General features: G+C 54.1%; 2 protein-coding genes and 1 long non-coding RNA gene across 3 annotated transcripts; 1 reads left to right on the top strand and 2 right to left on the bottom strand.

Moving 5' to 3' along the window:
* Positions 1 to 27,615: 27,615 nt before the first annotated feature.
* Positions 27,616 to 89,837, bottom strand: Zfpm1 (zinc finger protein, FOG family member 1). Its single transcript, XM_045161695.1, has 10 exons — positions 89,784 to 89,837; positions 63,184 to 63,312; positions 60,713 to 60,868; positions 42,513 to 42,646; positions 34,002 to 34,101; positions 32,364 to 32,570; positions 30,732 to 30,962; positions 30,367 to 30,462; positions 30,132 to 30,278; positions 27,616 to 29,991 (listed from the first exon to the last, which is right to left on the bottom strand). The coding sequence occupies exons 1-10, from the start codon at positions 89,821 to 89,823 to the stop codon at positions 28,211 to 28,213; spliced, it is 3,021 nt and encodes a 1,006-aa protein (XP_045017630.1). The 5' UTR covers positions 89,824 to 89,837; the 3' UTR covers positions 27,616 to 28,210.
* On the top strand, positions 29,004 to 61,269 carry LOC123464457. Its single transcript, XR_006639597.1, has 3 exons — positions 29,004 to 29,117; positions 56,501 to 56,630; positions 59,840 to 61,269. It is a non-coding gene; the product is annotated as an uncharacterized LOC123464457 (long non-coding RNA).
* Positions 89,838 to 97,915: 8,078 nt separating the features above from the next.
* On the bottom strand, positions 97,916 to 112,757 carry Znf469 (zinc finger protein 469). Its single transcript, XM_004665949.2, has 2 exons — positions 112,703 to 112,757; positions 97,916 to 110,619 (listed from the first exon to the last, which is right to left on the bottom strand). The coding sequence occupies exon 2, from the start codon at positions 110,490 to 110,492 to the stop codon at positions 99,120 to 99,122; it is 11,373 nt and encodes a 3,790-aa protein (XP_004666006.2). The 5' UTR covers positions 110,493 to 110,619; positions 112,703 to 112,757; the 3' UTR covers positions 97,916 to 99,119.
* Positions 112,758 to 140,433: the final 27,676 nt, after the last annotated feature.

Below are 140,433 nucleotides of genomic sequence, written 5' to 3'. Positions count from 1 at the left end.
CGATCTCAAGCTACCTCAGATTCCTGCCTCAGACAAAGAGTGCCCGGAGTGTGCCAAATAACCTCAAGTGTGAGAACCATGGACTAGACCTCCCAGGTGCCTCTGGCCCTGAGCCCCAGTCTACCTTATACTCATAGTGAGAGCTGCTGCATGGGAATCAAGAGGTGACTGAATGGGCTGGAGAGATGGCTTAGTGGTTCAGGTGTTTGCCTGCAAAGCCAAAGGACCCCAGTTCAATTCCCAGGACCCATGTAAGCCCGATGCTCAAGGGGGCATATACGTCTGGCGTTCATTTGCAGTGGCTGGAGGCCCTGGTGTGCCCATTCTAACTCTCTGCCTCTTTCCCTGTCTCAAATAACTAAAAATACCAGGTGTATACTGGGCATGGTGGCAGACGCCTTTAATCCCAACACTTGGGAGGCAACCCTGAGACTACATAGTGAATTCCAGGTCAGCCTGGGCCAGAGTGAGATCCTACCTCGAAAAACCAAAATAATAATAATAACATAAAATAAACATAAAATTAAAAAAGAAAAACCCTCTCCTGCCAACCCTTAAAAACTCTCCTCAAAGGTAAGAGGAGGTAGAGAGGATGTGTTCATACGGACTGCATGCAAAAGCAGAGTCTGGGCTAGAGAGATGGCTTAGCGGTTAAGCGCTTGCCTGTGAAGCCTAAGGACCCAGGTTCTAGGCTCGGTTCCCCAGGTCCCACGTTAGCCAGATGCACAAGGGGGCGCACGCATCTGGAGTTCGTTTGCAGAGGCTGGAAGCCCTGGCGCGCCCATTCTCTCTCTCTCCCTCTATCTGTCTTTCTCTCTGTGTCTGTCACTCTCAAATAAATAAATAAATAAATAAATAAATAAATAAATAAATAAAAGCAGAGTGTGATGTGCATCACATGCAGCCAGAGACACACACAGTCAAGCAGGTCCAGCCCAGGGCAGAATGTGCTCCTGAGACACACTAATTAGCCTTTAAGCACAGGGCCTGGCAGCCTCATTTGTCACCTGCAATTCAGACTAGAGCCACCTTGTAACTGGAGGGCCATCGGTGTCAGTAATCACTTTATCTACAGGAATGATAGGGCTCTGAGGCAGGCAGGCAGTGATCTGCTGCTGGGAGCCCAGCTCTGATCTGGGCTTCTCTTGCTGGACACTGTGGCAGCCAGTGCCAGCCCTTTCGAAACATAGTTACGTATGGTATGGGTCTGGAGCTTCTTTGCAGTGGCTGGAGGCCCTGGCTTGCGCACTCTCTCCCTCCCTCTCTATCTCTCTATACTTTTCTCTCTCTGCCTCTTTCTCTCTCTTTTAAAAAAGATTTACCCAGCCAGGCATGGTGGTACACATCCATAATCCCAGGATTCAGGAGGTAGAGGTAAGAGCATCTAGAATTCCTAAATAGAATTCCTAAATAAAACCAGGAAGATCCTCACAATTCAAACAAGGCACAGAAAGAATCTACCATTGCAGGTTTTCTAGAGAAAACATGCTGAGAAGAGTGAAGGTGGTCTCTTTCCCTGTTTGAGGGCTGGAGAGATGGATCAGTGGTTAAGGCATTTGCCACCAAAACCAAAGGACCCAGGTTTGATTCCCCAGTACTTACATAAAGCCAGATGCACTAGGTAGCACATGCATCTGGAGTTTGTTTGCAGTGGATAGAGGCCCTGGCACACCGATTCTCTCCCTATCTGCCTCTTTTTCTCTTTCTCTCTCTCAAATAAATAAAAAACATTTTTAGGGCTGGAGAGATGGCTTAGCGGTTAAGCACTTGCCTGTGAAGCCTAAGGACCCCGGTTCGAGGCTCGGTTCCCCAGGTCCCACGTTAGCCAGATGCACAAGGGGGCGCACGCATCTGGAGTTCGTTTGCAGAGGCTGGAAGCCCTGGCGCGCCCAATCTCTCTCTCCCTCTATCTGTCTTTCTCTCTGTGTCTGTCGCTCTCAAATAAATAAATAAAAAATTTAAAAAAATACATTTTTAAAGATTTATTTTTATTTATTTATTTATTAGAAACAGAGAGGAGAGCTGGGCGTGGTGGCTCATGCCTTTAGTCCCAGCCCTAGGGAGGCAGAGGTAGGAGGTTCACCAAAAGTTCGGGGCCACGCTGAGACTTCAGAGTGAATTCCAGGTCAGCCTGAGCCAGAGTGAAACCCTGCCTCAAAAAAGAAAAAAAAAGAAAAAAAAAAAGAAAGAGAGAGAGAAAGATAGAACGAGAATGGGCATGCCAGGGCCTGTAGCCACTGCAAATGAATTCCAAATGCATGCACCATCATGTGCATCTGGCTTACATGGGACCTGGAGAATTGAACCTGGGTCTTTAGGCTTCACAGGCAAGTGCCTTAACCGCTAAGCCATCTCTCCAGCCTGAAAATAAGTAAAATACTTTTTAAAAAAGTATTTGTGTGAGAGAGAGAAAAAACAGGCATGCCAGGGCCTCCTGCCACTGCAAATGAACTCCAGATGCATGTGCCACTTTGTGCATCTGGCTTTATGTGGGCGCCGGGGGGGGGATCACACCCAAGCTGTCAGGCTTTGTAAGCAAAATACCTTTAACGGCTGAGCACAGCCACAGAGGACATCCAGAGGAGGAATAGCTGGTGCCTCATCTGCTTGCATCAGACAGGGAACAGAGCAGGGAGGGGAGACGGTGGCCGTGGGGTAGGGGTGGGGGGCAGGGAACCTGGTGCAGGAGTAGCGGATGAAGGTTAGGTTGGCCTGGCCGGTATTCATGTTCCCAGCACACCTGGTTCGTGGAGGAGCTCAGGGACTGGGTGCAAGGCCAAAAGAGACCAAGGAGGGACGAATGATGGATGAAGGATGAAGCCCAAGGCAGAGGCCTCACAAGGGACAACACAGGGACCCTGTGCTACAAATACAAAGCCAAAAGTGCTTGGTGTTGTTTGGGTTTTAGTCCCCTGAAGGTGGATCTGAGCGGAAGATGTGGGAGCAGCTGCTGCCATGGGAGGTGATTTGATTTGAGGGGCGAGAATGAATTAGGGCAGGAAGAGAAGTTAATTTAAGGCACATTATGGAGCCAGTCACACCTGACTTGGTCCATCTTGGGACTCTGTGTGTAGCTGTGTGGTCCGTTCTCCATGTCTTCCCTTTCAAGGACAGATGGCATTCACTACAACTCCGTCTCCATTTGGCTGATGGCTGCCCTGGCATGTTGAGCTGGGAATCTCAGGGCTTACAAAGGAAGGGTACTTTCCTATGTTCCTTTAGGGCTGCTGCCCTGGCTCTCACCTCGTGATGCTTCCAGGCCTCATGTCTGTCACAGCCGGGTCCCTTCAGCCCTGGGATGCAGAGACCTCTCCACTGGGTAAGCTGGAATGGGGTCCTCACAGCAGCCAAGAGGTGTCCTGGCTGGTTTCGTTACTCCTGAAAGTGAACAGGGCTCCTGACCCCATACCTGCCTTCCACTCTAGCCTGCCCCTGAAGGTGCCCTTCATGTAGGCTATGAAGATCAGCATGGGCAGGGTCCCAAGGACTGAGCCATGGACACCTGCCATTATAGTGCATTTCTGGCTCAAGTGAAGAAATGCAGAATCCAAAGCGAATCCAGATTACCTGTAGTTCTGCTCCTCTGATTCAATAGTGCAGAATGGATGGGAAGTGAGGAGGGCAGGGAGGGAGTGAATCTTCTTCCAAATAATGGAGAGGGGGTGGTGATAAGTAGGGCCAGGGCCCAAGGGTCAAGATGAGGACCTTCCCTGCAGGAAACTCTCTCAGAGCCACCAGGGCCTTGGTGCTACGCAGGGCATAGTCCCTACATGGTGTGGCATCCTCACTCCAGTGTCAGGCTCTAGCTGGGTGACATCCCTAGGTGGATGGGTCTCCATAGGAGTAATAACAGCCCAGTTGAGCTGGGGAGATGGCTTAGTGGTTAAACATGCTTGCTTACAAAGCCTGCCAGCCCGGGTTCAATTTCCCAGTAGCCACATAAAGCCAGATGCACCAAGTGGCACATGCATCTGGAGTTTGTTTGCAGTGGCAAGAGGCCCTAGCATGCCCATTCCGCCTCCTGCTTGCACACTAAAATTAATAACTGCCTAGTAATTTTTGCTAGGTCCCACAAAAATCCTCCCCAACCCAAATAAAGAACAAGAGAGTTGCTGGGCGTGGTGGTGGCACACGCCTTTAATCCCAGCACTCGGGAGGCAGAGGTAGGAGGATTGCCATGAGTTCGAGGCCACCCTGAGACTCCATCATGAATTCCAGGTCAGCCTGGGCTGGAGTGAGACCCTATCTCAAAAATAAAAAAAATAAAAAAAATAAGAAAGAAAGAGAGAGAGAGAATTGGCAGTATTGGACACCCCCATGTTTGGCTCTGCCCTGTGTGCCCTTATACATCTGGCTGGAGCTTACAAACTCCACTCTGAAGAGCCCCCACTCACTCCTGTTGCCATCCCACCAAGCAGGGCAGCACAGTATTGCATTACACATGCGCATAAATTAACTTTCAGTGAATGTTTATAAGCTCTTTAATCTTGCTTATTATAGCTGAAATGATGTATGTTTGGGTAGCTTTATTGAATAATGAATGTCCTCACCTCCCAAATGCCTTTCCAGTTTGCTCTGCAGAGTGGACTCCAGGGAGGGAGAGAGGGAGGGAGGGAAGGAAAACCCTTCATTCACAATGCCTCAACATTGTGGGCTTTAGGAAAAAAAACACAGAAGCAAGAATGATGATTTGGGGAACCTTTACTTTTTCTTTTTTTTTTTTTTTTTTTTTTTTTTTTGGTTTTTCGAGGTAGGGTCTTACTCCAGCCAACGCTGACCTGGAATTCACTATGGAGTCTCAGGGTGGCCTTGAATTTACGTCAATCCTCCTACCTCTGCCTCCCGAGTGCTGGGATTAAAGGCGTGCGCCACCACGCCCGGCTACTTTTTCTTTATTTATTTGTAGATACATGTGTGTGAAAGTCAGAGAATCACCCTGGAGGGTTTCTCCTCTCCATCTACCATATTTTTGTTGTTGTTGTTTGTTTTTCGAGGTAGGGTCTCACTCTAGCCCAGGCTGACCTGGAATTCACTATGGAGTCTCAGGGTGTCCTCGAACTCACAGTGATCCTTCTTCCTCTGCCTCCTGAGTGCTGGGATTGAAGGCATGAGCAACCATGCCTGGCTTTTTTTCCATTTTTAAATACAATTTGTTTTTGTTAATTCCTATCCCTCCTCCTCCCCATTGTCCCCTAATTTCCTCCCCCTATATTTTTCCTCCTTCCATTTACATGCCACATCTATCCTTTTGCTGGTACATCCCCCCTCTTCCAGGTCATCGCTTTATATCCACTTTTGATTTTGGCTCAATCTTTTTTTTTAAATTCAACAATTTTATTTTTATTATCCATTGCTTGGCTAATATTTTCACTCATTGCAACAATTTTAAATGTAATTATAGTCAAATATTTAAAAATTCAAAAGATCAAAACCATTTCATAACATGTGATATATGAAGTGCCATCTCTTGCAAATACATGCAGTTTTTCACTTTTTGTAAAGTCAAAAGTACTAATTATGCAAATAGACTCATGAGGATCTGGTATTTTTATAATAAACATATTATAATTCTATAAAATATGCATTTTTGAGAATTGTTGGCTCAATCTTTTTAAATATTTTTATTTATTTATTTGAAAGGGAGAGAGTATGGGCGTGCCAGGTCCTCTTGCTGCTGCTAATGGCCTTCAGGTGCATGTGCCACTTTTTGCAGCTGGCTTTACATAGGTACTAGGGAATTAAACTTGGGCCAGCAGGCTTTGCAAGCAAGTGCCTTTAACCACTGAGCAATCTCCACAGCCTGCTTCTATCTTTTTATAAGGCCATACACATTTGCCTTCTTATATATTCATAATTATAGATATTACAAGTTAAGACCCGCATATCAGAGAGAAATGTGATTTTGGTCTCTTTGAGTTTGAGTCACTTCATTTAATATGATTCTTTCTAGACCCATCCATTTTTTTCCTGAAAATTTCATAATTTTATTTTTCTGTAGTGCTGGATAGAGTTCCATTGTGTGTATGTGTGCACCACACCTTTATTATTCATTTTATTTTATTGGTTTTGTTTTTCTACATTTTTTTTTGAGGTAGGGTCTCACTCTGGCCCAGACTGACCTGGAATTCACTATGGAGTCTCAGGGTGGTCTTGAACTCATGGCAATCCTCCTACCTCGGCCTCCTGAGTGGTGGAATTAAAGGCATGTACCTCCACACCCAGCCAATATATATATATTTGGTGTTTTGAGGTAGGCGCTACCATGCCTGGCCATTATTCATTTTATTCATTTGTCTGTTACTGGGCATCTAGGCTGATTCCAATTCTTAGCTATTGTAAATAGACCTACATTAAACAAGAATGTGCAAGCATCTCTGTAGTAGATGTGGAGCCCTTAGGGCTTGTGCCCAGGAGTAATCTGGGAACCTATGGAACCACAAAAGATCATGGATAGCCAAAGAAATCCTAAGCACAGTGGGAGGAATCATAATACCCAACCTCACATTATACTGCAGGGCATTCATAATAAATACAGCGTGGTGCTGGAACCAAAACAGACAGATAGACCAGTGGAATAACACAGAGCATCCAGAAAGTATCCACAATCCTTTGGCCACATAATCTTTGACACATGAGCCAAAAATATTCAGTGGAAAAATGACAGCTTACTTAACAATTGGTTCTGGCAAAACTGGATATCTTCTTGTGGAAGAACGAAATTAGTTCCATACTTCTCTCCCTGTACAAATAACAAGTCAAAATGAATAAAGGATCTCAATCTAAAACCAGAAACACAGAAAGTGCCAGAGGAAATGTGATGTAGGGATAGGCAAGAAATTTCTTTTCTTTTCTAAATATTTTATTTTTATTGATTTATTTATTTGAGAGGGAAAGGAGGGAGAGAAGGAGAAAGAGGAGCATACTAGGTCATCTAGCCATTGCAAACGAACTCCAGATGCGCATGCCACCTTATGTATCTGGCTTGTGTGGGTCCTGGGGAATCAAACCTGGGTCTTTTGGCTTTGCAGGCCTGCACCTTACCTGCTAAGCAATCTCACCAGCCCAGAAACTTTCTGAACAGAACTTCAACAACACAAATAGTCCCAAGAATCCACAAATGGAGCAATGTGAAAATAAAATTTTCTGCACAGTAAAACCACCACAGGCTACAGAATGGGAGAAAAATCTTTGCCACCTATAATTAAGACAGGAGGCTAATATTCAGAGTTTACAAAGAACTGTAAAAAAAAAATTTAAAGCTAAAAAATTTAATTTGCCAATCACCAAATGGACTAATGAACAGACAGTTCACAAAAGAAACACAAATTGCCAATAAATGCTTAAGAAAATGTTCAATATCTCTAGCTATCAGAGAACTGCAAATGAAAACAACTTGAGATACCATCTAACTCCAGTCAGAATGGTTATCAAGAAAATAGACAACAAAATGCTGGTGAGGATGTGGGAAAAGAGGAACCCTCATTCACTGTGGGAGTGTAAACTAGCACAGCCACTATGGAAATCAGTATGGTGGTTTCTCAAAAAGTTAGAAACAGACCTTCTTCTGCCTTTTAAAAAATATATATTTATAGCCAGGCGTGGTGGCACATGCCTTTAATCCCAGCACTTGGGAGGCAGAGGTAGGAGGATCACTGTGAGACTGAAGCCACCCTGAGACTCCATAGTGAATTCCAGGTCAGCCTGGGATAGAGTGAAACCCTACCTCAAAACACCATATATATATGGGCTGGGTGTGGAGGTACATGCCTTTAATTCCACCACTCAGGAGGCAGAGATAGGAGGATTTCCATGAGTTCAAGGCCACCCTGAGACTACATAGTGAATTCCAGGTCAGCCTGGGCCAGAGTGAGACCCTACCTCCAAAAACCAACAAAAAATAAAAATAAAAATAAATAATAAAATAAAAAAATAATTACAGTGCGTGGTAGACAGCTCCAAAGACAACTGCAGTGACCTGTGGCTGCTGTGGTAGGTGATCACAAGCCAGAGGCTAAAACAATAAGCATTGACTCCCTCCTAGTTTGGAGGCCACAAGGGTGAAATCAAAGGGTCCCTGAGCTCCCTGCAAGGGCTCTGGGGAGGCTCCATCCATTCTGTCATTTGAGCTTTGGTGGCCCCAGATATCACTTGGCTTGACTTAGCAAGCAAGCACTTTAACCATATCCCCAGCCCTTCACCTTATTTTTTTAAATATATTTTATTCATTTACTTATTTTGAAAAAGAGAGAGAGAGAGAGAGAGAGGGAAATAGAGAGACTGGGTGCACCAGGGCCTCCAGCCATGCAAACTAACTTCAGATGCACGTGTCACCTTGTACATCTGGTTTATGTGGGTAGGGTGGAATCAAACCTAGGTCCTTAGGCTTCACAGGCAAGCGCCTTAACTACGAAGCCATCTCTCCAGCCCCACCTTATATTTTGAGATAGAATCTCTCGCTGAACCTACAGCACTCCATTTGGCATATGCGTACATGCTAGCTAGCAAGTCCTAGGGATCTACCGGGTCTCTGGCTCCTTTTGCACTGGGATTATAGTGGACTCCACCATGCTTGGGCATCTAAACTCGGGTCCTCATGCTTGCGCAGCAAAGGCTGTAACCCAATCCGTACATTCTGTGAATTGTATCTCACTGAAGAAGTGATAACGGGAGAGACCTGAGGGGAGTAGGGTGCAAGGCTCTCCCTCCCACTGGTGGGTCGTACCCTTTTGACCTTGCTTTCATTCCCCCTCAAGGGTTGCTCACACCTGTTCTCTCTCCCAGTGGGCTCAGGGATTAGAAAAGATCTGCCCCCTGCCTCCTGCTTTTTGTCTTTCTGCCTGGGCCGAAAAATAAAGCCTTCAGGGGGTCTGGAAAGATAGTTTAGTTCAATCCTGAGTACCTGAGTCTGATACCAGACCTCCTGTTAAAGAGCCTGAAGCTAGCCCAGCGGCGTGGTGGCGCATGCTTTTAATCCCAGCACTCGGGAGGCAGGGGTAGGAGGATCTCTGAGCCAGTTGCAGACTACGTAGTGAATTCCAGGTCAGCCTGGGCCAGAGCAAGACCCTGCCTCAAAAAATGATTTGAGAGCTGGGCGTGGTGGCGTACGTCTTTAATCCCAGCACTCGGGAGGCAAAGGTAGGAGGATTGCCGTGAGTTCGAGGCCACCCTTAGTCTACATAGTTAATTCCAGGTCGGCCTGGACCACAGTGAGACCCTACCTTGAAAAACAACAACAACAAAATTGATTTGATAAAAAAGAGCCTGAAGCTGTTGTGGGCTTCTGTGATTCCATGGGGACTGAGATGGAAGCTGACAGAATTTCCCAGAAGCTTGAGGCAAGCGCAGCAAAGAGCAACCCTTCGTGGAGACTGAGAGAGACCTTGCCTAAAGTGAGGAGGTAAAGCTGACCTCTGATCTCCACACACTGTGGCACAGGGGCATCTGTACTCCTAGAAATGAGCACGCACACACATACATAAACACGTACTCTTTTTTTTTTTTTTTTTAAAGATAAAGGGGGCTGGAGAGATGGCTTAGTGGTTAAGGCATTTGCCTGCAAAGCCAAAGGACTCACGTTCAATGCCCCAGAACCCATGTAAGCCAGCTGCACAAGGGGGTGCACGCGTCTGGAGTTTGTTTGCAGTGGCTGGAGGCCCTGGTGCCTCCCTCTTTCTCTGCCAAATAAATAAAATAAAATAAAAAGATAAAGGACTTGGGTTAGCAATCCAAGCCAGGTATAGTGGCACACACTTTTGATAGGAGACAGAAATTGGCTAGGCAGTCAGAGTAACAGAACCCCAAAAGTGAGTGGAGCAGGAAATGTCACTAAACTTGCAGAAACCTGGGTGTGACACCCTCCAGGGAAGATTTCTAGATTAAGCTTGCACCCTTCCTAGAGGATAGAAGCTCTGATCCTTACCTAAGATTACTGGCAAAGCTGTAAAACCTGGTCTTTGTCCACAGTAACCTGCCAACCTGGTCTTCCTCACATAGCCACTCCCCATAAAAGCCTGGATCTGCATCACGAGATGGGCTTCTCAAACCCCCGCTAGGCTATCTGGACAAGAACTCCACCTTGTTTCCTTTTCTTATGTTCCGGGCTTAACCCTCCTTCTCTTCATCCTCCTACAGCCTTAAGATAGAATAAAATCTTTCTGAACCTTGTCCTCTGGTCTGTGGATTTCATTCTTCAAATCTGTAGGACAAGGATCCGGGAACACCACAAATTATTGGTGCATTGGCGTACAAGGAACCCAAAATTCCTGTGTCACTTTCAGTCCTAGCACTTAGGCTGAGGTAGGAGTATTGCTATGAGTTCGAGTCCAGCCTGGGGCTACATAGTGAGTTTCACGTCAGCCTGGGCTAGAGTGTCAGGAAAGAAAGGAAGGAAGGAAAGAAAGAAAGAAAGATAAAGAAAAAAAAAAAGTAGTAATCCAGTGGCCATGTCAATTTTATTTACTTCCCTTAGTTGTAGATGGAAGCCAGGACCTTGTGCATGCTAGGAACAGTCTACCTCTGAGTCACACCCCAGCCCCTAACGAACATTTCAAAAAGGAGCCTCAGCGCGTAATTTTTGGCATGTATCAGGCTGGTAGTGCTAAAAGGGCTGCCTCTCTCATCCAAGCTGCCCTCTCTCCTTAGCCCAGATGTGGCCTGGAACAGTTGGTCACTTGGCTGGTCCAGGACCTAGCTTCATTGCCTGTCCTTTCTGGGCCTCTGTGAGTCCAGGCTCAGGGTGACATGCAGGAGCCCTGTGGCTCTGCTATTCTTGTGGCTGAGTTTGATGTCAGGTTTACACACATCTACAAGTGAGCCAAGCAGGGAAGGGAAATCTGTCTCAGAACCACTTCTAATGGCTTGACTGCCACTGTATGTGTCTTCTCCCTGACCACTTCAGCTCACCTTGTTGTTGTCTACTTCCTTGGGTCACTGTCCTCTGCATGCTTTGCCTCAGAAAGGAGCCTGAGGCCCCTGTCCATTGCATTATTTAGGTGGGTTGAGTCCCAGGGTCCCTGGGCAAATGTTAGTTGGCCCCAGTCATTTTTCCCCATTTGGATATTGGGGTATTGGGGTGGCAGGTGGCCCTGTTCTTCAGGTACACAGATGTTGGGAGAACCGCCCCCCCCCCCATAGTTTAGGTAAGGTACTTGGCTTCCAAGGAACAGTAGGTAGAGAGATGTTCCAAAGATGGTTGTGGATGGGATGCAGGAGGCAGATGCACCTGCATTTCTGGTGTTTGAGAAGGCAGAGGTATTCAGGAGGTGCAAGAGTTCTCTACCTCCTGATGATAGGGCTGGCATGCAGAGTCCAAGGATAAGACTGCCAATCTCTGTGCACCAAACTCTTCCAGAGGGCTGTGCCCAGGGTGCGAAGCAGGCGAGCTTGGCCTCAACTTAGATCGCCACTGGAGGCCATCCGTGAGTGCCTGAGCGGAAGGACCTCAACACTTTCTCCCTTTCCACGTGGGCAGCAGAAAGTTTCAAATTGTTGCACGTGTACATTTCGCATGCATGAATGGAGTATGTGTAGTACGGCGTGTGAACATTTGTGTGCAAGTGCACATGACTCATGTTCATGTAGAGGCCAAAAACTTTTAAAATTTCTTTTCAAGGAGAGAGAGAGTAAAAGAGAGAATGGGTGCACCAGGGTCTCTTGCCACTGCAAACAAATTTCAGATGCATGAACTACTTTGTGCATCTGGCTTTGCACAAAATCCGGGCCATTAGGCTTTGCAAGCAAGTGCCTCTAACTGCTCAGCAGCTCTCTCTTAAGCTCTCTTAAGCCCAGATGTCCCCTTTGCTCATTTGAGTGTTTCCTTAAGATAGGAGACTGTCACTGAATCCAAAGTTGCTGTTATTTAGTCACAGTGGCTGACCAGCTAGATCACTTCTCACAGGACTGGGGTTACGGGCATATGTGGCCATGCTCACATATTTATGTGGAGGTTGAGGAAAAGGGCAAATCAGTACCTCTCAGGTCTTCATGCATGCTTGCACTGCAAGCCCTCTTACCCGCTGAGCCATCTCCCTAGCCCTTTTTGTGAGATAGGGTCTCATGTACTCCCGGCTTGTGATATAGCTGAGGCTGGCCTTAGCTTCTGACTTTTCTGCCATCTTCTGAGTGATGGTATACCCACTACACCAGCTACTGTGGCTATTCAAGCAGGTGCTGTCCCAGGCACTAAATTATTGACACTTACAGACATGATTTGCCTTAACTGAGCACTTAAAAATCACAGCTAAGGTGCCAGATGTGATGGCACACACCTTTAATCCCAGCACTCGGGTGGCAGAGGTAGGAGAATCTCCAGGAGTTTGAAGCCACCCTGTATAGTGAATTCCAGATCAGCCTGTGCTAGAGTGAGACCCTACCTCCAAACAAAACAAAACAAAAATCAGAGCTAAGCATTTCAGACACTGCAGTTAAAAAAAGATGGCATGACAGCTGCTTTTGTGAAATTAATCATGAGCTGGTGCCATTTTTAGACTATGAAACACTACATTCTGCTTTGATATTTCTGTTTATTTTGAGGTCCAAGGCATGGCTCTTTTTGCCAGGGGGTTGTGCAGGAGATCTGTTGAAGCAGCCACATTATTGGCTTGTGTCCCCATTGCAAGAGTTAGAGCCAGAGAAGGTCTTGTCCTTGCATGGGACACTGGGACTGTCAGTTTCCTCTTCTGTAAAATACCACTGTGGAGAGTGCTTCTGAGACAAAAGCTGTCAGGAAGCCATTCTCATCTCACTGCAAAGTCTGTCTTCTGAGATTATGCCTCCCTTTAAAAAAATATTTCTTGCCGGGCGTGGTGGCGCACACCTTTAATCCCAGCACTCGGGAGGCAGAGGTAGAAGGATCACCATGAGTTCAAGGCCACCCTGAGACTACAGAGTTAATTCCAGGTCAGCCTGGACCAGAGTGAGACCCTACCTCGAAAAACCAAAAAAAAAAAAAAAAAATTTCTTTATTTTCAAGGAGAGGGGCGGGGAGGGAAGGGAAGGGAACAGAAGGGAAGGGAAGGCAGACAGAGAAAATAGGTGTGCCAGGGCCACTAACCACTGCCAATCAACTCCAGAGGCATGTGCCACTTTGTGCATCTGGCTTACATGGGTACTGGGGAACCAAACCTTGGCTCTTAGGCTTTGTAGGCATGAGCCTTAACTGCTAAGCCATTCCCCCAGCCCTGATTAACATTTTTTAATATATTTTATTTATTTATTTATTTGAGAGAGAGACAGAGAGAGAATGGGTGTGTCAGGGCCTCTAACCAGTGCAAACAAACTCCAGACATGTGTGCCTCTTTGTGCATCTGACTTAGGTGGGTCCTGGAGAGTCGAACCTGGATCCTCTGGCTTTGCAGGCAAATGCCTTAACCGCTAAGCCATCTCTCCAGTCCTGACTAACATTTTTGATGTTAAAATGTGTTTTATGAAATATTAAGATTTTAATAATTCTACTCATTAAAATTAATGTCCACATCTGACAATAACTAAACAAAATAAAAGACGTTCAGAGCTCTTTGTAAGCCTGAAGTGGCTGTTGAGCTATCTGTTGTGTGATCCTCCAACATCTTGGGATCCCTGCCCTGTAGGCTGGAACCTATCCTTCCCAGGGCTAGCTCTAATCCTATCAGATGAGCCTGAGAGGCCCCTGGGAGAGTGTGGGTGGGAGAAGGGGTTTGAGTTGTCCAAGCCTGAAGAGCGGAGGGATAGTTCTGACAGTGGAAAGAAGGAGGGAGGACCCTAACTATGGTGGCATCATCTCATGGACTAGGGCACCACCCTGAATAGAAATGAGAGAGCAAGATGAGCACCAGCATCCATTGCTCTGCTTCCTGATAGCAGATGCAATGTGACCAACTGCCTCTCACCTTCCCTGCCATGGTGGACGCTAATCCCAAACTGTGAGCCAAGCTGAAACCAAGCCGGAAGCAGCCTCCCTGCTGGCTGGCTGCCATAGTGCTGGAGAGTGCCAGGCTGGATTCTGGAGGAGAAAAACCATCACCAGTTTTGACCAGCAGTGGATTGTACATGCTATGCAACCAACCAGCCAGGCAAGAATGTGTCCATTGATGCAATAATGGTATGTAAGCTATGGGGATAACCAATTTCTCTCTAATTGAATTTAAGTCCCACTCTGGAGGAGGGAAACCATGCCTGGTACTGAAAACCAAGTTAAAAAGAAAAGGTATGAAGACGGGCGTGGTGGTGCATGCCTTTAATCCCAACACTCGGTAGGCAGAGGTAGGAGGATTGCCGTGAGTTCAAGGCCACCCTGAGACTACATAGTGAATTCCATCCAGGTCAGCCTGGGCTAGAGTAAGACCCTACCTCAAAAAAAAAAAAAGAAAAAAAAGAAAAAAAGAAAAGAAAAAGTATGGCTGAGAAGGTCATAGACCCTAGGGAGAAGCTATCACTGTTCTTTGGTAGAGTGGGTACATTTTGCCCATCAAATTGCCTTCCCATATATTTATCCCCAGTAATTAATGCTCTTCTCATTTTTGGCTAGAGAAGCTTCTTCTTATTCTCCTTTTTTTTTTTAGAGAGAGAGAGAGACAGACAGAGAGGAAGAGAGAGAGGGACAGACAGAGAGAAAGAGACAGACAGAGAGAAAGAGAGGGAGAGAGTGAGAGAGAGGCAGAGAGAGAATTGGTACACCTGGGCCTCAGCCACTGAAATCTAACTCCAGACACTTGTGCCACCTAGTGGGCATGTATGACCTTTCAGTTGCCTCACCTTTGTGCATCTGGCTTACATAGGATCTGGAGAGTCAAACATGGGTCCTTAGGCTTCATAGGCAAGCGTCTAAACCATTAAGCCATCTCTCCAGCCTGAAAAGCTTCCTTTGGCAGATGATGGTGACCTGAGACTGGTCAAGGTGATAATAAGAAGTGACATTTGAGTGCTCCACACTGGATGTGGCATCTCTGTCACACCTGCTAGGGCTCAGGGAATAGTGTGGAGAAGTGCTGGAAAGAATGTTAGTTTGTTTTTGGTGATGGCTGTGGATACTGGACAGCCTCAAAATTCACCCAAGTGCTTGAGAGTTTAGTGCTCCAAGTGACATGTATTACACCCTCCAAGGCTCAGGGAATGTTGTGAAAGAGGGGGAAGAAAGAATGTAAGAGCCAGAGGATGGAGAGAAGTACTTTTGGGACACTATACTCCAGACACGAAGGGACTGGTGCATTCATGACCTCACAATGTAGGTTGATAGTGCCATAAGTTCTACCCAACATTGAGCCTACCAACAGGGGATGAAGAATAAGACATCAGAATAAAAGAGGGACCCCATGGAAAGAAGGGCAGGTTCACTGGAACTAGGTTGGGACCAGTAAGGGAATTGAGGGAGAGGATTATGATGAAATTACAATATGCTCATATATAAAACTAACAAAAAAATTAAAAAAAGACTGTGACCTAGAATAAACTCTCCCTTCTCTAAGGTGTTTTTATTTATTTATTTATTTATTTATTTGAGAGCGACAGACACAGAGAGAAAGACAGGTAGACAGAGAGAATGGGCGCGCCAGGGCTTCCAGCCTCTGCAAATGAACTCCAGACACGTGCGCCCTCTTGTGCATCTCTGGCTAACATGGGACCTGGGGAACCGAGCCTCAAACCGGGGTCCTTAGGCTTCACAGGCAAGCGCTTAACTGCTAAGCCATCTCTCCAGCCCTCTAAGGTGTTTTTTTTTTCAAGATATTTTGTTATAGAAATGAGAAAAGTGACCAATATAATCTGGGTTCCCTGCCCAGCAGGACCTTACTTGCCTTCCTTTGAGGCAGGAGGAGCACTGGCTCCCTCTCTGGGCTAGGGACCTTCCCAGTCATCCTGGTGGCCTTCTGAATACTGCTTGTCATTTGTACTTGCTAGGGAAGTGCTTTACCATGAGCTACAGCCCAGCCACGTGGTGCCTGGCAGTTGGTTCACCCGTCCACACTGGACCTCCTGACTGAAACACAGGGGGACAGCAGGAAGGAGGCAGAGCTTACCTTGCAGGTGTTTGGGCCTGTAGCGGAGTTGGAGGCTCATGGAAAGTGTGGATGGCTCTAAGGGAGACTGACCAATAGAAAAAGGTCACTTTCCACATCACTGTAGATCAGGTGTTTGCACCCTGTGGTAAACAAGCCCCAATGTGTCCCAAGATAGCTTTAAATGTTTGTGGATGGCAAAGCCATGTTGCAAGGTCAAGGGCTGGACACTCCTGTGTAGATGCTCTTCTCACATGGGCACCCAGGCATGACCTTAGCTATTGTTTGTGAAGCTCCTCTGTGATTTCCTATGAAGGACCAATGAAGACATTTGAAAATAATTAATCAAGAGGCAAACTGGTGTCAGAACCACAGGCAGTGCACCGCAGAGCGAGTCACCCACTCAGAGGGTTTGTCTGCAGTGACTCCATGTATTTTTTTTTTTTTTTCTGTCACAGGTGTGACAAGATGTCTTGTACTTTAGGACTGGTTGGTCTCATCCCATGGTCATCAGACCTCACTCCCATGACCAACCTCCTGGATGAGTGGCTTGGTTTCCACCTTGCTGATTGTGGTGGTGAAGTTTGATTGCCAGATTGGATCAAGTGACAAGCTAACCCAGGATAGATGAATGAGGCACACCACACCTTTGGGGGTGGGGGAGGGTAATACCAGAGAGGATCCACTAAGGAAGACCTGCCCACATTCAGGGTACTGAACTTGGTGTACCGAATCCGATGACCTGCAGGCCCAAGAAAAAAGGCAAAAGGGAGGAAGCCGGCTGAGCACTAATATTCACCTCTCTGCTTCCTTACTGTGGATGCGACATGACCAGCTGCCTCACGCTAACACTGCCCTGCCTTCTCTGACATGATGTGTTGTCAAGATATCTGTAATGCCAGGAATTTAAGGCCAAGGACTTGAAAAAAAAACAAACAAACACGGTGAACCAAAATAAATACTTCTGTCCTCATGTTGTTTCTTGTCAGATATGTGTTCACAACAATGTAGAAATAAATTAATGAGTACACTGACCAAATAGGTTGGTCCCAAATTGGAACTAACAATGTAAACTTGAGGGAGAATGTTAGCATGTGACAGCAGAGCTTAAGTGATTTGATTTATTTATTTGAGAGAGAGAGAGAGAATGGGCAAACCAGGGTCTCTAGCCACTGCAAACGAGCTCCAGACTCATGTGCCACCATGTGCATCTGACTTACATGGCTGTACTGGGGAATGTAACCTAGGTCCTTGGGCTTCAGAAGCAAGCACCTTAACATTTAAGATTAAATCCAGCCCTCGATTTATGTTTTCAAAGATACATGGAACTATGTATTTTTCCATTAGAATCCCTGAGCACGGGAAGCATGAGACTGTGGGCATTTGGGTCCTGTGTTAGACAGCTGCCTGAGTCCACCTCACTGTACTGACTCCCTTGTGCAATGGCAAAACTGAGTTATTTGGCTCCCTAGACAGCTTTAGGCATTGGTTATTTTTCTGGAAAAAGGCTAAGAGCAATTTCTAACTACATTCATCTATTGGATTTTGGCACATCCCCTTTGTGGCAGGACTCCGTGCAGCTCCCAGGAACCTGTGCAGCTGGGGGAATGGAGCTCAACATCCCCACGCAGCTAGGAGAATGAGATTCCCAGGGTTTTGTGTAGCTCTGGGGCTCTTTCTGAGCAGACGGGGTTGGGCAGATCAGGTACTATAGACTGAATAATCAGGAGGGATTCTGGGTGTCGACCCTCATTTGCATGTTGGCAAGGTGAGCTTTAGTCTAGCAGGGTGGCTTGCTTCTGGGAGTAAAGCCCCACAGGATGATGGAGACAGAGGGAAGTGAGTGTGACAGAGGGACTCCTTTGGCAATGGTCGGGGCAGGGTTCTCTGCACCACTGACAGTCCCTCCAAGAACACTGCCAGGCTCTGTCTTTCAGAACTAGGATTGGTGTCTGTTAGACAGCCACGTCCCATGCAGAAGTACACATGAGAACTGACAGAGTAGATGCAGCAGGAGGAGCAGAAAGCAGATCCATGTCTAGGGGGTTGGACCCTTTGTCCCCATTTCTCACCCACCCACACACACTGATAGACACCTACACACATCCCAACAAGGAACATGGACATGAAAGTCCAGGAGGACATGGAGGCTCAGCCCTTACTTCATGGGGTTGTGTGCATCCACCACCTTATGGAAGGACTATGCTCAGACATATGAGAAGTTCGTCCAGGAAGCGGGGTATCTCATAGCAGTCCCTAGCTGGCTTCTAATTCTTAGGATTCTGTCTTAAGCAATATATATTTTTTGAGGCAAGCCCAACAGGCTGGCCTTTTTAGGCGAGAGAGAGAGTGAGAGTGAGAAGGAGAGAGAGAGAACTGGCATGCCAGGCCCTCCAGCTACTGTAATCAAACTCCAGACGCATGCGCCATCTTGTGTGCATGTGCTGCTTTGTACGCTTCCGTCACCTTGTGCATCTGGCTTACGTGGGACCTGGAGAATTGAACATGGGTCCTTAAGCTTTGCAGGCGAGTGTCTTAACCATCTCTCTAGCCCTCTTGAGTAATATTTTGACTAGACCTGCAGAAGAAACACAGCTGACTTCTAGTTTGCTGGCAGTCATTCTGAATACCAGAGTGCTGTTCAACACATGGTTATTTCCAGCCAGTGGCACCTGGATATGCTTGCCTTTCTCTGTCCCTGCTCAGAACAGTACAGAGAGGATGCTTGACAAAGATTATGTGGCCCTTAACTATGCTCTGTCCAGTGAGAGCCCTCAAGCAGGCCCCAAAGAGCTACAGTCTCTATGAAAATCTGGGGGAGTTCTCAGGGTAAGATGGCAGCATAGGAGCCATGCCAAATCAGCCTAGGGAGGGATTTAAGCAAAGCCACAGCAAAGTACACTCTTCTTCTGAAAAGTGAAGGTGGGTAGGTTTTCAGCAGCCATAGCAGAGAAGCAGGAGAGACCAAGATGTACCAGACAGGAGGAAACTGGCCAGAATCCTGCGGAGGCAAGTGCAGTCCCGATCCATGCGGATCCACATGCTACCTGGCCCAGCGCCAAGCTGCAGGAGCAAACAAAGAAAGGGATTTTACCACCTCATCAGCTTCCCTGCAAAGTCAAGAAACCTGAAGAGGAGAGAGCAGAGACCAGCTGAAGGTGATACAGGTGGGATCAGCTGAGCCATTCCAGCACAACTCCAGGCTTCCTGCACTCTCCCATCCCCTGACCATCAGAACGGCGACCCTCCAGAGAACACATTCAGCTCCTGGCAGCAGGGCATCCAGTGCAGCTGACCAGAGCACCAGCTCCACAGCACAACATGGAGGGATAGAGGTGGGCACTCAGCATTGGTGAGATTGGAAGCCACCCCAAAAGGTAACGAAGCTGACTGATAAAAAAGCAGGCACATCGGCCTGCACTGGGAGTGCTAATCTCTCTTTCCGTGTCAGGGCAGGTTATGAGTTACATATTCATGGTTGGCTTTACCAGTCTCAATTAAGCTATATTTGGGGGTTGACTATTGTTGCCTGTGATGCTTTCAGATTCATAATGCCTTTGTCTTTTTCTTCTGTCATTACTGAGCAGGGTCTGATTCAGACCCAGGCTGACCTGGAACATTTCGCAACAGAAATCTCAACCTCCCAGCTGATAGGATTAAGGGTATAGAGCGGCACAACCCCTAGGGATTTGGGCTTTGTAAGGCTATCTGCTTGTTTTAATCCCCACACTTACATACTCTGTGCTGCTTTTTATTGAATGTGTACATTTCTCAGTTGAATTTTAGAATTTGCCAGTAAATTGTTCCACCCAGCCCACTAGAATACTTGAATAGCAGGCAAACTCAACACCTAGGATTATTTCTGTGGTTGGATTGGAGTTCAAGAACTATTCTTGGCACCTTAAACTCCTACTCTGAAGGTACATAAAGTTGGATTTCCAAGTCTAAGAGCACCACAGATAATTAGAAAACCCAAGCATCAAGTCAACTCAGGATGCAAAAATCACTACATTATAATACAAGAAACACAAAAAATCAAGACAACACAATCCCACCAAAAATTATAAATCCATCAGAAATGACCCCCAATGAGACTGTTTTAGATGAAAAGCCTGACAAAAATTTCAAAAAAAAAATGATTTTATCTATACTCAAAGAAATCAAAGGAATGAAAGAAGAAAACAAAGGAATTAAAGAAGAAACCAAACTCCTGAAGGAATTCCAAGAGAACACAGGGAACCAGTTTAATGAAATAAGGAGGTCATTACAAGACATGAGTAAGGAAATAGAGATCCTGAAGAAAAAACAGGCAGAAATACTAGCACTGAATACCACAGTAAGTGAAATAAAAAAAAAACAACTCTGTGGCAAGTCTCACCAGTAGAATGGGTGAAGAGAACAGAATATCTATTTATTTATTTTTTGGGTTTTCAAGGTAAGGTCTCGCTCTAGCCCAGGCTGACCTGGAATTCACTATGTAGTCTCAGGGTGGCCTCGAGCTCACAGTGATCCTCCTATCTCTGCCTCCTGAGTGCTGGGATTAAAGGTGTGCACCACCACACTCAGCTGAGAACAGAATATCTAAATTAGAAAATTTGAGGGAAGGCAATGTATAGACACACAGACAGGGACAGAGAGCCCCAGAACTGCTGTGCCCTGGCCATTGTCAGACAGCTTTTGGAGTCCAGCTAAGAAGTGTGTCATAACCACAGACAGTACTGCCCTTTGTCCCCTTTTGGTGCATTGTCGTTGAGTCTGTGTTATAAGGCAAATTTCCTGCGCATTGAAAGCGGTGAACAACTATTGCCAGATTCATCAAAAGCAGCTGGGACAACTCAGGAGAGAAGGTGTGGGGAGGGTCATTAGATTCCTACCTGAGAGCTCAGGCGCCCCCAGTGCCAGCTGTATGCAATATCACACAAGGTCTTGTGACCTCAGCGGGGGAGACAGAGTTTATATAAGGTAAAAGATCAATTACCGATGATCTCCAGCTGATTGGTTCGCTTGGCGTCTCCTTGCTCTGTAAGTAAACCCTCACCCCGAGGCTGAGGGAGGAGCATCCATGGGGGTGGGTATTCCTGACATAGCCAGCCCCACTGAAGCGCTGCTTTGGGCGCTCATGCTCTGTAAGTAAGCTCTTAACTCTGAGGCTCAGGGAGAGGCCGCAGGAGTAATCCCGGTATAGTGAACCCCACTGAAGTGTTGCTTTGCAGGTCTTGTACTCCTGGATAGGGATAAGGAACTTGGAAGCAGCCACAGGGTGGGAAGAGGTTTCCAGGTGGTGTGACTGTCTGGGGTCCTCATGCTGTCAGTCAGTCCTCATCCTACACTGAGGGAGGAGCATCCGAGGAGTAACCTTGACACAGGAAGCCCCACCAAAGTGGCTGCTTTGGGGGCTCCATGTTCCTATAGATGACCCCTCTCCATGCTCTGTAAGCGACCCCAACAAACTCAGTGGTTCACCAGACTGGTATTTGAGCCCTAGTTGGGGTGAAGACGTGTTTGCATCTCCCCAGGGGAAATTTCCCAAGACAGTGTGACCTGACGCTGGACAGGGAGAGAGCTCTCAGGGCGCTCGCACACATCCATGCCTGACTGTGATCTGTGGTGGACATAGTGAAAGGGACACTGGGCTTCTGCCAAGGCCATATGGACCCAAACAGGGACCCTTGTGTGGTCGCAGCGTCTTCCAATGGAGCGTGTGCACAGCCCCACACAGAGCCCGTCCTTCATAGACTGCCTGAGCTCAGGATCTTCCCCTCTCCGCAGGGGCTGGGATTTCTTCTTTCTCCTCCTCCTCCCCTGGGCTCTTCTTGGTTTCCACTGATGTGACCTTGATAGTACCCCAGGGGCCTATGCCATGACATTGGTTTGAGAGCAGGCACTTAATGAGAACAAGTAAAAAGATTCCAAAGCCAACCCCCTCCCCGCCCACAGGTCCCATCCTAGTCTAGTTCCTGCGGCTGACGCGAATGCCTTTGTCATCTGAGGCACAAGACAAAGCAGTGTGGGCTTGGAATAGGCGGCTGTGAGCTCAGGAATCACTGCTGTGCTCCAGGGTGAAACTGGTGTGAGTCAGCACAAGAAATCTCAGCGACACTGTGCGGGGGATGTGGGTGCCCAGGTGCTCACATGGTAAACTCAGATACATTCAGCTAACATATGCAAAGACACAAAGGGAGGTGCGGGCAGAAGAAATGACCCAAAGATGTCTTTGGCCCATCCCAATGAGTCTGTGACTGTCCCCAGCAAGAATTAGAGTTGAACTGGAGCGGAGGTCGTTCCTCCACTGACCTCGGGCTCACAGTCCTGGACTCTGGTGGGTGAGGTGTAATCACAAGGCAAGAGGGAGTCAAGAGAGAGGGCAGAGTGATCTCTAGTTTTGAAGAGGGAGGGGCCACCTGCCAAGGAATGCAGAGGCTTCAAGGAGCAGGGGAAAACAAGGACCAGATAATTCCTGGAGTCTCCAGGAGGCTGCTGATCCCTTGACTCAGTGTGACTGTGTTGGACCCTTGCATGTTGGGACTGTGAGAGAATTTATGGGTGCATTTAAAAACACCAGAATGGGGCTCTGCTGCAGCAGCCATGGGAGCCACGTGCAAAAGCGCAGTGCACACTCAGGACAGAGGGCCTCCAAGCCGGGGGGGGGGGTGGTCTGCAGAAGTGTTTGGTGGTAGACACATATGTGACCATCCTGTCATCTATTATTTTGGCCTTTTTGTGATAAGAGCAACAGACATAAAATAGAACAGGCTCAGAAGAATAAATATGGGATGCCTCACGTCCAAACCAATGAAAGAAAATGACAGCCATCAATGGCGAGATGAGTAGGGTGGTGAAGCAGGAACATGGCAGAAAGCAAAACCAAGATGACAGAAGTACACGTATGCTCACGCAAAGTTCCATGTGACATTAAACCCTCTAGTGTCAGGGCTGGACGGATGGCTTAGTGGTTAGGGCATTTGTCTGCAGAGCCAGAGGACCCAGGTTCCATTCCCTAGGACCCATGTCAGCCAGATGCACAAGAGGGCGTATGCATCTGAAGTTTGTTTGCAGTGGCTAGAGGCCCTGGTGCACCATTTTCTCTCTCTCTCTCTCTCTCCTTTCTCTATGAAACAAACAAATAAATAAACAAAATAAAAACAAAAAACAAAAAAGACATCTAGTGACGGGGTTTGGATGGAGAGATGGTTTGGTAGGTAACAGTGTTTCCCATGCAAGCATGAGGGCCTGAGGAGGCCTGAGACCTGAGTTAGCTTTTCCAGCACCCAATGTAAACAGTTGGGTGTGGCCATGCACATTTGTAACTCTAGTCCTGTAGAGAACGGAGAGGTGAGAGTAGCTAGGACTCCTAAAACATCAACAAAAAACCCAGTAAGCTCTAGCACCAGTGGAGACACAATCTCAAGGAAACAAGTGCATGTGCAAGGGAGGGGGGACTCCTGATGGTCTCTGTTGGCTTCTATATGCACATGCATGGGCTACATGCATCTGCACACACACGTGCATAAGCCACACACACCACAGCACAGACTATGTACAAGCACAACCCCCTCCCACACACCATAAAAGAAACGATAACAACAACAACAAAAAATGATGTAAGCCTGACGCTTAAGGTGATGCAAGTGCGATATGTCGCACATGCCCACTAGGTGGCGCACGTGTCTGGAGTTCCATTGCAATGGCTAGAGGCCCTGGCATGCCAATTGTCTCTCTCATTAAAAAAAAAAGGGGGGGGGGAGGGCTGGAGGGATGGCTTAGCTGTTCAGGCGTTTGCCTGCAAAGCCAAAGGACCTCGGTTCGATTCCCCAGAACCCACATTAGCCAGCTGTACAAGGGGGTGAATACATCTGGAGTTCGTTTGCAGTGGCTGGAGGCCCTCTGTCAAATAAAAATGAAATATTAAAAAAATTTAAAAAATACAGATAAAACTGTAGAAACTGTATCAGTAATTCAGGCAAGTTATGGTGCAGCTGTAGGTAGTCCTCTCCTGAAACCTACATACATAGATACCCTGAATCAAAAGACAGGCAGACAGGGGTATTTAGGCCTCACTGCCCTTACCTGGGGGACCCTTGAGGCTCCAAGGTGAAAGAAGAAAAAGGAATGGAATTGAGGGCATGGGGAAAGTACCTTGGAATGCCTGAGGGGCCTCTCATGCAGAAGGGGTTGGACTCTGTCACAGTCAGGTGGCTTGGGCCCTTGTGTGGGGCTTCTGTGGGAAGCCAGCAGTGGGGCCTAGCATTTCAGACCGGAGTTGGAGTATAAGGCCTTCTCCAGCCTCCACTTGGGGCTGGGCGTCCAACCTGGAGCAACTGGACTACACAGAATGAACTTCTGCTCTCCTCTAAGGTCAAAAGCTGCCCCCCCCCCTCCCCGTGTTCTAGGACCAATCTTGGCCAGGTTCCTATTTTCCTTGATGCTCTTGTCTCCTGGTTGCTCTGTGCTGGGTATTCTGGACAGGGGTTTCCGGTACCCATACCCAGGATGGGTGAATGACAGAACTGGGGTCAGGGAGCAGCTGTTATGCATGGCTGGTGTCACCCACACCACTTCCCTTGGCAGAAGTTGGTCCCGCCCCTCCCCACAGGCTGGAGGAAGGTTTGTTCAGCAAGCTGGCTCTGTACCTGCTAGTGAGGGGAGGCCATTAAGGGAGGTGCTAACAGCATACGCTTGCTGGGCGAGGGGGATGTGAACAGATCCCCAGGCAAGCCTCACTCCTGACATAGGAACGCCCTGAAGTACAGTCTCTGTGGCTCAGGTATGATGACGCAGGAGGTTCAGATGTGCGCTCTGGGCAGCTATCTACCCACACCTGCCTAAACCTTGAGGCCTCCCCAGTTGTGAAGCCTGGCTCAGTATTTTATGCCAGGACTTGTCCAGGAGTGCCAGGGTATCAGTAGTAGGGGAGGGGCACAGGTGGCAGGGCTGCTTTTGCCGTCCCTCTTCCCTCCTCCTCAAGGAGCACAGCACAATACTGGGTAGGCAGGAGGCACCGGGCAAGCATGGCGGCTAACTGCTCACATGAGCTGCCACTGCCCCCTGCTGCCCAGTTTCCAACAGCTACAATTCCAAGAGGTGGGCTCTTGGAGAGGTCTGAAGAGTGGGGAGGGGGGCTGTAAATGGATTGTCCCAGCAGACCCACTACACACGTGTGGGGTCCTGGGAGATGAGATGCTATGGGTGGCATGCCCCTCCACTCCTGCCTTTCCCTAGTCAGCTGGATGGGTTTCTGTGCAGTTGAGCTCCATGAAGGTGAGGGCTGAGCGTGAGGCCAGTGCCTAGCAATACAGCTGGTTGAGTTCCCTGGCACCAGGTGAAGGTTGGCTGATGTGGCCAAGGCCCAGCTGCTTCAGCAGGTCTCCGGGCGTTCGGTTTTTCTGAACCCTAATGCTCTTATCTATGTAGTGGTCCCAGTGTGTGTAGCAGTGGCGGGGTTGCAGACCACACTTGGCAGAGAATAGGTTTGGAATAGCAAGGTTCCCTGTAACCATCTCCTGGGCATTTGTGAGGTTCAAGGGCAGGTGGACTCTATCCCTCCTAATCAGCATAGTCCTGTAGCTCTCAGTTGCAGTTCCAGAGTGGAGTAAGCGCCTTCACCAAGGACAGAGCATGGAGGTGGGAAGCTGTCCTGCTTACAGGCCTCTGGGTGACCTGAGGTTGCCCACAGAGGAAGTGTGAAATAGGCAGGGTAAAGGAGGCAGGAAGGCCACAAGTGAGTTCCCAGGCCCTCAGGGCGACCAAAGCAGCGGTCAGGGGTTTGGCGGCACATAGGACTTAGTGGATGGTGGTTAGAGACGAGTGTGTGGACATCTTGTGTGGCAGGAGGGTGGTACGAGGTCACAGCCAGCTCAATGAAGTGACATTGGTGGATTAGTGGACTGGGGAGGCACAGGCAAGAAGATGCCATCAGGAGATAGGTGGGGGCTGACCTTAGAGCCTGTGACTGGGGACAGGCCAGACAAGGAGGGGCAAGTGGACCAGAAAAAGAAAAGCTGGTGGTTGAGAGTGACCCCGGTCATGAGGTTAAGCTGGTGAGGCCCACTGAGGGGTGCAGAGCTCATTTCAAGGGAAGTCTCTACATGAAAGGCTGTGTCACAGTCAGGGACCATAGTGGCCTGGGAAGGGCTAAGCTCCACCAGAGGGACCCTAGCAAGAGGTCCTTGGATCCCTGCACGACATGGGGAGATGATTGAAGAATGCTATGAGCTGGGGAGATCTGAAAAGGGCCCTTGAGGAGACCCAAGGGAATGTCCCAGGCAGGGAGCAAGGCTGGGGAGCCACTGTTGAGACAGGGAACTACAGCAGATGGTGCTGGCTTGTCATTTTCATCACCAGCATGAAGGACCGGGTGGGGGTGGGTGTAGGGGTATAACTACCCAGACATGGAGGAGGGACAGGCCCTTAGGGAAACCTTGATGTCCCTGGGCAAATCTAGAGCCTGAGAGGCATGGCCAGACTGGTGGCAGATTCAGGTGTTTCCTGGTCTCCCCCTCTCAGTGTACATCTTCAAGGGGAGACTAAGGCAGGCTTGTACCCTTGACTTGGGGCAGAGGCAGGCTCCCCAGGGGAGGCAGGAGGAGAGCTCAACTGCTTGTGTGTCAGGCACAGTGGATGCATATTGCAGATACCGCACACTCAGAGGGATTTTGGGTAGGTGAGAGTGTGACATGTGCTTCAGGACCCCTAGGGGTTGTTGGCATCCGTGGGTATGTGCTGGAGCTGAGTCCTACGTGTAGGTGTGAATGGACTTGGGCCACTGCCAGGGATGAGCCAAGGACTGGTGCGTGGGTGTCAGGTTGATGCTTCACCATACACCGCGGGGGACAGTGGGAAGTTACAGAATCCAGCATCCAGTTGTAGACCCCTTGAGGGTCAGAGGGCTGCTGGAGAGCCTTATTTCCAGGCCATGGTGGACCTCCCCTTCAAGCCTGGGGTTGCGACAGTGGACTACTGGAGGGATCTCCCGGTGACAGCGTGCAGCCTGTCAGGTGTGTGTGCCCGCTCGGAACCAGAGCACCTCCCATCTGCATCTTACAAGTGTTGAAACTGGCAGGGCTGGTGAAGGTGGGGGCCTGTGGCGTGGGATCCTGTCTTCCAATCCTGCAGCTGTGCGTGGGATGGGGACGGAGGGGGAGGCTGGGGATCATCTTCCAAGTCTGCCTTAGGTCTCCTTTGGTTTGAGCTTCTATTGCCTACCAGCTCCAGCTCCCTGATGCTCCTCATCACCTTTAGAAATCTTAGCGCATACACTGTGAAGCTCGGTACTAGGTTTAAAACGGCTGGAGAGCTGAGCGTGCAGACACTGGGGTCAACCACCTTCAACTAGCAGGCAGGCTCAGAGTGGGACCCAGAGCCCTCCCTGTAAAACTCAATGTAGATGAGGAGCAGGACGGAGGACCTGTGCCTCACCCCACTAGGCTGGCTTACCAGGACCTTTTGCCAGCTGACTTCCCTGGCTCCAGGTGACCCGCTTGTTCTAGCAAGCCAGAGGGTGTGGTCAGTTGGGCAAGGCCTGTAAGCAATGACTGAGGAACATTTATTCTTGTGCAAACCCAGGCCCATTAGCAGGTCGCCCCTAGGGCCTGGGTGAGAAAAACTGGTCAGCAGGCCTCCCCCCCAACCCCGCCCGCCCCCAGTGGTACTTCTGAGCTCGTTTTCAGTCTCCGGAGCTGCCATAAAGACTTGTGGGATTGGAAGAGAACAGGCGTGTGTGTTTCCTAGGAGGACCAAGCAAAGCTGCAAGGCCATGTGGTGGCTAGGATATGGTCAGTTAGGTTTTGCCAGGCATGGCCTTGGTCCAACCTGTGCAGCCAGTCAGTAAGGCAGACTGGAGGTGGCGGCATGTACTACCTTGGTAGCCAGTGCCCACACCTGCTATATTAGGGCAATGCCTTCTTCACCTGATCATGGGATCTTTTTTGGGACTTCGTTCCTTTCCCGTTCCCAGACTCAGCAAGCACACCCTCCTAGCCTGGTGTTTTGAGAACAGACAGGGCAGGAACAGGGTTGCCAGCCAGCCTAAAGCAAGCAGGTATCCAGTGGCTGAGCCTGGCGGGGGCTGGGTCGCGGAGGAGACAGTGGTGGAGGGGAGTTTGGGCAAGGCTGGGGGTGGGACTGAGGCCCACTGGCTCTAGGCTGGCAGGTGGGCCCCGGGCTCAGACAACAGCGGGCCTGCCAGTGAGCTTCGTCACACCGAGCGTCTTTATTTAAGTGCCAAGGGTCCAGACGGCGCGGGCTCACTTCACGTGCTCGGCGGCGTGCGAGGAGCAGTAGTACTTCTTGTGCGCGATGAAGGTGGACAGGCTGCTGAACCGGATGTTGCACAGGCGGCAGTAGCGGTGGCCGCCGCCGGGAGCGGGCGCAGGAGGGCCCTTGCCGGGCGTCCGCGCGCCCTGGTCCGCGGGGTCCGGGGGCGAGGCCTCGGGGGTGGGGGACGGAGATCGGGGCGCCCGGCCGTCGGGGCTGTCTCGCGGGACGCGCTCGGAGGACGCACGGGGCTCGGCCCCCGCGCTGGCCGCGGGTTTGGCTACCTGCAGGCCGTGCGCCAGGCGCAGGTGCTCGACCAGATCTCCGCGCACGCGCCCGTTGGGTGGGCAGTAGGGGCAGAGGGCGGCGGCCCGCAGCGGCGCGGCGGGGCACGAGTACTTCTTGTGCGCCAGGTAGGCCTCGAGGCTGTGGAAGCTCACGCGGCACGCGGTGCACTCGTGGTAGTCCGCCAGCGCGGGAAGCGCGGCGGGCGCGTCGGGGGATTGGCGCCGCGGCCGCTTGCTCAGGTCTATAGGACCTTCGGGGACAGCGTCCGGCGAGAGCGCGGGCGCGGGGCCGGCGCTTCCACTTCCGCTCGCGGGCCTCGGAGAGGCGGGCAGCTCGGGCGTGGGGGCGTGGCCGGCAGATGAGGGGGCGTGGCCTACTGCAGGAGGCGGGGCGCCGGCCACAGCCGGAAGTTCGTACAGCTTGCGGCGCCGGCGCGTGCGCACGGGCGGCGCGGTCAGAGGAGGGGCGGCGGCGGGCCCCGGGGGGCCGGCGGCGGGGGCGGGAGGCGGCCGGCGTGGCGGCGGGTCGTGGCGCGAGGCGCAGTAGTAGCGCTTGTGCACGGTGTAGGTCTCGTGGCGGCTGAAGCGGATGTTGCAGGCTTCGCACAGGGTACGGCTGGGGTCGTCCTCCGCGTCGTCCACCGAGCTGCCCGGGCTCTGGCTTCCCTCGCTGCCCCGACCAGCCGCCTCCGTCTCTGGAGTCAGCGCGCCGCCCGCCTCATCTTCTCGCGCTCCGGGGCCCGGGGACGAGCGTGGCGGGTCGGGCTCGGCAGGAGTGCCGGGGGTCGCCCGGGCAGGGCCGGCGGACGCCTTGGGCCTACGATTGGCGGGCGCGTCCTCGGAGGCGCGGCGGCCGGAGCAGTAGAGGCGCTTGTGCACGTAGAAGTTGTTGACGTTGTTGAAGGTGATCTCGCACTCGAAGCACGTGGCACCCTTGGTTCCCGTGAACAGCCCGGTGGGCGCGGGCGCGGCGGCCGCGCCTGCGCCGCCCGCACCCTGCTGCAGCCGGCTGTGCACCAGCTCAGACATTTTGGCCAGAATCTCCGAGGCCTGTGGCGTCGCGGGGCCGGGGGCCGCGCCGGTGTCTGGCCCCAACACGTACTGTGGCAAGAAGAGTGCCCCAGCTAGAGCCAGCTCCCCAGGTCCCGGGCTGGAGCCGGGTGTGGGGCTGGGCAGCTCGGTCTTCACCCTGACAGGAGGTGGGCTGGGCGGTGATGGAGTCCGTGATGGGGCCCGTGAGCCCCCGTCATCTCCGGAGCCTGGGGCGCGAGCTGCCTCGGGTTCCTCTACTGCCTCTGCCTTGATACTCTTGGGGGCTGCGGGGGGCTCACTGCTGCCCCCATTCTGGGGGGCCACTTTGGCCTCTCCGTTGGTAGCCTCTGCTAGGGCCTTCTTGTCCAGTCCTGGGGATGGTGTGGGTGCCTTGTCTGCAAGGGCTAGCGGACCTTGCATCACTGTGAGTTGCTGGAAGCTAGCCAGGCTGTCTGCAAGGAGACCACAGGGCTGCATGTCAGTCCCAGGCTGGGGTGTAGTGGACAGAGTTGATTTAGAACCAAGGCTCATATGGTCCACCTGCCTGAGGACAAACTCCCGTCCCTTCCACTCATGTCCGCATGATGCTTACCTGGGGGAAGCTTAGCTGCTGGGTGTCCTGCCCCTGGGGAGTATATCTCACCCTTTGAGCCCGGCTGGCACACCATGTGGTTGGTCACCAAGTGGCTGTAGAGGATGTCCCTTGTGGTGGAGATGAAGCCACAGTTGTGACAGACACCTGCAGACCACTGCTGTTGTCAGGGCACTGGGTCTGCGGTGGAACCCTACAGACCGCCCCGCCAGTCGTCCTCTTCGAACCCACTTACCGCTAAGTGTATCCGTGTGCACCTTAAGGTGGCGCTCACAGTTGGCCTTGGTGGTGAAGGCAGACAGGCAGATGAGGCACACAAAGGGGCGCTCTCCTGGAACATGGGTGAGTGGCTGGCTCGGACCCCAGCGACCAGGAAAGGGCACCGGACCTTTTAAGCTCCTCCTCAGCCCCATGCCTCCTCCCAGGGCCCTGGCACAGATTCAGCCCTGCAGCGACCATGCACATAGCTACAGGTGGACCCTGGGCTAGGCTGTGGAGAGTGACTGGAGGGCTGCATGGTGGTGGCATGTGCTTTCCCGGTGCCTGCCCATCCTGTGGCATGCTGAGGATGGAGGGGTCTGGGAGCAGGTGTAGACTCACCGCTGTGGCTACGCATGTGGATCTCCAGGGAGCTAGCACTGGGGCAGCTCTTGCGGCACTGGGGGAAGGGACAGATGCGCTCATTGGGATAGGCTTCCTTGGGCTTCTCCTCGGTGGCTGTGGCAGGGGAGCTGGCTCGCTGGCGGCTGGCGCAGTAATACAGCAGATGGGCTTGCAGGTTCCGCTCACTCCGGTACCAGATGCCACAGTCCTTGCAGGGGAAGACATCTTCTGGGGGGATGGGGAGGCAGCACGGATTTAGGGTGGATACACTTGGTAGTACCCCACTAAGCCATATCTCAAGCCCCTAACTCCCCTTTTGATGGGCTTCCAGATGGCTGGGGTTTACAAGGAATGTGACCAGTGATTCCCCCAGGTCAGTGCCAGGCCCCAGATCCCCTTCCTGTGAGGAGACTCCCTGGCCTTGGGATACCCGAGGAAACCATGAGCAAATGCTGGTGGAGGTGTATGACAGCTGGGATGAGCGGGGATCCAGGAGACTCTAAGATAGACATATACATGGGTGTTTGGAAGTGACTGTCACACTGGGTACTGCTGTGCGTGGTTCAGTGTTGGGCGCAAGGCCAACAGGCATTTGTGCTGAGATTTGGGGGATGAGGCCAGATGCTGCAAAGACACCCCACTGGTTCTGTGTACCTGGTTGCCTTCATGCTAAGTAACTAGCCAGGCTGGCTGAACTGACCTCAAATACACTACTTCTAGCCTTTTAATTCCTGCGGGTTTGGATTGCCTGGGGTGGCTCTGCCCCTTTGTGAGGACTGGCTATTGTCTGGTCTTGCTCTTAACTCAGTGGGATGTAGGCATGTTGTCTCTAGCCCAGATCCCAGCTCTGGCCATCAATGGCCCCCTGGCAGAAGGCCTCTTAGCTGTGCAGGGTCCATGCTCCTGGTGATGTTTCCTTCAGACCCTGTGGTGGATCCTTGTTCTGAGGAGGAGAAACTGAATGCTTGGCCTGGAGCCACCTTGGGGGTGTGGCCCTGCCAACAGCCTAGGTGGCCACTGCTGCTATATTTCCTGCATTACATGAGCCTGAGTCTGGCCAGCTCCCTTGTATTAAGCCATGTGTATGTCTCAGCAGTCTTGGGTCCCACACTGGTGGTCTCATGCTTGCTGGTACTGGCTGGATTACAGTGGGTATTGAATGAATGTCTGTGGGACCCATTCAGTCCTCAGTAACCACCCTTTGAGCTTCCGGGGAATGACAGTCCGTTCTACATGGGGAGCCACAGGCCTATTGGCTTGGGGTCGGTCAGAGTCATTTTGAGCCTCAGGCCATTTTACTTGCATATGGGATCCCTTTCCACTGTATGACTCATGCAGGCTTTTGGGACTCTGCATATACTGGGGCTGCACTCAGTATGACCTCAGCCCCCCTGTCTTTTCTCTGACACGTCCTGATGCTCTCTGTGAGACCCTGCACCCAGATCCCTTAAGGGCTGACCCATCTCTGCCTTAAGTCATGTCTGGTTGTCCAGCACCCAGGTCACCCTGCATCATCTAGGTCCCTTAGAGTCTTGCTGGGTGTGTAAATAAACACACCCCGCCTCTGAGCTGTATCCCACCTTGTATTGGCTTGAGTGCCCCCCCATTCCCAGCCTGCCCGGTACTCACTGTTTATGACTGCAGTGGCAAGGATGGATGCCATTCCTGCCTGCTGGGGCAGCAGCTGGATGTCGGAGTGCATCGGGGCCGGGCCTTCAGTCTCCGCCGGCTCCTTTACGGGGTGGTTGGGAGTGATGCGAGGCTCAGCGACGAGGAGCACATGTAGGAGCCCGCCTGCGGGCACTGGCTTGGTGACTCTGCACCAGAGGGCATCATCTGGAGGGTACAGGCACCCGTGATTCTGGGACCAGCAATGCTGGGTTTACTGTGTGTTCCTTCCCTTTGCCCACCCCCCTCATATCTGGCCCAAGGGGACCCTTTATACTGCCTAGGTAGGGTGGAGGGTGGGACCAGGCCATGGCAGAAAGCAGTCGTGCGTGGCTGTTTTCTGTGGTTATAGTATCTTGTCTGTGGGTAAGACTGGGCAGGGTGCCCAGGCCTGTGCCCATCTCTGGGGGAGGGATGCCCCAATTCCAGTGAAGGGTACAGGGAGGGAGTAAATGGAGGGAGATTTGGTATAGTTACTTGGTTGGGAGGAGGTGGCATGAGGCAGAGGGCGTTATAGTCCCTTCTTCCCTCTGTTGGAAATTGGCCAACTGTGCCAGTTCTTACGATAGCCGGTAGGGGGAAGCCTTGGCAAACAAAACCCAGATGAACTAGGCTAGCTGGCCCTTTCCCCTGGCCTCCTGTCCTGATTCAGTGCTTCCACGTGTGAGCCATGGGCAGGACAGGGCTGTTACTGACTTCAGGCCTAATCTACTGCTACCCACAGGCCCAGAGAAGGTCACTATGGTTACCATTGGCACTTCAAGGACTCTTGTCCTTCCTAGAAGGCCATACTTGACAGAGCTCATGCTGTAGAGACAGGCGATGGGAGCCCGTGAAAAACACTTGCTGCAGAAACCATCCTGGTATGTGGTGGACACATTGAAGTGCCTTCTGGCTGCTCCCTCTGGGTCCTTAGACCATGCTTTGTTGGAGGGAGGCCAGGACTATGGATGGGGAAACTGAGGCACATGGATGAAACACTGTCCCAGGTCCCATGAATTAGGGTAGGACTGGCTGGTGTGCTTTGTCCTGAAATGAGAGTTGCCCATGGGAGGGTGAGGGCTTGTTCAGGAGCCCTCCAAGAATTCCCAGGACAATCTAGCCTATGAGACAAGCTGTGGCGGGGGAGGACCCCTTTGTCACCCCCACTCCTGGATGCATTTGGCCATGCCTTTTCTGCATCCTCACGTCCGTACTCTGGACACAGAAATGTTCTGGCAGGCCAAGAAGTTGCTCAAGTTCCCCCAGCTACTGAGGAACAGCAGCTGGGTTTGAGTGCAGTCGTGATCCCACTGATCCTGAAGCAGGGGTCACTACCCCTCCCACCCAGCCCAGGCTTTCGGGGCCTTGTGGCTGCCCTTCAGAACCATAGCCTGCCCTGCAGCTCTTGAGGTGGATCTGATTTACCTGGGACTGCAGTTCCTAGGACAGTCCTTCAAAGGCCCACCTCACACAGGGTGCACCCCCAAGCATCTTGCTTGCCTCCCCTCACCTGAACAGACTGGTGTCTCTTTAAGGGCTGGTCCAGGCAGACCCAAGTGATTCCACCTTTCCTCCCGAAAGGCCTCAGGAGGGAGGGAAACACTGCATGGTACCAACCCTTCCTGTAGATCTCCAAGTTGCTTTCAGCTTCCGTCAGGGCCTGGGGCAGCATCCTCAACCAGCAGGCCTCATCCACCAGCAGGGTCAAGACTGGGCCCTAGGGAGAACAGAGACGGGGAAGGGTCATCCTGACAGGGAGTACCCACCGGAGGTTCTGCTATGCACAGTGGTGGGCTGACAGCTGACAGAACTGGGCAGGCATCGCCCATCACTGCTGGCACTTGGAGGCTTGGCAGGGAGCAGCCCTTTCCAAGCTCAGGCATCAGGCTGTCGTGAACACCAAGGTCACGCAGCCAGTGAGTTGCAGGGCGTGAATTGCACTCAGCTCTGTGTTCCTGTGTATGGGCGCTGCTGGCCACCACAGCACAGCCCGCAGATGAGATCTGTGACATCTGCTCCTCCCTAGATACTTATGTGCCCCCATGGACCTGGAGTTCCCCCACAGAGCAGTTAACCTTTCTGGCACAGAGGGGGCTTGGCTCTTCATCCACTGTCCCCTCCCTGGGACTGGCCACCCCTTCCCTCAGTCCCAAGACCTGCTGAGTTGTGCTGCATCAGCCCTACACCCACCAAACCTCACTGTCTCCTGGGAGGTAGGGTGTGCTCTCTCTCCTCTCTCAGGGAAGGAAACTCAGGCATGGGTAGGGGAGGAATAGAGCTTGAATGGGCTGTGCCACACTCTTCCTCTGCAGTTTGGTGTGCACCATGAAGGAAAGAGCTCAGTCCCCAGCAGCTGCTTGCTTCCTACCCACTGCCCCCTGGCCTGGCAGTAGAGGAAGGGTCTATGGCCATATCCCAGCGCAGCCTGGACTAGAGAGCTGGGTTGGGACCTTTGTTGCAAATGCAAGACAAGGAACAGTCAGTGGTAAGCAGGTGGGTGTGGCAAGCGTCTGGCTCACCTTGACACCTGGTGGGTGGAGTGGCTGCACCTGGGGCTTCTGGTTCCCTCCTGCAAGGCTGTGTGGAAAGGTGTCGAGCACATACAGCCTAAATTCACTTTCTGTTTTCAAGTAAATATCCCTTAACCAGCAACTTTGTGCACTTAAGTCACGTCAGGTTGCCCAGCACCCAGGTCACCCTGCATCATCTAGGTCCCTTAGTCTTTTTCTCTCTCTTTTTTGTTTTTTCCAGGTAGGGTTTCACTCTAGCTCAGGGTGGCCTTGAACTCATGGCGATCCTCCTACCTTTGCCTCCCAAGTGCTGGGATTAAAGGTGTGTGCCACCACGCCCTGCTCACTGTGACTTTTAGCTGAGAGCCCAGGTCCACCTGTTGTCACCTGGGGAGGCTGTTGCTCACTCTGTGGTGTAAGTACCTGTAAGATGCTTGTGGTGGCCAACCCAAAGCTCCTAGGCACCAGAAGTTAGGAAGAACAGACATTTTGACTGGGCAGGAAGGATGGTGACAGCTGGGGACACTTGTTGGGAACTGGACACCACCCTAGCTAGGTCTCTGCACGGCTTTTTGGGCTTGGCTCCCGCTCTGTGTGGCAGCCACTTGTGCTCTAGGACCAGGCATTGAGGTCCAGTGCAAGCTTGGCCTCCCATGGTCACCCCCGTGGACCACCTCTGCTGAGACTCTAACCATGTGGCATACACAGAGCCAGCAAGATAAGGCCTGCTGGCCAGGAACTTGTGGTGACAATGCACTGTGAGGTCAGAGCAGCCCAGCCAGGTGGCTTCCGTGTCACCTGCCTGCTGCCACGTGGCTCGGTCATGGAGCAGAGAGTGGAGATAAGCCGGCTGGTGGGTTGGGGAGAGCCTGAGCCTTGTAGGTGAACTAGGCTGTACCTGGTGGTGCCACTAAACCCCAGCCTTACTAATGGGATGGTGCCCACTCTACAGGGAGCTGTTGTGAGCACATCCTTGTCTTGCCATTAGTTCTTGCAGGAGCCCTGGGCAGGTCACTATCTTCCCTCTGTGGCTCTTGTTCTCAGAACACTTAGAAGTGGGATGTGTAGGAAGCCCTTGGAGCAGCAGGCACTAGCTGTGGCCAGCTCAATTCTGCTTTCGCTCTGCTGGCAGATGAAGTGTCAGGCAGATGTCTCTGGGCCCATGTTGGAGCTAGTTCTGGACGAGGCTGGGAATTGTCAGCTGGTGAATACATTCCATCCTATAACCTGGCTGGTATCAGGAGGGTGCCCCACTTTCGACAGTACATTGCTGATGCCCAGGGCTTCAGGGGACAAAGACAACTGTAATGCTCCAATGGGGACGGGTGGAGCAGACCCAGGGGGTGATGCAGCAGGTGGTATAGGGTACCCGGGTTGGGGATATGACTCTCATATCCCAGCTGTGACCAGATGGCTCTCAGAGATGTGGCTGGGCTTGGCCCGCCCTGCCTCAGCCTTCCGAGGCTCTAATGAATATTAATGAGCATAGGAGGGTGAGAAAATTAATCTGCCTGATCCTCCGATGGGTGCTACGGTAACGATATGAAATCTAATTATTCGTCCCAATATTTCTAAACCCTCAAACTGAGACTGACAGTCTCGCGGTTGGTTTGCCGCTTATCGCTCTCTGGAGCAGCATGTTCACGGCATGATAAAAACACGCGCGCCACTTTGCTGACGCTGCACAAGCCACTCTCTGCGGAGGTCCCAGTGCTGGGAGCACAGCGCCATGCCACCCCCCACCCCATGGCATCACAGTGCATGGTGCTGGCCTTGGGGGATAGAGGGAGGAGGGAGCTAGGAGCTGCTTTCCAAGTGATGCTAACCCCCTCCCCCCCCCCCCCGGAAATGGGTCAGCAGGTCTGGATGCTCCAAGATGGCCCTGGCTTCCAGCCATCGTCCTGTCAACCCTCACCACTTCAAAGGGGGCTGTTAGCCCATAGTGAGGGGCTGGGGACATGGTGCAGGGTCTGCATCCCCTACGTTCCTACCTGTAGTCTGTTGGGACAGATATGGGTGGAGCCTTTTTTTTTTTCTTCTTAAACAGGGTCTTGTGTGGCCTAAACTGGCCTCAGTACTCAATAAACTTGCTATGTAATTTAAGATGACCCTGCGCTTGTGCTTGTCCCACTGTTTCCCAAATGCTGGGATCACAGGCGTGTAGCACCACACCCACTTTCATGTGGTGCTCGTGTCAAATCCAGAGCTTCGTGAATTTTAGACCAGCACTCTACCAACTAAGCCATATCCCAAAAACTCCACGGCATGGTCCTTCTGCCCTCCCTGTGCTTGATGCCTGGTCTGGGCACCACTCTGCCTGGACAGGCGTGTCCAGGGTCAGGGAAGAGCCATGGCATCCATCCCTGTGCTCCTCTAAGTAGTGAGTTCCTACCTATCTGTTCTACCTCCTGACTGGTCTGCTCCCAGCCCAGGATGATGCTCGCCACTTTTAATCCTCTCATGCATCTGAGACTGTTCCTGTTCCCCCAACAAAGAGGTCAGTGTCCCGACTCTGGGCTGATAACCATCAGAAACCCTATCTACTCGCCATTCGCTGTGACAGCTTTATCTGAGGCTGGTCCCAAACCCTGCTGTGCGACTCATGAAGCCACTTGCAGGGGAAGTAGGCCCATGCTGGTAAGTGGCCTGGCCCAAAAGTCCTAGCCCATGTGGCTGTTGGCCCACAGGTTCCCATGGGTCACAGGACCAGGGGTTGAAGCTGGTAGCCACAGGGTGGCTTCCACAAGATCTCTTCCCCTCCCTTGTCCTGTCTTTTTGCCAGTGTTGAGAAGCCACCGGCCCCCGTCACCTTCTCCAGTGATGGTAACCTTGGATTCCCTTTCTCCCCCCAAAGGCCCACTTTATAGGTACAGGGCTGAGGCCAGCTGGAGTGGCTGTATATACTGGACACAGAGGCTCTGCCACATGCCAACAGCTTCTGCATTCATTCATTCTTCCATCCACACAACAGGCAGCCCTTGCTAGGTGCCATGGACACAGTGAACTGGGAAGAAAGAATAGGGGATAGTGGGGACAAGGGGCAGGGATCAGTCAGTGCCAAGCTGAGTAGCGTGACTGGGATTTGTGTATTCTGAGAACAGCCAAGGGTTGTCCTTGCCCCTGGGAAGGCAGTGAGTAACTGAAAAGATCACAGGTCAGAGGGTATACATCCCATGCCACCCTTCCGTCCCTTTGTGCAGACTGGGTGTCTCTTGTCTACCTCCTGGCTTAAACCATTCATCTTTGGTACTCTGGGGATGAGGAGGGAGCCAGCTGCAGGTGGCCTGGGGCCATAGCTGCTCTGGCAAGAAGGGGAGGTAAAGGGGCATAAGGAGAGATTGGAAGCCGGGCGTGGTGGCGCACGCCTTTAATCCCAGCACTTGGGAGGCAGAGGTAGGAGGATCGCCATGAGTTCGAGGCCACCCTGAAACTCCATAGTGAATTCCAGGTCAGCCTGGGCTACAGTGAGACCCTACCTCGAAAAATAAAAAAAATAAAAAAAAAAAAAGGAGAGATTGGAGACTGCAGTACTTTTTAAGCTTCTCCCATTGCAGGCAAGGAGAACGAGGCACAGAGAGGAAGGATGCCTAAGACTCCAAAAGGCCAACAGCAGGCCTGAATGGTGCCCTAGCAAAGGCCTGATGACCCCCTTCTGGGCTGTCCACCTGGGCTGAACCCTAGCTCTGCAGCCTGCTAACACTGTGGATGGGGTCACCTCTCAGGTGCCACCCTGAGCTATGCACATGACCTTATTTAGAAAGAGAGTCTTTGTAGATGTAAGCTCAGATCTCAACATGAGAGAATCCCATGACAGTTGTTCCTACACGAGGAGAGGTAGGAGAAGCCAGGACCCACATGAGCAGAGCAGCACCAGAATGGTCAAAAACCTGGGGGCCACTCGAGGCCTTTGGCAGTCTTTGCCTCAGAGACACCACAATACCAGCTCTGAGCTCCAAGATCCCTGGCTTCTGGTCAAGACAGTGAGGCAATGGAACAGAGACACTAGGTCGTGGCATTCTGTGGGAAGGACCTTCTACTGCCAGGCTGTGCTGGGCAGTTCCTACTTTCCAGCTGGGGCCACCGAGGCTGAGCTGCTGTATCCCGCTGGACAATGGAGGGTCTGGCCAGTCATGCTGGGCCAGGTGGTCCTGCCCTTAGTCAGAGCTTGAGTGTGAGTGCTCAGAAATGTTGCAGGTGAGTGAGGCAGGACATAACCCAGACTCATTCCTACCTGGGTAAAGTAGCCGTAGACACAGCTGGGCTGTTTCCCTGAAGCCACTGGTGTGTGGGGGAGGGCATCTGTGTGTATGTGTGGGCGGGGAGGGTGGTAAGCAGCCCAGCTGAAGGCTGGTGGCTAGAACTGGCTGTGGTAAGATTGGGCTTGGCTGTGATGTGCCAGGCTTCAGGCTCCTTGCATGACTAGGGACAGCTAGTTAGACCCTATGGTGTTTCCAGAGGTCCCAACACCAATCCCAAGTGAGACCTTGGGTTTACTGGACTGACCTGAACGCTACTCCACCTTCAAGTGTATACTCCCAAAGCCATGTGGAGGCTGGGCCCTAGTGGTCCCTCTTTGATCTCTCTAACATTACCCTGGCTTCACTGATGCTGTGGTGGGCTCCTGGCCACAGTAAGTGAACTGTAGGGGATGCTAGACAGACGGGCAGAGCTAGCATGGGCTAGGTCAGGGAAGGAGGAGTAGGCTCCTGCCTAACAATCATCCATCTGTCCATCCACCCTGGAACGCAACTGTGCATACACACATCTGCTGCACTCATCCTGCCATCCACCCTCTTACTATTCACTCACTAACTTATCAATCCACCCACCCACCCACTCACCCACCCATAAACCATTTATATACCATAAATTCACCCATCTACCCACCCACCTATCTGCCCACCCACTCATCCATATACCCATGTCCCATGCTTCCATCTCCCCGTCATTCGTTTGAGCATTCTTTCTGAAGTCTGGAAGCTGGGAGCCTAAAGAACCCCTAGTGTAGTGACAGAAACCCCAGCAAGTCATTGTCACACTCACTCTCCACTCAGTACTGTGTGACTCAGTTTCCTTCCTGTCACTTACTGAGTATCTGGGTCTAAAGGAGTGTTGGGGGAACCCCCCCCAAGTCCCAACTGGCCCTGACTAAGAGCAACTCCTAGCCTGAAGGAGACCAGGGGGCAGGGATCCCATATCCGCATCCGCTCCTTCCCTCCTCTCTCAAGTGGAGAAGAGGAACTGCCTGGCGGCTGATAGGGCCATGGGGCAGGAGGTGATGTCTTCCTCAGGCGGTGCGGGGTGAGGACTGGGACCCATCAGCCGAGCTCGATAAAGGGCCGCTGAACGTTAGCAAAAATATTTAGACAATAAACGAAGTATCGCAAAGGCGCACATATCTTTTAGAAATCAATCATCTGTACCATGTGTCTGGACGCTTGGCGCCAAGGCGGAGATAGCGCCTCGCTGAGGAGATAAGGGTTAATCAAGGATTTAATTCTGGGGAGATAGAGGAAAGGGAGGGGAGACGTTTCCTCCCTCCTCTGCAGGAGCCTCAGAGGCGCTCTGACTGCAGGGTCCTGGCTGGTATCTGACACCTGGGGTGGGGTCCTACCCTCCTGCCACCTCCCCTCTGCGCCAGACCCAAGGGAAATAAAACGCAGCAGGAGGTGGCCTGCAGACGGAGCGAGGGGGTTGTAGCGGTCTCAGCTTTTCTATCCTGGTGAGCTCTCAGAGCCTTGGCTTTGTCATCTGTAAAATGGGACAGTGACACGCCCCGCTAGGGTTGGGGAAGGACATCTGTAGTGTAGTGTGTTTGGGACATACTTGTCTGGCTTGAGCGGCCACAGGACATCCCAGCGCCTCATCCCAGTTCTTTGCCTCCCCTGCCTTTGCTCCCATTGCTGTGTATGAGTTTTACTGACAAAGATCACAGACAGCACCTGGCCGCCACTGACCCACCTAACAGTCATTCAGCACCTGCAGCCTCTGCATCACCTGCTGCCGGCTGCCCCACTGCCACGCTTACCTTCCAGAGCCACTGTCAACACAGAACCTGCCCACAGAACCCTACGTAGCTACGCTGGGTGTCTGCTGCCATTGTCACGTCCCTGCCTAGGCCTTGGGCCAGGGTCTTCCTCCTCAGAGCAGCTAGCCATTAACACATACTGAGCATGCCTGGGCTCAAGAACCACACGAGGACTACCTCATTTAATTTGTGTAGAAGGGGTGCCCGCTCCCACCTCACAGAATGTGGGCGTCCTGGCCTACTTCTCAGCAGCCGCTGATGGTGGGTCTGTCGGCTCAGGCCTACGTGAAGCTTCCATGCTCTGTGTGCCCTGCCTGTCTTTCCAAAGGCCAAGGAAGTGGAGGCTCTGAGTCGGCAGGTACCTGCCTGGGACACAGTGGGAAAGAAGCCTATAGACAAGCACCCCAGTAGAAATGCTTGGTCCAGAGTCACCTGTTGTCTTACTGGGTAGCTTGGGACAAACAGTTGCCCCCTGTAGCTAAAAGTCCATGCGATCAGCCCAGGGGCCCCACTGGGCTGCACATCTGAACCCTGTGTGAGGCTTTTCCAGCACAGATTCTCAGTGGAGTAGGGGTTGTGAACGTGAGGGCCCAGGGTCCATGCTGGAGACCTGCCTGCTGTTTCCTGCTGCCTGTGAACACCCTGTCGGACTGTGTTCCTGGGCTGTTTCTGAGAAAGAAGTGTGCGTGAGAGAGAGAGAGAGGGAGGGATGGAGGGAGGGGGGGGGAGAATATGGAAGAATGCACATATGCATGTGTGTGCACTACCAGCTCACAACTAGGCAGAGCAGTGCCCTGTCTTCCAAACGCTAGGTAAGTGCAGCCTACAGGCCTATCCTCACCTGCAAAAGATACTAAGGCAGCTTTGGGCCCTGAGGACCAAGAAACTCAGCAGACTGTGTATATACTGGATTAAGTCATACTTGAATGCCAGTGACATCATGCAACAGAGAACCCACACCGTGGTGCTTTCGTACATTGGGGTACCTCATCCTGTACTTGCAAGAGCCAGTCTGGATGTAAGTCAGCCTCCTGGGCCTCTTTGGCGTGGCTGGGAGGTGTCTCTGAACACTTGTGCAGATGTTTCTCCAATTCTGGCCTCACCTACTACGCACAGTTGCCCCTGTACTTGTTAGGTCTCTGGGCGCTAGTGCCCTTTTCAGCTGAAATGATTTGGAAAGGAACCTGAGTGACCCAGCAGGGGGAAGCCACACCGACCTGCCATACACAGAAGCAGCCTCAGCAGTAAGGGAGGCTCCACCCCGGTGGGGATGCCCCACGTGGCGATGATAAGCCATCACGGGGAGGTCGTGCCCATCCTGGAGCCTGCCCCTGTGTCGCAAACAAGTGCCTCTCACCTGCTGCAGCGCCTCCCCCCACCCCAGCACCTGGCCTCTTGTTGCATTGCTGCTAGCTCCTTCCCCTTCTCTGCTGGATTCTACTCCCCTTCCTCCAGAAAGCCTCCCTGGGGTCCCCATGGCTCCATATCACTCCCCTTACCCAGGCCTCCTGGGCAGCTCTTCTCTGCCATTTTTAGTCCTCGGGTTCCACCAGAGTGCCCTGCGTCCAGGGGGAAGGTTGGGCTCCTTACCGGTTCTGCCTGTCCAGGGGACAAGGCTCTGGTTTGGATGCTCCCGTGGAATGGGCCCCAGGACAGGCCCTTGGTGAGGCTCAGCTGGGCCCGCACGCACCTCTGCCCATCCTGTAGTGCCAGCTCCAGCTCCTCTGAAGGGAAACAGAGTAGGGGTGAGGCAGCCATGTAGTGACTTCCAGCCTAATTCCTGCCGCCACCCCCAGAAGAGCTGGCCAAGGGTGCTGAGTTGCTGGAACAGTGTGGGGTGCCCAGCTCCTGAGGCTAGGCCTTTGGAGGACATAGTGAGCTGCAGAGACACCATGGTGAGGCGCCTGAGGCTTGCTGTGGATAGGCAAGCCACGTTTCAGGACTGACTGATCAAGGTCTCCAGAGCCTGTGCATGCTATACACCATCTGTAAGACCTTGGGCGCTGGGTGGCATGGTGACCCCTCACAAGATGTCCACCCACAACCTTAAATGTCCCTGCATTTGGGAAAAAGTCTGCAGATATGACTGAGTTAAAGGTCTTGGGGCAAGATAATCCTGGATTAGCAGGTATCCCTAACTCAATCATGGTGTCCACACAAAAGGCTACAAGAAAAGGCCCTCCCTGGGAAGAGGAAGGCAGGAGTTCAGTGGGTCTGTAGACAGCTAGGCGGGGCTTCTGACCTCCAGGCATGGGCAGGAGGTGTGTGCTATTTCAAGCCCTGGTTTATGCTAACTGGATTCAGGACACACATACACCTGCCCAGTCACTTGCTCCTCTTGAGCCTCAGTCTTCTTACTGGACAGCAGGAGATAAGACGGCCACGCCTTTAAAGGGTGGTCCCTCTAGGGGCACACACCTCCTGCCCCGCCTGCAGGCCCACAGAGGCCTCACGTGGTCTGGCTTGGTCCCCTGGCCTGAGAGCTGTGGCGGCCCTACTTCCTGGAGCCCCATCGGGCAGGCTGTGGCCTTAATGGGCCGATCATCAGATAACTGGCCAACTAATGGTGGAGATAAGGTGTAAATACGCCAGGAGGCCCCGTAGAGAGCTGTAACTGGGCCTTTGTCTCCCCGGGGGCTGATAAGATGGCAGAGGACCAGAACTGGAAGCCGCAGAGGCTCCACCCCCTTTATCAGACCAAGGGGGGGGGGGAAGGGGCCAGAAAGAAGGTAGGGCTTTAAGCCCCACCCCCATATTCTGCAACCCACCCAGGAGATGGACCCAACCTGGAGCTGTCCCACCAGCTGCCACCTCCCTCGTCCTATAAGGCATGACCCAAAAGCTGATACCAGGGTGGCCAGTGCCATTAATAGGGATAGGGACAAGACCTGGCCAGTACTTTGAGCCCTAAAGGGGATATAGACACCTGGCTCCTCAAGGTTCCTGTCCAGTGCAGATGAGGAAAGCGAGGCTCTGAGAGACCCGGCGCTGGCAGCAGGTGTCAGGATCTAAGACTGGTGCTAGCTCCAAGACCCCTCCACCTGTCACTGTGAAGGCGACAGACATTTTGCCCACCGTGGACGTATGTGTCTCTAGCCCCTACCTGACAACAGCACAGGAGTGAAGTGGACGGGGAGGGTTCACCAGGCTGGCAAGCACACACCACCTCCCTCACCCTCAGTGTGGCCACCCAGCGGTGGAGGCCATTCAGCACCCCACCTGGGTGTCAGGAGCGGGACAGAGGAGTCCCATTTTGAGATGCTCCCCAGGGTACACGCGGACCCCTTGAGAGACAGCTAAGTTGCCACGTTCCCGCACATGTCCTTAACTCAGGGTCTAGAATATTCCTCACAGAATGGGGCAGCACCAGGCAAGGACCCCCTCAGGAGCTCCTGTTACAGGGACACTTTCGTCAGCACGGCATCCACGTAGGCTGTGCTGCCCCAAGGGCGGGGTGTGGAAAGGCTCAGGGCCACACCCACCTCTGCAGTTACCTGTGGGAGCCAAGCGCCTCTGTGGCAGCTCTGGACTCCAGCTCCCCTCCTGCCCTCGTGGGGAAGCAAGCAGCGTCCATGCTTCCCCCTCGGTACTGACAGGCAAACGGCCCCGCACCCTAATCGGAGTTCGTGGTCCCGGCCCAGACTCTCAGATAAGAGTGTGGCTGGCATTTCCCACAGTGGCCGCCCCAATCCTCTGGGTATCACGCACCGCCAGAGAGGGCTGGCTACTGATAATGGGCAGAGCCCCCCCACCCCCCACGGGAAGGGGAACAGCATCCACCACTCGGATTGGAGGCTGGTGGAGACCTGAGAGGTGGCAACTGTACAATGGTCACCATGACGATGCACCTTCCTGGTCCAGGGTCCAAGGTGGCCACCCTGAGGCCATGTCTTGAAAATGAGGGTGGAGCTACATATTGCTTGGACTGGTAAGGGGAGGGCAGCTGGTCTCCATTTCAGTGCTCCCCAGCACCTTAATACAGGGCACGGCCCCTAACTAGTTGTAACTAGTTGTCCACAGTGGTCCTGGTGATGTTCAACACCCACTGGCTCAGATAACCTACTTCCTGCTCCTGGTTCCTGTCCCAACCTTTGGTGGCCAACGCAGTTAGTGCCCAGCAAAGACCCACTCCCAACGGGAAGTAATACTGCACCGGAAAAGTGGGGTTGGGCGAAGCTTCCTACTTTCTCCAAAGAGCCCGCTCAAGATTGGGAGCAAAGGAAAACTAGGGGCTCAATGACAGGACGTTGTGCTGGGGCACTCAGGAAGACACAGCTGGTTTTCTAGAAAAGCTGGGGGCTGGACAGCATAGCCCGCGAGGACAATCCCAGGTGACAGGAACCCCAGGCTGGTCGAGGCACCTGAGGCAGGCATGGGGGGCGGGGCTCTAGGAACAAGGCCACATGCCCCTCAGCTACAGAATGGAGAAAGAACAGTTCTTTCTGTCTTACAAGAACTCAGAACCCTAACACGGACTCTGGGGACCATTTGCGGTATCTTAGCCTAGCACCAGGCACAGACTGAGGGATCCCTTGAAACATACCTGGGGAAATGAAGCTCAGAGAAGGTGCACAAACAGGCTGCAGGGGCACAGCAGGTGGGTGGGGCTAGAACCAGAGCCCCAGCCACAGCTGGGACCTCAGCACCCTTTAGTGGGCTGAAGTGGGAGTGGCTAGGGGCTGGTTTATTCTGTAGCTGGCTTTCCTCCTTCCCAGTGCTGCCAGGGGGACCCCTGTACAGGGATCAGGCTGTCACTATAGGACCGGCACTGGGCCAAGGACTAATTTATTCAGGTAAACAATCCCACACACATTGTTTCTAGAACAAACACATGCTGCGATTTAATTTTTAATTTTGCCCCAGAAGCATCTTACGAGGAATAAGAGTTTCACGCTCTGCATATTTATCTGTTGAGATGTCACCCTTGCTGGATCCCTCAGGACTCAGGGACTGGGACAGAGCTGAGGGTGGTCAATAGTCATGGCCAGAGCTGGGATGCCCTGCTCAAGTGCTGCCGGATCCCCAGTTTACCCGGCTGAGGGAGGGATGATAGTGTGCTACCTCTGATAAGACTATAGCTGTGAGACTGGGTGAGAGAGGGGGCGTTCATCTCTGTGCTCAGATTGGCATCTCCCCTGGCGCACAGGTGGCAAAGGTTACATCCAAGTGCATTTCTTGGCTTGGGGCCCCTCAGCTCCAGTTTACTTCTGAAGTCCCAGAAGCCCCGGTGACCTCCCTCAACATGTGTGGCACCTTCCATGTTAAGCCCCTGCTGCTGAGACACCCCAGCCTCCCGAGGCCTCAGTTTCCCCACCTGAGCAACTGCCTCCTGAGCGCTGGCTTGAAGCTCTGATTCAGGGAGACTGTGGTGTACAGGACTGTGTGTGTGTGTGTGTGTGTGTGTGTGTGCACGTGCGCGCGCGTGTGTCCGTGCATGCGCACATTAGACTCTTCTTAAGGGGGCCAGACCCTGTGTGAATTACCAGGGTTGCCTGAGCACCGAGCCCAGCCATTCGAGCTTCCACTGTGCCTCGTGGGATATGTGGTCGGCATGTGGGTGCCCACCCACTCACCACTAGTACCCACTTATCTAATCAGCCCATCTTTCCAGCCAGCCCGCCCTATGGCTCCCATGGGCCAGCTGGGGAGCGGCCCTATCTCAGGGATCATACTGTTTGCTTTTGATAAAAGACACAGAAAAGGAAAGAAAAAGACAAGAAGGGGAGGGGAGGCAAGGCCCAGGCTGGCAGGGTTCTAGAAGACTCTGTGGGTGTAGGCACAGAGCAGGGCAGGCAAACTGTGTGGCCCTGAGGATATCTGCTTTCTACCACCTCCGGGGCAAACATCAAACATGGAAACCCAGGACCTGAGAGGAAAAGTGACACTCCCCAAGGTCACACAGCAGATTGGAGAAGGGGAGGAACCTGCTAGATGGCATCATTTTCACACACAATTTGGGATTTCTGGCTGGAATGGGGAGACTGGAGGCCACAACCTACTCAAATCCAGGAAGCAGCTGTGCCCTGGACAATGCCAGCCTATGCCCTTTGGCCAAGCCTCAGCCAGTGGTTTTTGCTGCTGCTGCTGTTTCTCCCCCCCCCTCCCCGTTTTTTAAAGGTAGGGTTTCACTCTAGCTCAGGCTGACCTGGAATTCACTATGTAGACTCAGGCTGGCCTTGAACTCATGGTGATCCTCCTACCTCTGCCTCCCAAGTGCTGGCATTAAAGGCGTGCACCACCATGCCCGGCGGTTTTTGCTTCTTATTGCCAAGAGCCTTGTATTGGAGGTGTGCTGTGAGCAAATCCAATTCCTGGTGCCCCAACCCGGGAAGTGAAGGCTGTCACTGTCTGCCCAGGGTGGTCCTACTAACTTTCCCTGTCAATCCCGGGGCTCCCACATGCCCCCTTGTCCATCTCAGGCAAGTGCTTGCTTGCAGCGCCAGGCCCGAGGTCATCCATTGTGTCAAGCCTTCCTTAGTGTCCTATACCCAAGGGGGCTGCTGCAGGGGACCTCCCTGCCGTGATTTTGTTTCCACTGGCCACGGACTACAGCCCAGTGCTTTCCCACCATTGGACTGGCACGGCTCCTGGCCATCGGTGGAAGGTGGGTGATGTTCCTGGGCGCTGATGGCAGAGGGTCCCGTTTGGCAGCGTAGAACAGCATCAGGACCCACGGGTGCCTGGCATGGTGCTTACTCATGGGCCAGGTTGGGACGGGGTCTCAGAGTGCTGCTCAGGTCCCCAGGAAGCCTGGCACCACGCTCCAGGCTTCTGCGTGCCTGAGTCTCCCCTCCTCCCCTCTTCTCTGTTCCTAGTCGCTTATGTTTTAGAGGACGCAGGTGTCTAGCTTCCTAGACCGCCAGCCCCCCAAGGACAGTCCAGGCACACTACACGTCATGTCCTGGGGGGTGGGGTGGGAGGGTACCATACCTGGGAGAAGAGGCAGCTGGTCCCGGGTGCGGTGTGTGTGGGTGCCAAAGCCCAGCAGCCTCCTCTTTCCCTCTGGTCACTACTTGGGGGAGATGACCGCCCATCTGGTCTCCTTCTTGGAGCCAGCTGCCACCCTGGTGGCTCTGGGAAGGGCAGGGCCAACCTCAAGCTGCCCATCCAGAAACAAGGAGTGAGGTGGGGGGGTGGGTGGGAAATGGCTTGGGCTAGGGTCTGGGTCACCTGGCTCCCTGACTGCTAGTAGGTGAAGGGGCAGGGAACTGGCCTGGGTGCCGTGGCCCTGCCCCTGCCAGTTGGCCCACAGCCCCTCCCTGATCCCTGGGACGACACTAGTGAGTATTGATTTTTTTTTGACGCAGAGCAACAGCCGGCTTTTATCGGCTGAACCCTGGCCCGGCTAATGGCAGCACTGAGTCCACCTGGGAAGAGCAGGCTCTGTAGGGTGGGGCTCCCTGGCCCAGACCTATAGGGACCCCTAGGGACCCCTCACCATATGTGATCCCTGAACATGTCCTGGGGAGGGGCCAGCTATCATCGAAGGGGTATCTGTGGGGTTGTGATGGGGTAAGAGGGGCAAGGACTGGGCCCAGGTGGGTGGTGGGGGCTAGGTGGCTGTACCTGGCTCCTGCTTGCTAGAACATAGACACAGTCCCTTTAAGAGGTCCCTGCTGCCCAGCTGCCCAGCATCTAAGGCCAAGCAGGAAAGCAATACCCCTATGGTAGCTTAGAGCCAGGCCTTAAGCTCTGATTATCCCATATAAACCCTGAGATGTACTCCTTGAAGTTGGACACAACTTTTGTCCCTTCTGGTGACAGCTAAAGCAGTGGAGGAGCTCAGGGGTGGCAGCATGGCCGGAGTCCTTCCATGGATCCCTTATGGGCCTGTATGCCAGACACAGGCAAGGCGCCCTTTTCCACTCATACCACAGTCCCAAGGAAGTGAATCGTGGCTTCCAGGATGTCTTGAAGGTCAGACACATGGTCTTGAAAGGCTTCTGTACAAGCTCAACACTAGGTCTCCCTACCACACACCCAAGAAGTGGACAGATGGAGCCCCATCAGCTTGGGGATGCCAGGCTGGTGGGGAGGGTGTCTCTGCTCCCTCAGCACTGTCTTGGCCTGCAGAGTGTTTGGGAGCTGTTTTCCTGCCTCTCTGCCTGCCTGTGACAGCTTAAGCACCCTGGCTCCTGTGCATAGGATAAGTGGCCCCTCCAGGAAGAAGGTATTTGTGAGTGGGGAGGTTGAAGCCTTGAGAAACTCTAGGTGGGTGCTACGCTTTGGTCCTAGGGCAGATCAGACACTATGGGAGTAGGGAGACAAGGCAGTTTAAGGGACTCCTTGGTCATCTCCTCTCAGAAAAACCATCTGTGGGTCACTGAGCAGGGGATCTCTGCCTTTGAGGTCACCTCCATAATAGAGTTGAAGGTCAAGGTTCATGCAGAGACTGGGAGGTCAAACCCCCACCCTTACTAAGCTCTGTCCTTCCCCAGGCTCCCTGCTGGGGAAAGGGAAGTATGACAGGGTCTGGGCAAGGCGGTGGGGGAGAGCAAGAGGCCAATCTCAGACCCAGCTCTCTCCTGTCACACCTCAGCTTGGGCACCCTTAGGGATCTCCACTGGTGCTGGAACCAGGCACCCTGCCTGGCTGTCCAGCCAAACCTATGGCCTACTCCCCAGGGCACTTGTCCCAGAAGCACAGTACCCTGCTCCAGCTTCCTTTTGGGCAGGCAGTCCCTCTGTTCTTGCACCTGCCAAAGCCACTGCACCTGTCCCTATGACACAGCATGGCCTGAACCCTCAGGGAAGGCCTTGTGGGGTGGGGAGAATTTGGGCACAACCTGCCAAAGGCAGAGGCAGCAGGCTCCCAATTAAAGCAGGATGAATACACAGTCCAGCCCCCCAGGTATAGGGGGTTTACAAGGGATTCTTAATCAGTTTGCATCTTTCAAAACAATTCCCATCATCATCTTCTACACATTTCCTAAGAGTTTAAAGCCTGCTGGTTTCACCAGTACAACTCATCTTCTTTCTTGATAAATCCCTGAAGCCCAGCCAAGTCCCTGCTCTGGAAGCGCAGGGCTGAGGCAGGTTGGGGCCCATGGGCTCTAATGCACCCCATAGCCTCAGTAAGATGGGGGGCACTGAAGCTCAGTGAGTTGAGGGACAAGCCCAAGGCCCCATGGTGACTCCAGGGGACCTGGATGGCCCAGTGGGGGCAGGGCCCCCACAAGACACAATAAGGCATGATAGCATCTTGCCTCATCTCAGGCCGAGCTGGGTCCTTTTGCGCAGGATATGACCAGCCCTCGAGCCGACGGCGGCCCCTTTGTCCCATCTCTGGGGACCGATCTTATCGGCAGCGTCCACTGCCGCTGTAATGGAAAAATGCGGTGAGGAAATCAAAAGTTACGCAGGGAGATAGAGGGGTACTAAATAAATAAATAAGAAGCCACCGTGGCCATGGGGAGGGGGCGCCTCTCTGAACACAGTGATATGTCATGGGGCTTGGCAGGGACCAGACAAGGGTCGCCAGCCTGACTCCTGAGCTTAAGCAAGTCTTAGCAATATGCTGGGTCTCGCTTCACCCAGAGAATCAGAAGCTCACTCCACAGGGCTAGAGTGAATTATGACAAGTGCTCCTGGCATGAGGGCAGTGCTACCTGTGATTGAGCAGCTTCCGTTTCTCTCCTGGGGCAGGAGGTGGTCAAGGAAGACAGACCAGACAAGGCATATTGGAGGGGCCATGTCTCCAGGTGCCATCTGTAGGGAGAGCCCACTGCTGCACACCTGTGGGGAGGAGTCAGAGATACCGCTGGACCGTTGTATTGTGCTTTGGGACCCAGGCCAGTCCCTGGGAGATAAGGACCCTAGATGTGGGCAAAGAAAACTGCTGGCATATACTTTCAGTTGCCTTGCCCTGCCCTGGTCACCCTGGCTTGTCCTGTCCCTATAGCTAGCTAGCTAGCTTTCTTTTCTTTTCTTTTTTTTTTTTTTTGAGGTAGGGTCCCACTCTAGCCTAGGCTGACCTGGATTTCACTATGAAGTCTCAGGGTGGCCTTCAATCCTCCTATCTCTGCCTCCTGAGTGCTGGGATTAAAGGTGTGCGCCACCATGCCCAGCTTAATCCTGTTTTATTTCTCCCGAGGTAGAGTTTCATTCTAGCTCAGGCTGACCTGGAATTCGCTATGCGGTCTCAGGGTGGCCTCGAACTCATGGCGATCCTCCTACCTCTGCCTCCCGAGTGCTAGGATTAAGGGTGTGTGCCACCATGCTTAGCTAAAGAAAATATTTTTAGGGTTGCAGGGATGGCTTAGTGGTTAAGGCACTTGCCTGCAAACCCTAAGGATCCAGGCTTGATTCTCCAGATCCCACATAAGCCAAATGCACATGATGGCGCATGCATCTGGAGTTCCTTTGCAGTGGCCAGAGGCCCTGGTGTGCCCATTCTCTCTCTCACTCTGCTTTCTAGTAAGTAAATAAAAATAAGTTTGAAGAAAATATTTTTAAAAAACAGGATTAAAAGCCTGGCGTGGTGGCGCACGCCTTTAATCCCAGCACTTGGGAGGCAGAGGTAGGAGGATCACCATGAGTTCGAGGCCAGCCTGAGACTACATAGTGAATTCCAGGTCAGCCTGAGCTAAAGTAATACCTTACTTCGAAAAACAAAAACAAAAAACAAACAAAAAAATCTTTATAATAATTTGCAAGAGGGAGAGAGAGAGAGAGAACGGGCACGCCATGGTCCTCAGCCACTGCAAATTGACTCCAGACTCCTGCTACTTTGTGCATCTGGCTTTACGTGGGTGCTGGGGAATTGAACTCTGGCTTTGTAGGCAAGTGCCTTAACCACTGAACCATCTCTGCAGCTTTCTGAATGGGGTCATCACGGTTCTAATAAGAGTGGCAAGAGGGAGGAGAGAGACTCCAGAGCTCCTGTCTTATCTGTGCCAGGCAAGCAGCTGTGGCCAGGTTGAAACATCGGTGCAGACGTGACTCTAGCAAGGATGGGGCATGACGACCCCACGTCTTTGGTGAGAGAAAGGGCACGTGGCAGCTAGATTAGCACTTACGCTCAAGGTGACTGTGCTAGCAAGTGATTCTCATAGTGCGGGGGACCCTGCTACAGGGCACAGCGGTCAGCGAGCCAGTGGCTAATGACAGTAACAACACTGGGGCGTGGAGCAGCACCAGTGACCATGCTAGCTAGCATGACACCAGTCATGGAACCAAGGACACTGGGTATCAGGTAGCCATCTACCATGCAGCTGTCCACAAGCATATGCACCATCTGCTAAGTGCCAGTCCATTGTTTCTGGGTCTGCCCAGGTATATCTGTAGACATTGTTTTGAGGATGCCATAGCCTCCAAAGGGTGAGGCACTCAGCCAGCCCATAGAGCCAGTAATACAAGGGAAACTTCTAGAAGGCAGTAGCCAAGGTTCCCCAGGCAAAGCTGGGACCTGTCTGGCTGATTCCGAGCTGGCCGTGGGGGCTGCTGGTTGGGCAGGAAGCTGGGTGGGAGGGCGGAGGAGGAAGTGGGTTGATTAGCGCAGCCACTGAGATAGCCTGCCCTGGCCACAGACATCGGCTCCTAGAAGGGGGTGAGGTCAGAGGGCCACATGCAGCGGGCAACCAGGCCTGGGCCCCCTTTTAAGGCTCTAGCTGCTCTCCTTACTGGTGTACTTTTTCTTTTTTTTTTTCTTAGAAATATTTTTATTTATTTATGAGAGAGACAGATAGAAAGACAGGATGGGCACGCCAGGGCCTCTAGCCACTGCAAAGGAACGTGCCCCCTTGTGCATCTGGCTCACGTGGGTCCTGGGGAGTCAAACCGGGATCCTTAGGCTTTGCAGGCAAACACCTTAACCGCTAAGCTATTTCCCCAGCCCCCTGCCTGTCTACTTCTGTTCACAGTGTCACCCTCTGCCCACAGTGTCTAATGAGTCCCTTGTACTGGGCCTATGACGTAGACAGTGGACATTCCCAACAGGCTGGCCTGTGGACTTGTGATTGCTTGGTCCTTCCCAGAGCTGAAGGTGGGGGCAGCCCACCTCACTTGCTTGCCTCAGTTTCCATATCTGTAATGGGGCAAGACACCATCTCCTGCCATGCTGCCTGGCCAATGGAGTTCCTATATCCATTGCAGCCTTTTCTGGGCCTCTTGTGTCTTTATGGCCATTCTCTACATAGCAGCTGGGTGATCTTCCCTAGGGAAGACCGGCCCAACACCCTCAGTCTCCCCACTGCTACCTTCCCCTGCTGCACCAGCTGTCAGCAGGGCTCTGGTGATGGCTGTCTCCATTTCTCAGTGGTGTTTTTTTTTTCTTTCTTCTTTTTTTTTTTTTTGTTTGTTTGTTTGTTTGTTTTTCCCCTTGGTGATCACCTTCAATTCTACCTGCTTCTCCAGTCTTTTTTTAAAAATATTTTTGTTCATTTTATTTATTTGAGAGCGACAGACACAGGGAGAAAGACAGATAGAGGGAGAGAGAGATATTGGGCACACCAGGGCTTCCAGCCTCTGCAAACGAATTCCAGACGCGTGCGCCCCCTTGTGCATCTGGCTAACGTGGGACCTGGGGAACCGAGCCTTGAACCGGGGTCCTTAGGCTTCACAGGCAAGCGCTTAACTGCTAAGCCATCTCTCCAGCCCCTCCAGTCTCTTTTGCTCAAGCTGAGTCTCCAGGACCTATAATAGGTTGACATGCACTGGACACATAATAAGTGAGAGGGAGAGGACAGCAGCAAGTGCCTGTGGAGTCTCACTAGCGAGTGGATCCTTCCTCCCATAGTTTCTGGGTCCCAGGGCCTGGAAGCCACTGTCTAGGGCAGGGGCAGGGTCACAGTCAGCCCAGAGGGAGAGTGTCGTCCATGTGGCCATGGATGATGTGGGTGCTGGTAGTAACACCTCTCAGTCCAGGGACAGCACAAATGCTGCTTCCAAGGCAACTACTTGCCTCCTACCGCAGCTCCCTCATGATTGGGATCTCGTTGATCCGAGTTCCCTCCCTCCTTGCTTCTGCATTCAAACTCAGCTAGGCACACTCTGACTCAGGCTTTCCACTGAGCCCCCCCACCCCCCCCCACACCTGGCTCACTGCTCAGAGGAGGCTCACAGCGCACCTTTGCTTCAGAGCTGGCCTTGACATCATCTAGAATCATCTCTCACCTCAGACATGAGGGAATTGGCTCTTTCATCTCAGAGCATCTCTGGCACCTGGGCTGGGGGGCTGGGGACCAGCACCCCTTCTGTGTTTCCTGTGTCCCATCTAACATCCCCTAGGAGGGTAGGCAAGACTGTTTCTGTCTTCTTAGCCCAGCAGGTGCCCAGGGAGCATCGAGAAGCACAAGCTTGGCTGCAGGGACACAGCTTCAAGGGCCTCACTCCCACACTCAAACTGCTCAGCAGCAGCCCTGGGGGACAGGCATCAGGCCTGGACTCCCAGAAGACCCTTGGGGACACTCAAAAGAGGCAACCACCCCCCAGCCCACATCCAGCTGCTGGTCTGGTCTTTGGAGTTGACCCCAGGCTGACCCCTATCATCTGCCAGAGCCCCTCCCCACTCGCTAATCTCAGACAAATAGGCCTATCGCCTGCCACACCAGGCCCCGTGATAACACAAAATAGCTGAAATGATTTTTCCCGCCCACACATGCTGGCCGGCCGCGGGAAGGGGAGAGTGGCCAGCTATCGGTCCATCTCCTCGGCTGTCCATCAGGACGGGCTGTCGTCCTGCCTCAGCCGCCCGCCGCCCGATAACGAGCCTTGAGGTTCGCACAGAATCCCTAGGCCTACGAGATTAGTCGGCCAGGGACAGCCCAGATAACTAGCCCTCGCTCTGCGGGAGGGAGGGGTCCCAGTCTCCTGCTTCCCCTGGAACCCCGGGTGGTGGATCAGGCTGGGGGCCTTGACAGGAAATATCCAAACAGCTAACAGATGCTCACTGTAGCCCTGTACCCACAGGGTGTTCTGACCCTGACCTCTTCTCCTGAGCAAGTGACCGGAGGCCTCTCAGTGCCCTTCAGCATCTTCACTTTACAGTCATGAATTTGGGGCGGTGTGCGGCTCAGCCGTCGAGCACTTGCCTATCATTCACAAGGCTCAGACCTTCATCCCCAGCACCACAGCAGAACAAAACATGACTGGGAGGGCTGTACTCAAGGTCCAAAGCCTGACCTGTCTACGCCCTGTCCTGTCTCCCCCTGCGTCCACTCTGGCCCTAAGGCACCACTACATCATGCCCCAAAGCCTCAGGATCTTTGCACATTCAGCTTCCTTGTCTGCACGCTTCACCTGGCTCTGATTTGCTTTTAAGGACTCAGCTAGGAGATGGGATTAGGGTCTTCCTCCAGTGCTGCTGCCCTGCCCATCTCTCACACCTGACCTTGACACTTGGGCTGTCCTGGGACATATGGGCCTTGTACCCGGGTCAGTCGATTCTCACTCAATCAACAGTGGCTTCAGGAAATAATTCCATGGCTCAAGTGGCTCCCATGTAAAGGGGACACAACTTCTTCCCTCTGAACTCTAGCCTGCATGGGTGCTTGTGCCTCAGCCTACAGCTGGTCTGTCCCAAGCTGGGACTATAGTCTTAGCTATGGGAAACCCCAGGGACTTCCTTTTAACCCTAACGTTGTCCTGGAGCCTGGGGCTGGATGGTGTGTTCCAGGAAGGACTCAACACAAGGCGGTAGAGTGTGCCTGATCCCCAACCCATGTTCTCACTCCCCCCCCCCCCCGCCCTGGGATCTACCAGGTTCTCAGAATACCACCAGTCCCTAGCCCAGCACCTTGGCCCTATGTGGCGAGATTGGCTCCCCTGCAGGGGCTCAGATGGCTACCTCCCCCTTGTAGCCAGAGAATTCTGAAATGGAGCGCTTTCATCCTGTCTGGGGATGGCTGAGAGGGTGGCCCTGAGTCGCACAGTAGGCAAGTCCACACAGAGCTGGTGCGCTGGATGCAGCCTTCCTGCTGTCGGCCCCAAGGGTCTACCCACCTTTACCCAGCTCGTCTGCCCTCCACTTGAGGCTCTGTCCCTGGAACTTGCTCTCTGAATGGTAGATTCGGGGAAAGGAGAGCCAGGCTCAAGGTCCTCAGGGATGGTACCCTGATGATACCCGGAGTGGTGGTGATCCACACCCTGACCTCAAACACAACCCTGTCCATTCCTGCCCTCAAGCTGCACTCTCAGAGCTGGTGGAACCCCATGGGCTTCCTCATTAGATGCCCAGGACAGCGCACCTCAGGAAAAGTCCTGGGCTCTGTAGGGGCCTCCTCCTCCCCACCCTGGACGTCAGCACTTACCTTCCCTGCTGACACTCAAAGAGAGCTGAAGGAAGATTCGCCACAGACCCAGCATTCCCCTGCTGGTGCAGGCGGCCACTGAGCAGCCTGAGAACTGACAGAGCCTTTCGGGACCAGAGCAGGTCGCAGTCCCTCTGTGTTCCAGCTCCTCCGATTCTACACACCCTTGCAGAGGGAAGTGGATGGCCTGTTGCCCTTCTCCCTGAGTCTGGCTCTGGTCCTAGGGGAAAGGACCCCACATCACGTTGCCTGAACAGCAGGAACTCTGCTCTCACAGGCCAAGGCTGTTCCTTGTAGCTCTTCCTACACCTGTTTGCTCACTGTTTGCCAGGTGCTCCAGGTTGGTGACAGAGTTGCATGGGATGCCACATATACTGGTGGAGCTAGAGTGCCTGCCATCTCCACCTTCTGACTTTAAGAGGACAAGAGGGGAGTGAGACACTGATGCATCCAAGGCCAAGGTAAGCTGCACAGGATTATAGATTCGTTACCAGTCATTTGCACAGCCAAATTTTACGCACCAGCACCCTAGCAAACAGAAGTCATTTCATGACAACTCAGAGCTCTCTCCTTCTGTTTCCCTCTCCCTTCCAACTTGGACTGGTGGCTCGAGGGAATACAGGATGGGACTTGGCAAGAGAGCCCTATACCTGGTGCAACAACTCCTGAGTTTTACAAAAGGGGCTGTGGCCTACCCTGCACTGCCCTCCACACTGGTGCCTCAGGGGGCCACAGGTGGCTAGCTGGTCACGGCTATTCCACCCTAATCCCTCCTGGCTCCCTGCATCTGCTGGGTCAGACCAAGAGCCCTGGACCCTGGCCTCCTCAGATCTCACTCCCCATCTTCCAGCCTGTTGGCTGCTCAGGCCCCAAGGCCTCTGGGATTTTGCATGGCCATGCCCTCCTCACGGACAAGGGTCTTCTCCCTAGTGTCCACAGGACCTTTGAACAGCAGGACCCATTCCAGAGCTCTGCAAGACTTGTCTGGGTCACTCTCAGACTACGGCCCTACAGCACACTTGCTTGTTTGTTCTGAGCACCAAGCGCACGACTGGCCTGTTCTGAGCACCGTGGAGCTTACGCAGACCTTCCTTACACGTGCTCTGTGGGCTCTCTGCCAACGTCCTCCCTGGGTTTTCTAATCCAGGTATAGCCTCACTGCCCCCACTACCCAGAGGGAGATGCTGAGGCCACACTGGGGGGGGGGGGGGTCAGTGCAGAGCTGGGCTCTGGGCAGTGTGGAGCCATCAGGGCAGTAATGGAGCTCTGCCTTGCCCCTGTAGGCTGCTCAGGCATGAATGCAATATACACTCAGCCACTGGAGGGGGGGTTCTAAAACTTCCTGCACCCCAGCCTGCTCAGCCGGTGAGAAGCCTGAGGGCTATAGCATCGTACCCCCAACTCAATCTTACACAAAAGGAAACTGAAGCCCAGAGGTCAGCAGCCAGCCTGGGAGTACTTGGCAAAGCTAAGCTTCTGTCACTCAAAGCAGGAGCACCTGAGATCACGTGGCCAGCAGATGTCAGGGCACAGGACCCTTGACAATGGGCATGTGCCTAACAGTGGGCACACATCCTACAGAGCTCTGTCTGGACTTTTTGCAGCATTGGGCTCACCAGGTACTAGGCAGGATCAGGAAGGAGCTGGGACAGTGACAGAGCCAGGTGAGGCTGGGAAATCAAAACAGATTGCCCCCCACACAGCCCAGGAGCTGCATTCCAGTGTTTCCAAAGCCCTTGATCATCCAAGACCACACTGCAATGTGTCGAGAGCTGCTGGGTGTCCCCCTTCTGCCTGGTGCCACATGGGTGGGCACTTATGGGGGGGATCTTTATAGTCACCTCTTTCGGACTGGACCACTATCACATGCTGGTCAGTATGGGCCGAGTTCCCCAGATAGTCCAATTCTAGATTCAGGGTTTGTGACAAGACCAGTTTACTCCCTCACATTAGGCAAGACAGATGGGAAACAAGTTCAGCTGTCCATTCCCTGAGCCAGAAGGAGTAGGATGGACACTTGGGGTTCATCTAGCCCCATTCCTTCCTCCTAGAGAGGAATTGAAGATGGTGGGTCCCTGGTCCAGGGAGGGTAGTGGCTGGAACCTGCGTTTATTGTACTACAGGCAGGGTGGAGGCTGGAGCCTGCATTTACTGCATATTCAGGGAGGAGTGAGCTGGAGGAAGTGGTGCTAAGCCCAAGTCAAGCAGCAGCATGAAGATGGCTGCTGTTGGCCCATCACTAGGCTGGGCACTGCCCTCAGGCCTCAACCCTCTAGCCCCATCACGGCCATTGCTGGCCCATCACCAGGCTGGGCACTGCCCTCAGGCCTCAACCCTCTAGCCCCATCATGTTTCAGACGGCCCTGGAGATAAGAGGCCCCTGGGCCTCCCCAGCAGCTTCCCCGCTGGGTGATAAGTGTGGGCTGTGCGGGGCCTGATAGGTGGTGGCCACCGTGGCGGTTGGCTGGTGGCCACTTATCATCTGATCGCTGCCCACTGTACAGAAATTCCTATCTGTGGGAGCCGATAGGGCACCACCAGGCCCCCAAGGATGCAAATAGCACAGGAAGCTCTGGGGGTGCATCCCGACCCTAAACCACGGTCATAGCCACTCTGGGGCATAGCCCTCACTAAGGGGTCAGGCTGCAAGCCCCAGGGGACTTGCTTTTCCAGCTGAAAAATGAAAAGGGTGATGCTTACATGGATGGGGGACACTGGGTGATGACTGATGCTCATCTCTGAACACCTGGAAGCAGGGTCTCTGTAGCCAGACATGGTTCCCAAGCTAGTGATCTAGACACATCCCTTCCTCACTCTGCCCTGGAATGAGAGTTGCCACTGTGCTACCCCCAGGGGGCTGGTGTTTGGACTGTCCAGTATTTCCTGCCTGTCCACTAGCCCGCTGAGGTCTGCAGATATGCAGGGCACCTGCCACCCCTAACAGACAGATTTCATTCTAAGCTTGTATGTGGACTTGAGGTGAGGAAGGCAGGGGCTCCCAGTGCTGTGCTTCTCCCTTCTTATGACTCCAATATCTGGGGAAACTGAGTCAGTGCAGGATGGCCCTTTCTGTGCCCCCACCCCCCGCACTGGACACTGTTCTAGCTGTGGAAAGGCCCCAGTGGGCAGGAGGTGGGCAATCTGCTGCAGTTAGGCCTGCCCTGGCTATGAGACTTGAGGACACTGGCCTTGACAGAGCCAGGGCCGTGGATTACATCCGCCTATGCTGGGTGCTCCAGAAGAGGGTAGGGGCACATCCTCTTAATGTTTCTGCCCGGTCTCCTGATGTCCTGGGAGGTGTGTTGAGCATCTGATGTACTGGGGTGGCAGAGGAGCCCCCCAGAACTACTAGCACTGCCTTACCAGGTGGCCCTACAGCCCACTGGGTGGGAAAGGCCACACGTGGACTTGGTTTCCATGCATTCCGACTTAGCCCACCAGGCTAGCCCTCACCCTCGGGCCTCAGACTGTCCTTCCACTGTGCACATGGGCTACATTGAATGACAGGGACCTCTGGCACACCTCCAACTCATGTTCCTTTGCATCTGAGGCAGACATCACCAACCAACGCCTTGCAATTTTCTCCTGATGCCTTAGAATCTTGATTTTAAAAAAAATCCATATGACCAGGCAAAAGGCCTTATCTACCCTTTTCCATTTTGGTTCCCAGAAGAACAAGGATCCCTCCCCGCCCTGGCAAAACCTTTCCTACGCCTAGAGCAAGGCTGCACATGCCTTCTCTCCAGGACGGGAGCCTGGCTGTGACGTACTGGAATCATGCTGGGCAGCTCTGTGTGCACAGTTGATGTTCAGAATCTGCTGTGTGCACATATGGAGTGGCCATTATGCTCCGCCTCTACGCCACCATGCCTTCACTGAGGACCATGCACCTCCTTTCACTCGCCTGCCCCCCACAGCAGCCATCGGTAACCACCCTGGAGACCACCTATGGTGCCTCGCATGAGTTCAGGTGCTGCCTGCCCGCCTGGACTTTGCCAACACTCAGCCCTGAAAAGGCAGCTACACAGCAGCCACATTTGGGACCTGTGAGGTCCCAGTCCCAGTTACAAGTCCTGGGGCAGGGTGATGTGATCAGCAATACAAACCGTCCTTAGAGACCTCCACAGTCCAGGCCTACCCAGCTTGTGGGACCTACGTGAGCCTCGGGTAGGACGTCCTTTCCTCCCCATGCAGGCTGAATTCTAACTTATCCTCTGCTGGAAAGGCCTCAGGATGTGGCTCTAGACATGCTCTCTCGATCTCCCTGCAGGGACCAGTTCCTGCCATGCCCACTCATTCCCAGGTCCATCAGAATCTGCCTCCCAGAAACCCCCAAATGCCTGCACAACAGAGGCTGGACTGAGCTCCTGGTGTCCCTGGGGACTCTGGTGACCGTCTCCAGTCACCTGACCTGAGCCAGCCAGCTGCACTGGCCTTGGTATCCTCCAGAGGCCCAAGTTGCCTGGGTGGCCCAGTTCCCAGCTGGCCGAAGAGGCTGGAATGGGACACAGATGCTACTGCACTGGGCAACCTGCCTGCTTACCTGGCCCGCTCCAAGGACTGGCTGCAGCCACCTCCACTTCCTCCTTCACCTCCTCCTCCTCTTGGGGCCTTGTCTCAGTCTCTGACTCCTGCCTCTTCATCTCCTCAGGGCCTCCTGGGGGTGAGGGGGCTGCTGGTGCTGGGGGTGGATTCACATCTGCAGAGAGGAAAACACTATCAGATCCAATTGAGTTAGCCCATGACCAGGTGGGAAGTTGAAACCGGGACAATCGGGGCTCACACTCACCCATCCTTCTAGTTGATCTACCTAGAGGGGTGTGGAGAAGACACCCCTAAGTTTCCTCGTGGCTTTGTTGATCACAGCTGTAATAACTGCTTCTCACCTGCCGTCTAACCCAGCCCGACGCCCACCGGGTGTACCCAGACCCGTGGCCTCGGCTCACAGATCTCCGTGGCAGCTGGGCCCCTTGCTGGGCCCCGCACCCAATTCCAGCCCAAAGGGCATGTTTGCCTTCCCGGCAGGCCAGATAACCAGCGAGGGCCCCCGATCGATGTGCTCCTCTAAAGCCCCCTGGGTGACGTCACGCACCCGGCAGATTATTAATACCACGATAAGGGCTGTGATTAACATCAAATAAATCAATCCCGCAGTATAAAAGTCCTATTATTTTTGGCTATAAATCAAGTGCCTGGCATCTGAGCTCCAGCCACCACGAGGGAGCCGTACTGGACCCGCCTGAGCAGCAGATAGGCTTCCGCGCGACCTTATCGGGCCCATCGCCACGTTATCACCATGGTCGGTGCCAGGTGCAGCCCTGACTGTTTGTCCCAGCTCCTTCCCTGCCCCACCCACCCCCCAGGCAGCCCCAGCTCCCCCATCAGATAAAGGGCCCAGCTCCCCGGGAAGCCACGGGTCAAAGTCCAGCAGCCACCAGCCACCAGCCACTTGCCCTTTGGTAGCTCTGGCCATGGCTGCATTAGCGCGGCTTTTGGCTCCCGATGGTCACACCGATGGCTAAAGCGATAAGGGTACTACCTCCCAGCAAGTGAGGCACTTGCTTGCCTCACAGCTACCCTGTTTCACACATGGAAAAGCTGAGGCTGAGAGGTGGGCTGACTGGACCCCCCACTCCCCCTTGCGTTCCGTGTGCTGCCGGCAGCACAGACAACAATGAACCAGGCCCGAGCAGGAGCGGAGCAGAACCTTCTACCTCCCTCTGCTGGGGCGTCTGCAGAGAGCTGAGGGAGATGGAAGCTGGGCCTGGGCTCCACTCCTGTGGCCCTGCTGACTCCCACGGCTGGGAGGGGCCGGGCCTGACGGGGCTGGGTATCAGGGCTGGGAAAGAGGGAGGAGATGCTCTTGGCCTGTGGTCATCCCAGCAGGGACCCTGGCAATCAAAACTAGTGGGGGTTGCCAGTAAGGAGTCCCCGGGGACCAACCGTCTGTGACCTCTGACCCCTGTTCTGTCTGCCACAGACATCTATGCTACCCCTCTCTGTCCTTTCTGTCTCCCACGACATCGTCTGCTGGCCCTCCCTCCCTGTGCAGTTCCCTCTGTTCTCCTCACTCCCCGTACAAGGCCTCTGCATTCGCTGCTATCACTCCCAGGAGCACTTGCCAGTCAGTGTCTCTTGTGACATAGGTGGCTCCATATGCCCTTGGGGTTCCTGCTCAAGGACGCCACTTGTCTGTCCTTCACTCTTGGCATTGTCACCAGCTGATGGCTGGGTGGCTGCACTGCTCAGTCAGAGGCAGGCAGGGCCCACTCCTCCCACCCTGCCTGCTGCCATCTCTCCTGGACTCAGTGGCTCCCAGAACAAAGGCAAGGTGCTGATCTCCTGGGTCTCCTGCCCAGAGGGGACCCTGGCCTCCAGCCTGAGCGGGCCTGCTGGAAGTTCACCTGGGTGGGGAGCACCTGTGGAGGTCTCCTTCCACGGCCTCTTCTTGGCTCCAGAAATGCCCCCATCTGGGAAGGTTACAGGAGCCTCAAGAGAGGCTGGAGGAGCCCAGGTGGGCTGAGGGAGAACAGAGGACAGGAGCACGAATCTAAACTAAGAGCAGACTAGATTTCAACGGAGGTGTGGGCTATGTGACCCCAGACAAGTCCCCTCAGAGCCTCAATCCTTTTAAAATGTGCGGTGTGTTACTAGAAGGTTCTGCTAAGCATGAAGAAGTGCCCTTGCATGCTGAGATCCAACCAAACCTCATGGGCTTGTTTCATAGGGGAAAGGGAAGGTGGGACTGAGAGTTTCGGTGGCTTTTCCGAGGTCTAGCCTTGGGTTGTGCCTTTCCCATCGGAGCCTCAGTCTCCTCCCCTTACCAACAGGCTGGAGCTCCAAGCCTATGTGAAGCAGTTCCCTCCTCCCTGGCTGCCTGGCTCCCTCCAGCTGCTGGGGAAAGGCCTGGCTGCAAGACACCAGGCCTCGCCTCCAGTACCCGTTACACAGGGTGGTGGGTGGCTGAGGCTCTTCAGGCAGCTCCTGTGAACTGCTCGGGTGCCAAAGACTTACCCGCTCTGGATGGGCTCAGAGACTCGGGCTCGTCTGTGGCTGGGGGCTCTGGGGACGTGGTCTCCCACTCTGCGAGGCTGCTGTCCATGGTTTGGGCCTCCTCTCCAGCCTCCATGTCTCTGAGAGAACCTGTGGAAACAACCCCAGGGGAATCAGGAGGTGTTCTGGAGTAAGGCTACCTTGGTCTCCTGATGTCCACTAGGCTCAGCCCTGGTGTCTGGTAGAGAGGGCAGCAGAGCAAGGGTAGGGGGGTTAGCCACTCACTTGGGTCCCCCGAGCCCCATTTTGTGTAAGTCTCCACTCCTCAACAACTCCTAAGCCTGGGGGTCACCTGGAGCTCCTTAACTCCTGCCCTCCTTGTCCTCTGAACCCCTACTCCAAGCCCCTCCCACCTGCACTCCACCAGAAGGAGCCATGGGAGCAACATGGGGCCTTCTGGGCTCAGATGGATACCTACTCTGCAGACCCACACGTGGGGGCTCATTGGGCCACATGGTGAATATTTCCATTGCCTATGCCCTCCAAAAATATGACCTCTGAACCCATACTACCTGTTCCCAAATTTGAGGTATGGCCCAGAGCTCCCTGAGGGCAGGCACCTGTGCCCAGCATAGTGGGCAAAGATGACATGGATAAATGACTGCTAAGCTGAGTGAGGATGCAAAAGTCCCCAGTGACAAGGGTCTGTACCCTCCTGTTCCTTTTACTAGAGACTGGGGCACCCCAACTTTCAGGGGGGGAGATAGCAGGTTGGGACAGGGCCTCATGGTCCCACAGTGGTTCCCAAAGTGTCTCTAGCAGTGGTCAGGGGAGACTCAGCCTACAGGTCACACAGGGGTGTAAACTTTGGCTACAGAGAACCAAAGCCTAGCTGGTACCTGAGGCCCCACCCAGTCTGATTCCAGTTCACACTGTGCCTAACTTGCCACACCCACTATGGTGGGAAAACCCCATCAGCCTGAACCCTGACAATGGTGAAAATGAGCCAGAAGTGTGGGAAACGTAAGTGATGTGCCAGGGGACTTAGGTTCATGGGGGGAGTATCTACCCCAGGCCAGGGGATGAGAGAAGAGCAGAAGACACCAGAGGACCACCTCTGATTTTCTCTTTTTTGGTATGAGAGTGTATGATGTATGTGTACGTGTGCTCATGTGTGAGTTCAGGTGCATGGGTGCCATGGCATGCGAGAAGTCAGAAGACAACTTCAGGCATTGTCTTCCTTCCCCCTCACTTTTTTTTTAGCAAGAGAATTGGTACACCACGGCCTCAGTCACTGAAATCTCACCTGGACACTTGCGCCACCCAGTGGGCACGTGAGACCTTGTGCTTGCCTCACCTTTGTGCGTCTAGCTAACGTGGATCTGGAGAGTTGAACGTGGGTCCTTAAGCTTTGCAGGCAAGCGCCTTAACTGCTAAGCCATCTCTCCAGCCCTTCCACCTCATTTTTTTTTTTTTTTTTTTTTTTGGAGGTAGGGTCTCACTTTGGCCCGGGCTGACGTGGAATTCACTATGTAGTCTCAGTGTGGCCTTAAACTCACAGCGATCCTCCTACCTCTGCCTCCTGAGTGCTGGGATTAAAGGCATGTGCCATCATGCCCGGCCCTCCACCTCATTTTTGAAGCCAAGTCTTCCATTGTTCACCTCTATGTCTGTCAGCCTAGCTGACCTGAAAGCTTCCTGGCAATTCTTTCTCCACCTCCCTTCTTGCCCTAGGTACAGTGGTACAGCCACTGGCACTACCGTGTCCAGCTTTACATGGGTTCTAGGGATTTTAACTCAGATACTCATGCGTATGCAGCAAGCTCTTTATCCACTGAGACATCTCCCCAGACCACGGTCTCATGGATACCAGGCTGCCCTGGAACATGTATGTAGGATGAACTCCTGATCCTTTTTCCCCCACCTCCCAAATGGGTGCTGGGATTACAAACATGTACCACCATGCCAGGTTTAGGCATGCTAGGCCACATCCTAGACACCTGAGGAGTGTCTCTGGCTGTGGTGGTATGTGGGACTGGGGATATCCAGAACTCACTTCTCTGAAATGGGGGGATTCTGGCCTCTCACACTCTAGTCCACTGGGGATCTCTGTGTGGAACACAGTGGCCCAAAGCTGCTCTTCTCAAGGTATCTCACCTGCCCATGTCCCCATTCCACTCACAGCCTTCGCAGGCCTTTCCAGGAAGGACAGAGGAGGTTTGGGTGGGCAACCTGCAGGCCTGAGGTGGGACTGCTAGCCCTGACACACACCAGCCCACCATGACCTACACTGTGGCCACTATGGCTGGCATGGCGCCTGGTCACGCCAGTGAGACAGGGACCTCTGAGGGCTGGGTAGATGAAGCCAGACAGTGATCAGGGTTCCAGAAGGACCTCACAGATGGTGGAAGTAGGGGATAGCAGGTTCTCTATGGTTGGTGGACTATGGTCAGTGCAATCTAGACTGTTCTTGAGGTCAGCGCTGTCCTGCTCCTACTGACCTCAGAAAGCTAGACATTGATTGCCACCTCCGGGAGGGACATGGTCAAGACCCATAGTGGGGAACACAGCAAGGAGGTGAAGGGGAAGTTACCTGGGGTATAATGTGGTAGGTGGGTGCAAAAGCTAACAGGCAGGCAGGGGCCTTCACTACCTTGACTTCGAAGGCCTGGAGAGAGGTGTATCGGCCTAGGGTACTGGGGAACCATGGTGGATTCCAGTCACAGTGTGGCAGGATCAGTTTCTCTGTTGCAGTGCTGTGGGTCCTACCTCCAGAACCATGAGCCCCAGCCTCCCCAGGGCACCTCTGAGCTGTTGCTATAAGGGAATGACAGGCAGGCACAGGCTAGGGTGGGCAGGGCACACACTGGGACCTGGCACCAGGGAAAGAAAACAGTGCTGGGGTAAAGGCTAACCCTGAGTAGCATCCCTTCAGGAGGCGGCAGGCTGTCCTGACTGAACCCTGTGCCTTGGTGGCTCACCTGAGGCTCAGTCATCTGCTCCAGCAAACTGATGAGGTCCCAGCCGTCAAGGACCTTGTGTACATAAGCTATACTCCTGTCCCCAGCCACGACACAGCCAATTTGGTGCCCACCCAGGTGGGCCTCGGGCACCCAGGCGCCCTGAGCTGGAATGTTCCACCTTTTACTGGAGAACAAAGGCTCTGCACAAAGCCTTGCCAATGAGCGTGGAGAAAGAGGCGGCTGGGCCACAGGGCGGTTGTTCTGATGCTGCTAATTCAGTTCCAGCACAATTAAAACAGCTCCGATAATGCAGGAGACAACTGCCACCAGCAGATCACATGAGCCCACAAGTGGGACGTGTGCGTATACACTGGGTTGTGCACCAGCTTCCTAAGCATGCCTTCTGTCCTTGCCAGAGCCCAAGTTGGCACTGGACCTGTGAGGGCTGTCTGGGTGGGCAGGAGGAGAGCACCTGAACCCCTGGACCAAGAGCACCCACCATGAACCAGGGCTGGACCCTGTCACTCCCACAGAAACCCTGTGCTAGGAAAGACAATCACCCCTTTTGGGACCCTTCACTGCCCTGAGCCAGGTAAGGTGACAGATGTAAACTGTGTCCTTGCTCTATGACCTTGGCAAGCCACTTCACCTCTCTGCGCTCTATCTCCTCCAGCAACCTATGGAAAGCACCAGAGCCGTCTCCTCACAGGAGCTGACAAATGCTCGCCCACACTATCAGAGCGCACAGCTCAGGATGCCGTGGGTTGGTGCTCTGCAGACACCAGCTGTCGCTATCATTGGCTACTGCCACCAAAGGCCCAGAGAGACCTGAGAGACGGGGGAAGCACCAGCTGTGTATAGAGGCCTTGGCTCAGCACTTCGCAAAGACCCTTCCTTAATCTCCCCACCCACATGGCCCAAAGAGGTCCTCTGACAGGGCCGTCTCAGGTGAGGAAAGTGAGGCATGGGGGATCCGTACTGGGTCGGATCTCAGTCTGGAGGGCTCATGGGGAAGCTAGATGGTGAGCTGGACTGGGTGCCCTAGGAGTGATAGGAGGGGACACTGATAGTACAGTGATTGTCACCTGGTGTGGCGGGGAGGGTGTAGAGTAGAAGACACAATACTGAGGCTAGTCACCTCTAAAGCCCACTTCCACGAAGAGCCCGACATCCCCTAGACGGAAGCTTGAGTCATGCCCACTTTATGGCTCAGACAACCGAGGACCCCAAATGCATAGCCACTTGCTTGTGGTCCTCAAGGAAGAAGCAGAGGACGTGGCACAGAGCGAAGGGAACCTGGAACACATTTAGACCTGATCAGACGGGCTGGGTCTCTGACACTGCCTCAGGCCACACCTCCGTACCCCAGAGGCATTCCCAGCAAGTCCAACACTAGCCCTGTTACCTGGGAAGTACCAAAGGCTGCACATCTGCCGGGCAGCATCCACAGGCTGCCTCCAACAGCCAGGGCAGCATTGGGTGCGGCCCCCATAGTGCCCGGAGCCCCTTGGTTATCACAGGGAGCAGACGCCCAAGCGCCCATCCGTCTCCTGCTCATTAAGCCGGACGCCGGCATGGAAATGAAAACATAATAGCTATTTGATTGGGGGTGAGATATTTTGCATATTGGCTCGGCGCTGATAGCGGAATTTCATCAACTCCCTTTTTCATGCTTTAAAACTGAATTACGGAGACAGGCTCTGTGCGGTAGACTGATGCCCACTCCCTTCCTAGTCCCTGCGTGCGTGAAGATGAGTGCTCCCCCTCCCAGCTTTGATGGCAATGTACTGGGGACTGGGGGGGAACTCCTGAAACTACCCCATGCAGGGCGTGGCAGACCGTGACGGAGGGATGAGATCCCCCAGATTGTGTCCCTGGGGCAGCCTGCATGGGAGTCCCTGGTGAGCCCCTTTCAGACAGCTTGGTGGCGCAAAGGGTCCACTGGGAGAACGAGGGTAGCCCCAAATCTCTTCACCTAGTTGGACTTCACCAGGACTGAGTCCCCCTGGAGCCTGCTTGGTCCCTCCTTCAGGCCCACCTAGGGGTCTTTCCCTTTTTTCCTAGAAGGAGCAGAGCTGATTTGGAACAGATGCCTGGCCCCACCCTCCCAGGAGAGGGGTTCTAGGTAGACCTCAGAGATTGAGCAGCCCCATTCCCCACCATCACTGTCTCATCTACTCACATTTTTTGTAATGTTTTATTTTTATTTATTTATTTGAGAGAAAGAGAGAATGAATGGGTGTGCCAGGGCCTCTAGCCACTGCAAATGAACTCCAGATGCATGTGCTACCATGTGCATCTGGTTTACGTGGGTACCGGGGAGTCAAACCTGGCACCTTAAGCTTTGAAGGCAAGCGCCTTAACCACTAAACCCTACTCACGTTTGTTCTTTTTTAAAAAATTTTTTGTTTATTTTTATTTATTTAAGAGCAGTAGACAGAGAGAGAAAGAGGCAGAGAGAGAGAATGGGTGCACCAGGGCCTCCAGCCACTGCAAACAAACTCCAGACACGTGCGCCTCCTTGTGCATCTGGCTAACGTGGGTCCTGGGGAATGAAGCCTCGAACTGGGGTCCTCAGGCTTCACAGGCAAGCGCTTAACCGCTAAGCCATCTCTCCAGCCCTCACGTTTGTTTCGATCAAACTTTTCTGGAGCCCTTGGTGTGCTGGGGGCCTGACAGCGATCCACATCTACCCCCAAGGAAAAATGATGCCAGTGTCCCACAGTCAAGAATGAGGAAAAAAAGGTACTGTGAGGGCAAGTTTCCTGGGTGAGGTGGCAGGGACTGGAAAGGAAAGGGGATTCCCAGCCATCGAGGCTAAGGAAAAGTGTTGGGGCAGAGGGACCAGTGCATGCTGAGGCTGGGCAGTTTCCTATGGAAAGTGGGGGCAGCCAGGGTCCACAGAGCCAGAAGGGGCCTTAGGAGGGAGTACAGCTTGGGGTTAGGGTGACAGCTGCTGCCACCTTCCAGCACCTTCGCCTCTGCCTCCCAGCTGTGTGTGGCCACAGAGGAGAAGGAAGACCCTCGTCACGGCAGCTGGCAGAGGCCTCGCCTTTTTCTCACTGGTCCTGGGCAGTGGATGGATGGCGGGCATGACACTGCCAGTAGGGAAACCCTGCCTGGCCTCTGGCATCTCTGAGTAGCCAGATAAGGCCCCGATAACAGAAAGAAAATAGCAACAGATTCAGACTTTCCCACCACTGGGCAGCAGGCAGCTCAGGCCACGGCAGGGACAAAGAGGCAGCAAGAGTCCCTGCTCTCCCTCAGGGGCCTCCCGTGTAGACACCTCAGTGTCACTGGTACTGAGCTGGGTTCCAGGGGCTGTGGCCAGCTACCCCGGGGGGCCATTGTTTCCTAAGCGGACCCACATCTCAGTTTTGGGATCTGAAGCCTAACCTCTTGGCTGACAGACACTCTGGCAGTGGGACCCAGAAAACAGGACTGGATGTGCTCCAAGGCCCTGCCCAGCTGGGCGGCCTCGGATCCAGCCAATGCGGGGACACCCCAGTGCTGCAGACTGGTGCATGGCCCAAGCCCCTCAGACAACAGCTTGAACTTTACTCACAGTCTTAACAGCCAATATGTGGGAACACGAGGGTTCACTGGCATGCCAGGGAGCCCTAGAGATCATCCCTGGGTCTACTCAGCCTGGCCACAGGTCCTTCTTAGGTCACACAACACACCATGTAGCTGGCTAGGACAGGCTCTCCATACTGAAGTCCACTCACCTCTGCTCAACCTCTTGAATTCGGCCTAAAGGCATCCAGATCAGGCCACCGTGCATGCACCCTGCCCGCTTGCTTTCCACATGAGGCATGTCACTGATACCCAAACCTGCAGTCCCTAGGTGCCCAGAGAGCTTCCCACTGCAGACCCTTGGCCTGTCTGAGGTCCCCTTTTCTTTCTTTCTTTTTTTATTTTTTTGATTTACTGTTTATTTATTATAGGGAGGGGAAGAAAGAGAGAAAGAAAACGGGTGTGCCAGGGCCTCTAGCCACTGCAAATGAACTTTGGATGCATGTGACACCTTGTGCATCTGGCTTACGTGGGATCTGGAGAATCCAACCTGGGTCCTTAGGCTTTGCAGGCAAGTGTCTTAACCACTAAGACATCTCTGCAGCCCCCAAGGCCCCTCTTTCTTCAGAGTCCTCCTCACTCTCACCATCTTGTCTTTCAAGACTGGCAGCCTGGTGCTGCCTTAGGCTACAATTCCATGGAGCCCAGACCCAGCAGGTGTTCAGTGAATTACGGAGGGTGAAGGGCACTGAAGCACAGAAAATCACCTCGACCTTGACGTTAACTTGAAGCCAGGCAGATGTGGTGGCCGTTAGTCCCAGCACCGTGGAGGCTGAGGTAAGAGGATTGGCGTGATCGAGTTCGAGGCCAGTCTGGGGCTACAGAGGAAGTTTCAGGTCTGTCTGCGCTAGAGGGAGACCCTGCTTCAAAAAAAAAAAACAGGGGCTGGAGAGATGGTTCAGCAGTTAAAAGCACTTTCTTGCAAAGCTTGATGGCCAGGGTTCTACTCCCCAGCTTTCACACATGCAGAGATGCACAACGCAGTGCATGCATATGGAGTTTGTGTGTAGGCGCGGGAGGCGCCCATGCTCACCCTCTCTCTCAATAAATAAAATATTTCAAAAGCAAACAAACCAAAAATGCCAGGAACCTCAACCTGGAGGAAGACCACCCCAGGGGGTGGTGTGGGGGAGGTGCTGAAAAGGGACTACAGCAACGGTCCTGGGATAAGGACATGCGTTAGACAAGTACACCACGGTGCAGAGTCTGGAGGGAATGCCAGCTTGGTCTGGGCTGCCAGGTGTAATCCAGGGCCAGTACCACCCACAGCTAGGGTGATCACAGAAGAGGAGGTGGCCACGTAGTGTGGCTTGTTTAGTCAAGTACCTACACTATCCAGCAAAGGGGAAGCATGTCTGATCTTTGGGGCCCTCAACAGCTGTAGGCCAGCTGGGGCTGTAGTCAGAACCCACCACCTCTGGGCCTGTGATCTGGGTCCAGACACTTTCTTTCCTTGCACAAATGGGTCCAACAGATGTGCAACTTTGCGGCTAGACTCTTTGTCTCAACCTCACAGATGGGGCGGTGAGCTTACGACCCGTCTTCCGAGAAGTCTGAGGCCTGTGCCGCCACCTCTCACCTGATTTGCTCTGCCCTATGGAGGCTGTGGGTGACTGACTGCTGCCTCTGAGCTACGCTGTGAGCTCCAAGAGGGCCTACAACAATGGGCACAGTTTAGGAGCTTAGCATGCCCTTGGGAGCTGAACTTGACTTCCCTTCCCTAATCAGCTGGGCCATCTCACAAGTGGGACCAAGCAGAGCTGACTGAGAATCAAGATTTAGTTGGCTTTCAAGACACTAAAAATAGTCTACTGAGATGACTCAGTGGGTAAGCACTTGGCTGTGAAAGCAGGAAGACCTGAGTTCGATTCCCAGCACCCACATAAAATTCTGAGTGTGGTGGCACCCGGGAAACAGAAACAAGAGGATTCCTGGACTTGCTGACCAGTCAGTCTAGCTTAATTGGTTAGCTCTGGGTTTAGTGAGTGACCTTATCTTGAAAAATAATATGGAGAGCAATTGAGGAAGATCACACACACACATACCCACACACCCACAATGCATACATACATGCATGCATAATACACACATACACATGCAAAAAGGAAAAAAAAAAGCACTGTTACAGGCGAGCTTTGAACTCAAGGCAATCCTCCTATGCCTGTTCCCTGAATACTGGGATTACAGGCCCAGCTTCTGCTTGATATTTAAAGGCATGAATGTCTACCAAAAAACAGGTATGCGGGGTGTGACATGCAGCCCACATAAAATACAGGGCCAGGGCTGGAGAGATGGCTTAGTGGTTAAGGCACTTGCCTGTGAAGCTAAGGACCCAGGTTTCATTCCCCAGTACCCACGTAGGCCAGATGCACAAATTGGCACATGTGTCTGGAGTTCGTTTGCAGTGGCTAGAGGGCCTGGTGTGCTCTCTTTCTCTCTCTCAAATAAATAAAATAAAATCACAGGGCCTCACTGCTCCAAGGTCCAGCTTGTTCCAAAAACTTCAAAGAACTCACTTGCTGTGAGTTCATTCTATCTTTCTGTCTTTTTAAAAAAATCTTTTTTAATCTATCTATTTTTATTGATCTTTTTTTTTTTTTTCTATCTTGCTGATTCCCAGGAGCCCCAAGGCCTTTGCAGCCAAACTGCCAAGTGCACAGGTGGGCAGAGTCCCCCCCACTTCTTGGATACTCTCTCCATGTATGTTTTCCCCCTGTTGGAACTGACAGGCAAAACTCTGTAGGCTTCACTCGACCTTCTGAAGGACTCTGGGGAACCCAGGCATGTGCCCAAGCAGCTTTACAGGGCAGCAGTGGCCACAGGTAGTGCTGGCTCCTCAGCACCCCTCCTCCAGGAGTTGGAAAGCAGACATGAATAGCCCTAGACATTCTAACTCTTTGCACACTCAAGCATGTGTGCGTGCGTGTGCGCGCGTGCGTGTGTGCATGTGCGTGTAGTATGTGTGGTGTACTCACATGTATGTGCAAATGAACACACCCTATGCCCAAATGCAGATGCCAGAGGAAAATGTTTTGGGTGCGGTCTTCTTTCCACACATCTACTTGTTTCCTTGAGACAGAGTTTCTGAACCTGGTGCTGCTATTTAACAAGCCCCAGAGTCTCTGGGCTCCACTTCCCACACGACTGGGGTCACAGGCCCTCATGCTTGCAAAGCATGCACGCTTGCCTGTTGGGCTAGCTCCACAGCTCTCTTACTTAATATATATATATATTATATATATATATATATATATCATATATATATGTATGTATGTATATATATATGTATATGTATATATAATATATATATATCATATATATATGTATGTATGTATGTATGTATATTTTTAAGAGAGAGAGAGAATGGGCACACCAGGGCCTCCAGCCACTGCAAGTGCACTCCAGATGCATGCACCCCCTTGTGCATCTGGCTTACATGGGTCCTGGAGAATCAAACCAGGGTCCTTTGGCTTTGCAGGCAAGCGTCTTAGCTGCTAAGTCATCTATCCAGCCCTGTCACTTGGTTCTTAGAACACCTCCCTGACTAGTGTTATCAGGCTTTACAGATGAGAAACTGAGGCACAGAGTATAACCCTCTCCATCAGTGGAGCAGTACCCAGTGAGACTCTTAGCCCCCGAACCTCATCCTGGTTCCTAGTGGTGAGAAGTGAGAGGGCCCTGTCCAGAGTTATCCAGCTGGGTGGAATTCAGGCACGGGTCTAAAATGACCCCATGCCTGAGGCCTTGTCTCTCTTGCCAGGCCTCAATTTCCCTCCCCACTCTCATAAGTTCCTTCTCTCTGTTTCTTTCCACTTCTGATCACTGAGCAATCACTGCCTGGCCCCACCTCTGTTCCTGGGTTGGGGACTGGGCTCTGCTGGCTACTCACCACACTGCTGGAGCCAGAGCGCCTCCCTGTCTCTTGAGGGTGTCCCCCTCTTCATTGCTGAGGTGAACCCCCTGTAGGAGTTGTGACTCCTTCTAGCCCAGATATCCATGACATTTCTTCCTACCAGGACCTTGCCAGCATAACCCTGTAGGGATTTTGGCTCCAGAGGACAGATATGAAAATTGAGACAGTGGACAGCCACAAAGCCCTGGTGTAGCCCTATTCTAGACTCAGGCTTCTGGGTTGTGGAGCTCAGTGGGCCTGCCCAGGCTTAAGTTCTTTCTGGCAAATGGACATCCACCACTAGCCCTGTACAGCTGCAGTAAAGAGTGGGCGGCGGGCTGGAGAGATGCCGTAGAGGTTAAGGCGCTTGACAGCAAAGCCAAAGGACCCAGGTTCAGTTCCCCAGTACCCAGGTAAAGCCAGATACACAAAGTGGCATATGCGTCCGGAGTTCCATTTGCAGTGGCTAGGAGGCTCTGACATGCCCATTCTCTCTTTCAGCCTCTGCCTGTCAAATAAATAAACAAAAAAGAAGAAGGCTGGAGAGATGGCTTAGCAGTTAAGGCACTTGCCTGCAAAGCCTAAGGACCCAGGTTTTATTCCCCACGACCCATGTAAGCCAGATGCACAAGGTGATGCATACATTTGGAGTTCGTTTGCAGCAGCTAGAGGCCCTGGCATGCCCATTTTCTCTTTCTCTCTCCCTCCTATCTCTCTCAAGTAAATAAATAAAAATATTTTAAAAAAAAGAAAAGAAAAAAAGAAAAGTGGGCAGCACTCTGAAGGGGTCAATAAACCTCAGGTAGCATTCCTGCCAAGGTAGGGGGCTGACTGAGCAGACCCGTTCAGACCAGGAGAGGGAGTTCATGTAGGATGGGGCGAGGCATGCAGATTTCTGCACCACGGAGGACTGGCTCAACAATGAGGAGAACCTAGGGGTGCTTCTCTAAGGAGATGGCGTTTAAGTTGCCTAAGAAGGGAATCTGCGTTCAGGTAGTGGGCACAGAGAAGGCCTAGTTAGGGAGTGGGGAAAGTAACACAGACAGGGCCTGGGCTAAGCACTCAAGGCCAGAGGCGGGGGAGTGATCTGGGGTCCAGCCTAGGCACCATGGGCAGTACTACCAGGTGCCAAACTGAAGATCACAGGGCCTACTAAGAGGAAGAGAGGGTGCACCCAGCTCTTGGCTGATGGAGTCTCACCACCCTTCAAGTAGCCCCTAGCTCCAGCCACCTCCTGGGCTCCCTCAGGATCCTCCTCCTGGCCTGAGCATGCCCCCTGTCTCAGGCCAGGGCCAACAGACTGGTCCCCTACTTTGTCCCCAGGGGCAGGGGCCCAGGCGAGGCAAGGCAGAGAGAATGGGAGGCGAGGAGGAGGGAAGAGGGCCTGGGCCTGAGAAAGCCCAGCCTGGCTGATAGAGAGAGATTGGTTTCAGCAGGAGCCTCCGGCCTGCCAAGTCCACATCCTATCTGCGGCCTGCGCTTACTCAACATTCATCACTGCTGAACTCGGAAACTTTATCAACGCTAAAGGTTGGCGCCATCTCTGGGCCCGGCCACTCCCGGCCCTCCCCTCTGATGGGCTTGATAGCCACTGATAGATTACAGGAGATTGTTTCACTCCGGGAACCGATGGCCAGAGCTGCAGAGGGAGGAGGGGGCTGTGTTAGGGAAAGGCTCTGTAGGGGATCCCTCGTGGGGTCATAGGAGCCATGCGCCTGGGGACAGTCAGCGGGTTGGGTGCCCTGTGGTCAGGACCAGACCTGGGGCTGTTGAGGCCACATGACAGGCAAGGGCAGCTGAGGCCATGGCTCTGTGTGAACCCGGAAGATGAAATGTGGAGATGGGTGCCAGTGCCCCCCCCCCCCCAGTGATGCTCTCTCTAGATGGGTGATAAGGGCTGAGCGATGGGGCACAGGACTCACTAATGGAGCCACCGCTGGTCACCGCTTGTCAGTGGGATGGAGGCAGATGGCTGCTCAGGAGGGGACAACTCCAGCCTGACAGGCTTTCCACAGGGTAGGTGAGGTGGTATATACCTCTTTTGCGGCCCACCCTGCGCCCACAGCAGCATGGCAGCCAGCCACTTCCCTTGGCCCTCACTGTAGGCACCATGCTCTCTTAGAGCCCGACTTCACAGGTGAGGCCACCTGCTATACTGCCTTCTATATCTCTAGCAACAGGATAACCCCCCCCCCCCCGATTCCTGCTTGAGGAGGCTCTCTTCACCCCACCAGTGCTCCAGCAAAGGCCCCATCTGGGACTGCATTCAAGTACCTCAGGACTTTGAGACGCGTCACTTTGTGTGTCTCTCCCACTAGAGCTATGCTCCATGCCAGTATACACCCCAGGCAGATGGCGACTCGAAGCAAATGGGTGTCCGTCCCCACAGAACATGTCCCAGGCTTGGCTGAAGAAGGAAGGGGTCCCTTGCTCTTTTTCACCCTGCTCCGTGCTTCAGGCTCCTCTCAGTCTATGGCTGGCTTGCCCTCCCTCCCTTTGCTTTGCCTCCTGAGCCAGGGACGGGGCTGAATCAGCAAACCAAGCAGGGAGCATTTATCCATCACCTACTGTATGCCCTGCACTGCGGATTGTGTGTGCGTGCAGAGCTGCCTAGTGAGATGAGGTCTCTCGGCAGAGGTGGGGAGGTCAAATGAGAGTGAGGGGCTTCCAGCCAGGGAGGCTGGTCCTGGGAGGCCCTGCTGCTGAGTACAGGTGCACGACTGTCTTAAACCAATTTCATTTTTTTGAGGTAGGGTCTCGCTCTAGCTCAGACTGACCTGGAATTCACTATGGAGTCTCAGGGTAGCCTCAAACTCAGATATCCTCCTACTTCTGCCTCCCAAATGCTGGGATTAAAGGCATGTGTCACCATGCCCGGCCCTCTTATTCCCATTTTGTGCGGGCAGAAGACTGAGACCCAGAGAGTGAAGCAAAGCTGAGGTCACAAGGTCATGTCTGATTCTGGCCAGGCAGCTCCCTCCCTGACCTTCGATCTCAGTCCAAGCTCTCCTGTCGGCCTCCTCCCTCCTCTATTTTCCACTCACTTGTACATTTTTTGAAAAACACCCACGCCCGCCGCTTGTGGCTGACTTTCAGGTCAGAAGCCTTCAGGGTGTTGTGAGAGCCAGTGGGTCCCCAACAGGGACTCTGCCCAGTGCGGTTGTGAGGAATGGAGTGGACAGAGGACAGGTCTCTATAGGAACACGTCTGGAATAGGGGAAACAGACTACTACAGGCAGAGGAGCCATGGTGTGGGAGAGTGGGGAAACTGAGGCCCAGGCTGTAGCCAGAAACTACTGTAGGAGATTGAGGGACTAGGTTCTTTTTCAGTTTTACAGGTAGGGAAACTGAGGTGTAGTAAATGGGGCGCCCTGTCTCCCACCTGCAGAGGCCTAGCCAGTAATGCGCTGGAGGCGGAAGAGCATGAGAAGACTAGAGAAAACCTACACCCCGGAGTGGGTGGGTGGGGAGCTGCCAGCCGTGGATGACCCTGCCTCGCTTTTGACCTCCGTGTTCCCACCTGGTCCCTGAGGTGAAGATGACCATGGCCTGGTCTCCCAGTGTGTAGTCTGAGTTCTGAGGTCAGTAGAGGTCACACAAAGGCCAGCTTGTTCGAGACAAATGCATGGTTCCATCTGAAGGGTCGGGAGCCTGGGGAGGGCCTTCTGCCCAGGCAGGTGTCTCCTCCCATTTTAAGGGAGTCGCTGCCCCACCCTTGTAATTTCAGCCTCACTCCTGTTCATTTGGGAGGGGTCGAGGTGGTCCTTGAGGCAGAGGCCTATCCTGATGGGGTGGGGCTGTGCTCTGGGGTGGCCTCTGCTGTGCTAGGCTCTTAAGGGATAGTGCTGGAGGAAGTTGTTGGGGCACTGTGCTTGGAGGGGAGGATGATGTTAGAAATAGGGCCAGCCTAGGGAGTATTCTGGGGAGTGTTGCATCCTCCGTGACCCACCAGGGCCTCAGACAGAAAACCTTATGGAAGAGGCCAGATCCACTCACTCAGGCCCCACAGAAACCACCAGGAGTGACCCAGAAGGGAAGACACTGACCCAAAGTCACACAGCCAAGATGCTGGGGTATAGTAGAGACCACACCCTAAGACCTAGGCCCCAGTGTTCCCCCTGAAAGAGGACTCTTTTGGGGGCAGCTCTGTTCAAGCCAAAGTGTCTCTGGAGGGCTACTATTTGGGACTCCCCCTTTTTTTTGAGGAGGGTAAGAAAGCCTCAACTTTCCCTTTAGATTTTGAGGCCCAGTCTCTTGGAGGTCCTGGGAGCTGCAGGGCTGTGGGCTCTGAGGGGGGCTGTGAGTGAGTCTACGCACATGCTTTTGTTCTTGGCATTTTGGTGGGGAGAGATAAGGGGAAACAGAGCCGCAAGGAGCAGACAGATAGATAACGGTGATAGAGGCTCCTCCACGCATGGCGCCTATCGCCCCTTTTATCAGGGTTCCTTTTCTTTCTTCTTTTTTGTTAGGGGCCGGGGAGGGAGGAACACACGCACCCCATCCCCTCTCACAGCTATGGTGCTTGGGGTGGGGGCTTCCCTCTCTCAGGCTCCAAACAGAAAGGGGGCCTGTTAGCATGGCTTCTTCTGCGGTACCCAACATGCCCAGGGGCAGACCATGGCTCCCAAATCATGGGGAGACAGTCCTGCTGAGATCTTCACGAAGACCCACAGGGACACTCACTTCCCTGTTGGATGGATGAGCCAAGGGAGGCTGAGAGAAGTCAAGTGTCTTGACCAAGGTCACACAGCAAGGGCAGGTAGAGCTGGGAGCCTGGCTTGTGCCTCTCTGGCCCTGAGGCTAGCAGCTTGGAGAGGCCCTGGTGAGCCTAACTAGGGGTCGGGCCCATGAAGTTGTCAAGAGACATGGTCAGAACGGCTAGAGACTGAGCCCCTGGCCTACAGGGCAGTCCTAGCATTTATATCCGTTTTAGAGATATGTAAACTGAGGCTCGAAACAGAGGCAGGCTGGAGTCCACCCAGTGTCCTTGGGTTAGCTCTGTGTATGAATCCTGTAACATTCTACTTGGGAACCTTGATGACTGGAGTTGGAAGTATCTCAGGACCACAGGGACAAACATACTAGAACCACGCAGGTCATGGTGGACAGGAGTGCCCTGGGCCTGACACTTGCAGGTGGCAGCCAAAGATGGTTCAAGAGGAATGTGACAGCATTCTTAAAGGGCCCACTGGGCCTGGGGACCACTGACTCCAAACATAGGCACAGATAATGCTCCACTCCCTCTCTGAGGTCCCTCTGCAGGGCTCAAGGGTGGACCCTGTTCCTACCCACCTCTTTCTTCCCAGGTCCAGGTGACTGCAACAGCGATTATGCCCACTGTGTAGGCCAAGTTGCAAGTTACCTGTCCAGGGCAGGATTTGAACTCTGCCCACCCTGTCCTATATAGAACCCCTCCCTGAATATTAACCCCATTTTATTAGAAACAGTACTGAATACAAAATCAGATTCAAAAGACAGAAACCAGCTTTCTCACAAAAGGAGCCTGTTTTGTAGGGGCAAATAAAATGACCCCAAAAGGTGAGCAGGAATAGAGAAAGGGGCTGGCTGGGGTGACAGTTCAGTGGCTAAGATGCTTGCTACACAACTCTGAATACCTGAGTTCAAGTCCCCGGCCCCTAAAAAAGCTGGAACTTGTGGTGGGCTTCTGTAATCCTGCTGCACCTATAGCGAGAAGGGAGGGCCAAAGAAAAGCTCCTGAATGCCCCTAAATAGAGCAGTGAACAACAATGGGAGACCCTGCCTCAAATAAGGTAGAAGGAGACAGACTGATCTGAAAGCTGTCCTTCACCGCCGCACGTGTTCTCTCTCTCTCTCTCTCTCTCACACACACACACACACACACACACACAATAAAATGAGTAGACACAGGTCAACCTGCACTGCTACTGGGACAGGGCGGTCACTTGCATTTTCTTCCCCTTGCAATGGAGAAGGCAGGTTCCTCTGGAGAGGCAAGGGGCCATGGCTGCAACACCCCCAAGCCTCCAGTCAGATGGAGAACCAGATGTGGACAAACCCTCTAGGACAGAGTCCCCTCCTGTGCTGAGTGGGTTTACTCAATACCTCTTGGTGCCTTGAGGCATCAGAGGAGACGTGGGGGATATTGGGAAGCCTTTAGGCCACAAGCAGGTCTGTTCCAGGCTGTGTATACAGAATAGCTTGAAAATGGAAGCTATTCCCCAACGATGGCCACCATAGGGATTATTATACCTAGGAAGACTCAGAGTCAGTCTCCCAGCAAAGTTCCTCTTCTTCCTAGTTGCCCACCTCTGACACCCCAGTGTCTCATTTCTCAAGAATCACTGTCTGAACCCAGGTGTGAAGAAGGGCTGGGTGCTCCTGGCTGGGCCCTCCATCCTCTCTACAGAGCTCCTGCCGGCCCGCTTGCCCTAGCCACTGCCCCAAGGCACAGCAAAGCCGCTGGGCCTTGGTTTCCCTGCCCGCCCAGTGTGTGCCTTGCCCCTCCCCACAGCTGCCTCACTTGTCCCTCAGCAGGGGGATTAGCCCAGCGCAGCCTAATCTTGGCTCATCACACCATCAGCGTGGATCTCTGATCAGCTGAAAGAGGCAGCTTGATTCAGACAGACTCTCAATGCACCCGAGTCCTATCGGGGCGCTGCCTGTCACATGTGGCAGGGGGGTGAGCCTGAAGGCGAGATGGGTGGAGACAGGCTGAGGAGCCCCCCTGGGCAACAGGCTCCTCCTGGTCCCCAACTGGATGGAGGCTAGGGCCCTACTCAGCACTTACTTTGCCACCTATGGTCTTACCAAGCATCGCCCAGTGGCAAGGGCAGAAGGGACCCACACAGACAAAGCTTGCTTGTGAGGTCGAGAGAAAAGTACGGGGCCTATGCCCACTGTATAAACAAGGCAACCGAGGCACAGCAGCCTGCCCAAGGGCAGAGCCCAAGCAACCTCTTCTTAACTACTGGGAGCACTGTCGGTCCTGGTGGCTGGCCCTGCAGCCTGGGACCATCTGTGCCACATGTGAGGCCCGTAGTAGTGTCTGTTCTGAGCAGAGCCTGCCGGCCACACAAGGGCTTGTACATGGCCTCAGTGGCTGGACACTTGGTAGCTCCCAGCCTGGCCTGGGGACCAGGAAAGGGCATCTCAAGAGAGTAGGCCAAGGGCTCCCCTCCAGGGCCCCCTCCTCCCCATCCTCCTCCCTACCTTCCTTTTCAAAAACATAATTTATCTGTGTATTATCAAGAAATCCAGACACTTTAATCAGCGAGCTATGAAGTCAGAATTTCCATTCTTATCTGCGGGAGGAGTGGAAGGAGAGGAGATAGCGTGGGGATCGCTGGTGGGGAATGTTAATGGGCGGGAGCTTGGGCTGCTGGCCACCGAGACGCGGGTATCTCCTCCATTATCGAGCGGTATCTTGCCAACCATCTCGGCGCAGTAATGGGGCCAGTTCAACTTTCCGAGTTATCACAGGAGCTGAAACCTGCGCCCGTGGAGGCCCAGCCTGGAGACAGTGCAGGGAGGACCAGGCCGCAGCTGCAGTGGAGAGGGCTGGCTGACCCACTGGGCTGAAGACTGTATGGTATGTTCACCAAGCACTGGGACACCCCTGCTACCTGGCAAACTGTGTTTGGTGGAGCTGGGTGTGGGTCTGCCTCTCAGGAGGGTAAACTGAGGCAGGAGGCGGTATGGTCGGCCCACGAAGTAGGAAGTGACAGGTGGGTTCCCATCTTGGCAGCGTTGGCCCCATGGTGACATGGTACCACTACAGCTCTGGTCTCTGCTATCACTTCAGCCCTAGCAGAAAAGGAGCTGACCTAAGCTTACAAAGTGGCGGCGGGGGGGGGGGGGTGGTAGCACTGAGACCTGAGCTGGCCATGGCATGAACCTCAGCGTGATCTTAGCCTCCTGGATGTGAAAATGGGTGTGGCCAACTCTGGCAAGGAGCTGGGAAGCTCCCTATTCCCCCTCAAAAAGCATCCGCATGCAGCTCCCCCAGGGATCTGACCTTTGAACTTGCTAAACTTCAATTTCTCCATCTGGGTTTCCTCAAAAGTTGTCCAGGTCTGTGTGGTCAGCAAGGAGCAGGCATGAAGCCCAGCTGGCTTGCACTCAAAGAGCACCAGCTGTGCTACCTGGAAGTTGGCATGAGCACGAGAGGAGCCGGGTGGCCCTCATGGCCCTGAGCCGTGGCTTCTCTTCCTGTCACTGGGCTCTGCATGTCAGACGCCAGAGGGGCCTTAGAAGCAGCTGAGGTGTGGTCACAGGCTCTGACCCTCACTAGGGGTCAGCCCAGTAGGGCCAAGACAGATGATTTATCATTGTCCAGTGTAGGAAGTGCCCAAGAGGGAGCCAAGACCCCTGGTACTGTGCTCCTCATCTTCTGTTCTTGGGTCTGACTTCTGGCCTGGGAGTCAGATGGGGAAAAAGGAACTGAGACAGGAATAAGTACCGAGGGCAGCCGGGAAAGCTGGAGGCTTCAAGTCACACACCAGGAGGAAGAGCAGGAAGTTCGCCCAAGCAGGGGAGACAGAACTGCAAAGACAACAGAAGGCTGGCCGCGGAGATAGCTCGGTAGGTGAAAATGCCTGCCTTGTAAGCATGAGAGGCTGAGCTCAAGACCCTGTGAAAAAGACAAGCGTGGTGACACGTGCCTATATAGTCTCAGTGCCGGGGAGGTAGAAATAGCAGGAGCCTTGGCTCCAGTCTAGCCTAATTGGTGAGATCCAGGCCAATGAGAGACCCTGTCAAAAAAAGCGAACTGCTGCATTGATGAGGTGGTCTTCTGACCTCCACCTGCACATACACACACGCAAGCAAACATGCATGCATATCCACGCACACAGACACCTGAGGGCCGCCAGCAGCTGGGGGAGGAAGAGGTGGCCCCGGTCCCCTAATCTGTGCCTCAATCCCCATCTTCTGTCACGTGGGCATCACTGACATAAGTAGTGGGGAAACAGGCTCAGGAGGTTGGGACTCACATGAGGGCCTCCGAGCTCAACCTGGTGTCCCCAGTGACAGGCCCTGTGCAGAGATGGAGCACTGACACAGCTCCGAGGGGCAGGGTCCTAGAGTAGTAGCCACACCCATCCTGATGTCTGGGGACACTGCCTCTGAGGACACTGTCCCCACAGCAAGAACATCATTCATGTGCTATGTGACTCTTGAGGCAGCCACCCCTGATCCTCCATTTCCTTAAATGCAAAGTGCACTGAGAGTCACAGGGGTGCAGGAGAACTGAGCAGACCTGACAGCACCCAATGTGATGGTTGACACTGGCTGAGGTCCCTGTCCCTGCTGCAGCCACGGGGCAGGGGCAGAGGGAACCGGGGTACCACAGCCAGCTTGGCCCTCACAAGCTCACGGGGGCTGCAGAGCACTGACCCCACTGCCCGCTTCACAGGTGGAGAAGCTGAAGCTGGCCCATGTGGGTCAAGTGAGAGGGGAAGGTCACCTATGTGCCCTCAGTGGCACTGCCCAAGGCCAGTGCCGCATTCCTGCCCAGCGGACCACTTTGGAGAGAGAAGGAAGGGAGAAGGCAGCATGCAGAGGCCTCAGGGACATGCAGGATGGTGGGGCCAAGTTGCCACTGCCCAGAGAGGTGCCACCTCAGGCAGCTTAGTGGGAGGTCAAGGCTGAGCTGCTCTTTGTGGGGAACCTCACTGTGGCTGTCTTGGCACTAGGGCCAGCCCGCAACTGGGATCCCGCAGAGGACAGGAGTCACATGTCATCAAGGGTCCTTTTCCTTGAATCTGCTCCAAAGGGCCATTGGCTAAGCACCTACTATATACCAGCCCTACAGCAGAGGATGGGCCCTTCCATTCCTACTCCTCAGGTGAAAGATCCCAGGCTGGGGACCAGGGCACTGGCCGAAGCCTCTCGGTGCAAACAGGCTGGGAGCCAAGCCTCCACCTGGCTCAGCTCCCAAAGTCAGGGCCATAGACTAAGAATGAAAGCACAGCTCATAGCCAAGGGGGGGGGGGCAAAGGGAGACCGCGGGCCTCATAGAGTCCAACCACCCAGGGATGGTATGGGGACAGGGTCCAGCCAGCGTTGCCACTGTCACCAACATGTGGTTGCTCTCCAATGGTCCTCTGGACTCCAGGACAGAGCTGGTCTGCACTCCCAGTCCTCATCTTTCGGGACAGAGTCCATCCGGTTTGCCCACCATGGACCCCTACCCCGGGCTGACAGGCCTGTACTCTTGCCCGGCCCACACTCTTTCTTACCAGACCACCAGCTTCTTTGTGGAGCAAGCACAGGGACCCAGGTGATCCCGGGGTTCTCTCTTGGCTGTCTGGACTGGGACACCTCCAGAGCTCAGGGGAGGAGAGGGAGGAAGGGGCAAAAAGGAAGAACACAGCCTGGTCCCAGGCTATGGCCTTCTTCCCTCCCTCTCTGATGTGGGCATCCCCAGCCCAGAGAGGGCAAACAAGTTGCATAGCCCAAGGGCTCTGCTGGCAAATCAGTGTTAACGAGCAGGCAGGCAGGAGGGGATAGCCAGTAAGAGGAGTAGTGGACCTCCAGTACCAAGATTCTGAGCCTCTCCCGCCCCCATATGTGACATGCTAGGCTCTCATGCAAGAGAGCTTAGAAGCAGGCATGTCCCCACCTCAGATAAGCTGGACACCACAGATCTGGCCGACTGACTGTGAAAAGGAGGAGTGAAGGGCGCAGCAGCAGCAGGGTAGAGGGGCAGCTGCCCTAGACGACAGACACCACCATTTCCACACTGCAGTAGGACATGGGGACTCCCATAGGGTGGGCCTTGTCCACGGTCTGCAGGTAGAACACGGATGTGTGCCCACAACCATTTCATAGTGAGTAGCTAGCTGTGGTGAGATAGGTCAGTCCCCTCCTCAGGAGCTTGAGGAGCTGAGCAGGGGACAGGGACCTCACAGACTCTGCGAGGGCTGGGGGCCTCCAGACAGCCCTGCAAAGGCACTGGGCCTGGAGAATCCCCAGCAGAGCACAGGTCCCGGCCAGGCTGGTTGTCTCACGCCACAGGGCCATGCACTCACTTGCAACCTGCAGGCAGCTGAGCTCTTACCCATGGGCTGGCATGCCCAGTAATGACGCAGCTGGGTATGCTGAGCCCCACAGGGTTGGAGCTAACCAAGGTCAACCAGCCGGCCACTGGGGCAAGTCCTGCAGATGGTTCTACCAACTGGCTCTGCAACCCCCTTGGCCAAGGCCAGATGAGGTCTGTGGCCTCTGTGTCCCCATCTGTGAAATGGGGACAGGAGTCACAGACACCTTCAGGCAACCTTAGGGTGATGGTGGGCAGGTGGGCAGGATCTAGCCAGGGTGTGAGTGTGGCCAGGTGGCTCGGTGCAGGGCCGGGCCCGGTCCACGGAGTTGATGATACCAATCGGATGGTAACAGCTGCCTCCGTGAGGCCTGTCGATGGCAGATAGGCTGGCCCGGAGTATTATTCACGAGCCGTCAAGCCCCAGGACCGTCTGGTTGGCATAGAAACAGGAGATAAGGGGCACAATTAATGGCATCGCATTCCTCCTCCTTTTTCCCCAACTGACCCACTTAAATTGGTGCCATGCTAGGTTTCTGTGACCTCCAGGGAGGGGCCCTGGACTAGAGGGATTGGGTCTGGGGCTCAAGCCGGGGTAGGGCTAGATGACGCCTCCCCAAGGGCTGCCCCTGTGAGCTGAAGCATGTTTGAGTGGCACTGTGGTGGTGTGGACAGTGCTGGGGAAGACCACAGAGACCTCTGCTCTTCTCAAAGGCCCACTGCACAGATGGGAAGACTGAGGGCTGCAGAAGCCAGAGGGTGGGGAAACACTGTGGTGGGGTTTCTGAGCTTTGTAACAAGGGGCACAGCCTGGCTGCCCATTTCTGGCTGCCCTTTTTCTTTTTTTTCTTTTTTTGGTTTTTCGAGGTAGGGTCTCACTTTGGTCCAGGCTGACCTGGAATTAACTCTGTAGTCTCAGGGTGGCCTTGAACTCACGGTGATCCTCCTACCTCTGCCTCCCGAGTGCTGGGATTAAAGGCGTGCGCCACCACGCCCGGCTATGGCTGCCCATTTTCAATTTAGCCTGCAGTCACTTTCTTAGGGGAGAAAGTTAACTTTTTTTTGGCACTTGTCTCCACATAAGTACAATGGTGGGAAAGGGGGGTGTCTGTGTGAGTTCACTTGGGGCCTGGCACAGGACAAGTGCCCAGGTGTTACCATGATTATTACTGTTGCTGTCCATCACCCATTTTCTTATTGTCCTCCTGGGTCCCAGGAAAGCAGGGCCACCAGTAGACAGGGCCAAGGCGAACCTCAAAAACAATAACAAAAAAAAGGCAGGGACCCCCAGATGGTGCCAGGGATTGGGAAAGGGGGCAGAACAGAGTCCCTCCAGGCCTCAAGGAGGATCGTGACCTCGAGTGCCAGGCGCGCTGGACATGCTGCCAAGTAGAGCTTGGCATGACAGGGCCAAGGCCAGTGCAGGGAAGGATTCAGACCCCTGCTGATTCCTGGATCACAGGCACTGTCAGAAAGGGGGAAATGGAGGCCCTGAAATGCAGAGGAGCCTCCCAGAGGTATCAAGGACCACCTAAAATCTCTCTTCCTTCCATCCTGCTGGTGGCCAGATAGATAGATAGTCCCTAGGCTGACCACCCCCCCCAGGTGCCTCCTGGGGATCAGTGTGCAGAAGGTCCATACAACAGTGCTGCTGAGACCACTCAGCTCCTTTTGGGCCCCTACTCAGGTTCTCCTGCGAACGAGGACCATCCCTTACAGATAGCATCACTGTGCCCACAGGTGGGTGTTGGGTGCTAGACAGAGAAGGAGGGATGGCTTCAGAGCCCTCGGAGTGGAGTGAATTAGTCATCCTGTGGCTACCAATAATTTGTTTAGCTAAACTCTGAGAATGTGAGAAAGCACCTCCTTGGAGATGGAGGGGGCTGGGCTAGGGGGATGTGGCAAGTCCCCAGGTTCCTTCTGAAAGCTTATAGACCACAGGCCTAGATCCCTTTGGCATCTGGAGTCACCACCTCCTCTGACCTGGCTCCCCTTCCTGCAGTCCTGGGGGCTTACCCCAGCCGAATTTCTCAGGGAAGGAAATTGGGGACTAGCCCTGCCCTCCAGACTTCTTACTGGCCTCTTTCTCACCTTCCTGGCATTTGGCCTCTCAGCCCTGCATGCCCCCAGAACAGGCAGGCATCATCAGCTCACTTTACCAAGGGGAAAAGTGAAGCTGGACTACTGTCCCTAGAAGTGCCCTCATGGCTGGCCCCTTCTTGACAGTCTGGAGGCCGTTTTCAGAGAAGTGTCCCTGACCCCCTGACTTCTCACCAGCTCTCAGCACTTCCCTCTCTTTCTCCCTCACTTGCTCGTAACTGCAGTGGAAACAGCAGTCAGGATCCAGGGCTTGCACATTGCAAGCGCTCAATAAACAATTGCCTCTTAAGGCAGATTTGTATATAGATCTCCCCTAATGTGGGGAACCTGGAAGATACATCAACACACTGCTTCCCTGCACCCCAATACAGCTAGCCCTGTGGAAACCACCTCGGTTTTTTTTTCTTCAAGAAAACTCCATGCAGGTCACACCTAAGTCTTGCTGGGAACCAAGAGCAGCCCAGCATGATTCAGGGGAAACCACCCACTGGCAGGTGACAAACCGCCCCTGGCCGCTGGGCACCATCTAATAGGAATGAGGGGCGGGGTGTCCTCAGCACAAAGTCAGTTTTCTTTCATTTTGATGGACTGTACCACTGGCTGCAGGGGGAGAATCAACTTCTTGGCACTTTAGTGTGTTTGGGGAAAGCGCCCCAGATGGACGCACCCCACTGCTCCGTGGCTGGCGGCCCGGGCCCCCTGCTGCTGTCCGACGCCCCCGCACTGCTGTTACCTCGAACCGGCCGGGCCTGGTGACCATAGATAAGGCCTCTTATCGGTCTTGGCGATCGCCATCAGGCCGACTGGCCCGCGCTTAGGCCCCCAGTTATCAGAGCTCACATCACAGGGCAAGAGGAGAACTGGGGGGCCTGGGGCGCCGGGGGTCCTGAGCTGGGCCCTGCCCCGCGCCCCCTCCAGGGGCCCGGCCTATCACGTCTGCCATCTGGTCGGCCAAGGCCGCGCTCCTGCCGCCCTCCCCCAGCTCCCACGTTTGAAGTTAATAAATGGAAGCGCTATCGCGGCTGCCATCGGTTGCGCGTCTTATCAGCACGGCACATCTATCTTTACGCAGAACAAAAGGCGCACAGAGGCGCGGGCAGCTGCATCCCGGCTTTGGTGGGGGCGCGGAGGGCGGTGGCCCCTAGCGCACTGCCCCCTTCCTCTCCGCACCCTGCGACCCGCTACAGGTGAGGCCAGGGCAGCTGCAAGGGCCGAACGCACAGCCTTGGGCAAAGGGAGGGCGGACAAGGCGCCGCCGCTTGGTGACAATCAACGCTCGCATCTTAATGCGTTTAGATCTGTCAGGAGGAGGAGGCGCCCGGGCCACGAGCAGCCAAAAGGGTTCCTGGCCCCGCCCCCCCAGGTCTGTTCCCCCCCCCCTGCCCAAGTCCTGGGGCGCGGCGAGGGGGGTTCGAAGGGGTTTGCCTGCTCAGCCTCGGTTCTCAACGTGCGGGGCTCCGCAGACCCAGATGGGCTGGGCGCTGCTAGGCTCCCCCAGGCTTATCACCGCTGGCGATCGGTTCCCAACCTGCGATCTCCCAGCCCAAGTTATCTGCATTTCTCATCAAGCTGAAACACACACACGCACACGCACACGCGAGAACAGAACTGAGCCGAGCAGAGGCGCAGAGAGGAGAGGAAAAAGAGACCAAGAACCGGCACAGATCGGGACCTACTGTAGGTGGTTTTAATACTTGAGCTGATAAGACAGGATACTTTCGGGAAACAGGTCCCGCTTGCATTTGGGAGTCGGGTTACGAGGAACCCAGATTCCTGCTAGTGTCCCCTCTTCCCAGATCTTTGGAGTACACTCCCCCACAGGCTAAAGCATATGGGGTCCTACTGCCAGCGGCCATGTGGGCAGAGGAGGCAGTGTCTAGGTGCCTGGGGCTGGGAAGCCGGATGTCCCCGCCCGCTGTCTCCCTCTTGGGCAACCCAGATGACCTGTCCGTCTGGCCGGCGGGGCAAGACTCCGGGGAGGAAGCCCCGCGTCCTGCCAGGAGAGGCGCGAAGTTATTATTGGCGTGGTGTGGGGAGGGGCGCTTCCTGTGCGCTCACTCGCTCCTGGCGCAGCCAAGTGGTCCCGCAGCCTAGTGGCTCAGAGAGCTCCAAGAGCTCTTACCATGGGAGGTGGGGTATGGGTGACGTGGTGTACGGTGACTGCCCTGGTCGTTCTTGCAAAGAAACTTGGACTCAAGCAGGAGATCCCTCGCTAAACTCAGTACATCTCCACAGAGGCGGGGCGGGGGTGGGGATGAGGAGGGCAGGTGCCTGTGGGCACACAAGAGCACCATTTACCCGCGTCGCCTTTGCAGGGACACTTAGAGGTTCAGCCTTCCTGGTGGTGTCCCAAAGCAGGCAAGAGTTGAGGTTAAAAACTCCACAGCCAGGGCGGCTTGAGGGAGTCTGAGTAGCCAGAGGCGAGCGCAAAGGCTGCAGTATTCTCTCCACTCTCTTCCCACCTCCCCGCAACCATGCGGTTTTGCGGCCAGCGCCCACGGTGGGTGCCGGCTGTTCCTCGCCACTTCGCCATGCCAGTCCACGCAGCTCCAGGTCCCCCACTCCCTCCCAGGTCTCTCTCTTTCTGCCTCTAGATACAAAGCCTGGGAGAGTCAAGCGCGCGAGATAAGATCACAATTTCAGCCCGTCCCGACAGTGCGATCTTATCAGGATGGGACTTGCAGAATGGAATATTTTAAACTTTATCTGAGCTCAGATCGGGGCCGCCCTATCGCCGCACCATCTCGGAGATGTGGGGGAGGGGCAAGGTGAAGAGGTGGCCGCGCGCTGCCCTGGCCGCGCCCCCAACCACACTCCTCCAAGCTTTCTAAACCCCCTCCGGGGGACCGGTCCGCCCCCCCCCCCCGGGTGCCCGAGCCGAGACGCGGGGGCCCGGCCCGCCAGCAGAGATTAGATTACGGCGCGCTTGGCACACAGCGCGGGGGGCGCGGCGCGGGGTGAAGGTCGTCGGCGCTCCCTGGCAGAAGGGAGCTTGGGCGGCCGCGCGGGGGCGGCGCTCAGCGACCGGGCGCTACCGGGGGTCGGGGACCGCGGGCAAAGTTTGACTCACGCTTGATCTGCCGGGGGTTGCTCTGTTTCCTCCTGGACATGTCTTCGGCACCGCGCGCCCTCGCGGCGGCCGCCTTTAGCCCCTGGCGGGCGGCGGGCGGCGGGGGCGCGGCGGGGCCGCGGGGACGCTCATGCCCCCGGTCCGCGGGCTCCACCGCCGCCCCGGCCCGCGACCCCAGCCCGCCGCACCCGGCCCAGAGCCGCCGGCGCCGCCGCGGAGACCGGAGGCCACGGTCCTGCGTTCGGGCGCGCGGACTGCCCGGCGGCGGGCGGCGGGCTGGTGCCGGTTCCTCCGCTCCCGCGCAGACAGCGCCACCGCCGCCACCGCTCGGCTTTTCTCAATGGAACCTGCGAGCAGCAAACGGCGACCCGGCGGCCACCGCGAGGGTGCTCCGGGCGGGCCGGCAGGCTCGGGGCGGGGCCTGCGCGTCGCTGGTCCCCCGAGCCTCTAGTCCAGCCCCGGACCGCCCACTTCCCTGCCGGTGCTTCCTTGCTCTGGCCCCTCCCCTCGGCCTTCCTTCCCTACGCTGGTCCCGCCCCTCCGGCTCGATGGGCCTTTTCCGCGGGACCCGCCTCTGCCTGGCTGGTCCATCCCTGCGCCTCTCTGCCTGTCCTTTCCTCCCAAAGCTTATGCTGCTCCCCCTTCACCCCAGCCCCATCCTCCTGATGGCCCCGCCCCTGGCGCCTCCTTCCAAATGGCCCCGCCTCCTAGGGTTGTCCTTCCTGGCGGCCACGCCTTTGCCTAGCGAGTCCTTTAGCGTGTTCATGGGTTCCCCGCACCGTCCTTGTCCCGCATCGGTTCCTTCCGGGCACTGTCCTTTTCCGAGTTGGTCCCGCCCCCGCCCTGCCTTTGGACCACGGCTCCGCCCACTGCTGGCTGGTCCTTCACACTGACCACGCCCTCACTCATTGGCTCCGCCTCCGTCAAGCTCATCTTCTATTCTGGCCCCGCCCCTAAACCCTGTCCAAGGCTCAAGTAGGCGTGTAGCCTCCTCCACTAATTCTAAGTTCCTGAGGCTATGTCCTCAAGCCTGGCTAAGATTGGGTGACCTTAGTCAGTCCAGCAGGCCCTCAGGCCTCTTTGGCTCCGCCCATGGCCTCCCTGGATCCGCCCTCCGCTCTGTAGCCCCGCCCCACTGCCTTAGTTCTGCCCTGGACTCCTGGGGGCATGGTGGCACACGCCTTTAATCCCAGCACGGGAGGCAGAGGTGGGAGGAATGCTGGGAGTTCGAGGCTACCCTGAGACTACATAGTGAATTCCAGGTCAACCTGGGCTACGGAGAGACCCTACTTCAAAAAACAAAATAGGGAGAGAGGGAGGGGATATGACAGAGAGCAGAGCTATAAAGGAGAAAGTGGGGGAGGGGATGGAAGGGAAGGGGAGGGAAATACCATGGTTTGTTGTCTGTAAGTATAGAAGTTGTCCATATATATATATATATATATATATATATATATATATATATATATATATATATAAAGTGGGGACAGTGGACACCCTTGTCCCTGATTTGAGTGGAAAAATAAAAGCAGCACTGGGTCAGAATGCCCAAGGCCTGGACCCCGAATTTGGGTTGGGTTTGACTTGGCGTGTGATGGGGGTTCTGGTGGAAGGAAGGTGTTTCAATAGGAGGTTACTGTGGAAGCAACAAGCCATGGCCAGCAAGCTCTGTAAAAGATGCAGTCTCCGCCTTATGAGGAGTGAGGGCGTCAGGTCTTTGCAGCAGCCCTTGGTGCTGACCCGGCCTCCTTTCTTACTCATATCTGAACAGTGCACACCTGTCCCTGCCCCTGCAGCCCTTTCCTCCTGCACCATCCACTGTGTATTCCAGACCCAGGTCAACAACACACCCTCTTGTCCTTTGGGATCTAGCCCCTGGGCCAGAGATGCCCCATTTTCCAGTAAAACATTAAGACTCCGGATCATGGTCGGGATCAGGCAGGGGGGTGGGTGGGTGTCTTGTGCCTGCTGAATAGATCTTTTTATGTCAGTAAGCACCTCATAGCAAACGGGGGTATCAGGCCTTGGGGTAACAGAAAGTCCTCCACAGAGAAGACACTTGGACCCTACCTACCTGCTAGAAGATAATCATCACATAGTATAACTGTCACCATCCATGTCACCTGATGTCAGGTGTTCTGGGTGTGAGACCCTGTCTCATTCTAGCTTCTGTTAATTGGGTTCTCAGGAAGAGGAGTTACTTCTGTCCTGCCACCACCCTCAGAGAGGGCCACTTTGCAAAACTGGCTAGTGGGTACAGGAGTCTGTCCTGCACTGGATATACAGGAACACCAAGGCCCAAGGTTGCCCAGAGAGAGCTGTCCTATAGCTAGGGACCATGAGCCTTATTTGCTGCGTTAGGTATGCCTCCTGTCTGGGTTTCCCTGGGCCCCTCCTGCTCTCAAGAGTCGGCTGCTTCATAGAATTTGACCTGGTAGTTGGGGGACCCAGAGGAGGTGGCCAGGAACTGGTAAGGGAACTACAGCTGAGTGCACAGTCTGCTGTGGTCACGTGCACAACTGTTTGCCAGGAGTCTAAGGCTTCATAGCCTTTAAGAAGGGTGCCCCTGCGGATAGCCCATCCTGGGTGCCCATTCTAGGGGCAATGGCATCATCATTGTGACTACCCCTAATGTCTTCTAAGCCCCATTAAGGGCTGGTTTGGGTTCTCCTAGCTAGTCCTTTGGAGGTCTTTGATGGTTGTGCCCATAAGTCTCCCAGGCAGAAAGAGGCAGGGCAGGGCCTGGGGCATCTGGTATTGTTGTCCCTGTGATGGCCCAGGGACCTACCCTTGAGAACTATGTCACAGACAGAAACTGAGGCTTAGGCTGGTCCAATACTTTCTGGGGTTCCTGCAACTTGGGAGAAGGGGCTAGAATGTGGCTCTTCGCCCTCTGCCCTGTAGCTAGAATGGAGCTCTAGAAAGCGACCCCCAGAGTCTTCTGCTGAACTTTGGCCTGGACATAGGTAGAGCCTCCTGGGGTCCTCTTCTACAGTGTGGAAGATGGTACCCTGGGCTGGATTTTGGTTCCTTCCTCAATAACTAAAGGTGCTGAGATTCAGACCTTCCGCCCACATACCCCAGGGTCCCTCTGGCCTCAGCGGCTCCATGGAGTTGGGTTGATGTACTCTCTGGCCATAGTTCTCTGTCCTGTGGGCATGCTCTGTGCTGACCCACCCCCTGGATGGCCATCCCTGGTGTGGCAGGAGTGGGGGAGGTGTGGTTGATGGTGGCAACCTTCCATATGCCAGGCCCTACCCTGGCTCTTTGGATATTACCAAAAGACTCACAGGATACTCTAGAAATTTAAACTGGACCGTGAAGGATGAGAGGGATGCTCAGAGAAGACTGATGTGGATGACACTGATACAAGCTGAGAGGACTGACCATGGGATCAAGAGCCTAAAGCCACAGTGAATTGTGGGGAATGAGGCTGGAGGTCAGAGGTGAGGGACGCTGAAACCCACTGACCATTCTGTCCCCTCCAAACCCTACTCATCCCATCAGTTGTCTCCAGTCTTGGTGACTTGACTTTCTGGTGGCTCTGAGATTCTTCATGATAGGACTTTCATGCCCACCCTCCTCCAAACTCTGTCACCATCACTTTGGACTATCGTTCCCTGCCCCAACTGGCCTTTATAGCCTCTCTTGTCCCCACTGAAGCCTGAAGCCAGTAGGACCTTCTTAGAAGCCATGGTGATAATCACACAAATAACCTGTGTTAGCCAGGTGTAGTGGCACACACCTGTAACCCCAGCACTCGGGGTACTGAGGCAGAAGGATTGTCATGAGTTCCAGGCCAGCTTGGGTTAGACCTTCTGTCAGAAAGGAGCTTGGGAGATGGCCCAGAGGTTAAAGGTGCTTGCTTGCAAAGCCTGACATCCTGGGTTTGATTCCCTGTTACCCACATAAAGCAAGATGCACCAAGTGCAGCATGCGTCTGGAGCTCCTTTGCAGTGGCTAGAGGATTTGGGGCACTCCTTCATTCTCACTCTCTCACTTTCTCTCTCTCTCTCTCTCTCCTTGCAAAGAAAGAAAGAAGGGAAGAAGGAGGGAGGGAGAGAAGGAAGGAAGGAAGGAAAGAAGGGCTGGAGCAATGGTTCAGCAGTTAACTTGCTTGCCTGCAAAGCCAAAAACCCTGGTTCAATTCCCGAGGACCCATGTAAGCCAGAGGCACAAGGTGATGCATGCGTCTGGAGTTGTTGGCAGTGGCTGGAGGCTCTGGTGCACCCATTCTCTCTATCTGCCTCTCTCTCTCAAATAAATAAAAACAAAATAAAATATAAAAAAAGAAAGAAAGAAAGAAGGAAAGTCCTGCTTTAACTTCTTGTTTTCTTCAAGTTAGGGTTTTACTCTAGCACAGGCTGACCTGGAATTCACTATGTAGTTCCAGGCTGCTCTTAAACTCATGGAGATCCTCCTACCTCAGCCTTCTGAGTACTCAAATTAAAGGTGTGTGCCAACATGTCAAGGCATCTGACATAACTTCTTTTTAAATATTTTATTTTTATTTATTTATGACAGAGAGAGAATGGACATGCTATTGCCACTGCAAACAAACTCCAGATGCATGTGCCCCCTTGTGCATCTGGTTTATGTGGGCCATGGGGAATTGAACCTGGTTCCTTTGGCTTTGCAGGCATGTGTCTTTAACTTCTAAGCCATCTCTCCAGCCCTGACTTAACTTCTGAAGCTCCTGTGTACAGGTTCCAAAATTCTGTGGACCTTTGCTATTTGGGTATTGTAAGCATCCTTCTGTCCTGTTGCCCGAGCAAGCATGCTCACCTTTCCTGAGGGAATCCCTTGTTCTCTCTGTTCCAGCTTGCAGGGCAGCTGCAGGTATCCCCGCAGCTTGAGGCTGTCCGTGATCTTATGCTAGCAGTGACAGGCACAATGGCACTGACCCCTGTGCTGAGTGCTGACACGTCTCTGTGTTACTCATAACTGCTACCTGAAGGAGAAGCTGGTAGAATTACTATTTGCCATGTTGATAAACTGAGGCTCAGAGAGATGAAGTCACTTGCCTAAAGCTACACAGCAGGGAAGGGCAGAGCTGGGAAATGCTCACACTGCCTGGAATGGACGGTGGATGCGGCCTTAGGGAGAGGCCCAGACTTGTCTCCCAACCCCGGCTGGGGTCAGTCAGGCCTTGCTTCCCCTACTGTCAGTCATTCCAGGTCCTGGAGCCGCCAGGCAGCCTTGCCCAGGAGCCGATCCTGACATTTGTCAGCGCTAGCTCTGTGAAGGGTTTAATTAACTTCCTGTTTCAATGGAGGATAATGAGTTTTAAACACCACGTGACTCCCTAAGGAGGTCAAACGGCAGTGAGGATGTCAAAATAAATTAAGTTAGGAACTAGGAGGCCACTGCAGGCTCTAGCGGCTCTGACAGTTCGACCTGCCTGACTGCTGCAGCTATGGACTGTGGCCGTGGGTACTGGCTCTAGGGACAGGGGTAAGACAGTCTTCATTCCTGTCTTGAGCTGGGAATCACTTGATCATTTAATCTCCACACTCCCTGCAGAGGACAGAGAAGAGAGAGAGAGATATTGATGGCTGGGGCTGCATAAACCCCTCTACCTGGCCTCTGGGGTCCTCTACCCAGCTAGGCTCGCTAATGAGCTGTGCCCTACAATGTCCAGGGACCCCAGACAGGTCTGGATGCTGTCTTCAGGGTTCTTGGCTCTTTTATGTGGCTGCTCAGGTAAGCCCCATTCACCATCCAGGCAGGGACTATGACCAGAAATAAGGCCTTCCCCTGTACATGTATGTCTGAGCATGGGAGCAGGAGGACCACATCACAGGTGGAACCTGTCTCTTTCTCCTTGCCCACTCTTCCTCCCCTCTTTCCTTCTTTTTGCCTATTCCTCTCTCCTCCTCCTCCATTTCATGCAGACAAGTTGGGGCCCAAGTCAAAGCACTGGGATAAGGCAGTGAACGACATATATGAACCACATATATGCCATGAGCTGGTTAGGGCAAGGATTTAAAAAAACAGAAATGGTGGCAGGGTTAGGACCACACTAGAAGATAAGATGCAACAGTGAGTGTGGAGAATCTTGAAAGGCTGATGCAGTGGTGGGTGTGGAGAACCCTGAAAGGTTGAGGCAGTGGAGGGGAGAGCAGTGGAAGGTTGACATGGTTTTCTAGCACCTGTTGGAGTAAGCCTGGGGGAGGCAGAAGACGATGCCCAGCCAGTTCTCAGAACTATCACTCATGTTCAATCCTGTGGTCAGCCTCTGGCTACCTGGTTGTGAGGGGTGGGGGAGGGGAAGAGGAATGGCTATTACACAGCAGTAACAAGTCATAGCTGAGACAAAGGCTGGCTCATGGGATGGGGTGATTAGCAGCAGCGGCGGGACTGGCCTGTAGGCAGAGGCTGGAAACAGCAGCCCTAGTATGCAGGGTTATGAGCCACACTTTTGGCATGGATGCCCAGCAACTCAGACCACGGCCAGTTTGCATGCAGGTGGGATGATCATAGGCTGTGGCAACTATGTCTGGTTATGGCGCGGTGCCTGGGGTGAAAGGTGTTAGGGAATGAGCTGCTCTGTTTTTCAAGTAGAGCTGATGAAATATACAAGAGCCCTGATATGCCAGAAGAGGACCCTCCATGTGAGAGGTGGCTTCATGGAGCATGTATGTGTCCAGATGTGGCTGCAAGGCCCTTAATGCAGCTCTCAGGACAGGCGTAGGTTGAGAGGCTCCCTGTGGCTGGGATGCAGAGACCCTGAACCCCAGGAGCTATTCCAACCTGAAGCCAGGCTCTGTCCGACTAAGGGATAACTGCTTGACATCTTCAACTATCCTAGGGCAAGAGGGGATCATCTGACAGGAACAGGACCCCAGGGTGAAGCTAGCCGCACAGTCACCCTCGGGAGCAGGATGGGGCTGGAACCAGGAGACAAGTACGATGCGGCTCTGCACTTTGCCCATCCCCCACTCCCCACATGGTATCATTGATGGGACGGCCTGTGTCCTATGTTCTGTGCTCCATGTCACTGGAGGAAACGCATCCAAGTAATGAGTGATCTGAGGGTCTCCCCCACCCCCATTCACTGGTGTCAATGGAAGCACTGTGTGGCTGTGCGAGGCTTTCAGTGGGAGCCCAGAGCAACATGGGGTGCCCTAGTCATACCATTAACTTTCTCTTTAAAGTCGGTGCTTGGGGCTGGAGAGATGGCTTAATGGTTAAAGTGGGGTGCCTATGCTGGGTGGGGTGGGGGCACCTGGATGTATCTTGGGAGCTGAGCAAGTGTGCTTGTGTGAGGGTGCCCGTCTGTGTGGGAGCACGCGTGTGGGCAGGGGCATGTGCGCTGATGTAGTTGGGATGCCCATGTGCCTGCCGTGCCTTCATGTGGAAATCCTCAGCTCTGTGCACATAGTGGGGCTAGGGATGACTCAGTGGTTAAAGGCACTAGCTTACAAAGCCTTCTGACCCAGATTCAAGTCCCTAGCTACTCACATAAAGCCTGATGCATGCACGCGCACACACACGTGCACCCACACCCACCCACCCACACCCACCCATGCTTTAAAGCCCAGAAGGTACTTGAGGGCTGTGACTATCTGGCTCAGGTGGGAGAGCAGGCCCCTTGGCTAGATGAATGCTGCCATCTGGTGGCCAGTCTAGGGCTGTGCCCTCTGTGGGTCTCCTGGGAGCCACAGGGCAGGGGGTGAGTGGAGAGAGGCTGTTCGCTCATTTCAGGTCCTGAGTGTGGCTGGCTCCTGGTCTTCAAAATCAGCTCTTAATGGCGTGTCAGAGGGCTGCCTGTCAAGGACAGCTGATCTGTCCCAGGGATCCTTCTGGTCAGGGCCCTACCTTAATAGCACTGAGCTGAACAAGGTAGGACAGACTGTGGACCTGACTGCCCCCATGGATCTCGATACAGAAGTTCTGACACCTAGCTCAGTGGGGTGGCTTCCATGATCTTCCTAGCCAACACTAGTGGGGCCCTTCCCGCCCCTTGCTGGTCCTGAACATACCATTCCACCTACTTACCTGGGCCCCTAACTTGGGACCTTGCTAGTTACTTCCTGAGGATCCCTGCCACCCTCTTTAGTTCCTGACATGCACATGATGGCCCCAATAAGTGAGTCAAAATAAATACTTTACAGCCAGAATTCTGCGAAAATAGTGGGAATATATTTGAAAAGATGAGTTAGCTGTGATTTTTACAGTTTGACCTCAGAGACCGCCCCCTCCGTGCCTTCATCCACATGAAAGAATCTTTCTGATGGACCCCAGCACTGTGTGGGGAGGCAGTTCAGGCCTGATTTGGTCTTGTTTGAAATGTCAAAATAAAACCTTTTGACATTCACATTGCACCCAAGCTAAAAACTACAACACAAGCCAGGAATCTCTGAGGCTCCCAGGGGGAGTGGGAGGTGCCTCCTCCCTTCCTGCTGAACAGGACGTGTACAGCTGTGGCATATGGCATGTCCACAGCCCAGCCCCGAGGGTCTTTTTGCTGTTGGGACTCCGAGGCTGGAGCCTGGTTGGGGAGGTCCGTGGGGCTGTCTTGAGCCCAGGGCCACAGCCTTCCTGGCTAGGTTTCCCCACCCTACCCATCCCTTGGTTCAGATACAACCAGGGAGCCGGTATTCACATTACAGCATGGGAATAGCACCAGAACCTTCAGAGCAGACTTGCTGGGACCTAGAGCCAGAGCCCAATGGGGGAGGAAGGCTCTAGAAAGGGGCCATAGGGCTGGAGGGACCACTGGGCACTGGCCAGAGGAGTGGCTTTCTCTGCATTCCCTATGGGAACCCAGACCCTGGAGCAAGGTGCTGGAAACATCAGCAGTGCAGTGGGAGGCCAGCATAACCCAGTGGTGGTGGGGGGCAGGGGTCTTTTGTGCTCTCAGGGACCAGGTGGCTCAGAAATGGCCCAAATGAATAGCACTGTCTTTCCCCATGTGACCGCTAAGGTCACTTTGGAATTCCAGCAACAGCAGCAAGACAAAGAGGGCAGCTGCCACCTTTTGGCTGGCTGCCTTAATGTGCTTCCCTGCTAGGCGATGGAGGACCTTGTGCAAATCTTCCAACGTGAGTTCTACAGCATGCCGTGCCTGGCCAACAGGGCACAGAGTGGGGGAGGGGCGTGAGCTGTTTTCTTCACGTACTTGGTACCAAGAAAACAGCTGCATGGCTTCAAAGGGGTTGCGGTTGCTCCATCCCTCACCCCAGCCTTCCAGCAAGAAAGTCCTGCTTCCCGCGGTACGCTCTCAGCTCTCCGTCTGAGCACTTGCAGGAAGTCAGTTGCGTGGAAAGGAAAGGACGAGTGGCCTCAAATTGAGCTGTCTAGCTGGGCTCCCAGGTGCCCTTATCCTATGGGTCACTGGGAAGTGTCCTTCTTTAGGGGAATCTTGAAGCTGGTCAGTTTCTGGCCAAAGAGCTGGTTGAGGAGGTCGCTCTGGGCCTCTGCAGTCCGGTGGTCTCGGGGCTCCGTGGGCTCAGCACTGCGGACAGCTCTGTACCTCTTGAGGGGCCTGGACAGGGGTCTTGCCTGCTGGAGGGAACTCCTCTCAGAGGTGTGGCTAGGGTCCCCTTTTCGCTGTGCTGTTGGCTGGGGCCTACTCTTGCCACTCAGGCTACTGGGTTTGGTTGGGGGAATGCGGCTGGGGGTTGCCTGTTTACGGGGTGCCCGAGGAGGCTTGTCAGGGGCTGAGAGGGCTCTCCCTACATTCCCTGCACTCTCATACCTGGCCAGCCCGGAGGCCTGGCCCTGCCTTCTCTTCTCGCTGTTCTCTCTCTTCTCCCTGGGACCCAGGGGTCCTTGAGATCTCTGGTCACCAGCTTCTCTGGATCCCCTGGTGCTGCCCCTCATGTGGGCTCGAGGTGGGGGCTGGTCGGGGTTGGGGCTCTGCTGGCTGGGGCAGTTGGACTTGGCTGGGGTGGTGGCTGTCTCACTTTGTAGCTGCCCACTGGCTGGCTGGGGCTGGCTACCACCCCCTGTTTGGGTGCTGGGGGGTGGCCCCCCACTGTTTTGGGTGTTAGCTTTTGGTCTGGTTTTGGAAGTGCTGAGCTTCACCCTGTCCTCAGAGCTATAGGCCAGATCTCCAGATGCCAGGGTCCCCACCACCATGGGATTCCTGGGTTGTGCTGAGAACTTGGGTGTTTTGCTGGGCATGGGAGCTACTGATATGTCCTTTGGTGAACTCTGGTAGGCTCCATACTTGGTGGCACTGCCCTTTTGGGGGAACCTCCCTATCCCCTCCTTAGATACCATGTGGCACATGGTCACTGGCTTCTCTTTCTGGAGCAGGGAAGGGTTGCCAGGGACACATTTGCTTTGGGTGCCTATGCTCTTGCATTTCCCTGAGCACAAGGGAGGGGTCCTTTTTTCCCCCAGGGGAGCGTGTTGCTTCTGTAGCCCGGGGCTGTCTTGTAAGGCTTCATCCTCAGGCTTCTCCTGGGACCTGTCCAGCTTGTGGTCACTTGTGTCTTCTGCCAAGACATCTGGGAAAGTAGACAGAGACAGGGGCAGAAGGTCCTGGTCACTGGACAATGGGTTATCTTCCCTGAGCGCTTGGCTCACGGGGTCCACTTGCCTCTCTTGGGAACTGGGCTGGTCCTGGGTGGGTCTGGTAGTCACTTCTGAGCAAAGTAGGGGCAGAGCAGGGAGGCAGCCCTCACTGGGACCGGGGCTGCGTGGGGATGAAAACTCATCCATGACGGACCCACTGGGGCCGCTGGACACGGCCACCCTGGGCCGCTTGGTGGGCAGCGTGCCCTCAAGGGCTGGAGCCTTGCGCCAGGGACCCCTGGGTCTCCTTACGCCGCGGAGTGTGAAGGGCTGCTGGCCGCTCCTCAGGTGCTTGTCCTTGTGTCTGTCGAACTGCTCCTTCTTGGCAAAGGTGTAATTGCAGGTGCTGCAGACGAAGGACCTCCTGATGACATGCATGACATTGGCGCAGAGCTCACAGGTGTACAGCGGCGTCGGGGGCAGTTCCCGTTCCTCTCTTACCCCGTGCGTCTCCTCCAGGTGCCCGCGCAGCTCCCGGTGCTCCGGGTACACCCGCGGGCACCTGGGACACAGGTAGATGCGCTGTGGGCTGTGCACTGCTAGGTGGCGCTGCAGCTTGAAGGGCTTGGGGAACCGCTTCCCACAGTGGTGGCAGTCGCGGGACGGGTCCTTGCAGTCCTGGTGCACGGGGATGGCCTGGAGCAGGGGCTCACTGTGAGGCCAAGGGTCCGGGGATGGGATGGGGGATGTCTTGATGGAGCATATGGCAGAACTACTGGTCACTGCGCACGGGCTACTGCTGCCACTGGTCAACACGACAGTTGGCGTCGGGGCGCCATCCTGGCTGGAGGAGGTGGCGTGAACCTTGGGCTTTATGGCCTCCTTCGAGGTCTCCTTCCTGCCTTCCTCTTCTAGCTCCGAACTTTCCTTGGGGCTCCTGCTGGCCTTGCCAGTGGGGCGCTTACCCTTCTGGGGTTTGGACACTTGCTCCACGATGCTGTTCAGGAACTGTGTGAGGGGGTGGTCCCCCTCCAAGCACCCAGGCAGGTCCCCCAAGGCCCGCCGCGCCTGCCTGTTGCGGGCAAAGCGAGCTGCGTGCTCCCGCAGGTGCTGGTTGTACATCCAGACATCGGCCACCTCCTTCAGGCACATGCCGCAGGCCCAGGGCCCTGCCTTGCCCTGCACGTGTTTCTCCCACAGGTGCTCCCGCAGCAGCTCCCGCGAGCCGAACCGGCGCTCCACGCACATGTAGCAGGTGGGGGGCGGTGAGGGGCTGTGGGCCAGCTTGTGCAGGTCCAGCTCGCCCAGGCCGTGGAAGCGCTGGAAGCACACCCTGCACTTATAGGAGGCCTTCCTACCCTTTGTGGGCTGGCTTTTGCCTTTGGCCAGTCCTGCTCCGGATGTCTGCTCTGTCCTTTTGCTCAGAGACCCCTGTGAGCTCTCTGTAGCCTTGAGGTCTAAGAGGCTTGGGCTGGGGAGTCCTGCGAGGTCATTGCAGGGTTCGAGAAGGCACAGGTCTTGCATCTCCAGCGGAGTACTGAGCACCTCAAAATCTTTGGTGTGAAGCGGGGGCAGGATGGCATTTCCAGGAAGCCCACTGTCATTGTGTTCTCTCTCTAGGTTGGGGGGCTCTGGGCTCATGTCTCCGAGGGAAGAGGACGTCTCATAGGTGGGGGCGCAGAGTTCCAGGCCTCGCCAGGCTGCTGGGACCATGTGCAGCTGGGGGATGGCCTCTGACCACTCGTTCTGGTCCTTGGTGCAACAGCACGGTGCCTCCTCCGCATAGCTGGCCTCCTTGCTGGGCTCCAAGGTCCACAGGCTGAGGCTCGGGGCCCAGGGGTCAAGGCCAGGCAGCTTGTTGCTCAGGAGCCCATCCAGAAGGAGAGAACCCTGCAGACCTAGGGTCTCGTCATCCCACGGGTCCTCTTCCTCACGAGACAGGCAGAGGGATCCTGAGTCACTGAGATCGGTAGGCAGGCGGGTGGAGGAGGGCAGGTTGCTGCCTGTCACCTCGCTGCTTGGCTCCACTGGTGGTGGGCGCTTTGGTCTTTTGCAGCGCTTCCCGTAGACACGTGGGTTCTTCCTCCGAGCAAGGCGGCCATCGAGGGGGAAGAGCTGGGAAAAAGACACCTCATCATCAAACAAGCTCTGTGGGTCCCCAAGACTGGGGCTGAGTGCTTCAGGAGTAGTCTCCTTGGGCCTCTGGACTTCACCTTGGGTTTTTGGGTTATCTAGGGGGCCCTCAACACAGCTGCTAACAGCGCTGCCCAGTTGAGAACAGGGTGTGCCGTGAGGGTCAGGGGTCCCTTCCTCCATGCCTTTGTCTGATCTGTCTTCGGCCCTTCTGTTAGACTCTTCAGGCTGGCTCTCAGTGGCCAAGGATGGCTCTCTGTCCATGTCCAGTGCCCTGGCTTCTTCTGGTCCACTGCACCACCATGCTAAGGTGGCCGTCTGCTCCACTGGCTGCTTCATGTCCATCCTGTCTTGGCGGACCTTCCTATCTTGGGGTTCCTTCTGGGCCATCATCTCTTCTGCACATGGAGCCCTTGGGTCTGTGTCTGCCACACCCTCTAGCACCCTGGGGACCACTGTGGTGGAGGGAGATAGCCACACCACATCTTTTCCACATTCCCCCTCGGGAAAGAGGCTCAGAGCGGTGGGAAGATGGCCAACTTCAGTTGATGGATCCGAGTGGGGCCTATTTGAAGTCATGTGAGTAGAGTCCTGCAGACCGGGCTGTGCCCGTCTCCTCACCCTTGGCTTTCCTGCTTTCCTGTTTGATACCCTTTCTGAGGCGCTACGGGAGTCCGCAGGCTCTCTGTCTCGCCTTTGGCCTCTGCTCTCTGCCTGGCTGGGCTGGAGCTGGTCCACTTCCGGCCGGCCCAATCTCCTTGGTTTTGAGGCTGGGATCTTGACACCCTTTCCTTGGTCCATAAGGCCTAGGGTGTCCAGTTGCTGGTTGCGGGGGGCACCTGGTGTCCCAGACCCCTTGGATTCTCTTCTAGTCACCTTCAACATCTCAGGACCCAGGATGTCCTCCGATGCTGTGGAGCCCTGGACGGGAAGAGGTGGCTTAGCAGTATGACTGGGGCCCAGGGGTGAGTGCTTTGGTTGCTCTTTTCTGGGTGCCTTGCGGCTTTTCTTCCCAGTGGTTTGGCATGTCTGGGCCATGGGCTCTGGAGGCTGATGAGCCATCACGGCAGCAGGGCACGGCTGGGAGCTGGCCTCCCTGTGCAGCCGATGCTTCCTGGCTTTGTGTCTGCTCAGGCCGGCTCTGGAGCGGAAGGAGGCCAAGCACACCTCGCAGGTCACAGGTGGCCCTGCTGGGGCCTTGTCCGTGGGCCCTGACTTCTTTTTCAAGCCTTGAGGTCTCTGTTTGGGGTCTTGGGGATTAAGATGGTCCTTCTGGGGAGGATGGTAAGGCATGCTGATGTGGCTTTGAGGAGAATCAGACTCAAAGGCAGTTTGGGCCCCATGGAGCCCCGTGAATGGGTCTTGGGAGCCAGCTCTAGGCACCTTTGTCATGCCCGAGTGCCTGGCTCCAGGTGTCTCCAGGTGCCCCTGTTCCTTGCTGCTGGCTCCTGCCCCACCTTCCAGGCAGGTGTGAGAGTCTGGATCTGTGGGCCCCGGTGTGGCAGGGTCTGTGAGGTGGCCAGGGGAGGGGATGTTCTGTGGCTCAGAGGAGGGGGTCCCCAAACAGCGGAGGTCTAATACCCGGAGCTCTTGACTTGGATCTGTGTCATCTTTGGTGGGAATGCTGGACGGGCCAGTAGCCTTGATGGTTACTTTTGGGGAGTTGGGTGAGTCTGGATGAGTGGTGGCATGGAAAGGAGACCCCTTCGGCTCCTCTTTACTGGAGTCTTCTAGTGTTCTTACTGTGCTGCCTTTGGGGCCATCCCTGCCAAGTATTGTATGGGTTGAGACATGGATAAGGCCAGCCAGGCCAGAGGGCGGGTCTTCGGGACTGTTGGCTTGCTGGAGAGAGTGGTGGGGCAGAGTGTCCTCAGGGCCACACTGGCTGATCATCAAAGATGGAGATGCTGCTGGCCCCTCCTTAGGCCCAGCATCTGAGGGGGCTTGGACACAGCCAGCCCTTCCTGGAAGTGCTGAGACAGAGGCTGGCCAATGCTGGGGGCTGGGAGGGTCCTTGCATAAGGGGATTTCTGGGGGCTGTCTGAGCTCTGCTCTTGTTTTGGTGGTAGAAGGCATAGAGAGAGGCTCTTCCTGGGACAGGGGCTCAAGGCCACAGGAAGTGGGAGTGGCTGGGGGGGTGGACAGCCCCCTGCTGCACAGCATCTGTGGGGACTGATGTGTGCTGGCTGTGTTCTCTGGGCTTCTCTCCATAGGTCTCAGGGCACTTGTCAGGGATGGCACTGAGGATTTGTCAACTGGCTGCATGGGGCTTGTGGAGGGTTGAGCCTGTTCCCAAAGGCCTGAAGACCTGCTCACCCCATGCTCCTCTCTGCCCCTGGCCACTCTGGCTTTCAGATGGGTGCTAATCTCAGTGAGTGTGTCTGAACCCACTGGGCTCCTCCAGTTATCTGACTGAAGCTGGCTGGCTTGGCCTTGGCCCTTGGACTTCTTAGCTTGGCCAGGTGAGCCCAGATGTCCATATGCCTCAGGCCCCAGCTGACATCTGGCCTCTGCAGGGACAGCTGACATCTTCTTAGCCCCTGAGACGGTCCTGTTCACACTGACTCCTTCTAGAGCTGATGGGTCCCTAGGCCGAGGGCTCTGGGCATTCACAGGGTATAGTTCAGGCAGGCCATGGGTGTTGCCTTCCCTCTTAGCTCCAACCCCCAGGACCTGGAGTGAATGAAAGGAAGGGCGTGCTGGGTCCTGAGGCCTTGGTTCAGTACTGGGTACCCAGGATGGACTTGACACAAGGTGGGACTGAGTTTTGCTGCCCTGGAGGGCAGGCAGTAGGGAGACTCCCGCAGGTGGAAACTCACCCTCAAAGTCATGCCCGTCTACAAGGGGGTGGGCGAGCCCAGCCCCCATTGAGCTCCCTTCTTGGTCCTCAAGGTGTTCCTTGGAGGCATGGCTGGGATTACCACCTGGAGGTGAGGTGGCATCCAGATGTGCACCCCTAAGTGCCAAGTTGGGTGCCAGGGAGAGATGGGCCATGGGGGTGCTGAATGCTTCCAGTGCTGGGGAACGTGGGCAGGGCTCCCGTGCCTCGTGGGAGTCTGGAGAATGCCCTTGTCTGAAATCGCAGGGATGCAGCAGAGGCCCATTCTCGTTCTGTGCCCTGGCTGTATTGTTGGTTTTAGGAAACAAAAGTTCGTGGTTTGGGCTGTGCTTGGCTAAACTCCCAACATCCGTCAGGGGCTCCTGTTGCTTGTTCGGGTCAGGCAGACAGCCACCTCGGGGGACTTCACCATCTGCCTGAGATACGCCAGCTCTCTGCTCCGTCTGAAGTCTGAGCCTATCCCCCAGGGTGCTGGAAGGAGCCCCCGAAATCAAGTCTTCCTGGGAGTCTGAGCAGGGGACTGCCTCCCTTGTGTGGCAGGTGGCTGGGCAGGGCCACTGTCCCCGGGGGCTCCTAAGAGCCCCTTCTTGCTGTGGACTTGGTCCTCCAAGGCCTGTAAGGTTGGCTGCTGAGAGGGTGTCCCCATGAGATGAGTTGGCCTGGAGGGCAGACAGTGGGGAGGGTGGCTCTGGGCCTGAGCCCGTCCTGTCTGCACACGTGGCTTCTTCAGGCTCTCCTGGGGCGCCCTGTGTGCTCGCTCTCCTTTGCAGCTGGCTTTCTAATTCAGTGACCAATCTTTTGATCTCCAGCTCATCCTCACACAGATTGCTCATGAAGTTGATACTACATTCACTTCCCTTCCCAGGCATGGAGGGAGGGCTGGGGGATGCTGTCCCTTCAAAGGGACACTTTTTGCTGAATGTCTTTCCCTCAGAGAGGTCAGGAAATGAGCCAGGCAGCATGGGAGAATCTTCCTCCAGCATCAGAAATGAGGGGTACAGTGGATCTGTCAGTGGTTTCTTTGCATGAGAGTCAACACATGCCACTGGCACATGGGCCCCCCTGTTTGCGGACAGGCCGTCATAGAGTGGTGGGTCAAATGCATCCTCAGACAGCCCGGCAAACAAGGAGGTAGACTCCAAGGTCAGCGGTGAGTGTGCTTTGCCTGGGTCCAGTTCAATTTCGCAGGGTGGATTCCTCGGTGGTACTGGCTCCATGGTCCCCACACCCTCCTGGCCAAGGTAGCAGCCACCGGCAGCTGGTGTGTCCCCAGTTAAAGGTTTGGAACACGGGCTTTCAGGGAAGCAGCTAGTCAGGCCCTTGGGTCCCAGGAACAATTCACAGGGGCTGTTGCCGTTGGGATGGGATCCCCTTTTTGTCATTGGATCCCAGTGATTGGGGTCACAACTAGGATCAGAGTTCTTAAAAGCCAGGATGCTTGGGTTGGGGTAGGCGGACTCTGAAGTGTTAGTGATGGGAGCCAGGCACTCTCCAAGCTGAGAAGCGGGGGCGTCCTCTCTGTTGTGGAACCCGGGGATATTTGTGAAGCCAGAAGCATCGAGCAGCTGGCCTGAACCTGGTGTCAGTGTGCTGTTGGAGGGCATGGCAGGGTGGTCTCTGGAGAGCCCGGGTGGGCTAGGCTGTAGAAGTTCTGGATCTGAATGTCTGGGGCTCTCCCTGGCACAGGTTACTGGAGAATTGGACATGTCTGTGACTTTTGTGGTGTCAGGGCATAATTCTGCAGCTATTGCAGGCTTCTTGGCCTCCTGGGAAAAGCCCAGGGTGGTGTGGTTTTCCTCTGAGGTCTTCGTGGTGGTGGGAACTGCTGGGGGAGGATCACTGTGTTCAGGGGCTCTTTCCATGGAGGCTTCTCCAGCATCCAAACTTTTTGGCAGGCCACGTGTTTCTCCCGGGGTGGGGGAGCCCCTGTTTTCACCAGCCCCCTTCCCCATGACCTTTCTAGGGCCCTGGGTCAAGACCTCGTCCTTCTTCTTCTTCTCACCTCGGTGCCGCCGTCTGCGGCTATGGCGGGAATGGCTTTGGGAGCTGGGACCTTGCTGCCTAGGGCCATCTTCTTCTTCGGACTCAGAGGCACAGCCATGCCCCCTGGCCTTGCTGTCCTGGGTGTTGGATGGCCTTGAGGTTAGCGGGTGGACCTGTGCCACCTGGCTGTATGGCACCTGCCTCCGGTAGCGCCTGTTTTTCTGCTGGACAATTTTGTGGATAAGCTCCTTGCTCCAGGAGCCACCCCGCGTCCTCCTCTTCCTACTGTCCTTCCCGGGTGGGACTCGCAGGCGCTTGGAGCTCCTGGTATCTGTAGGGGCAGAGGTGGCTCTGGGGACACGGTGATCGGCATTGGCATGGCCCTTGGCAGCAGGAGTTCTGCGGTCCCGGGTTCGGGGCCTCTCAGAGCTGCAGCCCCTCCTCCTTGGCCGTAGGCAGATGGCTCTGGTGGGACCACTGGTGCTGTTGGCTGCGTCCAGCTCTTTCTGGAAGAACTTGAACTGCTTTCCTCTTCCCTGCTGCCTGGTAAGGCGGGTCACCTCTGCCTCTTTGGATGCCAGGCCCAGGGAGCGGGTTTTGGGTCTGGTCTGGGTTGAGCAGCCCCTGTCACCAGCAAGTGAGGCTCGAGACTCCGGTAGTGCAGATCCAGCTGGGAGCAGGGCCGGGGTGCCACTCTCTGGAGTTGTCCTCAGCTGGGTATTGGAGGGCTGCCCAGTGTTGGGCCCCCTAGGGCCTGAAGGCTCCTCATCAACAAAGACATCAATGAAGCTACTGTCTATCTCAGGCGTGTCCGACTGGTACTCCATGCCATTGAGTGCCTCTGTGATGAGCCTGTCTAGCTTGGCGTCATCCTCCATGTCTAAGTCCGAGGCTGGGAGTGGAAAGGGGGTGGTGGCGGCAAGGCCGGGCAGGAAGCTTGTCCTCAGGGAGTCCTCTTTGCCATCTACCTGGATGTCTCTGGCTAACAGGAAGGAGGTGTTCTGGCTGTGTTCGAGCAAGTCGGCGTGTGCGTCAGCAGCCTCCTTTGGGGTGGCGGTAGGTTGCGGGGGGCCATCCTTGGTCTTGGCCAGCAGCAGGCTGCAGAACTGCCTGTGCTCCAGGAAGGCAGCCAGGCTGCTGTAGTTGCGGTCGCACTGTCTGCAGGTCAGCAGCACGTCCAGCTGGTCTAGGCTGGCGCTGCTCAGGGAGAAGTGCTGGGTAGAGTAGGAGGCCGGCTCGGGGGAAAACCCCTGTAGACCTCCGCTGCCCACCATGGGGTTCTGGCCGGGGAACGGGGCTCCCTCCAGGCTCTCAAAGGTGTCCTCGGCCGCCAGCCCGTCCGTGGGCAGAGGGAAGATTTTGGCTGGCTCCGGCTGGTAGTGGGTGGAGAGAGCATGGGGGGGCTCTGGGGATGGGAAGGGACTCCCTGTTTCCTGGGAGTGGGGTTGGGGCAGGAAGAAGGCTGAGGGCCCCAGGGGGCCGGGTTGCTGGCTGTCCTCTGAGCTGGGGTTGGCTGGGCTGCTGGATGGGGGGGACAGGGATGAGCAAGTACTGCTGCTGGCTGTGTGGGTGGCGGGAGAGGGCAGAGGGGACTCTCTGGGAGAGGCTCCCACCACCTGGGGTGGGGGCAGGCCGGGGGCCCCTCGGGGTGACACCTGTGTCTGGGCTCCCCCAAAGAACAGGGGCTGGGTTACGGGGTCCTTCAGCTCGCCATAGGTGGGCAGCCCTGGGGAGGTGCCTGGCTGGCCCGGGCTGCTTCTTAAGGCTGGCAGCGTCTCCCCAGACCCAGGCACTTTGTTGGTCGCACCCAGGACCCCCTGGTTGACACCCTGCCACTCTGAGGCCCCCCTGGGGAAGGGCAGTCGGCTCAACACCCTCATTTGGTGAGGGGCTGGCCCAGGGGTCGTAAGAACTGGTGGCCAAGACAAGGGAGGACTCTGGGGGAGGCAGAGCTGTTGGCCTTCGAAGAACGCTGACCTAGCAGTGGATGCGGGGCCCAGGGTAGGCAGGGGGTAAGGTGCTGCCACGGGGTCCCACAGCTGGGGCAGGTGAGTGGGTTGCGGTGTGGGAGTGGGCAGCTCTGTGTCCAGAGGCCCCGGGCTGGTGCCCACCCCATTGGCACCATACCCCTGTCCTGGAAAGTGCCTTGGGGGTGGAGGGTTTGGGGGTGGCCTCCTGGGGCTCCCTAACCCATCATGGTTGGGAGGGGGCCCTTCAGGAAGGACTTTGGTCAGGCTCTTGTGCAAACTGTTGGGGAAAGGGCTCGAGGCCGAGTGAGCAGCACCAGGTGGAGAGAGGGTACCTCCAAGGTCACTGGGTGTGTTGAGGTTGCCCGGCTGGCCAGGGTGACAGGGTAGAGGTGGGTAAGTGGGGCTTGTGCCTAGGGCTGCCTCTGACCATGTTGTCAGGGGCTGGTGGAAGGCAAACACCACCGCCCCGGTGGCCTGCTCATGCTGGGTTCCGTCGGCAGAGAAGGGGTAGGAGATGGAGACCCTCTGGGGGCTTCCAGGACTGCTGCCTTCAGGGAAGGGCTTGGGCTCAGCAGAAGAGACCCCAAAATTAGCACCTGGGAAGCTGTTCTCAGCAGCAGGAGGCCAGGGATTGGCTCTGCCGGTCTGGAGGTCCGAGTGGCAAACAGCCCTATGGGGGCTGGCGCTGTTGCTGCTCGGGGGGGACCTCAGGGGTGGAAGCCCAGGGGTGGCACCTGGTGAGGTACAGTTGGTGGAGGTAAAGCTGGAGGGGGCCTCCTGAAAGCACCTTTGGGAGCTGATCTCTTTGGGAGAAGGCAGGGTCTCAGACCTTGAGGCACGGGGCCTGCGGAGGACTCTGGTTCCTCGGCCCTGGGGAGCCTCTGCCTCTGGCACCTGGGGGGCCTCACATTGCAGGCCCTCAGGGGGCTCATCAAGGGTGGGCCTGGCCCTTGAGCTGGTGATGCTCAGACCACGGAGCTGTGGAGGGCTGCTATCTGTCCTGCCGGCCAGCCATGCCTGAGCCTGTGCATGGCTCCTCCTGGGTCCTGTCTGAGGGTCACCGCCCTTCTTCAGAGGGCTGGGCTGGGCCTGAGTCCTCAGGAGGAGGGCCTTGGGCTCCACCTTCTTGCCTTGTTTCAGCTGGGCCTCAGGGAGCTCTCTGGTTTGATCCTCGCTGCCTGCCTCTCTCACGCCCTGAACGGTCCGGCTGCCTGGGGCATGGTCCTCAAGCGAGTGCTGGGAGGGATGCCCCAAGCTGCTGGCAACTTGGCAGGGCTGCAGGTCTCTGGTCATCATTGGGGGCCGCTCCCCTGGCATGGCCCCGCCGTCCTCAGTGCTAGGAGGATGCAATGGTCGGAGGAGGGGCCTGGGTTGTGTGCTGAGTGGTCGTTCTCACCCCCTGGGGGGTCCCAAGGACTTCTGCTCTCATGGTCTTGAGTGGAACCTGTAAGGAAAGGGCAGACGTGAGTTGGGGGTTCACGGAGTCTGGGATCCCTTCTGGGAGGCCAGGAGCTTGTGTTAGGCTCTGTGGCCTATGCAAGCTGTGGCCAGGCCAGAAGCAGCGGTCACTTTATGTAGCCACCATAGAAATCCCCTGTCTATGGAAAGGGCTTGCCTAGGTCAGACAGGGAGATGCCTGTCACATGGAGCCAAGGACATTAGACTGGCAAGGAGAGAGGTGGGCGAGGGAGGAGATGGGGGCTATCAGGGTCTGAGAGTCTGAGACCGCTTGTCTGTGCAGCATGAAAGACCCATGTTTGCACCCCCCCCCCCAGCTTCAGACCTACAACCAGGGTGGGTCAGGGAACCTTGTGGGGGTGGGGGAGGAAGACATTCATGGCCATCAGGGACTTGGCTCTGGGCACACCTGCTCTCGGCTGGTCCCAGTGCACTAGCCCACACACTGAGGGGTCGCTCCTAGGACCTGCTCTGGCGATTATGTGGGATGGACTCCAGATCCTTCACGTTGGAGAGCCCCCAGCTTCGAAAAGGTTTCCTCCTTTCTGGGCCTCAGGTGTTCTGGTTCTAGAGCGCAGCTATCTGGCCCAGGGACCCTAGGTCCCGGAGAAGGTCCCACCCACGAGCTCAGCTTCTCTAATCTGTACCAAAGCCTGAGTGTCTGGCGGTGTCCCCTGTGCCGCCTCGCACGCTCACAGCTCTGTCCTCAACTAGACTACTGGGAGGAATCTTGGCCATGCTTCCCTGCTGAAAGCAATCCCGGGCCCCTCACCCCTCTCTGATTTTCTGGGTTATCCTCCAATGGGGCTCGGGGCACCAGGCTTTGCAGCCTGACATGGCACAGTCCACTGCCCAGGGGATGGCAGGCTCTACTGTTACTCTCCCGTGTCCCCATGGTATGTGTCCTATATGGTGGGACCCAGGGCCACACAGTGGGTAGGGTGCAAAGCTGTGGCTCTCCTGACGTCATGGGCCATTGGATCCTGACGTGGATGCAATCCTTTAGGGTGCCATTCTGGCCACTGACTGCAGGCCTACCATGGACTCAGAAAAGGCCAGTGACTTGCTCAGGGCCACACAACAGGAAGAGCAGCTTTGAGCTGCTTCCCTGGCCTACCCCCACCCCTCAGAGGGGTGTCTGCTGAGTTTGGCGCCAGAGCATCCCAGGATCTCCTGGGTGCATGCAGATCCAGTGACCACCAGCAGAGGGCAGCATGCTGCTCCATCACAGCAGCCCAGAATACTGGGTCCTTGGAAAGACTCCTGGGCAGTTTGTTGAATGAAAAAGTAATGCTGTTGATGATAGTAGTAAATACCAGCATTGCTCTTGTAACTGTGACTCCTTTGTCGTCCCAGTGGCACAAGTCAGAACTGTTTCTGTCAACTCTGATTATGTGAGAAACCCAGGCAACTTGCCCAAGGCCTTGCTGCTAGCGTGTGTGTGTGTGTGTGTGTGTGTGTGTGTGTGTGTGTGTATGTGTGTTGGGGGGGTGGTTCTGAGTCAATAGTAGGCCTGGGGTCAGCAGCCAGCGTGTGTGTGTGGGAGGCCCCCAACAGGGGCTCAGCCATTTCACACTGGTGCCACATACTCTCTGGGGCCGGGCCGCTGGTGTGGGGACAACAGTAATCGAGGACCTTGTGAGACCCCCCCCCACACACACCTCAGGGATCACACCACCTAAAGGCAGGAGCCTTCACTGGGGCTCCAAGTGGACCCCTGAGCTTCAGGAGGGTACTCAGGATGAGGAGCAGGTCACTGGGCCAGGTGGGCAAACAAGGAGAGTCGCTCTCCTGTAGTTGTGCCTCAGTCGCTAGGAAGGTCAGGAGCTACCAGAACCAAGGCTTCTGCCTGCCTGGGCTGAGGGGGCCTCAGGTGACACCACCATCGGCTGGACTTAGCTATGGTTCCAAGCCACAGCCTGGTTCAGGAGTTGGCTCTTGGGGAGTCAGATGGCAGCCCCAATGATTGTGTCTGTGCAAAAGACCACAGGTGAGTGTGCTGGGGTGGAGAGAGCCCAGGTGGGGGACAGAGTTACTTCTATCCGCTCGTGGCTGCCGCTGTCACGTACCTGGGGAGCCGGGGCCCCTTGCTGAGTCGCTGCACAGCTGCCTGAGGAATAGGGGCTTCTTGGCTGCAAAGAGAGTGGACAGTACATTAGAATCACGGGGACCCAGGCCAACGGGCAGACGGGTGCAGCTCGTGGGTGGGCAAGTCTGGCGGAAGGCCCCTTTGTCTTGCAGAAGCCAGTGGCCGTTCAGGCAGTCCGGAGCCCTAGAGAGGCCAGCCTTTTCCCAGGCGTGTTGGCCCAGTTACATTTCTTTCCATCAGGTTTTGACTTATGCGTGGAGCAAGTGCCATCTCCTAGGAGCCATCCGGGTGTGGCTTGGTCTCCTTGTGAGGACCTCCCCCAGGGGCTTGTGGCTTCCTTTCAGAGAGACTTGATGCAGTGTGAGGGAGTCTGTCACTTCACTGCTCTGTCCCTAGCTGCTGTCACTCCGCGGGAGCCATGACGCTCACCCTAAGCCGCTTCAGGGAGAAATCTTTGTTGGTCTGCCCACCAATCCCAGAACGGGGCTGCAAAGCCTCTGGGTCTATCCCCTGTGGATAATGGACTGCTTTCAACCTTGGCCTCTGCACATGGTGCATGTGGGCACATACAGGGGACTTGCAGGGGCAGCTGGTTTCAGAAGGGTTAGGACACTGCTAATTTGGAAAGATAACACTTTGTTTTAAATGTAGCCAGGTGTCCTCTGGCCTTGTGGCTGTTCAAGGTGGCCCTGGTTCTGCTTCAAGCTGTGGCCCAGGCAGACTGAGTCACCAAGGGACAGATCTTGTCAGTAATGAGGGCAACCAGGCTCTCCAGGCCAGGCCGCAGCAAGTCCTGCAGGTGACGGGGAGCTGAGGCCTCCTGTCCATGGTTGTATAAGGAGCTACCTTGGGCAGGGAACGCAGCTGTGGCTGAACTTGTGGATGAGGCTGTGGTTCCTAAGGGCATTGCGACCTTGTAAGACACAATGGCCAGGACCACTGGCCTGAGCCTGTGCTCTGGCCTCAGAGATTACAAGGTCAACCTTCATCAGTACTGCCAACAACAGAGCTATGAAGCTGGTAAGAACCTGGCCAAGGCCTGAGAGAAGGCCTAGTCATCAAAGGCACTTGCTTACAAAGTCTGATGTCCAGACTCACCACCCCAGTGCCCACGTAAAGCCGGAACACACAAAGTGGCACGTGCATCTGAAGTTCATTTGCAATGGCAAGAGATCCTTGTATGCTCACTCTCTCTCTCAAATAAATCTCAAACTCACAGCAATCCTCCTACCTCAGCCTCCTAAGTGCTTGGATGAAAAGCGGGCACCACCACGCCCGGCTTAAATAACAATATATATATTTTAAAAATGACTGCTTCAAGCTGGTTGAGTGACAGCTAACTGCTACTCCAACGGTACAGCTCCAAGAGGGCTGTGTGGTTCCCCTCAGATCCCAGAGGCCCTGTGAGACCTTTCCTTGAGATAGGCAGCAGAGGCTAGAAAGAGAGAAGTCTGGAGAGGTCTCTAGGACACCATCCGTCCACTTCTCCACCCATCCATCTACAAGTCTGTATTTGTACCAGATGTTGCGCCAGGTGGGTGAGATGTGTGGCAGATTCATGGAAAGACAAGGAGTTAACAAACAGTAGCAGATGAGGAACTCAGAGACTCAGAGCGACCCTGTGACTTGCCCAAGGACACACAGTTGTCACCCAACCAAGCAGAGGGTGAAGGCAAACAGCATGTGACTTTGCCTCTTCTGTGTCTGACAAAGATGGGTTTGGCACCTGCCGAGCAGTGGGGGAGGGAGGGGGGACCCTGTCTGAGCGACCGGACTCCTGCCCGCCCTCCCCATCCTGGCTGGCCTCAGGTTCTTGCATGGCCCTGCCTCCATCCGCCCAGCCTGTGGCAGGACTCAGCCATCCCAGGCCTGGGTCTCCGTAACCCAGGTTTTGCCATCAACACCCCGGAGCTCAAGTGTCAGCTCACCATGCAGGGGTGAGAGGACCACGGGCAGTATGTGCCCCCACTTTCAGGTTCTGGCCCAGCCCGGGGTTCTTGGCAAAGCCACTCTGTGCTGCGGCATGGGTGTGGTTTTCAGCAGGTCAGGGCCCCTTTGAAGCAGAGAGATCTAATCTTCAGATCCTCGGTGGCCCCAGTGCGTCTTTGGAGGGGCGGGGCAGTCCTCTTTCTCTCAAAGCCAGTCTGTGGCCCCGCTCAGCCTGGCAGGGCTGCCCAGCGCCCTCGGGAGGGGCTGTGGTCCTGGTGCCCTGACGTTTATTTCAGCAATTCTCCGTTACTATTCCTTCAAACACCGCCGCTTTCCTTACAAACTGTTACCCGAGCGCGCAGATAAACCTCCGCAGGTAAAATTATATCTGAGATGTGGCCCAAAGGCTGCGCTTAAGAATACCACACATGTTATCAGCTGCATTTATCTTAATTACTTTGGGGAAAGTAGAGGCTGGCCGTTGGAAGGGGCTGGGAAGTAGGGGTTCACTCTGCCTTATCTGGGTACATATTTGAGATCCTTTAGCAGGAGGGAGATAAGAAGGAACAATGACGTCGTCCGAGATGACAGGGAGGTTGAGGGGGGGGGAGGGCCAGATTCCTGCTTGAAGACAGGGTTCTTGCCCACTCTGCCCAGATGGTGAGAGTCACACAAGGCACAACAGGAGCACAACCACAATCTCTCCCAATCATTTTGTGCCAGATTTGCGACGATGTTTCTGAGAGAGCTGCTGCGCTCACCTGGGATGCTGCACATCAGCCATGTGCAAGTGTCAGGACCTTGCCTGGTGATGCTGGTACCAAGGCTCCTCACCTACACCCACACCCACAGGTGTGGTTCCTTCAGGTCAGGTTCCAAGTTACCGCCGCTTCCACGAAACTCTCCCTGACCAGAGCAAGTGCCGTCACTGCCTAGGGTCACTCTGGCTCTCCAAGGCCCTTGCCTAGTGTTGGCTGTTTCCCACAGCCACCGGAGAGCGCGGGCCCAGGCCCTTCACCTCCCTGGGTACAGTAGTGTCCGACAGAAAGGTTGCATATTCTCTGGGACACAGCTCACCCCTTATTATTATTATTTTTTTTTAAAGGGAAATTTTCCTGTTTTTTTAAAATTATTTATTTATTTATTTGAGAGCGACAGACACAGAGAGAAAGACAGATAGAGGGAGAGAGAGAGAATGGGCGCGCCAGGACTTCCAGCCTCTGCAAACCACTAAGCCATCACCCCTTATTATTAAAAAATATTTTAGGGCTGGAGAGATGGCTTAGCGGTTAAGCAGTTGCCTGTGAAGCCTAAGGACCCCGGTTCAAGGCTCGATTCCCCAGAACCCATGTAAGCCAGATGCACAAGGGGGCGCACGCGTCTGGAGTTCATGTGCAGTGGCTGGAGGCCCTGGCGCACCCATTCATTCTCTCTCTGCCCCCCTTTCTCTCTCTGTTGCTCTCAAATAAATAAATAATTTAAAAAAATTTATTTACTTATTTATTTGAGAGATAGAGAAAGAGGAAGAGAGAGAGAGAATGGGCATGCAAACAAGCTCCAAATGTATGTGCAATCTGGCTTACATGGGTCCTGGAGAACTGAACCTGAGTCCTTTGGTTTTGCAGGCAAGTGCCTTAATCTTCAAGCCATTTCTCCAGCCCTCACCCCTTATTACTGACATGCATGTGTGGGTGTGAGTGCACGTGTGGAGGCCACGTGTTGACACTGGGTAGTCTTCCTCGATGAAGTAAATACCTCGGGAGCCTCATCTTCAAGGAATCCCAATTGGTTCAGCGTCAGAGGCCTGTGGGCTTGGGATCACTGTGAGAAGCTGCTGACCGGTGGAGACTGTGTCAGGCCTAAGCAAGTGTTGTTTTTATTTTTATTTTTATTTATTTGACAGAGAAAGAGGGGGAGAGAAAGAGAGAGAGAATAGGCACACCAGGGCCTCCAGTCACTGCAAACAAACTCCAGACACATGAAACCCCTTGTGCATCTGGCTAACATGGGTCCTGGGGAATGGAACCTGCGTCCTTTGACTTTGCAGGCAAGGGTCTTCACCACTAAGCCACCCCTCCAGCCCAGCAAGTGGGTGTTTATGAGAAGGACTATTCACAAGATGTCTGCTCACCGTGGAGGCCACACTGCCTTCCACAGCTTCAGGGTTTGGCGTGGCACCCCAGACGACCTTCCATGGCCATGCTGGCCCTGTCCGCCCAACTCTCAGTGGCTTTTTCTGGGGTGACAAGATCAGAACCCTGTCCTGGGCCTGGACATGCAGTGCAGAACACAATGTCATACGCTGTTTCATGATGGTGACACAGATGACAGGTTGGATGTGAGGTGGCCTGGGCTGTCTTCCCACCTTCCTGTAGGTTCACAGTTGCATGGGCTGCAGCAGAGGCGGAGGCCGAGACTTCCTGTGGTAAAATGACAGGAAATAGACCTGGGCTCTCCTGTGCAGTCTCAAGATCTCAAGAAGCCACCTTTCTGGTCTTTGGAAATCAAGTCCATCTCTCCCCAAGTGGGGGCAAAGTGGCCAGGTGGTCACCTTAGCCTGACCCCCCCTCCCGCAAGCCCTGCACTGGGATGAGATTAATGTACATCCTAGGGCCCTGGAGGCTGCGCATGACTCTCCTGTCATGTTGTGTTTGGAATACTACTGGTCTCTTTACTTAAAACTGATTATGGACTGGAGAGATGCTCAGATAGAGAGATACCTACAGAGCCTAACAACCTGAGTGCAATCCCCCAGTACCCATATAAAACCATATGCACAAAGTGGTGCATGCATCTGGAGTTTGTTTGTAGTGGCTGGAGGCCCTGCTGCCCCCATTCTCTCTCTGTGTCTCTCTTCTGCTTGCAAATACATAATTGTTTGGTTTTTCGAGGTAGGGTCTGACTCTAGCCCAGGCTGACCTGGAATTCACTATGTAGTCTCAGGGTGGCCTTGAACTCATGGTAATCCTCCTACCTCTGCCTCCTAAGAGCTGGGATTAAAAGCATGTGCCACCACACCAGGCTGAAAAAATTTTTTAAAACAAACCAAACAACTGTGATTTTATTTCTTCTTGTGCTTTTTTTTTGTTGTTGTTCATTTTTTATTTATTTATTTGAGAGCGACAGACACAGGGAGAAAGACAGATAGAGGGAGAGAGAGAGAGAATGGGCGCGCCAGGGCTTCCAGCCACTGCAAACGAACTCCAGATGCGTGCTCCCCCTTGTGCATCTGGCTAACGTGGGACCTGGGGAACCGAGCCTCGAACCAGGGTCCTTAGGCTTCACAGGCAAGTGCTTAACCACTAAGCCATCTCTCCAGCCCTGATTTTGTTTCTTGAAGATGTGAGGGTCAGCGGAGGCTGCCTGCTCAGGCTGTATTCCTACTAACCTCCAGAAGGGAAGGTGACTGAGCTACAGACGACTGCATGTTGATGAGTCCTCCTTAGGCAACTGCATCTGTGTGCATGTGTGAAGTGCCTGCCATATGCTGGCCTTGGTGAACACCCTCCTAGAGGCAGGAGGTTGGCTCCTGCGCACAGATGAGGGAATGGGGACTCAGAGTGTGGGAGTGGGCTCCAGGTCACACAACTGTCACGTGGGACTGGACTTGCTCTAGCTGTGGCCAACACCAGGCTCTTGCTCTTGGGCAAGCTGGTCCTGGTGGCTGCGTGGACTGCAGCCAAAGCCCCAGAAGTCACATCTCCTGCAGCACAGTGTGGGAGCATGAGGGTCCTGCACTTCCAGGGGATACATGCAGGTCCCACGACAGTGCCCCAGGCAGGAGGAGGTTCACAGTGCCCAGCTCAGGTGTCTTGGCTTCTGACGTGGGTGTGGCACCTTTGAGAGACACCCAGCTGCTGCCAGAGACCAACGGTATTTTTTTTAATTTTTATTTATTATTTATTTATTTATATTTTTTGGTTTTTCGAGGTAGGGTTTCACTCTAGCCCAGGCTGACCTGGAATTCACTATGGAGTCTCAGGGTGGCCTCGAACTCATGGCGATCCTCCTACCTCTGCCTCCCGAGTGCTGGGATTAAAGGCGTGCGCCACCACGCCCGGCGAGACCAACGGTATTCCAAACACTCCCTCCTCTGGGATGGGCCCTGGTGGATCTGGTTGATGTTTGTTGAGGGGGGCCTGGGTAGTGGGGGACAGTGGGTGGGCCTAGGCCCTGGCTACCGATAGTGATGGTTGATTGCAGTCCTATGCTGGGCTCTCTTGCTGAGTTGTAACCAGCACTAGTGGGGCCATCTCTAGGGATGTCACTGGTACTCTGGATCCTTAGCCACGAAGAGTCACTGTATCAATCTTCTCAAACTTTCTGCTGTTCCCCATTTCTTAGGTGAGGGGTCCAGGAGGGCAAGTGGCTGTTCCAAGGCCAGGCAGCAGGGAAGCTGTAGCAGGGCATAGGAACCGCCTTGTGGGAAGTGACCTTCCCGTGGTGGCTGTCCCTTGTGAGGTTGTAGAGTGACAGGCGGCCAGCCTGCGGCCATGACTGGTGGGGTGGCCTCAGTCAGTCTCCGGAAATCTGGAGGCCTAGCTGGCTCTTCTGGCTGACTGATATCACCCCATAGGCAGGTGACCCTCATCCTGGATGGGCTGGGCTTGGTAACTGGGGGATGCTTGGACAAGCAGTTTGGCATGTGGACCTCTGGCTGCAGAAGCCTGGTGAGGGGTGACCCAGCACACCCTAATTCTGATGCGATTTGCTCCCAGGGCTGCTGCCTTCTGCTGGGTTGTCCTATTGCTTGGGAGGGCAGAGGAGACTTTAAGACTCCCCACACTGGCTCCTGCTGCCATCTCCTGCCAGTCTCCCTGTCTCCGGATTCTGCCCAGTCATGTGGGCCTGACTCTGTTACTTATTTATTTAATTTTATTTTTGAGAGACAGAGAGAGGGAAAGAGAGTGAGCGAGAGAGAATGGATGCATCAGGGCCTTTCAGCTGCTGTGAATCAACTCCAGACGCCTGTGCCCCCTTGTGCGCATGTGTGACATTGCACACGTGCATCACTTTGCATCCGGCTACATCGGACCTGGAGATTCTAACATGGGTTCTTTCTTAGGCTTCACAGGCAAGCACCTTAACTGCTAAGCCATCTCTCCAGCAGCCCTATTTATTTCTTTTTTTTTCTTTCTTCCTTTTTTTTTTTTTGAGGTAAGTTCTTACTTTTCAGCCTAGGCCAACCTGGAATTCACTACATAGTCTCAGGGTTGCCTCAAACTCACAGAGATCCTCCTACCTCTGCCTCCTGAGTGCTGGGACTAAAGGTGTGCGTCACCACGCCTGACCCGATCCTGATTCTTGAAGGTACCAGGCCTGCTGGGCTGTGAGATCCTCCCTTTATTGTGTCATTTCCTGAAGTTTCAACTTTGGCCTCCTGGGGCTCCGTGGGTCTCAGGTGGCTCACGCTGGTGTGCAGATGTGCACTGCGTGTTTCTTTTCTGCTTCCCCCTCCCGGGGCTGGAGGGTGTAGGGGCTGCTAGGTCCCTCAGTACCTAGGGACACCCTCCCCCACTTGTCCCACAGCCCAGTGCTTTTCCTACTGCACAGCAGCATCCGCCTCCCCTCCCCCACCCAGACACACACCTTGGCTGGGCTCAGGGTCACCATCTCTAAGAGCCTCTTAAGTAGACAAGAAAATCAAAACAGGCCCACAGTCAGGGGCAGCCGTGGGACTGATGAACGCATGAATGCACGACAAAGCCACCCACCTCCAAGGACGCCCCATGACCTTGGTTTTGCAGAGGCTGAGCTTGCTGCTGGACTGGGCAACAGGCAGTCGCCCTGTTCCTCATGTCCGGGTCAGCAGGCTGCATACAGCCCAGAGCTACCACCTCCTGTGAAATAGCAGAAAACACTTCTCCTGCAAATAGGGAGGCTGCCAGGTCTCCCAGCCAGCGACAGCCCTTCCCGGTGCCGCTCCCGTCTGTCCAGCCTGTAATTTACTGTCTGAATAGCTCCTCTGCTGCCTGGGGTGAGGAACCCTAGGTCTGGCGGGCCTTCTCAGCTACTGCAGTTTCCACTGCCAAGAATCATGGAGGGGCTGCTATGGGGAGCATTAGGTGATGGGCATGGAGCTGGCCTGTGTAGCTGCAGGGGCGTCCTGCCTCCCACCTGCCTTTGACCTGAATGTCACCTGCTAAGATCACTCATTCACTCATTTCCCAGGAGCCTCATCTCCTTGGAACACACATTCTTGGTTTTTTTTTTTTTTTAATATTTCATTATTTATTTGACAGAGAAAGAAGGAGAGAGAATGAGAGAAAGACAGAGAGAGAGAGAGAGAGAGAGAGAGAGAGAGAGAGAGAGAGAGAGAGGTGCGCACTAGGGCCTCCAGCCACTGCAAACGAACTCCAGACACATGCGCCCCCTTGTGCATCTGGCTAACGTGGGTCCTGGGGAATTGAACCTGGGTCCTTTGGCTTTGCAGGCAAGTGCCTTAATCGCTAAGCCACCTTTCCAGCCCCTCATATTTTTGTGGTAGGGTCTCACTCTAGCTCAGACTGACCTGGAACTCACTCTGTAGTTCCAGACTGGCCTCTAACTCACAGCGACCCTCCTACCTCTGCCTCCCGAGTGGTGGGATTAAAAACGTGCGACACCACGCCTTGCTTGGGCTGAGATTGCTGTGTCTTATACACAGATGTGTCCCCTGTGTCAGAAACAGTTCTGGGACAAGGGATACAGCCAGCATCTGCCTACTACCACCTACTGCAGGAGCCAGCAGCAATGCTCAGGGTGGGCCCTCGTGGATGAGCAGGTCCCATGGCCTGCCTGGCCGGTGGTGACTGCCAGGAAACTGAACACATGGCAGTCTTCCTGATTTTTCAGGAAAAGTCAGAAATCCAGATTTTAGAGTGAAATTCTCCCCATTTTTAAACTCTGGCAATGAATTCACCAAAAACAAAGTAACTACTGTGTGGGCCAAAGCGGTTGGGGCTAGATTCGTCCTGTAGTTGGCTGTCTATGACCTTCCTCTGGGTGGCACAAATATCAGCTGTCTTTGTTGGGCCCTGATTCATTCATTCGTTCATTCACTTATTCAATGCACACTGCCCCAGGACAGAGGTGTAGAGGTATCACCATAGCTGAGGTGGATGGGTGTGACCAGAGGGACAGATGTCTCCATAGGCCCAGTGAAGGCAACTCCAAAGGATTCCTGACCCCACAGCTGCTTTTTAAAAACACATATATTTTATTTGTTTATTTGCATGGAGAGAGAGAGAGAGAGACAGAGAAAGAGATGGGGTGCACCAGGGCCTCCAGCCACTGCAAATGAACTCCAGGTGCATGCGCCACCATGTGCATCTGGCTTACATAGGTTTTAGGGAATTGAACCTGGGCCCTTGGTCTTCTCAGGCAAGTGCCTTAGCCACTAAGCCATCTCTCTAGCCCTTTTGTTTTGTTTTGTTTTGTTTTGTTTTGTTTTGTTTTTGAGGTAGGGTTTCACTCTAGCTCAGTCTGACCTGAAATTCATTCTGTAGTTTTAGGCTGGACTTGAACTCATGACTATTCTCCTACCTCTGCCTCGATTAAGGGTGTGTGCCATCAAGGCCAGCCACGGCCACTTTTTTATTTGTTTTTATTTTATTTATTTGAGAGCGACAGAGAGAAGGAGGCAGAGAGAGACAGAGAATGGGCGCACCAGGGCTTCCAACCACTGCAAATGAACTCCAGACGTGTGCGCCCCCTTGTGCATCTGGCTAATGTGGGTCCTGGGAAATTGAGCCTTGAACCGGGGTCCTTAAGCTTCACAGACAAGAGCTTAACTGCTAAGCCATCTCTCTAGCCCAACAGCCACTTTTTAAAAAGGTTATCATGCTCGGGACTTTCAGAACCATTATTGGAGCAGGAAGTCCCTCACCGGCAAAAGACCTTGTGGGCTCAGAGAGCCTCAGCAGTGTGTCCCAAATCACACAGCAGGTTGTGGAGAGGACGCTCACTTTAATAGTGCGAGCCAGGGGCATAGTGAGGGCGGGCACGAGAGCCCACACAGCCCTGTGGGTCAGGCGGACCTAGAGCTGCTGGCAGCTCAGGCCGTCCCTGCCGTCTGTTCCATCAGGCCTCGGTTTTTCCTCTTTCTTTCTTTTCTTTTCTTTTTTTTTTTTTTCAAGGTAGGGTCTCACTCTAGCCCAGGCTGACCTGGAATTCACTACGTAGTCTCAGGGTGGCCTTGAACTCAGGGTGATCCTCGTACCTCTGCCTCCCGAGTGCTGGGATTAAAGGGATTAAAGGTGTGCACTATCACGCCTGGCTTGTTTTTATTTTTGTTTTTTAAATATATTTATCTGGGGTTTGCACTATCACACCTGGCATTTTTTGTTGTTGTTGTTTTTTAAATATATTTATCTGGGCTTTGCATTATCACGCCTGGCTTTTTTTTTGTTTTGTTTTTAAAATATATTTATCTGGGCTTTGCACTATCACACCTGGCTTTTGTTTTTGTTTTGTTTTTTAAATATATTTATCTGGGCTTTGCACTATCACGCTTGGCTTTTTTTTTGTTTGTTTTGTTTTTTAAATATATTTATCTGGGCTTTGCACTATCATGCCTGGCTTTTGTTTTTGTTTTGTTTTTTAAATATATTTATCTGGGCTTGGTGGTGCATGCCTTTAATCCCAGCACTCGGGAGGCAGAGGTAGGAGGATCAGAGTGAGTTCAAGGCCACCCTGAGACTACGTAGTGAATTCCAGGTCAGCCTGGGCTAGAGTGAGACCCTGCCTTGAAAAACAAAACAAAACAAGCCTCCCTAAAAGATATATATATTTATTTATTTGAGAGAGAGAGAAGGGGAGAAACAGAGCACGCCAGGGCCTCCAGCCACTGCAAATGAACTCCAGATGCATGCGCCTCCTTGTGCATCTGGCTTACGTGGGTCCTGAAGATTTGAAGCGGGATCCTTTGGCTTTGCAGGCAAGTGCCTTAACTGCTAAGCCATCTCTCCAGCCCATCCACCAGGCCTCTTGCACTGACCTCAGCTGTGCGTGCTCAGCCAGCTCTGCACAGGTGCACTCCAGGGGCACACACAAGACGCGGAAGCATGGCCCATGCACACAGCATGCACGCGTACACACACAGACGCACAGTATGGGGGGGGTCCAGCCGGTAAGGAAACTACGAGGTGATGTTGGGGGTGTCCTCTCCCAGTGTGCTAACCTGACTCCTGGGTCCTCAGCTTGAGGCCATTATTTCCAGGGTCACTGGCTGTATGATCCATGCATGCAGAGGGCCCTACAGGGGGACAGTCTTTTGCCAGGCCCAGTCCCATGTCCTCAGCAGCCCGCTGCAAAGTGAGTGCGTGTGGGAGACAGGACGCTGCTGGCATTCATCCTAGAGGCGGCCCTGTGGCCTGCAGGGCAGCACTGGCTGGGGTGTTGTGCTGTGTTGGGGTGTCTTTCTCTGCCAGCTGAAGGGTGGCAGGGGGAGAAGTGGAGGTCTTTGTGGAGGCTCTGCTGGCCAGTGATCGTGGAGGCTGGGAGTTCGGTGAGGAATCTGTGGAGAGGGGTCAGCTCAGAAGAGCTCAGGGCTGAAGTCAAGAGGACTGGAGTGGAGCTGAAAGAGACAGATACAAGGGAGAATTCTAGAAGGAGTGAAGGGCTAACAACTTGGTTCTGTAGATACAGTCAGTGCTGTATGCTTTTTTTTTTTAAATTTTTTATTTATTTATTTGAGAGTGACAGACACAGAGAGAAAGACAGGTAGAGGGAGAGAGAGAGAATGGGCGCGCCAGGGCTTCCAGCCACTGCAAACGAACTCCAGACGCGTGCGCCCCCTTGTGCATCTGGCTAACGTGGGACCTGGGGAACCGAGCCTCGAACCGGGGTCCTTAGGCTTCACAGGCAAGCGCTTAACCGCTAAGCCATCTCTCCAGCCCGGCTTTTTTTTTTTTGAGGTAAGGTCCCACTCTAGTCCAGGCTGACCTGGGATTCACTATGTAGCTTCAGGCTGGCCTTGAACTCACATGCCGGGCTCCTTCCTGGGCAGGTAGTGCCGAGGGAAGGACCAGGCCTGCTGGTTCCTCCCTAGGGGTTGAGGGGATGATGAGCATCAGATGACTCAGAAACCTCTCCTGGCCACCGGAGAAAAACCACATTGAGTCGGGAGTCTTCCATGCAGGAACAACTCGCTTTATCACTCTGAGCAGTTGCCTATATCATGTTGGGGACGAAGGCGGGGATTTTAGGATGGGGGCAGAGGTAAGGGCCAATAGTAAACTGAAACTATTGAAATGGTAATTACAATTGCCACGCGGAAGTGGCAGGCCAGAAGCCATTAGGCATCTTGCTGAGTCCTAGCTGGCCAGAGACAGGTCGCCAAACTTTAGCTAGGCTCGGGGAGTTCCACTAGACCTCACGCCTGGGCCTTTCAGAGCCCAACACTCACTGAGGTCCTCCTGCCTCCGTCTCCCAAGCACTGGGATTACAGGCGTGCGCCAAATACACCTGGCTCTATCCATGCTTGTTGGTAGATTTCTGGTCTTGCGGGGTCTGTGAATGTTGATTCTAATTAGGACCACCTTTCCACAGTGGCGTCCTATGATAACCTCTCCTTCTTTACTCAGGATTGATTTAACTTTTCTCCTCCCAACTTGGTTTCTTTAAAACTTGCAGTCACTCTGCCCAAAAAGTCCCAAAGAAGACTAGCAAAGATGATACAGATACTGTAAAGTGTTTAAAAATATTTTATTTTCATTTATTTATTTGAGAGAGAGGATGGGCACATCAGGGCTTCCAGCCATTGCAAACAAACTCTAGATGAGTATGCCACCTTGTTTACATGAGTCCTGGGGAATCAAGCCGAGGTCCTTTGGCTTTGCAGGCAAGTGCCTTAACTGCTAAGCCATCTCTCCAGCCTGACTATAAAGCATTTTTTATGGTGCGAACTCAGAGGCATAAACCTCATGGGAGGTCCACGTTCTGAGCTTCCTGGTTAGTGGGAGATGGTTCATTGGTTAAAACACTTTCCTGCAAAGCCTACGGACCTGGGTTTGATTCCCCAGTGCTCACATAAAGCCAGATGCACACAGTGGCACACAGGTCTGCAGTTCATTTGCAGTGGCTAGAGGCCCTGGTGAAGCCATTCTCTTCTTCTCTATCTGCCTCTTTCTCCCTCTCATAAATAAATAAATAAATAAATAAATAACTAAAATATTAAAAAAATAAAAATAAGGGCTGGGTGTGTTGGCACACACCTTTAATCCCAGCACTCGAGTGGCAGAGGTAGGAGGACTGCCATGAGTTCAAGGCTACCCTGAGACTACATAGTGAATTCTAGGTCAGCCTGGGCTACAGTGAAACCATACCTTGAAAATCCAAAATAAATAAATAAATAAAGATGAAAGTCAAAATAAGGGAACAAGTCATGGTGGGCTTGTCTTTTCCAGTCTTTAGGGCGCGAGCACAGGTGGGTGGCAGAGCATCCCCTATCAATTCTTCTAAACAACCCTGAGCTAACAGCATCACATGGTGGGAGGGATGCTGAGTGTCCCGAGTATGCCGACGCGATCACAGGTGCTCAGCAAACTCCATGAGTGGCCACGTCAGCACAGCTGTCTGTGTCCTGCTGCCCTTGAGTCTGAGGTGTGACAGGCCCTCATCAACCAGCTCAGAACCCTCTGCACACCAAGTGGGGGTGGTTACAAGGTTGTGGGTGGAAGCCTTGTCACAGGACAGACCCCACCAGTCCAGATCCCAAGAGGGAATGAGGCCCTGATATAGGTAGTGGGGTGGCCAACCTGGGGGAGAGTGATGGGAGGGGTCCCTGGCAGTCTGTATGCCCACAGCCTGGAAGGTGTGCTATTCTGGGAACACAGAACCTGTCACGTTGATACATGTTCATGGACCACCGTTCTCCATGGAGCCCCAAGGCATGGGATAGGACCTACTCCACAGACCAGTGCTGGGACTGGACTTTTATTTTTTCAAGGTATGGTCTCACTCTAGTCCAGGTGGACCTGGAATTCACTCTGTATTCTCAGGGTGACTTTGAACTCATGACAATCCTCCTACCTCTGCCTTCTAAATGCTGGGATTAAAGGTGTGTTGAGTCATCACGCCAGGATTTTTTGACTTTTAGAAATAAATATTTATTTATTTGAAAGAGAGAGTGAGAGAGGAAGAAGAAGATAGAATGGGCACACCAAGGCCTTTAGCCAAATCAAACAAACTCTAGATGCATGCGCCCCCTTGTGCATCTGGCTTACATGGGTCCTGGGGAATCAAACCAGGGTCCTTAGGTTTCGCAGGCAAATGCCTTAACTGCTCAGCCATTTCCCCAGCCTGGATTTCTTTTTCTTTTCTTTTTTTTAATGTGTGGGTGTGCATGTGTGCCCTAGCACATGTGAAGGTCTGAGGAACAACCTCAAGTGTTGGTCCTCACTTGCACCTTGCTTGAGACAAGGTCTCTGTCGTTCTCAGCTGTGTTGTAGGCCAGGCTGGCTGGCCTCTAGCTGTGGCCACACTAGGATTACAGATGCGCACTGCTGTGTCTGGCTGTATGTGGGTGCTGGGAATCCAAACTCAGGCCCTCATACTTGGAAAGCAAATGCTTTGCCCTTGCTGTACTTGATGGCTCCTGATACGTGGCCCCAGTCCCTGGGCTTTGCCAGTGGAGACACTGGGAGCAGGACAACGCAGAGAACAGGGTCCTGGCTCTACACACTGGGGGATTACAGGCCCATCGGTCCCCCTTGGCAGGTGTTGGTTAAAGTGCAGACTTCAGTTCCCTTGCTATGTGACCACAGACAGCTGCATTCATCACTGGGCTGGAGAGACAGGCCTCAGTGAATGTTGGCTGAGCTCACCATTGGTTGCATAGTCGGCATATTCACCCATCTCTTTGCTCTGGGGCCTCATATAGGCTTGTTAACTGTGTAGGATGTGGCTATGTAAAAAGTGATTTGGGACTAGGGAGATTGCTGTAAGCATGAAAACCCGACAGGATCTGAGTTCGATTCCTGAGAACCCAAGTAAACAGCTGAGTGTGGCGACCATTATCTGCATGTAACCCTAGTCCTGTGGGGAGCAGACACCAAAGAGTGACTGGGAGCTTGGCGTGGTGGCGCACGCCTTTAATCCCAGCACTTGGGAGGCAGAGGTAGGAGGATCGCTGTGAATTCTGAGTCTACATAGTTAATTTCAGGTCAGCCTGGGCCAGAGTGAGACCCTACCTGGAAAAACCAAAAAAAATAAAAAAATAAAATAAAATAAAATAAAAGAGTGACCAGTGCTCACAAAAACCACAGCTCTGTGTTCACAGGTGAGCGACAGGGGCAGGGCTACACATTCTCCTCCGGCCTCAGGACACCTACAAGCGCATCTGCACACAGATACCATCACACACACACACACACACACACACACACACACACGATTTTGCGGCAGGATGTAGTTTGGCACTGAGTGTGCACCTAGCATTGGCAAGGCCCTGGGTCCCACCTCCAGTCCTAATTCTGCCCCCAAAATGTGATTTTAAAAAAACCGAGGCTAAACTGGGCATGGTGGTGCACACCTTTAATCCCAATACTCAGGAGGCAGAGGTAAGAGGATCGCTGTGAGTTCAAGGTCACCCTGAGACTACATAGTGAATTCCAGGTTGGCCTGGGCTAGAGCGAGACCCTACCTCGAAAAACCAAACCAAACAAACAAACAAACCCCGAGGCTAAGAAGTAAGTTGCCCAGGCTGGCTTAGAACTCATGATTCTCCTCTCAGACTCCTGACTGCTGGTGTTACAGGTGCGCACTTCCATGCCCAGCTAAAACATCATGTTTTAGAAACGTCCTTCCAAGACTCCATTTTCCCATCAGAAAAATAGGGGCCACCTAGCTAGGCCTGGCTGTGAAGCTGGGGCCTCTTTTGAGCTGCTTTATTTATTTATTTTTATTTATTTATTTGAGAGTGCCAGACAGAGAGAGAAAGAGGCAGGGAGAGAGAGAGAGAAAGAGGGAGAGAGGGAGGGAGAATATGGTCACACCAGGGCTTCCAGCCACTGCAACTAACTCTAGATGCATGTGCCATCCTGTGCATCTGGCTTACGTGGGTCCCTAGGGTTCTCAGGCAAGTGCTTAACCACTAAGCCATTTCTCTAGCCCCCTGAGCTGGTTATTCTATGCCTGGCGTCACAGGGAGGCAACTGCGACATAATCTTTGGGTTGATGTTTCTCCCCTTTGACCTGCAACTGGTCAGGAGCTGGTGCTGGTCAAGGTCCTTGACTCAAGCTTGTCATTTATGGTCACACAGGGGACTGTGCATAGTGTAGGCCTGCATGAAGACATGGCTCTCCTGTCCCTTTCCTGTGTTGTGTTTCAATGTGCAGAGGTCCACATGGGCTGGGAAGCACAGCAGGCACCAGAGGGACTCTGACAGGGGACACTGGGCATCTCAGAGCAACATCTGAATGCCAGGTCAAGGTTAATTTGAACCTAAGATCCAGAAATGGAATTCAGAGGCTCTCGAACCTTCTTAAAATTTATGCAAAGCCAAGCATGGTGGCACATCCCCCTAATCCCAACACTCAGAAGCCTGAAGTATGAGGATCATTATGAGTTGAAGGCCAGCCTGGGACTATATGAGTGAGTTCCAGAGCTGGAGAGATGCGTCAGTGGTTAAGGTGCTTGCCTGCAAAACCTAGCAACCCAGGTTCGATTCCCCAGTACCTACATCAGGCCAGAAACACAAAGTGCTGCATATATCTGGAGTTAGTTTGCAGTGGTTAGAGGTCCTGACACACCTATTCCCTCTCTCTCTCCTTGCAAATAAATAATTTTTTAAGAAAGAGAGAAAACATCCTCTCTGCCTTTTTCTCTTCCTTAAATAAATAAAGATGTAAATAAAGATGTTTTAAAAAGAGCTGGAGAGGGCTGGAGGGATGGCTTAATGTTTGAGGCATTTGCCTGCAAAGCCAAAGGACCCAGATTCAATTCCCCAGGATTCATGTTAACCAGATGCATAAGGGGGTGTATGCATCTGGAGTTCATTTGCAGTGGCTGGAGGCCCTGGCACAGCCATTCAGTCTCTCTCTCCCTCTCTCCCTTTTTCTCTGTCAAATAAAAATAAAAAAGAGCTGGAGAGATTGCTTAGTGGTTAAGGTGCTTGTCTGCAGAACCAAATGACCCAGGTTTGATTCCCCAGGACACACATAAACCAGATGCACAAGGTGGCACATGTGTCTGGAGTTCATCTGCAGTGGGCTAAAGATCCTGGTGTGCTCATTTTCTTTCTTTCTTTCTTTCTTAAAAAAAAAAAAAAATATATATATATATATATATATATATATATATATATAATAAAAATCAAAAAATATATATATTTAAGTGAGTTCCAGGTAAGCCTTGGCTAGAGTGAGATCCTAACTAAAAAAAAAAAAAATTATGTAGAAATTCCGACACAAGTGTAGCCCAGGTACACCCTGGCCAGGTGGGCAACTGCTTCACCCTCTACTCACCACCAGAAATCTGGTACTGCCCTAACTTGGAGATGCTGGACACAGAGTACTGCATGGGTGGCTGGGCACAGAGCTATGGCAATCTCCAGATGACCACCCCTTGGGGAAGACCTCAGCCACACCCTTGCCATGGGGGCTCCACATGCTGCCACCCACTCAGTGAGGGTGGCTGCAAGGGTGCTGGGCTCCCGTGGAGATCATAGAGGATGGAAGGGGTACGAACAGCCTCAGTGGGTCTCTACTGTTTCCAGGGTCATGAATGAACATACTTGACATTTTAGAAAAATGGTCATTTCAAGGTAAGGAAACCATCACGGAGAACATAAGAAGATGCTAATCTGTGGGACTGAGTCCACGGGCCATGCCACACAGTGCTGAGGAAGGACAGGGAGGCCCAGGCGGGCTGCCACAGAGAGGGCTGCCACTCCTTCACATGTTCATGATTTGGAACACCTGGTCCCCAGCTAGTCTGGGAGGCTCTGAATACTTCAGGAGGTCTGGCTGGAGGAAGTAAGTAGGGGTGGGTCTTTGCAGGTCACACCCACCCTGGTTCCTGTCCTCCTCTCTGGTTCCTGATCCACTGTTACGTGGACAGTCTCTGCCACATGCTCCCGCTGCCATGAGCTGAGCTGTCCCACCATGCCCTCTCCCTCAGGATACATGGGAACCCTCTGAGGCTGTGAGCCTAAATTTCCTTCCTAAAGTTGTTTTTGTCACATAATCAGAGGGACGCAACAGCAACCAATACAGATGCCCACCTTTGATGCCCCCGCCCCCAGCAGCGCTGCCAGCACACACGTAACCTGTCTGTGTGTAAAGCAAACCAGAGTCCTCTGGTGTCCAGGAGTATGCCCATGGAGAGGCACTGGTGCCCACAGAGAAGGGCACTGGGGACCTACTCAACTTCATTACTCTCTCCATCCATCGGACACTGAGCAGGGGATACTAATAATAGAAAGATTAAGGGCAAAACCTACAGAGTCACATGTCACATGCGTACATCTGTGAATACAGCCGCCCCGAGAGACACACGTGTGCACATACTTGAATGCACACAGCTTCCTGAAACATACTTGCATTCCTGTCTCCCCGCCCCCCCCATTCTCACCCAATTTCCTGTAGTCAGCCCTGGGGCCTCCCAGAAGGGCAACCCCAGCAGGTCTTAGCTCTGGCTAGGCTGGCTTATGTGTGGGCACAGCTGGGCGCTGTGACCACAGCGCACCGACAATGGTGTGAGGGGCTGCTAAGTCCTCTGCACCCTGTGGAAAGCGCTCCCTCCCTGGCTTCCACATCTCAGCAGGTTTTAATTAGTTCCCTTCAAAGTCCCCCAAAGCAATTCACCATTCAGCCACGTTAGCGCTCTCCAGCTGCCAAGAGTGCTCTGGGGTGTGTTCTGGTCGGGGGGTGGGGTGGGGGTGGGATGTGGGGGTCGGAGAATGCAGGGGCCAAGCAGAGCTTGGGGGCTAAGAGCAGAGGGTGGAGGCCTAGTGGGCAGGGCCTAGCTAAGTACACTGCGACAGAGCAGTTGAGGTGGCCACTCCATGGAGGCGTGCAGACCCCCCAATCTCTGTCTGCATTTTCTGGAGGGCCTCTGGGTACTTTTGGAGTTCGCAGGCCCAGAAGTGTTCCTCATAATGTTTAGGACCCATGCTTACTCTCTCAAGTTTGCTGGGTGAGAGCATAAATCACATATGTGGGAAACCAGGGAGCTCTGGGGATCCTGCACAATGTGCGAACTCACACCATCCTGGCAGCAGCGATGCCCAGCCCCATGGAGGCTTGTCCTGAAAGTCCAGGCTCAGGCTGGCCGCTTCTCTCTAGTTTCTAGCAGAAGCTGGGATAATCTCGTGGACTCCTAATGTTTCAAAGACAACTTGAGGCTAAACCAAACACATGCCTAGTGGGTGTGGCCCTGGCTATCCCAGCGGTAATCCCTGTCTCATGTGTAGGTACACCCTAGGGCTCAGGGTTTGGGTCTCCTTGTTCTGCCTCATTTACCCTGGCCCATCCATGAGCTGCGAATGGGCCCTTGTTTTGGACATCTGTCTCTTGTCTCCCTCCCACCCTTCCCAATCTTTCTATTACTGGCAATGACACCTAGTGTTTCCTTCCAGGAGTTGCCCCCTCACCCTTGTCCATGTGGGTCCTGTGCTTCTAACCCCCCTGACCTGCTGACTGGATCCTGGCGTCTGCCACCACGGTTTAAGCACCCGGATCTAGCTATGCCTGAAGGACTCGCAGACATCCTGGATATTTGAGCCAACAGTCTCTTTTCTGCTAAACCTATTTTTTGTTTTTTGGCTTTTTTTTTTTTTTCTTTTTGAGTAAAGAAAAGGAAATTTATTGAGAAAATGGTAAGAAAGCCCACAGTGTCAGGGCAAGCATGCTTAGACTTTGGCTAGTAGCCAGAAACAGGAATGGTGAAAGGAAAAGTTATACTTCTTGAGTTAGATTGCAATAAAGCAGACAGGCTTAGCGGTGGTAATTTTTTTTTTTTTTTTTTTTTTTTTTTTTTTTTTTGCGGGGGCGAGGGGAGACAGGGTCTTATGTATCCCAGGCTGGCCTCTAACTCACTGATATAGTTGGGTAGTTGAGGAGTCTCTTGAACTCCTGATACTCTAGTCTCTACCATCTAAATGCTGGCATTACAGACAAGCACACCCATGGCTGAATCTGCTAAGCCTATTGGGTTGGATATATATATATATATTTTCGAGGTAGGGTCTCACTCTAGCCCAGGCTGACCTGGAATTCACTCTGTAGTCTCAGGGTGGCCTTGAACTCATAGTGATCCTCCTACTTCTGCTTCCCATGTGCTGGGATTAAAGGCATGTGTCACCACACTCGGCTTGAGTTGGATTTTTTTTCTCCTGTGGCTGAAAGGTGCCTGACCCACCTGACCCCTCGTAAAGATGCACATGTCCCTCTGGGACAGGTCAGATGAAGTGGACCATAGCAGAGACGAGGAAGGCCTGGCTGTGGGGTTCTGGGGTTACTGTGTATCCGCACAGCTATCTGGCAGACCGACTCAGCCCCCTGGTCAGTCTCATTCAGTTCTTGTCCATGCCCCCTTTTGCTCGGGGCTATGCCAATCTTCTCTGCATCGTTCTGATTTTAGTATATGTGAGCACAGGCCACCCCTCCTTTCTATAGCATCTCTTTTGGCCCGCATCTGCCAGTTCAGAAGGGGCTCACTTGCGGAGCAGCTGGGACACAGTCCTCTCATCAGGAAGCCTGACCTTCCTTCTCTCCCACAGGCCAAAGAGTGGCTATCAGGACACAGTGCCTGGCAAACCTCTCTAAGCTGAAACTGCACATGTGGCCAGCTGCTTCCACTGGTGCCTTGTCAGCACACCATGCAAACACCACCCACCTCCCTTGCCTTTGTCATGTCCTGAAAGGGCACCTACGGTGACACGGCCTGGCATTTGGGCTTTGCTTTAACAACACAGTCAGAATGAGTGAGGACAGAGGCTGATGAAGCCAGACTGCCGGGGTTGGCACCATGGTGTCTGGTGGCAGGGGTGTGGAGCTTGTGATTTTTCTATGGCTATTTTTGTGCATATTTAAAAAGGTCCACAATAAAAATATGAAAACAACTGTCCTACAAAAAAACACAACTATCACCATAGAAATCCCAGCCATTTCTTAAAAGCCTTCAAAACTGTCCCAACTAAATCCTGCTTGTCGTGATGCTGCGGCTGCTCCAATGGCAGCTTCTCCCTCTCCCCCTGAGACAGGAAGACCTTCTGTCCCAGGTCCCCTGCTGCTCTCAAGATGGAGTGGCAGCTCTGAAGTGTGTGGGGACGGTGGTCATGACAACCTGCCTTTCTGATTTCACGGTCAGGATGACAGCCAGGAACATCTCTATGGACACACATTTAAGACCCACCCAGGGCCATGTGGCTGGCCCAGAAGGTTGCACAGCCATCACACTCTGTGTTAAGACAGGAAAGGCCAGAGAGAGGCTTAGGCAGATGGGGCATGGGGAAAGCCATGACATACCACCACTCTGCTAGAGAGAGTGTCCACTCCTGGTTGCCAACTCGGCTCTGACTGCTCACCTCTGCTGGCCTCTTTGGTCCCTGCTGCCCCTCCCTGTCTCCCTCCTCTAAGTCCCTGGGCCTCTGTGGCCTCTCCTAGCTCCACAGCTTCACACTCTGGTGCGTGGAGCTGGTGGCTTTTGTTACCATCTCCCCGTGGGATGAGCCATTTTGTTCTGAGCTGCTGATTGCCAGTGGCCAGCAGAGTCTTGGAATAGCCTAGAATGTCCAGAGACCCGGGCTAGCCCTCCAGCCTCTGGCAAAATGAAGGGCTTGAGGAAGTCCAGTGGGAGACTGGGCCCAGCTTCGAGAAAACAGCTCCAGCAAGCAAGTGATGATGATGGCCGGAGGAGGCCTGGGGCCTGACCCCTTCCTGTACTTCCAGTTCCTGACAGAGCAAGAGCAGTTACCGCAACAGGGCTGGGGAAAGCTGGTGGTGTATTCTGGGGGGCAAGCATAGATCCCATCACTGCAAAGGAGTCAGGACAGGCACCTGCAGGAGGCCTTTCAGATGCAGCATGGCACTGTTTCCCACACTGGATTCCCCTAGATGTCCCTCCCCCATCGCACTCCTGTGAGTTCATGATCCTGACACACTGCCTGCTTAGGGCACAGTCCCCAGGGCCAGCAGGATCAAGTCCTTGGCGCAGCTGTGGACCAGAGGGGAATTCTGTATCAGACAGGAAGCTCCTGGAGGGCAGGGCCTGGGACAGGGTGCCTGCTGTACTTCTAGTGTTTGGCACTGTGCCCAGAAGAAGGCATGACCCACCCATGTGTTCTCTCCTCTACTTACATAACTACCCACTCGTCCATCTTCTATATACCCAGCCATCCATTCAGCACCCAGCCACCTCTTCACCCACCCATCCTCGGGACTAGAATGAGAGTCTCGAGAGTTGTTCACCACGTTCACTACGAGGCTGAGCATGCGGTGGCCCGACACAAGCTACTCCTGCTCTGCCTCGGTCACAGAGGACCTGGACAGTGTGGGTCCCCAAAGCACTGTGGCCAACAGTACGCTCTGCTTGCTATCTCCTAGGGCTGACTAGAGGCTGGCCCTCAAGGTACGGCCTGGACTTATTTAGTTCTCTGGGGTCTGAACCTCCTTTCTGCTTGAGACTCTGGAATGTTCCGGGGCTTCATAGGCCAGAGTTCTTGTGGGGCTGGAGAAGGGAAACCAGGCTTGACTTAAGGACTATGGTCTGTCCCTAGAGAGCTCTGTCCCCGGGCCTGCTGCTCAGCAAGGACTGTTTCTAGGCTCTTTCTGTGCCTTCCTGTAAGCTCCCCCTGTCTGGCTTCTGCTCAGTCCCTGATGGAAGCACCCCTAAGCTGAGTCCCTGATGCCCCAGCCATGTGATCTTAGGAGCCTCCAATGCTTCCACTTCACTACAGAGGTGAGGCCGCCCATCTGGAGACAGGGAGAGGCACAGACAGGACCGAGTGCTACCATGCTCTCTTGCAGCCTCTCCAACAGGCTGCAGGTTCCTAACTGACCCTGGCTGTGGGGACCGAGTCAGGCCTGGGCCCTCCTGTCATTGCTGCTATTTTCACAGCTGAGAGGAGGTCCCGAGGCCGTCAGGCCTGGAGGTTCCTGGAAGCTGGGCTAAGCAACTGCTTCCACAATCACCAGGAGATGCTCCTTTCAGCCTGGCCAGCCCAGGAGCAGCTCAGAAGAGGGCGAGGCTGAGTCTGGGCCTAGAATTTTGTCTGTCAACAGGCCTTAGTTTCCCGTCTCGAAGAGGAGCCACCATCCCCACTGACCAGTCCTGCAGTGAGGCTGTAACATCTGGCCTGGGGGACTGGGGAGATGGCTTAGCAGTTAAGGTGCTTGCCTGTGAAGCCGAAGGACTCAGGTTTGATTCTCCAGGACCCACATAAGCTAAATGCACAAGGTGGAGCATGTGCCTGGAGTTCGTTTGCAGTGGCTAAAGGCCCTGGTGTGCCCATTCTCTCCCCCCACCCCACATCTATCTGCCTCTCTCTCTCTCAAACAAATAAAATAAAAGTTAAAAAAAAAAAAAGATCTGGCCTGGGTGCACGCGGAGCTCTCTGGACTCTCAGTGGTGGAGGCTTAGGGATTCTGGAGTTCAGAGGTCTCAGTGTCACCTACCCATTGTCCATCCATACCACCATGGGATGGCAGCTCAGGGTCACCCTCAGGGGCAGAACTAGAACCCAAATGGGGTCTGTGAGCCCATAAGCCATGCTCTTCCATAGATTCTGGGCTTCTGTGACTGTCATTTTTGGACTGACCCTTATACTTATCTCTGTCACAGGGGCAATGACATAATATCTGGGCTCTCAGTGATGAGTCCAGAGAGGCTTTAGGCTCACTTGGATCACACAGCTTGAAAATGGCCACTGTGCTTTTTTCAGGACAAGTCAGGGCCTGGAACGTGGCTCCCCTATGCCCTGCTGGGTCCCATGCTCAGCCTGTATGGCACAGGCCTGGAGAGGAAGTATGAGGAGGGAGGGCTACCCAGGATGGAAGGGCCTGCTCAGGCATACCTGGACTCGGTGAGGGGTAGAACTCAGAGGGGCAGAGTGAGGGCAGCTGTCCACCAGGGCATGTGACTATTGGATGTACTCCTGTGCAGCAGCTGGAGATGTCATGGACGACGCGTACTTCTGGCTCCTGTGACTGTGGGACCCACGTAAGGGTGTCTGTCTCTGCCATTTCACTATCTGTCATCTGCACAGCTCATATGTGCTGCCCTACCTGAGCATCTAGACTCGTAGACCACTGCAGGGAACCCCTCACCTTCCCCAATCCCGTTTCAAACTCCAGAACTGCCATCTTCGAGTCACACGGTGCTGGCAGAGAGCGTCACGTGGTCGCGGAGCGTGGGAGGGCCTCGCGTCAAGATGGGGAGTGCGCCCCTGTTTCCAGGCGCCACACTGGTTTGAACAATAGGCCGAGGAGGGGGTGATGTCCTTGGGGCTGGGCCCTCGAGTTTTGCATGTTTTCATGCTCATCTGTGTTTGGGGAACAGAGAGCTCTGAGCCCTGCAAACATGACAGGGGGATGAAGTCATCTGAGAGCAGATGGCATCCAAACGCCATCCCAAGGCAGCCCTGAGTGGTTGGGGCAAGAACAGTAAAGCCTACCACCGAAGCAAAACCATCAAGAAGGAGATGCCAGTGCGTTCCCAGGCTCGGGCTGTTGGCTATGCAGTGGCAGACGGCCACCCCTCCATAGCTTGCCTGGGAAGCAGGGGTAACGTGGAAGGTGAGGACAGCATAGGACCAGCCCTTAGCACCAAAAGGGCAGACAACATTGGTGCTTACCTGCTCTGTCCCTGGGCCATGAGAATGATACGAGAATGATGGTCTGAAGGGAAGGGATGGAAGGCAACCTGGCCATGGGATTCAGGTCCCACCCCAGACACTCGGGGCTATTTCAGGGAGTCCACACCCAAGTCCAGCCGGCTATGCGACCCTTCCTCTGGGGCCCCATCACAGGGCCAGTGCTGAGGAGGACGGGGGAAGATGCCCACTGATGCTCCAAAGAAGAAGGCAGAAAAGAGTAAGGCTTCCAGATCAAAGGCCCAACTGAGGCAAGGGCCACTTCCTACACATCTTCCTTACAGAAAGAGAGCAGGTACAACACCCTGATTCCCCAGGGGCCTAGGCCTAGCGGTGGGCCTGGAGCATCCTATGCCTCACTAGCACCCATGCCCAAACATGGCTTCAGATGGTCTGGAATAAAGGGTCCTAGGCCTCTAGGGTAGGGACTCCTAACTCGTAGGCAATAAAATCGTTGTTCAAGGGGTTGCAGAGATGGCTTAATGGTTAAAGAGTTTATCTGCAAAGCCCGAGGACCCCAGTTCGATTCCCCAAGACCCACGTAAGCCAGATGCACAAGGGGGTGCATGCATCTGGAGTTTGTTTGCAGTGGCTGAAGGCCCTGGTGTACCCATTCTCTCTCTCTCTCTCTCTCTCTCTCTCAAACACACACACACACACACACACACACACACACACAATCTTTCTTCAAATATCCAAAAGAAGTCTCAAAGGATTGTCCATCTATTTACTGTTCTTTCTCCTCATCTATTATCCCTTCCTACCTATTGGCCAATCACTCTCTCTTTCTATCCATCCATCTATTACCTACCTACCTAATCATCTATCTTTTTTTTTTTTTTTTTTTGAGGTAGGGTCTCACTCTGGTCCAGGCTGACCTGGAATTCACTCTGTATTCTCAGGGTGGCCTTGAACTCACGGTGATCCTCTTACCTCTGCCTCCCAAGTGCTGGGATTAAAGGCGTGCGCCACCACGCCCGGCTCCTAATCATCTATCTTATATCACCCATCCTTCTCTGAGTGGCTGTGTCCCGTTGATGTTTTCCTAGTCATCCCTCCATACACAAAAGATGTGTGTTCATATTATTGATACCAGGTTTCTATCCTCACGCCAGCCAAGACTTCACTCTGCAGAGGCCTGCCCCTGCCCTCCAGCAGGAGAGCCTTGAGCGTTACCACCCAGCCTCTTGCCCTACTCTACTGCCCTGGCGGTTGTGCTGGTGAAGAGAGGGGCCCTGATGATCCAGGGGACAAAGGGACAAAGAATGGGGAGGAAGGACACTCCCAGGAGCTCTGCAGGTCTAGGGTGGACATGACCCAGATTGGCCCCAGGGCACCTCACCCTTTCTGTCTCAGGGTAACTGGTTGAAGGGTCCAGTGTCTGAGCTACCCTAAGGAGGGGCTCTCGAGACTGAAGCTAGCATGGGGCGAGTGAGGCCAAGGACTGAGGCAGGTTCTGACAGCCCTGCTAGGGAACCTACATGAAGCTGTGCCCAAAGCCCTCCCACACAGGGCACTTTTCAGCCCCACTAGCCAGCAGGTTCCCTTCTGTGGTATCTGAGAGATGTTCTTGTTGCTTGTACTTGAGACCCCTAAGTACATGGACAGCTAGATTCAGGACAGGGAGCGAGGAGGCAGGGTCAGATGTACAGCAGGTGTTCTCTGGGAACCTCTCACTACTGCAGGTAGGAATACATGGTAATGGAGCCTTGCCCTGCCCCGCTGAGCTCACCTGCACAGTCAGGGCTATGGTCTTTGGGGACAGATGTGAATGACAAAGTTTGGCTCTTCTGAACATGGCACAGAGTTCTAATGGATCCAGGACATTAGCTGCTGGTGGACCTGTGCCTGTGACCTCTGCCTTGGGCAGGGGGGCATGTGACCTGCGGCTCCTCTGCCTTCAGGTAACCAGCTAGGAAGGGGACTTACTTCAGCTTGTGTATTGGTGGCAGTTCTGCCTCCCTGCAGGTCATCTAAGCTGGGACAAGTCATTTTAGCTCTGACTTGTTATTAATGTTACCTGCTAGAGGGCCACCACAAGGGGGACCAGCACCCAAGAATCAGAGCAAAGTCCTGCGCAGTGTCTAGTATATCACATCCGACAATGGTTCGTTCAACCCCAATTACCTAATGGCACATAACGTGTATAGTACAGGAGCTAGGGCGGTATCTCAGTGGGTAAAGTGCTTGCCTCACAAGCATGAGGACCCAGCTTTGATCCCCAGTACCCATGTGAAAATGCTGGGCATAGTGGCTCATATCTACAATCCCAGAGCTGGGCACACAGACAGGATCATCCCTGAGGCTTGCTGGCCAGTCAATCTAGTCTAATTGGTGGGCTCCGGGCCAAAGAGACACCTTTGTCTCAAAAGGAGGTGAAGAAGCTGGAGAGATAGTTTAGTGGTTAAGGCGCTTGCATGTGAAGCCAAAGGACTCAGGATCAATTCCCTTGTACCCATGTAAACCAGATGCACATGGTGGCGCATGCATCTGGAGTTTGTTTGCAGTGTCTAGAGGCCCTGGCGTGCTCATTCTCTCACTCTCTAATAAATAAGTAAATAAATGAAGCAGACAGCCTTTGTGAGGATAACACTCAACCTTCCAAGCTTGCTCTATGGCCTGCGCACACACATGCAGGTATACCTCTCTTACACATGCACCCTCACACTCCCCCAAAATGTATAGTCCCCATGTATGATAGTGCATATGTACACACACACATACGTATATATATATTTATGTAACAACATAGTTAACATTCAGCTACATTATGTATACATGTTTATAAGGATGTAGGTGTGTATGAAATATACATGTACATCTACCTGTGGAGCCTCTACGGGGCTCTCCATGGTCATGACAGAAACTTCCTCATCCTGCCAGTAACTTTCTGAAGCTTTGCCCAGAGTTCTGCCTCCAGGTAGAAGGCTCACTGGGGCTGCCTCACTCCCCACCTCCATTACAGGAATCGCCCCAGGGGAGGCTT

Source organism: Jaculus jaculus, chromosome 1, assembly GCF_020740685.1.
Source record: "Jaculus jaculus isolate mJacJac1 chromosome 1, mJacJac1.mat.Y.cur, whole genome shotgun sequence".
Classification (NCBI taxonomy): Eukaryota; Metazoa; Chordata; class Mammalia; order Rodentia; family Dipodidae; genus Jaculus; species Jaculus jaculus.
The sequence above is the reverse complement of the archived record's forward strand: the minus strand, read 5'-3'. Positions and strand labels throughout refer to the sequence as shown.

Coding starts and splice junctions, on each gene's coding strand:
- Zfpm1 (XM_045161695.1), bottom strand. CDS start 89,823: ATGTCCAGGAGGAAACAGAGCAACCCCCGGCAGATCAAGC. Junction 34,102..42,512: donor CCCCTGGACAGGCAGAACCG/GTAAGGAGCCCA, acceptor TGTTCTCCCTAG/GGCCCAGTCTTGACCCTGCT. Junction 30,463..30,731: donor CCACATGCGTAGCCACAGCG/GTGAGTCTACAC, acceptor CCCATGTTCCAG/GAGAGCGCCCCTTTGTGTGC.
- Znf469 (XM_004665949.2), bottom strand. CDS start 110,492: ATGCCAGGGGAGCGGCCCCCAATGATGACCAGAGACCTGCAGCCCTGC.